At 47.5% G+C, this 114,822-nt stretch overlaps 3 protein-coding genes across 13 annotated transcripts; 2 read left to right on the plus strand and 1 right to left on the minus strand.

Annotated features, from left to right (window-relative positions):
- The first annotated feature begins 17,849 nt into the window (after positions 1–17,849).
- On the plus strand, positions 17,850–18,974 carry TMEM271 (transmembrane protein 271). Its single transcript, XM_047847154.1, has one exon. The coding sequence runs from the start codon at positions 17,850–17,852 to the stop codon at positions 18,972–18,974; it is 1,125 nt and encodes a 374-aa protein (XP_047703110.1).
- Positions 18,975–36,082: 17,108 nt separating this feature from the next.
- PIGG (phosphatidylinositol glycan anchor biosynthesis class G) lies at positions 36,083–80,146 on the minus strand. 11 transcript variants are annotated; one of them, XM_047847138.1, is made up of 13 exons: positions 79,882–80,146; positions 78,836–79,041; positions 69,839–70,048; positions 67,864–68,052; positions 66,799–66,940; positions 57,631–57,843; positions 53,981–54,198; positions 53,353–53,634; positions 51,541–51,998; positions 49,101–49,292; positions 45,814–46,123; positions 41,841–42,004; positions 36,083–37,275 (listed from the first exon to the last, which is right to left on the minus strand). In XM_047847138.1, the coding sequence occupies exons 1-13, from the start codon at positions 80,033–80,035 to the stop codon at positions 37,062–37,064; spliced, it is 2,952 nt and encodes a 983-aa protein (XP_047703094.1). In that variant the 5' UTR covers positions 80,036–80,146; the 3' UTR covers positions 36,083–37,061. The 11 variants fall into 11 exon arrangements, 10 of the variants coding, with proteins under 10 accessions (XP_047703094.1, XP_047703095.1, XP_047703098.1 ...); XM_047847139.1 differs by lacking the exon at positions 79,882–80,146 and adding an exon at positions 79,521–79,828; XM_047847142.1 differs by lacking the exon at positions 79,882–80,146 and adding an exon at positions 76,044–76,152 and having other exon boundaries at positions 78,836–78,971.
- Positions 80,147–81,335: 1,189 nt separating this feature from the next.
- Positions 81,336–82,095, plus strand: LOC125159169 (peptidyl-prolyl cis-trans isomerase A-like). The gene has a single exon (XM_047847148.1). It carries the CDS (start codon positions 81,396–81,398, stop codon positions 81,888–81,890), a length of 495 nt encoding a protein of 164 aa, XP_047703104.1. The 5' UTR covers positions 81,336–81,395; the 3' UTR covers positions 81,891–82,095.
- Positions 82,096–114,822: the final 32,727 nt, after the last annotated feature.

Consider the following 114,822-nt stretch of genomic DNA (forward strand, 5'->3'; position numbering starts at 1 on the left):
CCCTAGAGGAGAAAGCAGGGAAAAACCTCTCTGACCTCAGCCACAGCAATTTATTACTTGACACATCCCCAAAGGCAAGGGAATTAAAAGCAAAAATGAACTATTGGGACCTCATGAATATAAAAAGCTTCTGCACAGCAAAGGAAGCAATCAACAAAACTAAAATGAAACCAATGGAATGGGAAAAGATATTTGCAAATGACATATTGGACAAAGGGCTAGTATCCAAAATCTATAAAGAGCTCACCAAACTCCACACCCAAAAAACAAATAATCCAGTGAAGAAATGGGCAGAAAACATGAATAGACACTTCTCTAAAGAAGACATCCAGATGGCCAACAGGCACATGAAAAGATGCTCAATGTCGCTCCTCATCAGGGAAATACAAATCAAAACCACACTCAGATATCACCTCACGCCGTCAGAGTGGCTAAAATGAACAAAACAGGAGACTATAGATGCTGGAAAAGATGTGGAGAAATGGGAACCCTCTTGTACTGTTGGTGGGAATGCAAACTGGTGCAGCCACTCTGGAAAACAGTGTGGAGTTTCCTCAAAAAATTAAAAATAGACCTACCCTATGACCCAGCAGTAGCACTGCTAGGAATTTACCCAAGAGATACAGGGTACTTGTACCCAGGCACTTGTACCCCAATGTTTATAGCAGCACTCTCAACAATAGCTAAATTATGGAAAGAGCCTAAATGTCCATCAACTGATGAATGGATAAAGAAATTGTGGTTTATACACACAATGTAATACTACGTGGCAATGAGAAAGAATGAAATATGGCCTTTTGTAGCAACATGGACGGAACTGGAGAGTGTTATGCTAAGTGAAATAAGTCATATAGAGAAGGACAGATTCCATATGTTTTCACTCCTATGTGGATCCTGAGAAACTTAACAGAAGACCATGGGGGAGGGGAAGAAAAAAAATGGTTAGAGAGGGAGGGAGCCAAAACATAAGAGACTCCTAAAAACTGAGAACAAACTGAGGGTTTATGGGGGGTGGGAGGGAGGGGTGGGTGGTTGATGGGTATTGAGGGCACCTTTTGGGATGAGCACTGGGTGTTGTATAGAAACCAGTTTGACAATAAATTTCATAATAAAAAAAGAGTCTCTTGTAGGCAGCATAGATGGATCTTGTTTTTTTATCCGTTCTGATATCCTGTGTCTTTTGATTGGAGCATTCACCATGATCTAGTGGGATTTATTCCTGGACTGCCAGGCTGGCTCAATATTTGCAAATCAATGAATGTGATATGCGAAATTAATTAAAAAAAGGTTAATAACCATATGATCCTTTTGATAGCTGCAAAAAAAGCATTTGACAAAATGCAGCATCCTTTCTTGATAAAAACTCTCAAGAAAGTAGGGATAGAAGGAACATAACCCAAATCATAAAGGCCATATATGAAAGGCCCACAGTTAACACCATCCTCAATGGGGAAAAACTGAGAGCTTTCCCCCTAAGGTCGGGAACACGACAGGGATGGCCACTCTCATCACTGTTGCACAACACAGTGTTGGAAGTCTTAGCCTCAGCAACTAGACAACAAAAAGAAATAAAAGGCATACAAATTGGCAAAGATAAGTCAAAGATAAATCGGGAGACATCGCTGCCTGTTTTCTCCTCTAGGATTTTAATAGTTTCCTGTCTCACATTTAGGTTTCTCATGCCATTTGAGTTTATTTTTGTGTATGGTGTAAGAAAGTGGTCTAGTTTCATTCTTCTGCATATCACACACTCTTCGCAGACGACATGATACTCTACCTGGAAACCTGAAAGACTCCACCAAAAAACTGCTAGAACTGATATGTGAATTCACTAAAGTTGCAGGATATAAAATCAATGTACAGAAATCAGTTGCATTTCTATACAGCAATAATGAAACAGCAGAAAGAGAAATCAAGGAATTGATCCCACTTACAATTGCACTAGAAACCACAAGATGTCTAGGAATAAACCTAACCAAAGAGGTAAAAGATCTGTATGCTAAAAACTATAGAAAGGTTATGAAAGAAGTTGAAGAAGACACAAAGAAATGGAAAAACATTCCATGCTCATGGATTGGAAGAATAAATAGTGTTAAAATGTCAATTAAAAGCATGGGGCGTCTGGGTGGCTCAGTCAGTTGAGCGTCCGACTTAGGCTCAGGTCATGATCTCACAGTCTGTGAGTTCAAGCCCTGCACCGGGCTCTGTGCTGACAGCTCAGAGCCTGAAGGCTGCTTTGGATTCTGTGTCTCCCTCTCTCTCTGCCCCTCCCCTGCTCATGCTCTGTCTCTCTCTGTCTCAAAAATAAAATAAAAACATAAAAAAAATTAAAAGCAATCTACACATTTAGTGCAATCCCAATCAGAATTGCACCAGCATTCTTCTCAAAGCTAGAATAAACAGTCTTAAAATGTGTATGGAACCACAAAAGACCCAGAATAGCCAAAGTAATATTGAAGAAGAAAACCAAAGTGGGAGGCATCACAATCCCAGACTTTAGCCTTTACTACAAAGCTGTGATCATCAAGACAGTATGGTTCTGGCACAAAAACAGATGCATAGACCAATGGAATAGAATAGAGAACCCAGAATTGGACCCACAAGTGTATGGCCAACTAATCTTTGACAAAGCAGGAAAGAGTATCCAGTGGAAAAAAGTCTCTTTAGCTAACCCTAACCCTAACCCTAACCCTGATTCAAAGGGGTTCATGCACCCAATGTTTGTAGCAGCACTATCAACAATAGCCAAAGTATGGAAAGACCCCAAATGTGCACCAACTGATGAATGGATAAAGAAGAGGTGGTGTATATACACAATGGAACACTATTTGGGGATCAAAAACAATAAAATCTTGAAATTTGCAACAACATGGATGGAACAGAGTGGATTATGTTAAGCAAAGTAAGTCAGAGGAAGACAATATATGATTTCACTCATATGCGGAATTTAAGAAACAAAACAGATGAACATAAGGAAGGGAAGGAAAAATAAGATACAAACAGAGAAGGAGGCAAACCATAAGAGGCTCTTAAATACAGAGAACAAACTGAGGGCAGATGTGGGGGCAGAAGGTGGAACATACATCCCTCTGATGATCTGGGCGTCCCTTGCCTCATTCCAGCAGGATCTGGAGTGCTTCAGAGAGCAACTTGGAGGCTTTGTGACTGGTTGCCCCTGGTGAGCCCACCCCCAGGGGCAGCAGGTCATGGAGGGGAAGGGTAGAAGCTGTGGCAGCAGCTGAGGTCTCCTAGTCCAACCAGCCACGGGCTGCCTTCATCTTCCAGACTTATGAGAAAGGTCATCTTAGGCCGACTGCCCATTGACCAGGCTACAATGTGACCTCTGGCAAGACTGGCAGAAAAACTGCCCAACTGAGCCCAACCCAAATGAGTGACCCACAGAACCATGAACAAATGAAATTATTTAAACCACTAAGTTTTGGGGCATACAGAAAATATAACTTATACTCCTGGATTCTCTAGAAAACAGAGCCTGGGGCATGGATAAATTGTGAATGCTTAAAATTAAAAAAATTTTTTTTTAACGTTTATTCATTTATGAGAGACAGAGAGAGACAGAGCATGAGCGGCGAAGGGGCAGAGAGAGAGAGGGAGACACAGAATCCGAAGCAGGCTCCAGGATCCAAGCTGTCAGCACAGAACCCGATGCGGGGCTCGAACTCACAAACTGTGAGATCGTGACCTGAGCCGAAGTCAGACGCTCAACCGACAGCCACCCAGGCACCCCTAAAATTTTTTTTAATGTTTATTTAGTTTTGAAGGAGAGAGAGACACAGTGTGATCAGGGGAGAGGGAGAGAGAGAGAGAGAGAGAGAGAGAGAGAGAATCTGAAGCAAGCTGCAGGCTCTGAGTTGTCAGCACAGAGCCTGATGTGAGGCTCGAAGTCACAAACCATGAGATCATAAGCTGAGCCGAAGTCGGATGCTTAACTGACTGAACCCCCTAGGTGTCACAGTGTGAATACTTTGCAAGGGTGATTCAATCCCAGGTAGCAATGGGGGTGGGTACAAAGTGAGTTGGGGAGGATTGGGGCAAATCCACACTAGCACCCTGAGCCCTGGCTCTCGAGGACCCTAGGAGCTCAGCAGGCTTGCAGAGAAACCACACCTCAGAATAGCTGCAGAAGGAGGGGGATTTTTCTCTACTCTGTCCAGTCTCCTGCTTAGCACTGGTCAGTTTACCCATGGGCAAGGAGCTCTCCACACCTGCAGGGGGTACTCCCACCCCCTTGGGCAGCCATCCAGAAAATGAGAGGGTGGTGTTTTGTCCCAGCCAGAAGCAGCAGAAGCCTGCTAAGGGGGGGAAGGTGGCCTCCCTGAGCAAGAGATTGGTCAGCACCAGGTGGGCCCAGTGGGCCAGTCGGAGGTGGCTGAGGTGGACCAGAGGCGAGGGCCTGGGTGAGTCTGACACAATGTGCCCAGCATATCACCACCAAATAGGACGCAATTTTTCCTTGGAAATAGAACACGTAGAAGCCACACAGGAAAGCATAAGTCGTTGGAGAGCTAGAGATGCAGAGACAGAGTCATGCCTCCACCTGCCGCAAAGAGGTCAAGGGTCTGTGGTAGGAGATGCACACCTCACTCACCAATGCCATTTCCACCCCAAGAGCTTCACGCGTATTGATGGTGTCAGATCTCTCCAGACTGCCCCTTCTTTGCACACATGTCGATGTGAATCATTCTGTGATGAAACCACAGGACACACGACGTTTCGTAGCCTGCCCATCACGAGTTTCAGTGACTGCACAGAATTCTATTATGTAGTTTCCATAGCTTATTTAATCTCCTTTCCACGGACATTTAGGATGTTTCTGCTTGTGATCTGAAGAAGAATAAGTGATGCCCTGTTCTCTGCCCCATTCTGGAACAGGCGGGAGAGTGGATGGAGGAGCCCTGAGTTCCCCCCTTGTTGCCGATGGCACTCCATGAGAACAGAGGTCTCGTGTGCTGGCCGGGTGGCCAGAGCACTTGCTCGGGCTATTACCAGACTCGCATCCAGGGGAAGAGGGCAGAAGAGGTGGAGTTTCTCAAGCCTACAGAACTTCAGTGGTTTCACTTCACCCAACCAACAGCTGTGACTGCCAGCGGCGGCCTCCTGGGATAGGTGCTCAGAGAGGAGAGGGCAGTGGGAGAGGGCGACACCTCCATACCACAGGGATTTGCCTTGTCTTTCCTTTTCAAAACTATAGCAAAGATGGGGCGCCTGGGTGGCTCAGTCGGTTGAGCGTCCGACTTCGGCTCAGGTCATGATCTCACAGCTCGTGGGTTCGAGTCCCGCATCGGGCTCTGTGCTGACAGCTCCTGCTTCGGATTCTGTGTCTCCCTCTCTCTCTCTCTCTGTCCCTCCCCCACTGGTGCTCTCTCGCTCTCTCTCAAAAATGAATAAAATATTTAAAAAACTACAACAAAGGCAGCTATGGTGAATTAACTTGTGCCTTTTGCTTTTTAACTTGGAACTTGTGAATGTGATCTTACCTGGAAATGAGGTCTTTGCAGATGTAACCAATTGAAAACAAGGCCACACTGGATTAGAGTGGGCCCCAGATCCAACCACTGGTGTCTTTATAAGAAGAGGCATAGAGGAAAAGGCCATTTGAGGGTGGAAGCAGAGATTGGAGGGGTGGTCTAAAAGCCAAGAGACACCGGGGATTGCCTGAACCACTATAGAGGCTGGAGAGAGGCCTGGAGTGGATTCCCCTCATAGCCCCCAGAGGGAACCTACTCTTGATCTTGGACTTCTGGTCTTGATTCAGAACTGAGAGACAACAAATGTCTGTTGTTGTAAGCTTCCACTTTGTGTACTTGGTTAAGGCAGTCCTAGATGACTCCCATAAGTGGTGGGCCAGGTTGGGCCCAAGGGCCACAGTTTGCCTGGTCTGAGCCTCAGCCTTCTGGCCAGACTGGTTGGGAACCAGCTCTGAGCCATGATGAATGTTTCCCAGCAACTACTACAGGTGCAGAAGGGAGCTCCTGGCCCATGTTGTGGAATCACGGTTCTTTCCTTCTTCTGGACCTACCCCAACTGCAGCTGTTTTGGGGAAGGAAAGTCTGAGGGTGGAGCCAAGACCAGAGGAGGGAAGAGCCTAAGAACTTGGAAGGGGGGGGGGTTGGAGCTGGAACCTTCCCTCTCTTAACAATTTGTCATTCCAGCCGTTTGAGCAGCTTTTCTGTAACTGCAAAGGAAAGCATTGCGAGAGATTTATTTATGTGTGCGTCAAAGTTCCGTTACTGTACTAGTCAGGGACCCCCAGAGAAACATAACCAATAGGATATGTTAGGGAGCAAGAAGGAGATTTATCTTAAGGAATTGACTCAGGTAGTTATGGAGGCTAAGAAGTCCCACAATCTGCTGTCCACAAGTTGGAGACCCCGGGATGCAATACAGGAGTCTGATGCCCCAACTCAGCAGTCAGGCAGAGGAGTGAATTCTCCCTTCCTCCAGTGTTTGTCTTGTGCATGCCCTCAGTGGGTTGGACAAGGCTCACCCACATTGGAAAGGGCCATCTGCTTTACCGGGTCTACTGATTCAAATGCTAATCTGTCACAGACTCACCTAGAAATCACATTTAGCTAAATATCTACATACCCTGTGGCCCAGACGGTGACACATAAAATTCACCACTGCAGCTACTTAAAGATCAGCTCTTGTACCCTACAAAGCTGGGTTGATAACCAGTGGGACTTGGCCCTCTGAGACCACAGTCTCCCAGCTGTACCAGACACCCCAAGCCCATGCTTGCCCCTGAAGATGACTGCTGGGGCCGAGCCAGCCCTGATCTTAGATGTGCATTATTGTCCCTTCTGCTTCTGTCTCATGAGCTTCTGCTCAGCTTCCACATGGAGGCCTCCCAGTTCCATCCAAGCACTGAGACAAGGCTTTCCCACCCAGAGACCATTGCCAGCACCGCACATATGGGATGTGAATGCTACATAGTGCGGCCTCAGAGATGAGGCTGGAGCTGCCTTGGGGTGGGCATGGTGACCTGGGACCCAGCCATCTGGGTGCTCAATGCTGCTGTGAGGTCCTGCTCAGAGCAGCCAGGACAGTAGCAGAAACCTGCTCAAACTGCCTTAAACAGTGAGGAAATGTGCATCTCACACAACCTAAGCTCAGGAAGGTGGGTAACCAGGGGTCCCTGCAGCTCAAGTTCTGGCTTTTCTCCTCCTGCCAGCTCTGCACCCCTCAGCATTGACTGGGGGATCCCCAGCTGGTGGCGGTGGCAGTCAGGGCTACAAGTGCCCACACTGGCCAGCAAACCCCATGTGCTGACTGGCTTAGCTTGGGCCCCCAACAAGTCAGAGTCCGTCAGATCCTACCTCAGAGAGGGGAGGGACCCCTGAGGGGCATGTGCTCCAGGGAGAGGTGGCTCACAATGGGCTTCACACAATAGGCTACTTGTAGGTTAGCCCATGCAACAGAGACCATGTGGCTTGCAAAGCCTAAAATGTTTACCATCTGGTTCTTTTTATTTTAATTATATATATATATATATATATGTATATATATATATATATATTTAAGTTTTTATTTATTTTTGAAAGAGAGAGTGAGTGGGGAGGGGGTAGAGAGAGAGGGGGACAGAGGATCTGAAGTGGCTTTTGCTCTGACAGCAGAAAGCCCTATGAGGGGCTCAAACTCACAAACAGTGAGATCATGACCTGAGCCAAAGTTGGACACTTAACCTACTGAGCCACCCCAGGCACCCCTACCATCTGGCTCTTGACAGAAAATGTTTGCTATCTTCTGGCTTAGTTTGATCATAGCTCCCTGCCCCGCCCAGAGCTGATAGAGGTGTTGGAGGGGGTGATTGAGAGGACGTGACTGCTGGTTCACCCATGAGTTGGACCTGGGTAATTGGAGACTGCTCACTCCCTCGCCTGTCCTTGGAATGTTCATTCTGCTTCACTTCTCCATTCCCAGAAGCTGTTCAAAGAACAGTCTTGAGAAAGTAATGTGTTGAGATCATCTAGATGGCATATGTGACCGAATCCTGTTAAGACCTCTATGTAAACATTTAAGATTCCGGAAGGTGGATGTGAAGATCTATTTGTCTTGTGCCCACCCAAAACAACCCTCATATGTAAGTTCCCTTGCTTCTTAAACCTGCCACTTGTCAACCTGAAGTAGATTGCCTCTTTCTTTGGTCTCTCCCTGCCCTCCATATATGGAGACCTGTTTCTGATTTCACCTAGGAGGCTCCCAAGGAGGTTGCAAACTAACAGGAGGGTCATTGTCCCTGGGCTACTTGGAAGAAGATGAATGTTTGAACAAAAATCGGGTCCCATAAACATCCAATGGCACCTGCTGGGGCAGGCTTTGGTTGAAGCACTGCTGGCACCATTGAGGACTGGAGTTTACCATAGGTTTCATTGCCCTCCTCATCCCCTTTTCTCAGCCGGGCAAGGAGATTGGCATGTCTCAAGCCTGGAATCTCAGAGTAGGACTCACCGTGAGAAGTGAGACTGAAGAGATAGATGGAGTGCATTAGAAAATAAGTACTAAGGGACAAGGTCCTCAATTCAGAGAAGATGTATGATTACAGAGGACTGGGAGAGAGAAACTCAAGTGATGATCACAGACCCAAGGACCAAGAGGGAGATCTAAAAGCCCCTTGATGGAATAGTCTGGCTCGAAGGATCAGTTTGCCCAGAACAAACTATAGCTGCAAGCAAGGTGGCTTCAGGACTTGGAGCCAGGATAAGACACTATTGCCCAGCTGGGATCCTAAAGCAGTGGCCAACACTCTGGTAACAGGATTGAGATCCACCCCCTCCATCCTTGCAATTGACCTCAGGCAACTGACTTGTGGCATTGGCTAATGTGGGAGGAAGTGAGAAAGTCACTTGCAAATGCCCATGGGCTTATCATCTTGTGGGGGAATGTCTTTCCTTGTTTTAGATTCAGTGTGTGCTCCATTGTTCTGCATAAGTGTATGTGCCATGTGGTACCTGACCCAGTCCACTGCTATATCTGTCCATGCAGCGAGGGCTGGAGTTTTCCTGCTGCAGCATAAGAAGGGTGCACACAGGTCCTTGGCCATGCGTCAGCCACTGGGAGGGACTCACTGGCCGTGGAGGATTGACACTCACCACTGAAGCTGATCTTGGTCTGTGACTTCTACTATGAGTGAACCTGTTCCATTCAGTACTTGACTGTGTTGTGGGTTTTTTTTTCTTTTTTGTGACTCCAATGCCAAGATGTAGTGGGCAGAAGTATTTGTGCTTCTCCTCCTGATAATAGGCAACAGATGCTACTTGCTTGACAATGACCAAATGGGATTTATCTGAGGAATGCAAGGTTGGTTTATTTTTTTATTTAAAAAATTTTTTTTAATGTTTTATTTATTTTTGAGACAGAGAGAGACAGAGCATGAACAGGGGAGGGGAAGAGAGAGAGGGAGACACAGAATCTGAAGCAGGCTCCAGGTTCTGAGCTGTCAGCACAGAGCCCGACGTGGGGCTCAAACTCACAAACTGTGAGATCATGACCCGAGCCGAAGTCGCCGCCCAACCGACTGAGCCACCAGGCGCCCCAATGCAAGGTTGGTTTAATATTGAAACTTGAGAAATGTCATTTACCAACTTAACAGACTGAAAAAGAAAGACCATACAATAATCTCAACAGATACAACAATATATAAAGGAATATTGTGGACAACTTTATGCCAACAAATCTAAAAATGTAAATATAATGGACAAATTCTTTGAAAGACACAAACTATTAGCATTCATTTAAAAAATTAACCTGAATATCCCTAAAATTGTTTTTAAAAATTTTTTGAATTTATTTGCATTTATAGTTAAAATCATCCCAGAAAGAAAACTTTAACCCCAGATGGCTTCACGAGTGAATTCTACCAAACACTTAAGGAAGTGTTTTCTTAAGTATTTCTTAATGAAGAAATAATACCAATTTTATACTAACCTTTACAGAAAAGAGAAAATGAGGGAGACTTTCCCAACTCCTTTAATGAAGTTAACATCACTCTGACACTAAAACAAGACAAAAACATGACAAGAACGAAAACCATAAATAATACCCCTTATTAACACAGACTCAAAAACATTCAACAAAATAATATGCAAAAAGGATATGTGTATCCAACTATGTGTAAAAAGGATAATAGATTATGACAACAGAAAAAGCATTTGACAAAATTCATCACCTATTCATGATAAAAACTCTCAGCAAACAGGAGATTTCAACCAGGCAAAAGTTATCTACAAAAGCCTACAGCTTCCATCAGACTGAAGGATGAAGGACCAAATGATCTCCCTTGAGATCCGGAGGAAGGCAAGGATGTTACTCTCACCACCTCTGCTCTGCATGAGGGCCAAGCAGGTGCACCCCAGCAAGAAGAGATAAAAGGCATGTAGGTGGGAAGGGAAGCAGTAAAGCTCTTTCTACTTACTCATGATAAGATTATGCTAGAAAATCTTAAGGAACCTACAAAAATAGCTGTTAGAACTAGTAAGTGGATTTAGCAAGCTTGTAGGATAAAAAGGCAATTTTAAAAAGTCAGTTGTATTTCCACATACTAGTAACAGTCGGACAATGTAACATTATTTAAGGTAACATTCACCAAAGCATTAAACATATGAAATAATTATAGATAAATTTAGCAAAATGTGTGCAGGGCCTGTATACTGAAAACTGTAAGACAGTGAGAGAAATTAATAAAGGCATAAATAAATACAGAGGCCACTCATGTGCGTGGGTCAGAAAATTTACCATTGCTAACAAATCAGTTATGCCCCAACTTAAAATTTATCTGGAAATTCAAAGGGTCTAGAATGGTCAAAATGATTTTGAAAAAGAACAAAGTTGGAGGACTTACACCACCTGATCTCCAGATTTAGTAGGAAGCAACGATAATAAACACAGTAGGGTATCGGTGTAGGACAGACGTATAGGTCACTGGGACAGAACTGGGAACATGGAGATGGACCCACAGTGTAACAGACAAATGACTTTCAGTACAAGTGCCAAGGTAGTCCAATGGGAAAGGTGAGTATTCTCAGCACTGGTGCTGGAGCAATTGGACATCACACACAAGAATAAAAGCCTCTACTATCACCCCAGGCCACACATAAAAATTAGCTCAAAGTGGACCATTCCATGTATGGAAAACATGTATGTTTTAAAACTATAAAACAGTTGAAAGACATAAAATATTTGTGACATTGGTTTTGGCAAACATTTCCTAGATAAAACTCATAAAAGAAAAAGGTAATAAGTTAGACTCCATCAAGTGGAAAGGTTTTGCTTTTTACAAGATACTGACGAGCAGATTAAAAGTCGAGTCCACGACAGGGAGGATATTTGCACAAGTATCTGGTAAAGAACTTGTGTCTGGAATACACAAAGAGCTCTTACATCGCAACTAAATGAAAACAGACCAATTTTTAAAAACTGGCAAAAGAATCAGAAAGATATTTTAGTAAAGAAGATAAACGAAATGCCATAAGTTATTAACTTCTTAGGAGCTCATGGGAGCAGACACCTCACCAAAGAAGAAATATTAGAGGCTCAGCATCATTGGTCATCAGGATAATGCAAATTACAACTCCAGTGAGGTACCACTGCAGACCCAGCAGCATGGTCACCATTGTTAAGAAGACAGTGACAACATCAGGATCTGGTGAGGTATGGAACTCTCATACACGGCTGTGGGGAATGTCAAATGTCACAGCCGCTCCGGAAAAGTCTGTCAGTTTCTTATGAAGTTAAATACAAACTCACTATACAACCTAGCAATCCCACTCCTAGGTGTGTATGCAACAGAAATGAAAGAAAACACACGCTCACAAAAGACTTGTACGTGAATGTTAGTAACAGCTTTACTCATAACAGCTCCAAATGGAAAAAGAACTGTAATGTCCTCCATTTTGTGAATGGGTAAACAAATTCTGGCGGAATTCTGCTCAGCAATATGAATAAATGGATAAAAACAAAGCATTATACCAGAGGCAAGAATCCAGGCACAAAAGAACATGTCTTTTATGACTCCAGGTATATGAAATTTTACCCTAAAACTATAGCACAGAACGCAGATGTGCAGGTGCACGGGAGCTAGAGCGACAGGAGGTGCTTCGGGGGGAGCTGGACTGGCCCCACATCGTGACTGTGGTGGCGACTTACACACTGTGTGCAGTTGTCTAAATTCACGGAATTGTACACTTAAAATTATTGATTGCTACTGCATGTAAATTGTATCTCAGTAAAAAAGGGCACAAAAATATGAACATATATATGACTCATGATCCAACAAAATGCACACCAAAGTGCATCAGTGCACACACATAAGAAAGTTCACAGCAGCTTTATTCACACTGTCCCCAAGCTATAGACAATCAAATGTTCATCAGCAGTAAAATAGATAAATAAGTTGTGGCATCTTCTTATAATGGCGTAGTATCTAGCAACAAAAGGGAATGAACTACAGACACATAAAACAACAGGGATAAATTTCACAGACATCAAGTTGGATGAAAGAAGACAGATATATACCAATTATGTTCCATAATTCCATTATATGAAGCTCAAAAGACACACAATGCCAGACTAAAGTGTTAGGGTTGCATGCTAGGCGCTAAAAGAATAAATAAAGGCAAGGAAATGGTTTCAAATGAAGCGAGCAGGACCTTTCTGGGGAGAAGGCAGTGACTGGGGAGAGGCATGCTACGTACTGGAGTCCTGAAACAGTTCCTTGACTCGGTGGCAAGTATATGGATGCTCATTTAGAAGTCACTAAGCTGCTACATGCTATTTTATGGATTTCTCTGTGGATCTATTATACTTCACAGGATCAAAGCATTTAAATAACATTAAAGTGCATCCCTGTGTCTCCCACAACTCCTTGGCTCTGGCTTTGTGAGAGTGGGCTCTTTAGATGAACCATCACCTATGCAGAGTGGGCACATGACTGCACACAACGTACCCATAAGTGAAGACCAGTATTCATTGTTCCTGGAAAAAAGGGGGCTGAGAATTAATAATAAAAGAAAAATCTGAGTGTTTAGCCAGTTAAGAAGATACAGGGTAAAACTACTGAAAACTTAGGGGTGCCTGGGTGGCTCAGTTAAGTGTCTGACTTCGGCTCAGGTCATGATCTCGCAGTTTGTGAGTTTGAGCCCCGCATCGGGCTCTGTGCTGACAGCTCGGAGCCTGCAGCCTGCTTCAGATTCTGTGTCTCCCTCTCTCTCTGCCCCTCCCCTGCTTGTGCTCTGTCTCTCTCTGTTTCTCAGAAATAAATAAACATTAAAGTTTTTTTTAAAAAAATACTGAAAACTTAAATGATAAACAAATTAGAAAGAAGTCATTGGAATCAGCCAAATTAACTGAAGTCGATACTCTAGGAGACTGGATTTCAAATGCTAATAAATACATAAACATTAGAATGAAATTTAAAGGTGATCAAGAAAATACTCTTCATCTGATACATGATTACTGTTGTAATCAGAAAAACACACAAGGCAGTTGGAGTCATCATCTCTGGGCTCTGCTTCCCCGTCTTTAGAATCAGGCAGTGATGTGTCCCACATGGAGATGCTACACCAGTCTGTGGAAGTATGTGGCCCATGGTGGGCTCTGTGATGATTAAAGTCACTCTTCCTTCCCCAACAACCTGTCTAAAGTCATTGCTCACTGGGGTGGTGCTTCTTTCCAGAGTGGACCCCCTGCCCGACCTCTGAGCCTCCCAAATCACCCCACTGTGGACCATGGCTGCTCCCTCGAGGGGGCCCCTCTGGCTATGCTACGTGGCTGGGAGGGAAGGGGCTTTACAGGTGATTCTGGCAAGGGAACGAGGAAAGGATTCCACCGGAAAGCAACAGAATCAGCTTTCGAAATGTGCATGGGTCACTTGGTCAAGCGTCCAACTTCCGTTCAAGTCATGATCTCACAGTTCTTGAGCCCAATCCCCACATCGGGCTCTGTGCTGTCAGCACAGAGCCGGCTTTGGATCCTCTGTCCCTCCCACTCCCCACCTCTGTGCTTCCTCCACTTGCTCTCTGTCTCTCAAAAATAAATAAGCAGACAACAAAAAAAGAACATTCAAAATATGCATGGGTCATTTCAATTCATGCTCCTGGTTACAGGTGTCAGAAACCACGTCAGGTGCAGAGGCCCTCCCTGTGAGAGAGGGACTGGTACTGGGTCACCCTAAAAGGTACCTCCGTATAACAGGGACCTCAGACTGCTGTCCCTCCTCCCTGTAGACAGACGGGAAGACAGGTGACTATATGCTGAGTGCCAAACAGCAAATCGGGAAGATTGCAGTACATGTGATGGGCACCATGATGGGAGCTGGACCCTTCCACCTGCACCCCAAACACTCCCACCACCCCTGCATGCCTTCATCTCCTCAGCCCAGTCTTCGCCTGGAAGGGTTCCTTCCAAAACACACACCACAGCATCCTCCTGCCCTTCTAGGGTCTCCCCACCCTCAGGATGAGTCCCAAACTGGCACAGCTCAGTACCCTTCCTGACAGGTCACCTGCTCTCTGCCCCCAACTTCTCTGGAAGTTCCAGGAGTTCCAAGAGTTCCAAGCTCCCTCCTCAGGTCTCTGCCTTTCCTCCTGCTGCCAGCTCCCTCCTCCCTTCTGGCTCCCTCCTAGAGAGCCTTCCCCTACCTGAACACATAGGTGGGCACCTCTTCTGCCTGTTGGCCTGGCCGGGTCTCCTAGTGAGCAGAACCAAGCAGACATTTAGATTTTGTCACAAGACAGAGCAACCCAAGGTTAGCAGCTGATGACCCACCCACCCATTCACTTACTCACTTACTCTCTCATTCCCCACAACCAGGGCAGGACTGAGCCCTGATGGGGAGGAGCTGGGGACAAGTTGAACATGAGCCCTGCCTGCACTGAGTTCCTAATCTGATGGGGAAGGCAGACATTTAGACCACCAGGAGATCCTACCTGTCATGGGGGACCCTCTGCCAGGGGCTGGAGGCAGGGAGGTGGGGAGGGGTCACCAGAAGAAGGGGAGGCAGGGAGAGGAGTAATGAAGGGGGAGGACAGGGAGTCAGTGGGGGGGGCAGGGTGGTGGGGGCAGAGAGGCAGTGGGGAGGACAGAGGTGAAGGTGTAGGGAGGTGGTGCACAGAGCCTGGGCGAACCCTGGCTCCAGAAGTCACTGACGTACTCATGGAAAGCCTCTGCGAGAATGACAGGGCTGCCTGCCTCAGGGTTTGTTGCAAGGACTGAATAAGAAAACCCAAACACTCTCGTGTTTGGAGGACAGCAGACACCCAACAAAAGTTAGTGAGGTGAAGCTAAGATGTAAGAAATGAGAAGGCAGAAGCCAGGTGAGGATGTGGCAAGGGGAACATACAACAGAAAGACCGAGCATCATATGCAAAGGCCCTGTGGCAGGAAGAGGCAGGATGAGTGTAAGGAACAGGAAGGTGGTCAGGGGGATGGAAGTGTCTAGTGAAGGGCTGATGGCGGGGCCGGGGCGTGAAGGGGAACTGGAGGAGACGGAAGGCTAGATCTCAAAACAAATCCTAAGCCTCTGACCCAGTGGTAGCTGCCACACACAGCGCCTTCCAGCAAGGCCCCTTCCCGCTCCCCGCTGGGCCTAGGCTGACTGGGGCCTCCTTCTCAGGATGAGGGAGAGCTGAGGACCAGCCAACATCAGTTCACTTTTGCCCCCAGAGCCTCATCAGTCTGGCCACAGCGGCGTGCAAGGGGGGAATGCAGGGGCTGCTCCATGCTTCTCCACGGAGGTGGCTGCAAACCTCGTCTCCCTGGAAACCGGAATAATCATTGGAAGTGAGCTCATGGCAACTCCGCTCACGCGCGTGGGTGCCACGATTATTATACAAGCTGATTTACACACTGTCCTTTTCAAACCTATACGCCATGAATGTGAAAGAAGGTTCACTATCCCCACTTTTCTGGCAAGGCACCCTGCCAGAGGAGCAGGACGGAACGAGGAGGTTCAGCTGATGTTCTAAAATCTGCACTCCCTGCTAAAAATACAGCGAAACGCGCTCCTCCCCTCGCAGCTACTGCGGTTCGAGTCAGTCCCACGCAGATGTCCAGAGAGCCGCAGGAAGGGGGGTTCACATCACAGTTACTGGGCAGATGGTGTCCGTGAGGTGTGGGCGAGGGACCCCTGCGAATGTGGGTGCGGCCTTCCGCAGACGCAAGGAGCCGCTGGGGTCTTGGGCTCACCAGGCGCCTATGGACAGGCACTCTGTGCAGGAAGGGGTGCGAAGCTGGGAGCTCGGGGGGGCGGGGGGGGGTGTCTCCGCAGGCCAGAACTTGCTGAGTAGGTGGCAGGAACAGAGGTGTGTTCCAGAGCACCCCTGCCTTCCCCGCCCCCTCCCCCAGCTCTTCCCCTAGCTGCAGCCACGCCTGCTTCTGGATGCAACGCGAAGTTATTTAACGCTGCAATTAGCCGGCAGAGTGAGTCATCTGCTCCCCCGGCCTCGCTGCTGCAGCAGCGGAGACGGTGTGGAAGGAACCACGGGCGCAGGCCCAGCCGCTCGGCCCGGTGGGACCTCAGAGGGCCTTCCAGAGACGTCCCATCCCAGATCGCCTTTCAGCAAGAGGATGCAGGGCCCGGAGAGGCCTGGGGGAAGGCCATCCCCCTCGCCCCGCACACCCCACGCCTTCCTTTCACCCACCTTGAGGTCCGGTGGTCAGAAAGAGGCGGTTTACCGCCCCCTCCCCCCAACCGTGGCACTCAGGCCGTGAACCGCCTTCTGATGAAATTAACTCACACTCACCCGAGCCCTGGTGAAATTCCTGCATGATCCCGGAGCAGGGCTTTCTTAGACTAACGTCCAAGGCTTCACCTCCAGTTGGGCAGCATCCCTACCACCTCCCCGCCTCTCCCCACCCCCACCCCCACGCACAGCAGCGGGCGATTTCCAGGGTGCGCTGGAGCGTCCCAGCAGCACCTGATCTCCTTCGCCCACCCTTTCCTGGCATCCAGACTCCCAGCACCCATCCCCCCCGCCCACCCCCACCCCCAACCCCAGCACCCAGGCTCACCCCTTCCCTGGGCTCCCTTCTCCCCTCTCCTCCCCACCTGGACTCTCTCCCTTCCTCTGTCCTCCTCCCTCCCCTGTCCCGCAGACTGGCCCCCCTCCCCTTCTGCACCCAGGCTCTCCCTCCTACCCCACCAGCACCCGGGCTCCCTTCTTCCCCCTCTCCCTGCACCCCAAGCCAACTTCCTCAGGCTTCCAGGCCGCTGGTAGGCCGGTGGTGGGCGTGGAGCCTGGTCGCGGGAGAAGAGCAGCCTTAGGGGCCCGAGAGGTGGGAGGTACTGGGGAGTGGGCCCCTAGAGGAGTCCGGGGTAGAAAGACCTGGGGTGGGGGTGGGGGGTCGTGTTCCCAGAGCGGCCGGGAGAGTGGGAGGCAGGCGGAGAGGCGCGAGGGAGGAGGGGGGTCACTTCTCCTTGGGGAGGCGGCAGAGGGGAGTCCTAGGGGCTGCGGGGGTTGAGGGTGGAGAGGGGGGCGGGGGAAGGCGGCGCCTGGGCCGGGCGCACGGGGCGGCGGGTGGGGTGGGGGGAGTGGAGCGTCCAGGGAGGGGCGCCGCGGGCTGGGGAGGGGGCGCGCGCGCCCTGCGGTCCTCCGCGCCGCATCGGTTCCCGGCGCGGGGCCGCGGCGGCGGCGGCGGCGGCGGCGGCGGCGGCGGGAGGCGGAGGATGCGGACTCCGGCGCCGGCGGCGCGGGCCCGGGAGGACGCGGGAGGATGAGGAGGAGGCCGGCGGTCCGGCCGCGCGGCGCCGGGAGGAGGCGCAGGCGGCGGGGGCGGCGGCGGGCGGCGGCGGCGGCGGGCGCGCGGGGTGCGGGCCGGCTCGGGCGCGGAGGATGAAGTGGAGCGTCCGCGGGGCCTGCGCCGCGCTCTCCTCCTGCCTCCTGCTCGCCTGCGCGCTCAGCGCCGCCGCCGTCGGCCTCAAGTGCTTCTCGCTGGGCTCGGAGCTGCGCGGGGAGCCGTTCCGGCTGGGGGCGGCCGCCGGCGCCTTCTACTCGGGGCTGCTGCTGGCCGCCGGCCTTTCGCTGCTCGGCGCCGCCCTGCTCTGCTGCGGGCCCCGGGACGCGCCGCTCGCGGGGTCGGGCCCGGGCCCGGGGCTCGGGGTCCCCGCGGCCGCGGCGGGGGCTCCCGAGGCCGCGCCGGGAGAGCCGGGGGCCGCGGCCGGGCCCTCGGGGCCGGGGAGCAGCCAGAACCTGCTGCTGCTCGGCGTCCTCGTCTTCATGCTCGGGGTCCTCAGCGCCTTCGCGGGCGCCGTGATCGACGGCGACACCGTGTCCCTCGTGGAGCGCAAGTACTCCCACTACTGCCTGCCCCCGCGCGCGCCGGCCCCCGGCCCCGCCGCCGCCGCCGCCGCCGCCGCCCCCGGCCCGGCCCCCGGCGCGCCGCGCGCCCGCAGCACCCTGGACAGCGCCACGTCGGCCAAGTGCCGCCAGCTCAAGGACTACCAGCGCGGCCTGGTGCTCTCCACCGTCTTCAACTCGCTCGAGTGCCTGCTGGGCCTGCTCAGCCTCCTGCTCGTCAAGAACTACCGCGCGTCGCAGGCGCGGCGCGGCCGGCGCGGCCGGCGGAGGGCGGCCCGGGCCCTGGCGCGGCCCCGCGGCGGCCCCGGGCTCCGCGCGCAGCCGCCAGCCTCCCGGGCGCGGCGGGGCCGGCGGGGCCGGCGCGGTCGGCGGCTGCAGCCGCGGCCGAGCGACGCTTCCATCCTGTCCCCGGAGGACTCGGACGTGGCCGCCCCGGGGGACTGCGCTGGCTTCGGGGCGCACCACGCAGTCTCCTACATCAACGTGGGCGTCTTCCACGCGCTCGACGAGGCGGGTGTGGAGGTGTGCTGCGGAGGGCACCCGTCGGTGGAGCTGCCGGGGTACGCGCCCTCGGACCCCGACCTCAACGCCTCCTACCCCTACTGCTGCCGGCAGCCCTGCGAGGCCGCGCGCCCCTGGGAGCCGAGCCGGGCCTGCTGAGCCCCGGGGCCCTCCCCGGAAGGACGGACGGACGGACGGACGGCGCGCCAGCCGGCGCGGGCCTCCCCGGCCGACCACCGCCCGCCGCCCGCGAGCGAGGACCAGGCCTGCCGTGGACATGCCGCGGAGATGCACCTTCAGGGGTGGACTGGCCTCGCGTCGCTGAGGGCCCCTCGCCGAGAGACTGGGCCTCCAGTATTACCATTTCTGTGTCTGGGAGGTTTCTCTTCTTTTCTGTGTCTGTTCGTATCCGGATTCCGTTTTAAAGTTTACAATAAATGTTTCGGGGCTGCCTCGCCCCCATCGCACTTCTCTTTGGCAAAGTCCGGTCCAGGGTGAGAGCTCAGAAAGAGAGGGTGATTTCGCGGGAGGAAGAACCCTCGCGGAGAGGACAGAAGGAGCAGAATGGCAGAAGTGAAAACGCACCCAACAAGCGACACTTTGTACACGGATGTGCCTGCTTTTGTTGATACTTTCTTACTGTAAAGCTCTCCATAAACAGTGAAAATGTTTGGTAAATTTATTGCAATTTAAAATTGGTTAGTTCCTTTATTAAATTAATTGCTATGTTATTGGAGATATTCATCAAATTGGAGTTAGAGGGTGTCGACACACAACCCGCTTTGGGGCCAATGGTTGGACCTGGTCAGACAAACGCTGAGTTGGAGTTTTCTGCTGGGCGGTTGCCTCCATCCAACCTCTTCCTGCAGTTAACTTCCCTGTGTGTGTACCAGGTCCCAAGCGTTTCTTTTTTTGGAAATTGGCGGTGGGGTTTCTACTGCAAAGCTGAGCTTATTTTTGGTTAGTATATATGAACAATCCAATCCTATTTTGGAAAATCACAGTCATAGTTTTTTTCTGGCAAAGATTATTTTCCTGTTGATTAATTCAGTGATCTGGTAATTTTTGCATATTATAGCATTTCATTTAAAATACACCCCTTAAATAGCCTTAATGGATGTGAAGGTCATGCTTTTAAATCCTTAGGATGCTTACCCGCACAATATGAAATGTATTCTCGGTGACGGCAAAATACGTTTCCATCCAGTCTGGTGGCCTGGCTGGGAGCCAAGCAGGCTCAGAGTCTCGGGCAAAAGGTAGCACAACCCCACGTGCTGGGATTGTGGCGCCAGGGAGGTGTGCCGATGATTCTTAAGGTGCTTGGAGCAGAATAGTGTAGCGGAAGAGCGGCACTGCCCCACCCTGACCTGAATAGTGTGTGCCTCCCGCCAAAGGAGGTAGGGACACACCCAGTGCTCTGCCAGGGGTGAGCACCACACTTTAGGTGATAATAAACAAATAATGTGTAATGTCTTTGCAGCGTAAAGGGGTTCACTTCTGATTGTGGGAAAGTAGCCGGATTCGGGGATGGAGGTGGAGTTTCCAGGTGCCAGCTCTGGGATAAGACCTCTCCTCAGCTCCACGTTCCTTGCCCAAAGCCACAGTCTCCTGTACTTAGACAATCAAGGCCCCCACCCCAGCTTGGACCTGGCGGGGCTGCCCAGCTGCAGTGGAGGCTGCTGGAGAGAGGAGGCCCGGCTTCCATGCAGAGGAGTGGAGGGGACCTGTCGCCGGTCAGCACCTGATCCTTGCTATTGTAACATGGCGATCTCCTTGTTATGTTGATGCTGCCTGAGGAAAGAGGATGATTCACGGCCAAGTTAGTAGGTTCTGAACCACAGGCCTCTTCAGATACTGGTCCATATTCAGCCTCGGGATTCAGCCAGGCTGAGGGCATGGCTCAACTAGTCCCACCGCTGGTCCTTGCAGCCCGGCCCATCACCTGCCCTGGTACCACCGGCCCGATGGTCATCAACCTAAGCAGGAAATGTGATAAGTGGCAGCAAAAGTGGCTTTTAAGATACTTTTCCCCACCTACCTAAGTCACATCAAGAAGGAATTGCCAGGTGTTTCCTGCTTCCTGAGCAGGGCTGCTCTCCACTCCCGGAGCAGAGACCTCGTAGGCAGCTGCAGGGCTGACCCCCCAGAGCTCACCCAGTGGAGGTGGCTAGGCCACTGTGCGCTGGATAGACGGGCACACGGTGGGTTCCTGCAGACGGCCGCCAGGCAAGGACCACCCCAGCAGAGCAAACACGTGGGCAGCATGGACACAAGATGTCAGACCTCCCAGTACCTTTCTTGTTTTCTGAAGTGTTTCATCTTACATGGTTTGTACAGCTTAAAATGTCATATGCCTTATGAATCTTTCAAATTTGCAATCCAAATCAGTGACCTCTCTCAACTTTCAGACATTTCTTGAGATGGAACAGAAGGCAGAAGGGGGTGAGGTGGGTGGGGCCAGCACAGGAGCCCGACAGGAGCATCATGCCATCTGGGTGGTCATCTGGCCAGGGCAGCAGGGAGCATCTGGGGTGTACAGGCAGCTGCTTTTCCCCTGGCAAACTTCTACATGCCCAACGGACTAGATGACATTTTTAAAGATGCAAGTGTGTCTAACTCCACGGATATTGTCAACTCTACTTTATTGAGGCTGATATAATGATGTGGGATGCCAGGGCTTTATTTTTTAGAGTTTATGAGAGGAAATAAAATCGAGTCTCCCCAAACTCACATTGTTCCAAAGATCAGTACTCAGGGAAATGAGTGGAGAATTAGGAAGCTACTGAACCTCCTTCCAGTTAGGAGTGACTTCCTCGGGACCACTCCTGCCCCTGCGGGGCTCCGCCTCGCGGCCCTCACTTCTTATTCACGTCCATTCTACTTCCTGTAAGTTTTAGTTGTTTAAAATGGATTCTTTGTGCTCTAGAAAATAGTGCCAGTTCCTGGAACTTTCCTAAAATGGGTCTTACTCTGCCTCTCAGAATAATAAGTAACGAACGTCTGGCCTGGTGGAGGCCAGATCAAGAGTTTATGATTATGACAAAGTACCGGAATTAAACTAAACACATTTTAGCATTGTTACATGACTTAATGCTGAGTTTGTAAGTTATTATTTTAAACATAAAGATTGTTTACTTTTAAGGGAATAATTTAACTAAGATAACACAGGGGGTAGCCACCAAACAAGGCATGTTTTCTTAGATTGCTAAACAGGCCCTCCCAGGGTTTCAGGCATCTGGGTTTACAGGACTTTCTTTGGTCAGAGGGGGTGTTCTGCCCTTGGCAACACAAATCTGAACTATGCAACTGAAGTTTTGACTGAAAGTCAATTAATCATTTAATTTTAAAAACCAGTCAGATAGTGTTTGTGATGAAGATCAAACTGCTGGTGATAAAGATTTTACTCCTGGCTGGTGTCAGGACACAGTTCAGGCAGAAGCCTTGAACATGCACACACACACACACACACACACACACACGTGCGGGTGCGTGAATGCACACAAAAGTACAGGCACACACGAGTGAACATACGTGCACACAAGGACAAATGCACATGCATGCATGTGTAGGAATAAGTGCCCACACGTTCCACGTGTATATGTCTGCACATGCACACACACACTGTGTGGGGCATACACACACGCACGCAAGCACACACACATACAGTGCCTCATGAGAAGTGTCTGAGGGCCAGGCCAGCAGCCCTGCCTGGGGTGTCCGGGTAGAATCTGTCTGAGTTGGAGAGGCCCGACTGTAGACTGGCGCGTCCCCTTGCAGCGTGGAGGGTAGGCACGCGGTGCAGAGATTCACGCAGGCCTGCACACTCTGTCATGTGCCGGGGAAGATAGCGGGGTGACCCCTTACCTGGATGCCTGCACAGCACAGCAAGCCACATCAGAGGTGCTCTGGCATCCGTGCGAGTGCTGTGGGGCAGGCTGACCTCCTAGGTGCCTAGATGGGTCCCTGTTGTGCAGACACTGCCACGGCTTGGTTGGTGCTGACCTCTTTGGGTCACTTTGAGGTCTACTCCCCCGCTGAGCAAGGGCTGCTACATGCCACGCTGTCCCATGGGGCCCTCAAGGTTATTATTACCCTCAAATCACTGCTTTCTCATCAAGAAAGAACATTAATAAATGATAGAGACCATAAGAAAAATGAATTCTGGCATAAAGATATGTGCGAACTTTATATATCTGTGTACCTGTTTTTTATATGAGACAGAGGCCACAGCCTAATGTCAACTGGTTTACTTTCCAGATGATCCAATATCTGCTTAATTTGCCACTCTTTAACACAGTAACAAAACACCAACAAAATGGGAAAAAAATTAACCTAGGAAAATAGTATTCATATATTGTCATGTCCCCAATCTGAGTTCTCCAAGGACTTCCTGGGGTGGCAGGAGAAAGCCTGGTGGTTCCTACCACAGAGCCGTGTTTCTAATAGTTTTCTTAAAATCTCCATGTTTTGAGGGGAATCGATTTACACATGAGAATTTCACCTAGAGAAGCCCTGATCTCTGATTTGCCTTTTCATCTGCCATCTATCCTCAACAGAATGCCAATAATATGTCTTGCCGCTTTAGGGTCAATAAAATCTGTGTGAAAGCACAACACACTCCTTTAAACGTGCCAACAATCCTTTATGCCTTGTCTCTGCATGGCTCTTGTCCTGGCCCTGAAGACTGTGCCTGAGTGTGGCCAGGTCTACCAGGAATGTGCAGAACAGGTAAGTGGGTGGACAGAGGCTGCCCCGGCTGCTGGAGGGGTGCCCCACCTCACCTGCCCCTCTCCCCAACACTCAGGCCCCAGCTTTGACCTTGTGCACCTGCTGTGGTCCTTACCCTATTCCTAAACCACCAGCCTGATTTCTTTCTTCGCCTCTACTCCTGATGCAACATTTCCCTAAAACACGGGACAGACTGTGCTGTCCTACTAAGAAACTGGCCTTCAAGAACTGCCCTGTTCCTGAAGGGAAGCAAAATCTCATGGACCCAGCCCAGCCTGACCCTGCAGCCTTCTCTGTGATCCATCAGGGCCTGGGGACAGTCTGACGAGGGGCTCCTATCTGGTAGGGCCCTTTGAATGAATAGTGTGGCAAACATCAGATCCTGGGTGTGCAGTGGAACAGCAGAACCAGCTGTGGTGCTGACTGGCTGAGGAAGGAGGCTGTGTCTCTGGAGCCAAGTATGGGGCTGGTAGTGGGGGCCTGGACCACCTCAGGTACCTGGGGCTCAAATTCGTTTCCTGTGGCTTTCGTCACAAAGTACCACAAATTGGGTGGCTTCAAACAGCAAATATTTATTCTCTCATAGTCTGAGATCAAGGTGTTGCAAGGGTTGCTTCCTCCTGGATGCTCTGAGGACTAATCGATTCCAGACCTTTCTCCCGGCCTCTGGTGGATGCTGGTGTTCCTTGGTGCTCCTGGGCTTAGAGACTCATCATTCCAATCTCTGCTTCTGCCTTCGTGCAGCCCTCTCCTCTGTCTCTGGGTGCCCTTCTGTGTGTCTTACAAAGACATTCTCATTGGCTTTAGGGCCCGCTCTAATCCAGCGTGACCTGCAAATAAGGCCACGCTCTGTGTGGACCAGAATTTTGGGGGACAAACCTTGAACTCAGTGCAGAGCTCATTTCAGGTTTGTGGTTTGCTCATTCTTTTCTGCAGGAAGCCTTCAAGCCTTTCTGTGCGGGTCTAGCTGCTCAGGACCTCAGAGGACAGGCACTCCCTCCCTGGGATGTGCTGCTGGGGAATAAAGCCGTTGGAGCCCTCATCAGACCATGGGTATTTACGGAGCTGAATAGATCTTCCAGATGAATATTCTAAAAAAAGCTGAAACATTAAAATTAATTGCCCAAGGGGAAATGCTTTCTGAAAATAAGTTATATTTGGTTTATTTGCAAATATTTTGAGGTAACAGCCACAGTAACTGAATTATTTTGCAAATCCAGACTGGCACATGTCATTCTCTTCTCCGTGTAGGGTTGGGGCAGGAGTGGCTTCAGTGCCTGGGAGGTGGGGAGGGGCTGCCAGTCCTTCTGGGAAACAAAGGCCTCAGGATCCCAGGCTATTCTGAAGGTGACCTTCTCCCTCTGGCAGGAATCCCTGTAGGCCCCTCTACCCCAGGGCCTTTGCAGGACATTGGGTCAGCCTCCATCTTGTTCATCTTAGGAGCTTTCTTTCTGCCTGCTCTCTCACCTCCCAGCCTCTGTAAGAGTGCCCATCCCCTGTCCCCCAACCCTGTGTCCTCTTGTCCTGGCTCAGCTGGGACATCACCTTTGCTGAGACCTTCCTTGATTCCCCTGCAGGACAGCGTCTGCTCTGTATTCCCCCTTCTTGTCCCCGGGGGCGTGCCCCTGAGGGTCCCTGTTGCCTATTTGGTGTAACTCAGGTTATTTTTCCCTAAGTGCGTGACTTTGGTTCTCCACGGTGGAGCCACTCCCAGCATGAGCTCTGCCACCACTTGCCGCCTCCCTCACCTCTTCCGACCTGGTCCAGCCTGAGGCTGGGGGAAAGACGGCCCCGCCAGCTGCCGGGGGTCTTGTCCTCACTTGCCCAACCAACAAGCATTTATAAAGACTGCAGGCCAGCCCCCGGGATTCCAAGGGTCCGTCCATGCACACTATACAGTATTGTTTTTGGATATTTTCAAACTTCACCTGGGCACACACCATCATCTTTGTGGGTGGCCTGGGCACCACCTGATCAATGGCTAATTTGAATGGAGTGCTTGGCATGGGCCAGGCACTTTGCTTTCACTGCCTCCTTTAATCTTGAGAACGATGGCTTTACAGGTGGGAAAGCTGAGACTTGGGGAACTGGGTTCTGTGCCCAGGTTAGAGCCGGCGTGAGAACTGCCATCTGAACTCAGTCCAGCCGCAAGGCAGGACCAATTTTCTGTTTCTAAGCAGCATTTGTGGGAGTTTTGTAAACCCAGGCACAGGGTGGGTAGTGTGACAATCTCCATGTCCCTTCTGACCCCTGGGTGCTTATAACCAGCCACCTGCTCACGTCCCTCTTCTGGGTCCCTGAGGACCCTGAACTCAGCCTTTGCCACAAATTTCACAGCTTCCCCTTCTTGGCTGAGTGACTGAGTGACTCCCACCACCCACCCCCGGAACCCTGTCCTACGTGCCCTGTACACACCCACCTCCGAGCTCTTCAACTCAGCACTCTGCTAACTCACCTCATTCGGTGTTTCATTCAACAACTGTCAGCTGGGCCAGATGCTGGGGGTTCCAGAGGGTGCCCCACACTCCCTAACCTGCCACTCACCCTGATTCGAGTGCCTGTGCTTGCTCTTGGGGGAACTGGAGGGCAAAGAGATTTTACATTCTCTCTTTCTTTTTTTTTTCCACGCTAAGTGCAGAAATCTGGTTGTATTTTATACATAGAGCACATCTCAGTTTGGACCAGCTGCATTTCAAATGCCCAGTAGCTGCGTGTGGAGAGTCTTAGAGCAGCCTCTTGCATGCTTCTTTTATTTTGATTGAGGAAAATGTTAGACACAAAGCGTTGCATATAAAGAACACACACGTATCAGCATTGAGATTCAGTGTGCGCTGCTATCAAACGTCAAACTAAAACCCCAAATTTCAAGATTTTAAAGTGTTGTTTCCCATGTTCGGTCCACATTTCTCTTTGACTCTTAAATATATACAGGTAACATCTATTAACTGTAATGTATTACGGGAGCAGCCAGAGCCTCCGCCTCGTCTTTCTGGCCACACTTCACTCAAGCTGGTTGCGGACCGTTGCCCTATTTTTGTCCTACCACAAAAGTGTGTGTCCACGCACAGGATACAGTATTGTTTTTGCATGTTTTTAAACTGCACATGATGGTATCATACTGTATTTGATCTTCCCGTAATGTGCTTTCTTGCACTCAGCATTATGTGTCTGAGATTGATCTGTGGTGCTCCTTGTGCCTGTGGCATATTTCCTCTGACACATTGTGTCCCACTGATTCCACTGTGCGGACAAATGGCAGTAAGTCACTCCTGGATCATGTCCTCTCTCACTTTCATAGTCCACAGGGCAAGGAAAATGCTTTACCTGTCTTCCTGTTTCCGTAGGTCCCACACCCATGTGTGATTGCACCGTGTGGTGTGGAGATGCGGGTTCAGAGAGTTGTAGCCCCCAGCAGCACATGGCCCCAGGTCCCCATCTCAGCACCCCTTCGCTTTGTCTTCTCCTTTTTTGTTGGGTAATGGTGTCTCTGTGTCCTCACTTGCATTTCCACCCTTTACTAGAGAGGTGTCTGTACTGATTGTTCAGTGCCTTCTTCTGCGTTGTTCTTGGCCCTTTCTACATGCATATTAGATGAGACTGTCGCTTGGCATGCAGAGCCTTGCCGGGGTGCGGAACGAAACCACACTGGATTTTCATGTTAATCTGGGTGAATGCCACCCCAACAATTGTGAGCCCGTTCATCCATCCTTGAGTAAGTCTCTCTCTTCACTTGTTTGCGTCTTCCTATATGTTTGTCAATAAATCTCCATATTTTTGTCTGTAAAAACCTTGCATGACTTGTGTCAGATTTTCCCTGAGATGCATTTCAAGTTTTGTGGTTATTGTCAATGCTCTTTTTGAAAACTACGTTATCTACTTGTTTGGTTTAAAGACTACTACTGATCTTGTATACAGATTTTGTACCCAGCAACATTGCAAACATTTCTTTTCAGTTCTAATAACCAATTTCCAATATCATCTGTGATTATTGATGGTTTTGTTTCTTGGTCTCCAAACCCTCTGCCATGTTTTCTGGCCCGAGTGTCCCCTCTCCTCTCCCCTCCCTCTCCCTCACTCCTCTTCCCCCCACCTCTCTCTCTCTTTTCTTTCTTTCTTTCTTTCTTTCTTTTCTTTTCTTTTTTTAGTAAGAAGCTTTTTGTTGTTTATTTGGGGAGGGGTGGAGAGAGAGAGAGAAAGAAAGAGAGAGCGACAGAGAGAGAGACAGAGAGAATCCCAAGCAGGCTCCATGCTGTCAGCACAGAGCCTGATGTAGGGTTCAATCTCATGACTGTGAAAACATGACCTGAGCCAAAATCAAGAGTCCGATGCTTAACCACCTGAGCCTCCCAGGCGCCCCCCACCACCCAAGTGTTCTTCCTAAGATCTCCAACACAAACTTGAATAGAGGTGGGGATGACAGGACTGAAGTCATTAAGTATGGGGCTTGCCTGGGCTCTTGCTAGATATCTTTTAATATTCTAAGCATGTTTTCTTCTATTTTTAGTCTAGTTTTGTATAAATTGGTATTGAATTCCATCAGTGCTTTTCTCTCATCATCATAGTCGTTTATTTTCTCGATTAATCTGTTACTGTGGTAAATTACACTCATCTATATTTCAATGTTCAATCAAACTAATAATGCATCATTTCAGTCAGTTTTACTACTGTTTTGCCCTCCTACTCTGTATTTCCACCCCCATAAGCAGCCCTTTCTTTGGTAATATGCTTCTGTATTTATGGGAAACAATGAGTACACTGCTATTCTGATTATTCCCATTTTGGGTGTGATTACTGACTTCTTATTACTGAACTTTGGGATAGACTCCTGGCACTCCCAACTCAACGCACGACCTTTTCTCTTCACAATGCCAATAGTTCTGGATTTTTTTTTCCCAAAACCAGCATTCTACTTTATTAAGATCATAAACATCATCCACTGGTGAAGTATACAGTGTTCCATGACCTCATTATCTTTCTTGTTTTCCTTGAAATTAACAACTGACTGACGTTTTCCATGAACCTGTGGCCAACTCATCCCCAGCTTTTGACAAAAATGAAAACATGATGTTCATGTGTCCAAACATGCCAAGTAATCCAGGATTTCTTTTCATATAGGCCTCCCTTCCCGGGTCCTCACCCTCTCCTGACATGGGCTCTGTGGGTCTCTGCACAACCAATATTAGGGATCTCACCCTGCTCCTCTCAGTTCCCTGCATGTAGCTGCACACTGTGTCCCAAGATCTTCATGGCAGGAAGTGGAGCTGAATTCTCGCTAAGTGACACTGGCCAGTTACAGATATTTATAGCAGCTTTATTCATAATTGCCAAAACTTGGAAGCAACCAAGAGTGCTTTCAGTAGGTGAATGGATAAAGAAACTGGTGCCTCCAGACAATGGAGTGTTATTCAGCACTAAAAAGAAATGAGCTAAACCATGAGAAGATATGGAGAAACTTTAAATGCATATTGCTAAGTGAAAGAAGCCAGTCTGTAAAGGCTACATACTGTATTATTCCAATTGTGTGACATTCTGGAAAAGGAAAAACTATGGAGACAGTAAAAAGATCAGTGGTTTCCAGGGTTTTGGGGAGGGAGGGATGAATGTGTGGAGCACAGTGGATTTTTAGGGCAGTAAAATTATTCTATATAATGATAAATGATATAATGGTGGATTCATGTCATTACACATTTCTCAGAACTAATAAAATATTCAAGACAAAGAGTGAACCCTAATGTAAACTGTAGACTTTAGCTAATAATAATGTATCAACATTGGCTCACCAATTATAATAAGTGTACCTCACTACTGGAAGATGTTAATAGAGGAAACTATGTGTGGGGGAGTGTAATATGAGAACTCCCTGCACTTTCCAATGAATTTTTCTGTACACTCAGAACTATTCTAAAAGATAGTGCCAGTCATTTTTTAAAAAATAAAAGACAATGGTGAAGATAAAATGTACTACTAAAAACTATGAAATTAATTCAAAGGCAAGAAAGAAATAGAATAACAGTGACAAAAAGGAAAACAAATAGAGAACTTACAGCTCTAAATCCAACCTACAAATAATTGCATTCAATGTAAATGGCCTAAATATTCCAAATTAAAAGGCAGAGATTGTTAGACTGGATAGAAGAGCAGGACCTAAGTTTTGCATTTATAAGAGCCTTCAATACATTTTTAATACAGACACAGTAGATTGAAATCAAAATGGTGGAGAAGTTATATGCAAACACTAATCAAAAGAAAGTTGGCGTGGCAGTGTTAATATCAGATAAAATAGACTTTAAGACAGAGTATTACCAGAAATAAAGAGGTATATTTCATAACGATATAAAGTAAATATATCAGGAAGATATAACAAATATCAATGTATACATGTCTAATAACAGGTTTAAAAGTCATTTAAAATTTTTAGGGGCACCTGTGTGGCTCAGTTGGTTAAGCCTCCGACTTCGACTCAGGTCATGATCTCACAGTTGGTGGGTTTGAGCCCCGTGTCAGGCTCTGTGCTGACAGCTCAGAACCTGGACCCTGCTTCATATTCTTTGTCTCCCTCTCTCTCTGTCCCTCCCCTGCTTGTTCTCTGTCAAAAGTAAATAAACATTTAAAAAATTTATTAAAAAATAAAAGTTATTTAAAAATTTTTCTTATTGAAGTATAGCTGACATACGTTACGTTAGTTTTACATGTACAAGATAGTGATTCAACAATTAATAATTATGTAATGTTCACAACAGTAAGTATCACCATCTGTCACTGGATGTTATTATATTGACTATATTCCCTATGCTGTACTTTTCATCCCCTTGACCTATTTATTTTATAACTGGGAGTTTGTACTCTTAATCTCCTTCACTTGTTTGACACACCCCTACACCAACCCCTCCCCCACCCTGACAACCTTCAGTTTGTTCTCTGTATTTATGAGTCTGTTTGTTTTTGTTGTTGTTTTGTTTTTTAGATTCTGCATATGAAGTCATATGGTATTTGTCTTCGTCTAGCTTATTTCACTTAGTAACCCGTAGGCCATAAATAACAGAATTTCATTCTTTTTATGTCTGAGTAATATTTCATTGTGTATATATACCACATCTTTTTTTTATTAATATGAAATTTATTGTCAAATTGGTTTCCATACAACACCCAGTGCTCATCCCAACAGGTGCCCTCCTCAATGCCAATCACCCACTTTCCCCTCTCCCCTACCCCCCCGTCAACCCTCAGTTTGTTCTCAGTTTTTAAGAGTCTCTTATGGTTTGGCTCCCTCCCTCTCTAACCTTTTTTTTCCCTTCCCCTCCCCCATGGTCTTCTGTTAAGTTTCTCAGGATCCACATAAGAGTGAAAACATATGGTATCTGTCTTTCTCTGTATGACTTACTTCACTTAGCATAACACTCTCCAGTTCCATCCACGTTGCTACAAAAGGCCGTATTTCATTCTTTCTCATTGCCAAGTAGTATTCCATTGTGTATATAAACCACGATTTCTTTATTCATTCGTCAGTTGATGGACATTTAGGCTCTTTCCATAATTTAGCTATTGTTGAGAGTGCTGCTATAAACATTGGGGTACAAGTGCCCCTAGGCATCAGCACTCCTGTATCCCTTGAGTAAATTCCTAGCAGAGCTATTGCCGGGTCACAGGGTAGATCTATTTTTAATTTTTTGAGGAACTTCCACACTGTTTTCCAGAGTGGCTGCACTAGTTTGCATTCCCACCAATAGTGCAAGAGGGTTCCCGTTTCTCCACATCCTCTCCAGCATCTATAGTCTCCTGTTTTGTTCATTTTAGCCACTCTGATTAGCATGAGGTGTATACCACATCTTCTTTATCCATTCATCTATCAACGGACATTTAGGTTGCTTCCATATCTGGGCTATTGCAAATAAACTGCAATAAACATAGGGGTGCATATATCTTTTTGAATTAGTTTTTTGTCTTTGTTGTGTAATACCCTGTAGTGGAATTACTGGATCGTACAGTATTTGCTTTTAATTTTTTGAGGAAACCCCATATTTTCCACAGTGGTTGCATCAATTATCAATCCCACCACTAGTGCATGAGAACTCCCTTTTCTCCACATCCTCGCCAACACTTGTTATTTCTTGTATTTTTGATTTTAGCCATTGTGACTGGTGTGAGGCAATATCTCACTGTGGTTTTGATTTGCATTTCTCTGATGATTAGCGATGTTGAACATCTTCTCACGTGTCTGTTGGCCATCTGTATTTGTGTTTTGCAAAAACATCTGTTCAAGCCCACTGCTCATTTTAAAACCTTTTTTTTTCTTTTTTTTGGATTGAGTTGTATGATTCTTTATATCTTTTGGATGTTGAGCCCTTATCAGATATATCATTTGTAAATATCTTTTCCCATTCAGTAGCTTGCCTTTTTGTTTGTTGATGGTTTACTTTGCTATGCAAAATGTTTTAGTTGGTGTAGTCCCTATAATTTATTTTTGCTTTTGTTTCTTTTGCCTGAGAAGACATAACCAGAGAAAACGTTGCTACAGTTGATAAATTACTGTCAATGTTTTCATCTGGGAATTTTATGGTTTTAGGTCTCACAATCATGTTTTAAATCCATTTTAGGTTTATTTTTGTGTATGGTGTATGGAAGTGGTCCCGTGTCATTCTTTTGCATGTAGCTGTCCGGTTTTCCCAATTCCATCTATTAAGAGACTGTCTTTTCCCCATTGTATAATCTTGCCTCATTGTGATAGATTGACCATATAAGCTTGAGTTTATTTCTGGGTTCTCTAGCCTGTTCCATTGATCTATGTGTCTGTTTCTGTGCCAGTACCATACTCTTTTATTACAAATTTGTAATGTATCTGGCAATCTGGGATTGTGATATGTCAACTTTGGTCTTTCTTAAAATGCTTTGGCTGTTTGAGGTCCTTTGTGGTTCTTTTTTTTTTTTTTAATTTTTTAAACGTTTTTATTTATTTTTGAGAGAGAGAGAGACAGAGCATGAACGGGGGAGGGTCACAGACAGAGGGAGACACAGAATCTGAAACAGGCTCCAGGCTCTGAGCTGTCAGCACAGAGCCCGACGCGGGGCTCGAACTCACGGACTGCGAGATCATGACCTGAGCCGAAGTCGGATGCTTAGCCGACCAAGCCACCCAGGCACCCCATGGTCCTTTGTGGTTCTATACACATGTGAGGATTATTTGTTCTAGTATTGTGAAAAATGCAATTGGTATTTTGATAGGAATTGCATTAAATATGTAGATTTTTGGGGACAGGTAATATGAACATTTTGACAGTATTATTTTGATCCATGAGCGTGGTATATCTTTTCATTTGTGTTTTTACTTTCTTTTATCAATGTCTTACAATTCTTAGAGTACAGGTCTTTCACCTCCCTTGCTGAATTTACTTGTAGGTGTTTAACTTAAAAAAAAAATTTTTTTTAACGTTTATTTTTGAGACAGAGAGAGACAGAGCATGAACAGGGGAGGAGCAGAGAGAGAGGGAGACACGGAATCTGAAACAGGCTCCAGGCTCTGAGCTGTCAGCACAGAGCCCGACACGGGGCTCGAACTCACGGACCATGAGATCATGACCTGAGCCGAAGTCGGACGCTTAACCGGCCAAGCCACCCAGGCGCCCCGGTGTGTAACTTTTTTGTGTGCAGTTGGAAATGGAACTGTTTTCTTAATGTATCTTTTTTGCTACCTCATTATTATTGCATAGAAATGCAAAATACATGAAGCAAAAACTAACAGATCTAAGAGAGAAACACATAGATCCACAATCATAGTTAGAAATTGTAGCTATCCTCTCAGTAATTGAAAGAATAAGTAGACAAACAAATCAGTAAGGATATAGAAGGTCTGGCTGACAACTACTTCGACCTAATCAACAGGTATAAGATATCACACTAAATGATTGCTGAAACTACAGTTTTTCTTCTTTTCCTATTGCACATGGAATGTTCATCAAGATGGACCAACTACTAGGCCAAAAAGTGAAGCAGGAAATATTTCAAACTGGATGATAATAAAAATGCAGCATATGAAATTTTGTAAATACAGTGAAAATAAACCTTACAGAGAAATTTATAGCTTTAAGTGTTTATTTTGGAGAGGTACAAAGGCTTAAAATGATTTTAAGTTTCTATTTTTAAAATCTAGGAGAAAAGACACAGAGCAACTGTTGTTCGTAACCATATTAACTATTTGATGGCCAGGAACCAATTTTAAGCATCTTGTATCTTAACATGATAGCAAATGTAGACACTTAGCTATATGTAGCTACATTTTAGGAAACTGATTGGGGGCTTGAGCATGATATGAATTGCATCCTCATGGTTTTCTATTTAAAATAATGGAAAATAGATCCCCAGTTACTGTTTTAGCATGAAACAATGGATTTTCAGAATGGATTATTAAGTGGGAAATGACCTGTAACTAGAAAAAAAAATTTTAGAAAGTGATAAAAAAAATCTTAAAATATTTGTAAATTAAATATTAAGTATCTGTACATTAAGAAACACTCTCCCATCAAAAAGACAAGAAATAGGGGCACCTGGGTGGCTCAGTCAGTTAAGCAACTGACTTCGGTTCAGGTCATGATTCTTCCGTTCGTGGGTTTGAGCCCCACGTTGGGCTCTGTGCTGACAGCTCTGAGCCTGGAGCCTGCTTCGGATTCTGTGTCTCCCTCACTCTCTGCCCCTCTCCTGCTCATGCTGTCTCTCTTCCTCTCTCTCAAAAAAATAAACATTAAAAAATTATTTAAAAGGACAAGAAATAACAAAGGCGTTCATGAGGATGTGGAGAAAAGCAGCCCTTGTGCATTGTTGGTGAGAATGTAAATTGGTGTGGCCACTATGGAAACAATATGGAGGTTCCTCAAAAAACTAAAAATAGAACAACCATATAATCCATCAATTGCACTTCTGAGTATTTATCTGAGGGAAATAAAAACACTAACTCAAAAAGATACCTGTACCTCCAGATTCATAGCAGCATTATTTACAATAGCCAAGATATGAAGACAAACTAAGTGCCCATTGATGGATGAATGGATAAAGAAAACATGGCATATATTTGTACACACACACACACACACGACAATATTGCCATATGTGACAACATAGATGGATCTTGAGGGCATTATGCTAAGTGAAATAAGTCAGAGAAAGAAAAATCCTGTGCGATCTCTCTTATATATGGGATCCCAAACAAAAAAACACCCCAAAGCTCATAGATACAGAAAACGAATTGGGGGTTGCTAGAGGCGGGGAATGGGGGTGGATGAAGGGGGTCAAGAGGTATAAACTTTCAGTTATAAAATAAATCCTGGGGATATAACGTGCAGCGTGATGACTATAGTTTAAGATATATTTAACTTTTTAAAATGTTTATTTATTTTTGAGAGAGAGATAGAGCGTGAGCAGGGGAGGGGCAGAGAGAGAGGGAGACACAGAATCCAAAGCAGGCTCCGGGTTCTGAGCTGTCAGCACAGAGCCTGATGTGGGGCTCGAACCCACGAACTGCGAGATCGTGACCTGAGCTGAAGTCGGACACTTGACTGAGCCACCCAGGCGCCCCTAGATATTATATATTTTAAAGTTGCTATGAGAGTAGATCTTAAGAGCTCTTATCACAAGAAAAAACTCGTAACTCTGTGTGGTGATAGATGTTAACTAGATTGATTGAGTTGACCATTTTGGAATATATACAAATATCAAATCATTATGTAAGTTAAAATGCATGAGTTGGAAAACTTGTATCTGCCATTGTGAGCTTTCACTGTGTAAAGAGGTCTCTCTCTCTCTCTTTTTTTTAACATTTATTTATATTAGAGAGAGAGAGAGACAGAGTGTGAGTGGGGGAGGGGCACAGAAAGAGGGAGACAGAATCTGAAGCAGGTTCCAGGCTCCGAACTGTCAGCACAGAGCCTGATGCGGGGCTCGAACCCACAAACAGTGAGATCATGACCTGAGCCAAAGTCGGTCGCTCAACCGACTGAGCCACCCAGGTGCCCCAAGATGTTTCTTTAAAAACATTTTTTCTTTAATGTTCACTTATTTTTGAGAGCGTGCGAGAGAGACAGAGACAGAGCATGAGTGGGGAAGGGCAGAGAGAGAAAGGGAGACACAGAATCTGAAGCAGGTTCCGGGCTCTGAGCTGTCAGCACAGAGCCCAACGTGGGGGGACTCAAACTCACAAACCATGAGATCATGACCTGAGCCAAAGTCAGATGCTTAAACAACTGAGCCACCCAGGTGCCCCTGATCAGTGAATTTTAATAAACTGGAGCAGAGAATTTCACTGACACAGTTTCAGATTCCACATTGCAACTAATCTTTAATTTTTGTAAGTTTATTTATTTTGAGAGACAGAGACAGTGCAAGTGGGGGAGGGGCGGAGAGAGAGGGAGACAGAGAGTCCCAAGAGGGTTCTGCACTGTAAGCATGGAGCCTGATGCGGGGCTTGAATTCACAAAACCATGAGATCACGAATGACCTGAGCCGAAACTGAGAATTGGACGCTTAACTGACTGAGCCACCCAGGCACTGCAATCTTTTCTTTATAAAATAACTTTTATTTTAAAATAGTCTAAATCTCACAAGAAGTTGCAAAAATAGTACAGAAAGCTCCGCATACAGTTCACCCAGCTCCCCCAACTATCTCGTACACAGACCCAGAACTTCTCAACCAGGTAACTGCTAACTCAGGTGCAGACCTTAATAGGGCTTCACCTGCTTTACATGCACTTGCTTTTTCTCCAGTTAACCTTTAAGAAACCATTGTTTGTCGAGTTTTAATGGAGTCTGAAAAAGAACATCCACAAAGATTAGAAAAAGAACACTCCTCCCCCCTTTCCCAACCGTGTATTTGTGTGACTACTTCAACCAAACACACATGTCACAACAGAATGATTGCAGAATCTAGCCACCAGACGCTACAGAGATTTGCAAAAACGTGAAACAATGCCACTCTCCTCAGTACGTATTTTTCTTTTGGAAAAAAATAGTCACTTTTCTTAAAAATACGCTATGTTAACATGGACTGAATTTACATCTTTATTTTCAATGACTAGGTTTTGAAATGTCTTCATGTTGATAGATGAAACCCACCCATGATAACCGAAGCTCCCCGAGACCTCCAGTGTCTTCTAGGGTAGTGAAGGGTCTGAGCTCTGTGAGGTAAATGCCGGCAGTGGGTAAGCCTCCTCCCACAGACTTCCCGGGCTCTCTTAAGTCCACACGACGCCGCAATAACGCATACATTTGAGTCAGAGGAAATTAGAAGTTCAGAAGTTTATGGAGTTACTGTCAACAAGGGAACATGATTCATATTCAAACTATTTTAAAGTGACCTTTCAAATCACTTACTATTTGATCTAAATTCAAGTATAGCAGTGAAAGAAACTGAAGCTATTCATCAACTCTGTAGAATTCACAATATTTTTAAGAATGTTCTCGCATTTAAACAGATTTTTTTCACTACTCAAATGCATGAAGTGAATGGACTTTAAAAATATATTGTTCTCCCAGTGCCTATGACTTTGTGTTGGTTTGATCCATGGCTGTGAAGAACACACAGATGGCAGCTGTGATGAGGATGTGCATTCCCTCATAAAGAAGTTTTGGAGAAAACACGCTCCATATAAATAAATGGTAACGCAGGGATGTCACCAAAATGATATACGCAGAAACTGGAAAAGAACAGATCAGCGCGTAGCAGAAGCAAGCATGACTCAGTGCGGAACCACTGTTAATAAAAAGGGAAATATGGATTAGTACCTGCCACTTCTGCCTCATATAAGGCATGAACATAAAAGCAAACAGTATTTTTACTTTGAAAATGACCGTGGTAATTCTTGTTCCTGGCCCTCCACCCCCACCCTGGCCTCCCAGTCTGGATCTGGTCAGTCTGATGGGTAGGAGCTTGCCTGAGGGGACATCAGCTGCAGGTGGCTAACCTGTCCCTCTCCAGTGTCACAATCTGCAAGAATAGTTTTGAAAAGTGCCCTCCAGCTTGCAGTTATGTTTAAAAATTATGTGCATGTACTACTATACAGCACAAATATTATGAAACACAATGAAAAGAAAATCCCACTGGATGAGATACAAGTTTTGAGCTCTGCTTTGTGCTGCCCAGTGAAGCATCTGGTTGGTGTGGTCTGGGGACACCGGCCTGCGAGTGTTTGCTAAGCAAATGAACCGCGAAGAACATGCCCAAACATGAAACAGCCCTCAAAGCACATGCTCAGGTCGTGATCTCACGGTCTGTAAGCTCGAGCCCCACGATGGGCTCTGCGCTGACAGCGTGGAGCCTTCCTTGGGATTCTCTGTCTCTCCCTCTCTCTCCCCCTCCCCCACTGTCTTAAAAATAAATAAGCAAACATTAAAAAAAAGAAGACAAGTCTTAGTTCTGACGCCTCCCCTCAAACACCGCAATGAGCGTCTGTGGTCAGTCTATGCCACACATCACCGCTGCCCACTCTTCCTGAAGTGTGGCCTTCATCACACACACAGCTATCTTCACTGGGCGGGACTCACATCAGCAGTGCTTCGTATGGGGATATGGACACGGGCCTGGGATTACTGGACTTCCAGGTGGGGAGCGAGCACACCCACCAGAGTAGATGCTCTGTGTGCTTAGGGGAGTCTTGGGGTGCCATGCTCATACTGGGAAGGGTCTGGACATGAAAGGTGAGCAATGAGTTCTGTGTAGAGCAAAGGCTGGGAGGCAGAGGAGTGAGTGTGTGCACATGCGTGCTCCACAAAGGGGCTCCCTGGGCCTGTCGACCAGGCACAACACTCTGGTGCCATCTAAGATTCCCCCTGGTGTGCTCACTGTCCAGTGAGAGGAGCCAAACAGTCACCCAAGGGCCACAGGATGCCTGGCCCCTCATGCTCGCAGTTCTTGTCCCCTTCTGTGCCCTCACCTTGCCCTAACTGGTTCTCCGTCTTGGGCCTTGGTGCCCATCCTTCCTTCCTGCCGCATTCTCCAGCTGCCTCATCATCCCCGGCAGGCAACATACTCTCTCTGCTTCTACTTGCACGCCATCCTGTGGCCTCGTCCCTTTGCGCGTGCTCCTCTCCAGCTCCCTTGACTGATCGTGACCACTTCCACCCACGTGCCCTTCTCTGGGCAGCTGTCCTGACCAACACCAGCAGACTCAGGGGCTCAGCCACTCTGGGCTCATCTCTGTGATGTGCTCAGCAAGTAACGGACCCGTCTCTCTGCTACTGTCACCAGCCCATGAGCTCCTGCACCTCGGGTCCCACTGAAGATCCAGTCCATTAGGCCGAGGACCTCCAGGGAGCTGGGCCCTGAGGCATTATCTCATTACGTCCCTCAAGGGCCACTGCACCAATACCGGTGAAACTCTTGGGAACAGCTTCCTGGGTGAATACTTGTGGCCCATGGCTCTGCTACCCCTCTCCTGGGGAGTGCCATGGAGTCCGTGCTTAGCTAAGAGCCTGCGGACCTTGCTCCCTTCTTGAGCAGACAGCACGGAAGCTGGAGCTTGCCACAATTTCACACATAGTAAACATGACCTAGTTAGAAAACTCTGGCTTCTTCCTTCCATAGCAACATCCAGGGGGTCACCATTCCCACAACCTCAGCTAAGATGACCTGCACTGTAGGGAGTGAATGAAGGCCTCACAGCCTAGCTCAGCATGGCTGCCCGTGCCACCAGGCTCTAGACCTGAAGCCAGCCCCTGTAGCCAAGGGTCATGAACACCCAGGGCCCAGTTTCTGAGCCACTAGCAATATTTTCTTTTTCTACTATTTTAATATAGCTCTAGTTTTCTTACTTGACTGAAACAAAACAACTCCAAAAACCAATGAGTAGAACTTGAGGTAAAAGTAAAAGCTTTTAAAAAAGAAAAAGCAGGGCGCCTGGGTGGCGCAGTCGGTTAAGCGTCCGACTTCAGCCAGGTCACGATCTCGCGGTCCGTGAGTTCGAGCCCCGCGTCAGGCTCTGGGCTGATGGCTCAGAGCCTGGAGCCTGTTTCCGATTCTGTGTCTCCCCGTCTCTCTGCCCCTCCCCCGTTCATGCTCTGTCTCTCTCTGTCCCAAAAATAAATAAATAAACGTTGAAAAAAAAATTTTTTTTAAAAAGAAAAAGCAAAACCTTTTCTAAAATAAAAGAGAAACATTTCTTAATTAGGGAAAACGTCATGTAATACTCTCCAGTTGATTAAAATGCTTTCAGCTTACTTAAAAAAAATGCTTTGTTTTTTTTTTCTCCCCAATACAGATAGATGAAAAGTGTCAGGAAAATCAAACTGCGATCCCAGCACCAGAGAAGCTGCCCTTCACAGAAGCCTAGGCTCTCACTGTCTGGCCCTCATCCTTCCTGGCCCACCTGTTCAGCTGGTCTGCAGACCAGACACGGTGTGCTTAGCAGAGCCATGTGCACTAAGGCAGTCAAGCTCTCCAAGGCAGAGGCGAGCACGCCTTGCCAACTCAAGGCCCCCTGGGTCCCCAACACATGACGGCACTGACGAGGACCGAGGCCTCCCAACCCAACCTAACCCTGGTCACAGAGACATCTAGGAGCCCGCTAGGGAGAGAACCAACAGGTCAGTAGTGGTCTCGTGGCCCACGTAGGTTCACAGGCAGCACGAGAGCCTGAAGGTTATCGCGGGCAGTGCAGCGGCCCCCACATGCCTCTGCTCCAGCCAGCAGTGCCTTGGCTTGGAGGCGCTGACCATCAGACGAGCAGTGACTATCCACAGACGGTCCCCAAGTGTGCATCCGAGGAAAACACACTGACTTGTAGGCATCTCTCCTCAGGAAACCTAGAGCGAGCTGGAGAAATGAGACTCCCACATTTGGGAAGCCAAACATCAACCGTGGCAATTCAGAGGGGCGGCCAGAAGGTCCCGGAGTAGGAAGCCTGCTCTCCACAGGTGAAGCCTTTACTTGCTTTCTTGCTCTAAACTTTGACTAGAGGGTATCACCTCACTCACTCCTACACTCCCCTCCACCCCTTACGTGACTGTGGAATGGGAGAAGATGGTGGCCCGTGGACATGAACTTGGGGGCAGAAGTCGAGGGTCCCTGAGGCCTGAGTCTCAGGAGCTGGTCTGGGGTGAGGACGAGAGGCTTCCCATGAAGTATGTGCTGTCCTGAGAGGTGGGACCTGAGCATGTCCCGGGAAGTTCAGACATGGGTCAGCAGTCACCATAGCAGGGGCTGCACTCTAATGGGGGGGCAGAGGAGTGGGGGTCTAGAGGGGTAACAGGGACAGGAGGCCTCAACCTCCCCCAAGCGACATCCCCCTGTAGGACTGGGGACACAGCGGGACATTTGGCAGGAATATTGTCCTTCTGGGGCCTGCCCCGCATGTTCCACAGCCCACTCAGCATGTGGGGGCTGGTCTAGCACCTCAGCCAGACGTTGGCTTTCAGAGGGGAGACCACGCCTGTGGGGTGTTACTGAGTAGCTTAAGAAAGGCAACGGTGCTTTTGGGACTGGGGCACTGAGAGAGCCCCGACACACGTTGCACGGCTGCTCACACCACCTCCAGCACCCGTGGGACTCCTCACATAGGCCCCACCCCCCAGGAGGTGATACCATCACACCGTTTTACAGAAGGGAGAGTCTGGGCCTATTTGGAAAGTGCGGAATCAGGCAGGCCACATGCCCCTCAGGCTGCACTCTGCCAGGCCGGACCCAGGCGCTGTTACCGTGGTACACACACTGGGAAGCCCCTGCCTTATGAAGCCTTCTTTCTGGGAGGGCCAATGCATAAACACATGAGGAAGCAGGGAGGAGCATGGTGGGCAGGAGGATGGGGTAGGCTGCCCCATGGGCTGGCCAGAGGGGCGGGCCACCGGGTGGAGCCCGATGGGGCCTCTCGGTGGCAGGGCAGGGCACGGCCCCAGAGTATGCACCCACTGACGGCATCCCCTCAGGCCTGTGCAGGCTCCTCTGTAGCAGGGGTCCTGGAGGTGAGAGCCAGCATGTCCTGTCTTTGTGCCCGAAGGGTGGCCAATAAGGCCACCAGCAAGCAAAGAAACCGAGAAGGGTCCCTGGAAACCATACCCTGGTATAGGCTGGAAGAGAGCAGCAGAAGCTGGCCGCCCCTGTGGCCTCCCCATCATCCCGACACAAGGCCCGGGTGGCCACAGACCTGACCTGCACCCGCCTCTGGCTCACATGCTGTGGACTGTTCATTCTTATTTGCGGAAAGGAGAATGCATGAAGACTTTTAGCCCCTTGGGGTCTGGAACCCTGTATCTGGAATAAGGTACTCTCTTTAAACGGCCGACCTGCCATCAGAGTTTGTGCTAAGAGACAAAGAACAGCTTCACCTGCTGGTTTCTGAGCTCAGGAAGCTCACTAAGTGGCTGGCCCACAGCACGGGTCCTGCGAACGTTGCAAATGCGGTCAGGAACACAGCTGGGACCTCCACGTAGGTGTCCAGGCCCACGAAGCCCGCTGAGATGTCCACCGTGGCTATGTTGTTGGAGTTTCCCTGGAACACAGGTAGAAGCAGCACTGACACAGCCACCAGCAACCGAAGAAAGCTGCATGTGGTCACAGTGACACGGACACCCAGGAGCCCCAGATGCCCGCCCACTCCTTTCCCACCTCGCCGCCAGGTGGGGAGGAACAAATATACGTCTGCCGATGAACTACGGAAAATTCCAAACCTTCCTCAGATCTATCTACTTAAGACAGACACGCCGACCTCCCTACAACAGAGACCCTGTCTGAGGGCTGCACCTGGTCTTGGGAGGCAAGGTGGCCAAGGAGAGGCTGAAGGTGGTGTTGCCACATGGCTCTTTCAATGGGTGAATGCTGCTGCTAGGAAGAAGAGGGCACGCTGGCCACTGGGGGGGGGGGGGGGCTTGGCCTCCAGCTTACGTGTCGGATCCGAGACCCTGGTGGGTAACGAATGCATGGCTCATCTTGCACAAAAGGGTAGGGTCTACATCCAAGGGAAGGGTCTCCTAAGATTCAGTCCCTCTCTCTACTGGTAGTCTTCATCACTGCTGGTGACCTTTTCCTTAGCTACTCAGGACATTTATAAGTTTGATCGCACAAACGTCTGTCCCAGCCCAGCAAAGATCCCTCCTGGAACCACTTATCGATGGCTGAGGACACAACTCCAGCCAGGTGTTCATGGCTTCACAGACTTGCCAGTGGAACCCCAGTGCCTCCTCCTTTGCTGCGTCATTCCAGATGGTCACCGGGTCATGTTGGCAGACCTCCCAGATACCTCAGAGACACCCTCTTACAGCGGGCCCCTCCCCGGACAGCAACCTCTCCTGTGCAGCTTCCCCTCTGCCCACTTTGCCAGTGGCCGCCTGAGCCTTTGCGATTACGTAATTCCCATTCAGAAGCCCCTTGCGACAGACCGGGGAGACCCTGGAGCTGCTGAGCAGAGGGAGGAAGAGTCCCAAGTGCTGTGGCAAGGGAGGCACGATGAAGGACAAGTGGATCTGACGCTGGGAAGCGGCCGGAGATCCCACCGAGGCCGGCTCACTCGTATCGAGAGAGGGTTGACTGCAATACTGTTATCGCAGCCAAGGCACAGACGGCCTGCTCTGGGGCTTTACTTCCATCGACTCATTCAGTCCTCAACAGTCCTGATGTGGTGCCATTGTGACCCTCAGGGAACAGGTGGGAACCCAGGAGGCCAGCTGGGTACCAGGAATCACGGAGCTGGGGGCAAGAAGGAGGGGCAGCAAGCCTGTAGGTCTTGTCCCGGGAAAGCTGACTATGAGGGAAGGGCTGTGGGCAGGGGAGAGGCGAGGGAGACCCACACTGCCGCTGCTCAGGATCCGACGTGCCGCAGGACTTGCTGCACAGGGTCTGTGCTGAGTTTGCGTGTGGACAGGCCCCCCGGCACACACCACAGTCTGCTGCGGGTTCCACTGCCCAAGGCAGCACCGGACGAGAACCAGTACCACGTGCGATCACCAGGGCTCCTTCCTCACCACCCGGGGAAAGTGGCCGCATGCCACGGAGGAGCACACTGAACGCGAGGCCGTCTCCTTGCTCGGGGCGTGACCGTGGCTCCTCAGTCTTCCTGACACCGAGGCCTCAGTGCAGGACACTGTGCCAAGCCAGCAGCCACTTTCTCCATCTCGGCTCAGAGGGAGCCCGAGTGAGTCTCCCCACCCGTGCCGGCAGTGTCTACCGTGTGGCTAGTTCACGAGCACCATGACGTATCTGTGGATATGCCGAAATCGCTCCCGTGTGGACTCCTGGCGGTCCACGTGCCCCTGGGGTAGGAGCGTCTGGTGCCCATCAGACACGCTCACTGTGTAGCATGGCACCCGGGAGCCTGGAGAAGGGAGAGGGGCGGGCGATTTTCCATGGCGATGGTATTCCCATTCCCCACCAGGGCACTCACGGTCAGAGACGCGGAGACTGTCAACAGTGGAACTCCCGGACGGAGGTCACCACCAGGAACAGGCCTGTGCATGGCTTTCAGACAGAGAGAGGACCATGAGACTGACGGGCCACCTAGACATTTCTGGAATGCCCAGAAAAATGTAAAGTCCTTCTACAGCAACACAGCAGTCACACTGAATGGCCAAGAGTGAAAGAGCCCTAACACAGGCGTGTCGCTGCCAACAAAGCAGAGTAAGTGCCATCCAGAGGCCGACGCCGACCCGCGCCTCTCTCTTCTGCGGCTCATGGTGCCTCAGCTGCTTGCTTCGTCCTTTCCCCCTTTCCGGCTGGTGTTCTGGAATTCCTGGGCTAACTGTATTCCCTCACTTCCACAGGGCTGTTTCTACATTTCTACCGGTAGCTAAGAAAGGCTGTGGTCTTTGAAATGTGGCTGCTTGACACCACGGAGACACACACACGACGGAAAGACCGGGAGGCCCAGCCTGTGAGGGGTGGAGCTGACTGACGGGCAGCGTGGACCTCAGCCACCAGCACCTCGTGGGATGGGCAGCGACTCCAGGGAAGTGCGGTCACTCTCCAGGTCCTACGGACTCCAGTCGTGCTTCTCTGTGGGTCCTGGAGTAGTATATAGTAGCAGTGAGAGCTACTATATAGGGTGCCTCCCGTTCTTCACTACTTTAACCCTTGCAGCAGCCAAGGATGAGATGAGGTGTTAGTTACTCCATTTTACAGATGAGACCAGGGCACAGCAGGTGCCTGCCAGACGCCAAGTGGCTTAAAAGTACTGGACACCAGTGTCAGGGCTGCAGCTACCCACATTTCTGCTGGGGACAGCCACTCTGGAAGCCACCCAAGGGCAGGACTGGAGACAGAAGTATGGAGTCCCCCAGGGGAGACGGATGGCAAGGGGGGGGGGTGGTTCTGAGGGTCAGGTCACATCCTCTAGGACTTATGGATTTCTAGAACTTCTCCCACCCCCTTCTGGCCTTCAGGGAACAGATGGAAAGCCATGATGGGGGGCTGCTCTTTGGGGGATGCCATGAGCACCAGGAAACCAGGAGAGAAATAGCAAGGTCAGGGAAGAAGCCCAGGCCCACCTATCGGAACACACAGACCACACAAGTCCCCAGGGTCTGGAAGAGGAGGGAGGAGCTGGTGCTCACAGAGGAAGTACGGATCCCCACTGTAAAGATGGGAAAACACAGCTGAGACACTCAGGGATTTGCGCACAGTTCTTCCACCAGAGGGCACAGGGCCGACAGGGGAGGCTGGGAAGCTGTGCCCACCCTCCAGGGTCCTAGAGGCAGCAACTAGGTTGAGGGTGGGGCCCTTCGAACTGGGCAGAGAGATGTGGGAAGGCTGGGATGGAAATAAGTCCCTTTATGGCCAGGAGCTGGGCCCTCTGTCCACCTGCCCAGGCGCCGCTCCAAGCACACAGGCAGATACTGAGGTCCATCCTGGAGGCAGCTTGGACTTGCTTCTGATGGGCCCTTTAACACTGGAGAGAAGACGTGACGACCACGGGGCCCCGGGGGATTCATAACCACGTGAAGACACCCAACAGCATGGCCAGGGGAAAGGGAATAGAAACTTCAGTTATCACTTCATCAGATAAAGCAATGGAACAGTGAAGTGCCTCCCTAACCAGTCACGGTAAATAGACCTAGTGCACAACCACACACTGTCTTAAGCACTCACGGATCCACACTGAGGGGGTCGGTCTTAAGTAAGTCACTGAATTTTATCCTATCAAATACACATGAAATTTAAGCATCATTCCCCCACACCATACTGAAAGTCCCTTCACTGAACAGCCTTTTTAACTTCCCAACTTATGGTAACCTTTCTCAGAGAAAAACTAAAAGAGAAATGACATAAAAAGTTAATAGGCTTCTATTCACAATAGCAATGAAAACCTACCTGGAAATAGAAGAATGCTTGACCAAACCAATAATGCATTACAGTGATCTCAGCTGCATCATGCCTCAGGGGCTTCCAGATGAATTTAGTCATTATAGTCTGAATCAAGAGGCTAAATACTAAAACTGGAAGATTATGTGGTCTAAAAAGCAAAGCAGCCAGAAGAACTAATCCACTATATATCTCCCATAAACCCACAGTCTTGATTGTGAAGTCTGCAGCAATGACTTGAGATTTAAGCAAGTCTTTGGTGCCCGTGAACAGAATGCCCAGGACAAAGACATGAACAAAACGAGCTTCAATAAGACCCCTAAAAAAAAAAAAAAAAAGCAAAAGAGTTTGATTCATTAGCACCAGCTCGAAAGACTCAAAACATATTTTTCCATGAAAACCAAGAGTCCACTTAGCTGACTAAAGAAGCCATAGTGCCCGTCTACTTGGGTGACACCATGGAAGTGGGGGTGTCTGCTTCTGCATCTCAGCCTGCAGGACTCCCCTTGCTCAGAGGCTGGCAGGCCTGTCCTCTCTCTGTGCACATCTCTGATGGAACTGACTCATGGGAATTCTGGGGAGTCCTGTTCATCTGGCCCAAGGATGGCCTGGCACAAGGCCAGAGCCATCACTTGTAGGGTGCCAGAAAAACTGCCCACCTGCTTCACACGGTTAATTTGAAAGACCCCTGCAACGGGATAAGGTCAAGCTCTAGCAGAAACTTCCGTTAAGTTCATAATGCTAAGATACAACTGGACGTGCTCACAACCATAAGTACTTGCGTATGTACACGCATGCACACGTACACAATGGTGCAGAGAACACTGTGGGGCCTGCAGAAGGGCAGGTTCATCTGGGCTCTGCCACTTACTAGCTCTGTTGCTGGGGGAAGTTACTTAAGGCTTCTGACGCTCACTTCATTATCCCTAAAATGAAGAGAAACAGTACCTACACCTCACAAGCTCTCCTGGGAGTTAACCAAAGAACAGAGGTAAAGTGTTTGGCACGTAATAAATGTTAAGGATTATTAAGAATTATTTTAGCACTTCACTTACAATTATTTGTAAAGGATATGATTTATGACACCATACCAAAAAATTTCATCTAATGAAACACATATATCCCTAAAACATATTTTAAATAAATTCTATACATCGAGTATTTTATAAATACTAGAAAAGCTGATCACTTAAAGTAATGCTAAATAAACAAAATTTTAAGCGAAATCATTATCATAATAATGTTATGTGTTTTGAAAAACTGAATGTTCCTATCTCAGATTTTCCTCGGAAGGTTTGTGCACCTAAAAAAAATTCCTTTTTAAAACCACAGTTAGTTTAATTTGAACAGTCCGAGCACTGTCTGCTGTGGGCCTCTAGTGTGTAGACACCAGCCACAGGGCCATGCGGCAGCCAAAGAGAGAGGGTTAGGTGCAACCCCCTGGCCAAGGTGTGCTAAGCAGAGAGCTGATGACAGACCCAGTAGGGTTAAAGAAGGAGAAATCAGCCAAGGTCCGAGTCATCAGAGGGGGTAGAATGCATTCTGGGTGGTGAATACGAAAGAGAACACCAGTGGGTGCCTTCAAGGGGTTCACCTCCTTGCCCCAAACCATTCAACGCTATCTAGGACAATGTCCACCTGACCTTCCACTCCAGCAAGCCTGGGCATCACAGTGGAGAAGAGGCAGGAGCTAAATGTAACGGAGTATCTTAGAATATCTATGGACAGCAGCAGACTGAATGGAGAGAAGCAGCTGTTAGGGAAATCTAGAACCTGCAAGGCTCAAGACCTGGAGTAGATCTCTTAGTGAGAGGGATCTAGAGCCAGGATAGATGGGGGTGGGGAATGGAAGCATTTTACAGGCAGAACACCAGGCAGTGAAGGTTAGTGAAAGGGTGCATTGAACTATGCTTTGAACACCAAGAAGGTACATGCTGTAGTGTCCATGAAAGGTAAGTGATCCAAGTCTTGAGATGAGTGAGGAGGAAATTAGGTGCACCGATCAGAGAGGAAGCGAGGAATGTATTCACGTATCACGCTTTGAGATTTAGACAGCCCTGTGGACATCCTCAAGTGTGACATCTAGCCTTGACATCTGCCCAGAGTCTCAGACTCCAAAGTGAGCAGCCTTTGAGATGTCTCTACACCATCCTCCCCCTACCTGACCTCCCTGCTTCGGGTGAAGGCCTACCACCCTGCCGTCACCTCAGCCAGGCTCTGGGTATCACTTCAACTGCCCGTACTGTTGGCAGGTCCTATTTTCAGGTGGGCCTCATGCCTCCTGGCCACTCACACAGCCTGGCCACAGCCCTCAGCTTACACCCTGACCTTTTCTGAGAAGATAACATTTGCTTTCCTTTCTCTGATTAGAAAAGGAATAAAAAAATGAAAATGCATGGCAAGGAAGATCACGAGCCACCTGTGAGTCTGTGTCCTAAATCTAATCACAACCAATTACATATTTGAGTCTTTCATACCAACATGAAAAAATACGCATCTACTTCATAAACTGGGGTCATATGATAGTTTTATAGCCTCCTGGTCCACATCTTCTCATCGTCTATGAAAACACAATACCCAGCACAGAGCTTTAACATCACTCAGAGGTTCATCCCACTACTGTCGGCCAATTATCTTGATTTGTACTCTGTGTACCTGTAAATAATTTTTCAGAGAGCGTGCCTGTGTCCTGGTTCCAGGCCTCATCTCTGGTTCTGTTCTTGAGCTAAATTTCATAAGAGGGTGCCCAGGTCACAGGGTTGGATACACTCAAAGTTCTTGCCATGTTTTACAGCCTCCAGAACAGCCTCTGCTCACCCCACCCCACATTGCCTTTAAAAAAAGAAAAGCTGCCAGTTTTTGACACATAAAATGTGGCATTTATGCCTCAGTCAGCACGGGGGGGGGGGGGGGGAGGCCCTCCCCACCCCAGGAATTCACTGTCAAATTACGGGAAAGTTGACTTTTCTGGTGTGCTTTGTTTCCCAACTGATAGGAAGCGACCCCTCTTTGTGATTCCTGTTACTACTTCTTGACCGAGAAAACCGAATCCTTTCCGTTTCTTATTTTTAGAGAACCCTTTACTGTAAAAAATAAACCTCAGTGACCTTACTCCGTTATCTGTCTTTCTCCTGTCAAAGGAAAGAGACTAAAAGAATCAGTTTATTGAGGCATTCCTTGTCCAGGCTCTAGTAACTGCTGAGATCACGACTCACAGAAACCGATTCCAAAGTTCTAAAGACCGCGTGGCACGTTTCAGTGTATAAAACATTAAATAGATTTGCCAGTACGCTTACTTGGAAATGTCTTTGCTGTCTCGTTGCCATGGGAACAGGACATTTCCAATGGCTGCCCGGTAGCAGTAGACGCCCAGGAGTCCAAGTGCCATGGCTACTTTTGACGTCAGGGAGCACCTCCTCTGCACCAGCGCAAAAATCATGATGAGTGAGAGGGCGGCCAGAACGGAGAGCTCAGCTTTATGATCAGAACTGAAATGAAACGGAAAATCCCCAAATCGCTAGTAAGTATAGCGATCGATGTTACGGATCTACACCGAGTGGCTTTCTAGGAACTGTATTAAAAATAGCTGGTTTTTCTGAAAAGTAAAAAAGAAAAGAAAATCGTTGGTGCTTTAAATTCAAAGGTTCTTAAAATGCGACAAATGAGTTAACCTGAGCTCTCATTTCTCATTCACAAATGGTCCCTGCCACCAGGTCTGCACTGGCCAGCACAGTGACCTGTATAGAACGCTCTCCACTGGCTCCCCTGGCAACTCCATGTTCCCCCAACCACCGGTGAAGAGATTCTGGGCAAACTGTGTACTTGCCAGCATACGTCCTGCTCATGGGAGACCAGCACGTCCTGGCGCAATCCTCTCTCATTCCCTCATTAACACAGATTGACTCACTTGAGAGTGTCTGCTTGTTCCCAGGCGAGGAGACTTTGCAGTCAGGCTCGGGGCACAAAGCCGTCATGGCAAAGCTGCGCCCCTGTCTCCGTCCGGCCCCCGCCCACCATCCTGCCACCCCAGTGAGTGCTGCGCTGGAAGGCAGGACTCTTTTGTTTCATTCATCACAGCATACACTCACGAAGGCCAGACACTCAATAGCTGTTAAGTGGATGAGTGACTAACCCTGCCAAGGTAAACACACAGCAGTGGAAAAACTACTTGGAAAAGACTCAGAGGAAAGATACGGCCAGCGTCAGGACATGGGCCCAGGGATGGCGGGAGGTGATGGGTGTCGTGCTGGGGCCTGGCCCTGCCCTGGTGCTTGGTCTGGGAGGTGGTCACCTGGGTGTCCATTCGCTGTCGCTCTTTCAACTAGATGTTTTATGCACTCTCCTGGATTATTCATTGTAACAACTGAAAAATAGCAATAAAGAAGGTGAGTTCAGATGCCTCTCAAGAAGCCCTCCTCTGAAGGAGAAATGGGGCCACGTTGCAGCTTCTTCACGAGCTGACAGGACTAATTCAGCAGCACGGGGAAAGCTGTGATGCAGGAAGGGGCACCCTCTGAGGGGAAGAGGTCGGGCCTGATGTGTCGGAGGAGGGTCCAGACTGAGGAGTGGGCACAGTGGCCCCTGGAGAGGGGGGCGGGGCATCAGGGGTGGGATCAGCACATTCTCCTGCAGTGCCTCAACTCTCCAGAAAGGTAAGTGAGGCTCCTGGGCTGTCCCAGAGCTGCCCCAACCTCACATGCTCAGGCAGAGGTCTCGAGTTGCTTCTGCTTCCTCACCTGAGGTGGGACAGGCCAGCGATCTCTCTCCAGGCCTGCTACAAAAATGAAACGAGCAGGCACGTGGCAGGACCCGGAAGAAGCTGCCTGTGGTTCCTGTGGTTGCCAGAGGTTTGCCAACAGAGTTAGCACTTGGGAGAAATTTCCCACAAGAATTATTTGACCAGAGGGATGACTTTTATAGCCTGTGATGGATCTTTCCAGGTATCTTGGAGCCACGGCAGTGTGCGGTCAGGGGTCCTCTGCTGCTCGCCGGGACTGCGTTCTATCACTTCCTTTTGTGTGTCTGCTGTGAGTAAAATCACACCTCGTTGTTTGACCCTACGCTCCCTGATCACTAGGACGGTGGGCATGTCCCTCGTCTTTCTGTTGGCATTCCCTCCTTTAGGAATGTGTCTGTCACTGTCCTGAGCCCCCTTCCTGCTGGCGACTTTCATACAAGTCCTTCACAGCGACAGGAAATAAATTTTTATTCTGTTCTCTTCCTTCTCCTTTAGTTTTCTAACTCTTCACTGACAGACAATTAGAATATATAATACAGCCAGTATTTTCTGTCCCAGTTTCCTCTCTCTCCTGTGATCCTCCCCATCCACTACACTTTCGACTAGGTTGTCCAGCCATCAGCCTCAGGGTGGGGAGAGAGGGGAGGAAGGACGGAGGGAGCATGGCCCTGTCCCAGACCTGCCTTGTCGGCGAGGAGCCAGCAAGTAACAAAACTATATCCTCGCTGCAGTTGTCATTTTAAAACTCAAAGGTTTTCAAATATAAAGTTATGGTGACTCAGCAATAAAAAAACCCCAAACATGTTAGGGTAGCCTCAAATAAATCCATCTTTCAATATTAATTCCTGGCTTACAGTCTATTTTTCCATTTCTTCAGTTCTCAAATACCACTTCCGTCCTGAGTATAAAAAACAGGCCTGAATTTGGAAAAAGAACACTCTGTGGCCAGTCAGCCGTGCAAGGTCCGGCCTAAGGCTACAGCTCAGACTCTCTCTCACCTGGTGAGCCAGTGCCCCAGGTCAGGTCGGTGGGCCCACTGCACACCCGTCTGGTTTAGTGACCGCAGCAGCCGGCAGCAGGTAAGTATCACCCAGGGGCTTGCCATCGCCATCCACTTCTCCCAGCCTCTGAGCGTGTTAAGGGAAGTGGGGCTCTTAGACGCTCTGTGGGGCTCTAGCTCGTCATGGCCGATGCTCCCGTCCTGTAACGCTGGTGCAGTGTTGACAAACCCCCGCTCCCCATGCGAGCATCGCCGGGGCTCACAGTCGTCGCCCAGAAAGCAGTTTCTGTAGATTTCGTGACACAGAGCCAGACACAGGGTGTTAACGAGGAAGTACCAGGTCTGGTGCTCTTCCTCGATGAAGCTGCTTGCGCCCAGACTCAGCACGTGGCCCATGGTCCCCAACAAGATAACAACATCCAACTCTGACCATCGTGAGTTTGGATGGGCTGGATTCTGTAAAAGGAAAATGCATTCCGTGAGGGAAACACACGAAAATTACACAAATCCCACCCCAGGCACTTAAAGTTCTTGCTCCCAGAGCATAACCTGCTGTGACAGGCACTTGCGGCTCCTCACGCCCCCACCCACCCCCTGCTCTGCTCTGGAGGGACTGTCACCCTGGACTGCGAGTCCTAAGCTGAGTGACAAAGAGAACAAAGATACTTGGCCGCACACCGTCTGGGCAGTGCTGCAGCTCCGAGAGCTCCCCTACTGGCTCCTGCACCCAGCCTTCCTTTCCCTCAGGGCCTAGGCCTCCAGGGGTCACAGGCAGTTCCTGCTGCTTGAAACCAAAGAACCCCCAGGATATATGCAACCAAACCAGACATTTAATTTCTCCATGAATTTTCCAGAAATCCAGAAAGCTTTCATTAAAATGGTCAATTCCCTCGAAACAACAAAGTTGGCGTCACGGCACCAACCCTTCCGTATGCCGAACGCGTTGAAGATTAAAGATCAGGACTCCGTGACTGTCACTTGACAACTTCTTAATGTTTCCTCTATTGGTCGTGCACAGCTTGTATAAGACAGAAAGAGAGATACCACGAACCCTAATTTAGGGCCTAGAGAACGAACGAAACGGCTTGAGGGAACGCTATGTTCTAATGGGGGAACAGAAGCGTGCTACGAACGACAACACGTCAGCTCCTCAGACACAGGCACACGGGGCAGGGCCTCTGATCGTTCTGGGGGCCTGGAGTGACTTCCCTGGGCCCCTTAGGCTCCGGGCACCATGGACCAACCGTGGCTGCCCACCTCTGCTTCACCACACTGCTACCGTGATCACGAATATAGGTGTCAGAGGCCAAAGACCCCAAGAAATCTGCAGGAAAACATCAGTCTTGAAAAGAAAACTGCACTTTACGAGGCAGGATGGACTCCTGAGGAGGGCAGGGTGAGGACAGGGTCCCAGCCTCCTGCTGACCTTTCTGGAAGGTCTAATGAGTTGACTCCTTCCTCTCTGAAATGTTCTTCCCTTGGCTGAGCTCGAACACTTTCTGAGAGATGTCTGATTCACACTGCACCACCAGTCAACTGCCCATTTGTCTGTGACCAGCAGCCCATGTTTAGAGTCACAGGAACCCTGTGTTTACAACGAAGAAATGAGGCCTGTGACCTGGCAACACAGGTCTGAGGGTCTGAAGTCAGGATGCTCAGACGTTGGCCCTCCTGAAGTGTGGGCTCCTCAACTCTGCCTGGTTACACACCGAGGGGTTTAACCAGTGTCTGATGAATGAAAGATCAGCTGAGATAAGAGAAAAAGGCCGATCCAGGAAGACAGCGTCCCATGCGCGGGAGCCAGCCTTACCTTGCTCAGGAGCTTTCCGCTGGCAAACATCTTGGCAAGAGCAGACACAACCGCACAGAGCAGTGCGGAGATCAACACCATCACTCCACCTGCCATCAGCCATGAGAGGCCACAGAAATAGCAGGAACTCTCGGCTGAGGTGCACACAATGACGTGAAGAGCAGAAAGAACCAGAAACATCAAATAAAACAGCAGAGAAAACACAGGCGACCACAGAGGAACTTCCAATTCAGCCTTGCTGCTCAGTGCTTGCGGGATGCTGAGCAGAAGCAGGGTTAGAACCTGGCAGAGAAAAACAGCAGCAGTGTCCATGACTGATGGGCTGGGAGAGAACCGCTCAGAAAAAGCCTGCCTCCCGACCTTGTGCCAGCTGCTCAAACGTTGGACACAGAAGAAGGAAGCCCAATAAGCACGGTTTGTAAAGAGCTGCCAAGAACGCACGCATACTCGACGCCTGGCAGTACTCTGGGCACGAGGGCACACCACGAGGGAGTTCAACGAGTAAAGAAACTGGTATTTTTCCACATTTAGGAAAAAAAGTGTCTTATGCACTTGAAACTACAAAATTCTGGCTGAGTTATCAAATCAGTTTAACAGCCGAGCCGTGACTCCACACAAGCGGCCGTACCTCCAGAACCATGACGGTCCCCACCAGCATCGAGTAGATGTCGTACTGAGCCACCTGTCTGCTCAGGGATAGGCTCAGAGTCCTCAGGGCATCCAAGTACTGCCTGCGAACCTTGGTTCCCAGGTTGAACAGGACTTCCGAGGTGTTTTCCTCCAAGTACAGTCTGATCCAGTTCCCATGCAACCTCTCTGCCATTTTAAACTGCTCAAACCCAGGCTCTACCAAGAAGAGGACAAGGTTACATTACAAATCACAGACAAGAGCATGCATGTGTCATTTCAAAGTATTCCATTATTCACACGCATGTAGCGCGAGCACAAATTCTGAGACCTACCGGAGGTGAATTGTTCCTTGGGGGTGGCCAGCAGCGCCTTCAGTAAAACTAACAGCTGATGATGCTCACGAATCCTCTGACACCCTGCCAGCCCGCCACAGCCCTAGGCACAAAGCAGCACCCAACAGGGACAGAAGCATGTGCCCCCCATCTCTACCTTTTACACCTGGTTTTGCCTCCTCCTCTTCCTCCCCCTTCTCTCCCGATCTCTCTCCACGCTTTTCTTCTTCTTTAATGTGCAATATAAAAACAACCCAGAAATGCGTTACGTTATTAGGTCCTCGGTGTTAAAAATCTTTCCAGTGCTCACACACTGTGACGACCCATCTCTGACCTGTTTCCCTCTTTGCAAGTCCTCTCTGGAAAGGGACAGCAGTCCTGACCCCTCCTGCCACGATGCCGGGCTAGATGATCCTCCCCAACGCCAAGCTAGGCCGGCAGAACAGCTGCTGGGTGAAGCCCAGCCCTCACTGCTGCTGGCTCCCCCTCTGGGATGGCAGCAGCAGGCAGCTCAGCGTCAGGAAGTTGCCTTGCTCCCTTCTGGAGTTGGACCAGACCTACCGGTGACTCAACTCATCTGCAAAAGCAAGAACTTCCTTTGTGAGACTCCGTGGTATTTAACGTGCTCCTCCAACTTCCAGCAGAGCCATTCTAAGGTGGTCTAAACCATGCCTTTCAGGATTAGGGTTAAGGCTGCTGCTATATGACCCTGAGCACAGCCCCGCCGCTGCTGCAGGCACCAGGTGACCAAGTGCTGATGGCAGGCATGACCCTAACCCTCAGATAGGGATGACTGCCATGCCCACTGCGGAGGGGAGGCACTCGGACACCAGCCCACAGGCTGGCAGGTGTGACGGCTGGGATCTAAACTCAATTAGTCTGGGTCCAGGATGGAAACCTTAATTGTTATACCCCCCCTCCCCCGCACCCTGAAGTCACAGAGATGTGGGGGCACCGGTGTCTATACCCAGAATCACAGAGGCATGGGGCATGGGGCTATGCCTGCCTGGGGCTATGACCCAGCTGGGTTCTCACACGTGCATGGAAGTGCACATTGTGAAAAATGCTACGGAGGAAAGCGGGGGAACACGGGAGACTTTTGGTAACACTGAGGAAACTGAATGAAGTCTGGGGTTGAGGGTGGGGAACAGTAAGGCCTGATATTGAAGCTGAAGTGGAAGGTGGCCCAGGAATCCACCAGGTGATCAGTGGGGAAAAGCATCCATTCTATGAGAGTAGCACATGCACAGCTCTTGAGACGAGAAAAGCCCGGCCCGCTGGAGTGAAAGGGGGGCGACGGGCAAGCTGTATCAGATCGGGCTGGATGTTAGGGGAGGCCTTGAAATCAGTTCTGGCGTCAGACACATACCCAGTTTTGTCTCAGGAAACACTGCTGACGTAGACAAAGGGCATCCCAGGGGCGTAAGGCCCCAAGAATGCTCTCCCATTCCAGGGACTGGCCTAAGTCCATCTCACGGGCCTGCTTCCCGCCACGCCCACTGCAGTGCCTAATTCTCCCTACTTGCTACTCCTGAAATAAGCAAACAACCAGCGCTGTGGTTTTGTTTGGGGCTTTGCTGGTTGTTAGTGTAGGAAAAAGGACACACGTTATCACAAATTTGCAAAAGCTACCAAACAAGTTATTTTTGAAAACAAAGTAACCACTGTCTCTAGCCGGGAATGAAATGTGCACCAGAGCTGGCCTCACTTTCACCCAGATTTTCACACAGTTGCTCACTGGGGGCCTCTTCACTGACAGGGGCTGGCTCTCCAGCCATTCAGGACACCTGGCTCCCCACTAGTCCCTGCAGGGCTTGTCGTCCACCAGCAGCTCAAGGCCAGTCTACGTCTCAGCGCAAACTCATCAGCATCACCACACTTCCTAGTACTCCACTATCTCAAGTAGGAAAAGCTGCCAACATCACATTGAATGTCACCTCAAACCAGGAGTTGACTTCCTCTAAGTTCCCAAACCAGCCCCAGTCCCAGCACCAAACACGCTGTCCTTAATATGCCTTGATGGTCAGATAAATCGTACGAAAAGATGGTCGTGGGGTGATCTGGATCATTCCCACCAGAGTATCAATACCCCTTAGTTTTTCCCAGCTTAAAACTAGAAACAATATACCCTGTGTCGGCCGCCACCCACCTCAGACAACAGCCATTTCCACGCCCCAGGTCCTTCCCTGTCCCCACTCCAGCCTGGTTTTCTCCCAGTTCTCCATACGCACTGCTCCTGACAAAGCCACCGACAACCTCACCTGCCAGATGAATGGTCCAGTCTCGGTTCCTCACTTTAGCTTGCCTTAAGTAGCACTCAACATAGCTGCTCACTCCTCCCTTCCTGAGTTTCTTAATTTACGTGACTTCCTCAACACCAACCCCCTCACCTGGCAAGCACCCTGCTTCGCAAACTTGCTCCTCCCGCACCCTTCCCCGTTTCAGTAACGGTCACTCCATTCTTCCACTGTTCTAATGAAAACCCCAAGCTGTTCCTTATGCCTCTGGTTCATCTGCACCTTATATCCGGCGCGTCACCAAATCCTGCTTGCCCTACCTTCAAAATATATCCAGGATACAGCCATTTGTCCTGGATTGCACTGCCACTGCCTGGGCCCTCACACCACCTCTCACTGAGGCACTGAAGCAGCCTTCGGACTCTCCTACCACACAAGGCAGAGCCTTCCGCCTGGGCACCTGAGAGAGCCTTTGAAAATGCAGCTTGAAGATTTCAGACTCTGCACGAACGGCTGCATGGGCTCCACATCTAGCTCATGACCAAAGCAAGAGCTTCTCCAGGGCCTAGAAGGCCTTCCTATCCCTCTGACCTCATCTCCTTCTGCCTTGCCCCAGTTCACCCTGCTCCAGCCACTCCGTCCCCCTGGTCCTCCCTTGAAGGTGCAGGCAGGTCCCCACTGCAGAACCCTGCATCTGCCACACGTTCCCTCCCGGTGTCAAAGGCCAGGCCTGCCCCGACAGCCCTCATCCCCCTGCATTCTCCATCCCTTCCCCCACACAGCCTTTTCCTAAGGCACTCCTCACCATCCTACTGCTACTTCTCCTCTGGAAGGTAAGCTCCATGAGGGCAGAGCCCTTGTGACTCCAGTGCTTGTAATAGTCCCCAGCCAAACAGGAACTTAGTGAAAAAATTCCCTATTTGTTGAATGCAAGAACTTGATATAGATAACTGTATCTGTGGGTGTTGCTAATGGTGTTCATCAGGGTTCTAAGAAAACAGAAGCACAAAGACTGATGACCTACACACAAGGGAGGAAACACCAGGTGTAGTGGAAACATTGTCTATTAACTGAGTTACCTTTTTTGTATGATGGCACGTTCTCTTGCAACAATTTGCTGAGCTGCACTGCATTTAAATGTAAAAACCTCAACTGTTCTCTCACTGGTCTCCCTTCTATGGAGGGGAACAGGAGACTACCAACGCTGTTCTCTGGAATCGGCAGACCAAGGCCTATTGCTAAGGTTGCAGCCAAGTCAGTCTGTTGAACATGCTTTGGATGTCTGATGTCACCTAGAGAAAAGAAAACGGTTTGAGTGATGGGCTCTCAGATGTGTGAGATAGTAGTCATTCCCTAGACCTTTTTTTTTTTTTTTTTTAAATTTATTTTATTAAGAGTGAGCACAGGCAGTCTTGTGTGCATCGGAGAGGGGCAGAGGGAGAGAGAGGGAGAGGGAGAGACAGAGAGAGACAGAGAGAGAGAGAGAGAGAGAGAGAGAGAGAGAGAGAGAGAGAATCTTAAGCAGGCTCCACACCCAGTGCGGAGCCTGACATGGGGCTCGATCTCAGAACTGAGAGATCATGACCTGAGCTGAAATCAAGAGTTGGGACACTTACCTGACTGAGCCACCCAGGCACCCCCATTCCCTTGACCTTCTACAACCGCTTATCCATCTCTTTGAGCCATTCTATGCAGATTCATACAGAAAGCACTTTCCTGGTTCTTATGTCAATAAATCACTAAATACTCATCCCGTGTGGGCATGGTGCCTTCCCCAAAGTAGCGTATGATATGTAGGAGGGATACCAACACAAGAAACAGTACCGCCTGAGTTTTAGAGCCCGGGATACGCACGGAGACAGCAGGTAGCTCTGCACATGCGGAGGGACGGTCACTTTGGTGAGGTCAACAGTCAACCTCCTGAACAAGGGTGACAGCAGGATGTATGGCAGCCCTACCCTGTGGATTCAGAGAGGCCCACACAGCACTGAGATATGGACAGACTTTTCAGCAGCTCCTGAGCAGTAGAAGGCACCCGTGCTGGGGAGCGCGGAGCGAGGGTGGACTGAGCTAGGCCTAGTTCTCTAACCAGCTCCAACAAGCAAGACGTCTGCCTACTGGTGGCCTGAGCAATTGAAGAGCCTCAAGCCCCGGTAACAGCCCGCTTTGCTACTAACTTTGCAGAGGAAATGGGTGTGACATCGGGACACTGGGCTCAGGCTCCTGCTTTGCCACTATCCAGCCGACGCCTTGGGTGAGAAGTCAACACAGTCAGACTGTTCTCATCTGTAAAGAGAATACCCAGCCCCCACCCCCCAGAAACCACAATGAAGGTCTGAGGCGGACCGAGGGGGCGACCAGGGAAGTCCACCCAGGAGAGGTAGGTGGTGCTTGGTGGGAGTACCTCAGACACTGTAGTGTGGGTTTGCAGAGGTTTTACTCTCATTGTGGTACTTTTGGTTGTATAGAATTTTTCTTTTTGATTTGGTCAAATATATTAATCTTTTCTTGACCAACCCTCCACTGATGGCTTCTGGGTTATACTTAGAAAGAACTAACGACGCCAATTTTTTCATTTGTTTTTCTTCTAGTATTTTCTTATATTAAGTGCTTTGATCTGAAGCAAAACAAAACCCAAAAGAAAAATCCCACCTTAAATTGATTTTGGTGCTGATATTGGTGGTGGTGCCAGTGCTATTCTGAGATTACTCTGGGTCATTATGTCATACTCATCTCCAGGGTCGTTGACAACCAGGATTCTAAGCTTAGGAGGAAGACAGAAAAGACGTAGGGTCTAATACTTTCATTTTAGGGTAATGAATGTGAATTGCAAGTATCAATACAAACTCAAGATCATTTTTATCTTAAAAAGATTTCCTTGCTTTGTCCAGAAATGACAAATAAGCCAGTATCCAGACAGTGGTCCTCAAAGATCCCTGTCCACTGAACAGAACTAGGGAATCCTGGAAAAGCGGCCGATTCCAGGTCCAGGGAAGGAACTGTGCAATGGGAGGCTGGAACCCTTTTCAGACTGGAGAGCAACAGAACTCTCAGAGAGACTAAGGTGTTTGAGACCTCAAGGCTGGAAGGACTCAGGAGCTAATCTGAATCAGAGGCTCCTACTGGCCAAAGATGGCACAATTTGAGTATTAAAAAGAATATTACTTATAGGGAATTGAAACAAAATATGCTTAGATCCATGGGTTCACAGTGCTACTAAACAACAACAACAACAACACAAAACCCTAACTGGTCACAGATGAAGTGTGCTAGTGAATCACAGTGAACTAAATTGTTGGTCTGAAACTGGTAAATAAGTGGGAAGAATAACTCATCATTAACCCTATCTCTGTTATATAAATGGTACCGGTAGGTAAGCAAAAGTAGATTGGGGAAGATTCTCCTTACAGAATGATTCAGGCTCGTTAATGAAGAATTCTACAATTGAGGTATCACTGTTTGCCACCTCCAGTGAATTATTGGCCCTAGTTGGTCATCAGTGGCTACTGGCTTCACAGTACAGCCAACAGTCAGACACTGTGTGCTTCCTGCTGGAAACAGCCTTATGAAAACCAGCCAACGGGATCTGAAGCTGCCTCCTGGTCAGACAGGGTTCACAGAGGATATGCTAGCAGACAGCGTAGAGAGAGACTTCCCAGGACAAACAGCCACACTTCTTCAACAAATAAACTGTGGGAAAATAAAAGAGGATGGAGCGGGGACCTATAGACGGAAGAGAGTGTAAAGGGTTACATCAACCAATCTCAGTGCGTGGATCTTACTGGTATCTCAGCTCAACAACCAAAGAGGGAGACCGACGTTGGAGATTCGAACACTGACCATTTGATGAATTAAGGACTTAATGCTATATTTTAAACGTGCTACATTAAGAAAGTAAGAGCACACATCTTCTAGAGATCTACTTCCAAGCAAGAAAGGAGAGGAAAGTGAGTGAGAAGGACGGAAGATGTAAGATTGGCTGTAACACTGAAACTGGGTGGCGGGCTTTGCCTACTTTTGCAGGTCTGAAAACTCACATAATAAAGAGTGTTTCAAAAAAGGATTGAAATGTTTTGATCTGGGATTTACACAGGTTTAAAGAATGAGGTAGATTCCTAGCATAATTTTTTTTTTTCTAGAAGGTCATGACATCACTTCTGGAATGCCTTGTCTTTTCTCCACTGCTGTGAAATGCCACCTTTTGTCACCAAATGCAATGCTACTGGGGTCTACTTTTCACCTCTTGATTTTGCTCCATTGATTAGTGTGACTAGCTCTTGCCAGCAATATTTTGATAACTGCAATTCTGTAATACTAATACAAGGCAGATCACATTACAGAGTGGGTTTTATCTCATGGAAGAAGGAAACACATTTCAGAAAATCATTCTCCCCCTCCAGCAGCCAGGCCTTCTCCCGCCTGCCTCATGTCCACTGGCCCTAGCAACATGCTCTGTACAGCTAAGCCACCTTTCACACATTCAATCAGCAAATACTGACAGCCACGATGTGCCAGTATTCCAGGCTGGAGGGACAGAATATGAAAGAACAGGCAAAGTCCCTCCCTCTCTTCATGGAGTTTACATCCTGGTAGCAGGAGGGAGACAAAATATACCTGCTCTGCCCTATGTGGAAGTGAAGCACAAGCATGATCTCCTTCTGGGACCCCCTGACCCTGGATGGACCCAGATCTGTGCTTCTCTTTATTGGGAGGTTGGAACTCTGGGGGTGGACAGTAGCAGGCTGGGGGTGTATGAAATCACATGGCACACAATCCCAAAGTGCTTATCTTTCAGATCAATAAACGCCTTAAGATTTTTTTTTTTTTACTTTTTTTTAATGTTTATTTATTTTTAAGAGACAGAGAGAGACAGTGTGAGCAGGGGAGGGGCAGAGAAAGAGGGAGTGACAGAATCCGAAGCAGGCTCCAGGCTCCGAGCTGTCAGCACAGAGCCTGACGCGGGGCTCGAACTCCCGAACCATGAGAAAGATTTTTTTTTTTAATTATTAAAACAAGCAACAAAAATGTACATGAATTTGTAGGCTAAAAATAAGCCTGCAAAGACCTATTAGGAATGGTGGCATGGGGAGTTCTGTGGGTCAGCTTGCCAGGAGAACAAGCATAACTGGTAAAGAGCATAAAAACCACCAGTAGCACAATGACTTATAGCCTCCGGAAACCATCTGGGGGCATACGGCAAATACAGAAACCTTTGTTCAAGAAAATCTAAAGCTTGGTAAGAACGGGAGAGTGTGAGGCCCTTGAGGAACCATGACCCACTCTCTCCCCCCGCCATCTGCAGCTCCGTGGGACACAGACTACTCTGAGAGGGTGCACTGAAGAACACAGGGCTCCCTCTCCCCCCGGGACCCTGTGGAGCGCTCTGTGCTCTCCCTGCGAGGAACAGGCTGCCGGCATTGCTCATCCTCCTCAGCCGTGTAGTGCACACCCTCAACAGCAGTTGAGCGGCTGGGAGCTACCTTTCCTGCCCAGCCTCACCCAGAATTTCTATGCAAGACATAAAAGGCCAACAGTACTGGGGCCCACTCACCCTTACACCAGTCTTGCCGGGTGGAGGCTGCCCCCAGAAGAGGCTAGCAGAAAGACCAGAGGTTACTACACAGAGCCCCCAAGAGAAGGGGACTGTTGTTACCACCCGTAACTAGCAACCGTGGCTCAGAGAAACTGCCCAGGGCAGGCCACAAAACTGAGCAAAACTCCCCACAAAAGAACTGACTTTGTTTGCAACAGAAGGTGGTGAATTCACACCTAGGAATGCTCTTTAAAACAATGGAGACTTTGGAGGTGGGCAGCTGAGAGGAGACTGGTAGCTTCGTGACAGCCACAGGCCAGCTGAGTGCTCAGAGAGAGGAGGGCCTGGGGAGAAGACAGGCTCAGAAGAAGGCTCAGAACCACCTCAGAGAACGGCCTCAGAAACAACCCTTCAAAGGGGCTCAAATGGGAGATCAGATTGTGAAGCACATTTCTCACAAACCGTTGAAAATACGGCAGTCAGCTGGCAGTGAGTGGAGCCTGACAGCTGGGTGTGACAGCAACAGAGCGCCACTGAGTCTGCGGTCACCCCAGCGCTGCTGTCCCCGCACAGGAGCAACAGCAGACTTCACGCTGTGGGAGATGACCTCACTGAAATGGTCAAGCCACGGCACTCAGTAAATAAACAAGGAAACGACAATGAAGACAGGCCTGGGCTGGGGGGTGGGCAGACCTGCAGCATCCAGAGTTGCTACAATATATTATTTGAGATGTTCAGTTTTCATTGAAAACTGTAATTATGCAAAGAAACAGAAAAGTAAAACCCAGAAGGAAAAGCAACAGAACCTCCCAGGGAAGGGCCCAGATGCTAGAGGTAACCCACTGTCTTTTAAGTAGCCACAATAAATATGCACAAAGAGCTCCAGGAAACTATGCATAAACAAGTAAAGGAAGGTCTGATGACGATGTTGTCATCAAATAGTGATTATCAACAAAGAAACAGAAATTATAAAGAAAAGAACCAAATGGAAAGTGTGAAAATGAAAAATATAGTAACTGAAACGAAAAATTCACCATAGCTGAATAGCAGATTTTGAACTGGCAGAAGAATCACCAAATTTAAAGTCAAATTGATAAAAAAATATACAATCTGAAAAACAGAAAAATTCCCAAATTTGATGAGAACTATTCATCTACACATCCAAGAGCCTCAATGAACTCCAAGTTGCATAAACACAAAACATGCACAGCGTAATAAAAGTGCGGGAGGCGCTGGGTGGCTCAGTCGGTTAAGCGTTCGACTTAAGCTCAGGTCACAATCTCATGGTCTGTGAGTTCGAACCCCACATTGGGCTCTCTGCTGTCAGCATGGAGCCTGCTTTGGATCCTCTGTCTCCCTCTCTCTCTGCCCCTCCCCTGCTCGCTCTCTCTCTCTCTCCCTCTCTCCCTCCCTCAAAAATAGCTAAGCATTAAAAAAAATTAAAAAAAAAAATTCTGAAAGACGAGAAGGGAAGCCCAGGTAGACTGGGATGATGTGTCATCCAAAACTGTGGAGGCCAGAAGGCAGTGGGATAGCATGTCCAAAGTACTGGAAGAGAAAAGAATGGTCAGCTAAGAGTCTTACATCCAGCAAAACTATCTTTCAAAAATGAAGGCAACATAAAGACACCCAGGGTAAAAACAACAACAACAACAACAACAACAACAACAACAACAACAACAGAAAAACAAAATAAAAAAGAAACTATTAATTGCTAGCAAACCTGGATTATAAGAAATACTAAAGGAAGTTCTTTAGGCTGAAAGCAAGTGACTCCATGGCTAATTTTGATCCATAAAAGAAGCAAAGAGCATCAGTAAAAGTAATTATACAATTACAGAACACATAAAAACGTATTTACCTTCTTACTAATTAAAAAACTATTATATAAAACACATAAACAGTTATGTCTTCAGTTTGTAACATGTAAAAATATAACATATTTGACAATAACAGCACAGAGGAGGGACATAGGGGCAAAGCTGTATTGGCAAAAGAAAACACCACCATATGAAAACATCTGTGCACACAAACTCTTTCCAAATGTTTACAGTAACATTATTTCTAACAGCTGAGAAGTGGAAACAACCCATGTATCTATCAGCTAATGCACGGATACACAATGTGGTCTATCCGCACAACAATGTAGCCAAACAGAGGAGTGAAGTCCTGACACCAGATACAACTGTGGAAGAACCTTGAAAACATCATGCTCAGTAATCAACAGCCACTCACACAGGGCCCGGTACTACAGGGTCCATGTACATGAATGTCCAGAAGAGGCAAATCTATGCAGGTGGAAAAAAGATCAGCGGTTGTGTAAGGGCAGTGCTGGGGGCAGGGGGACTGGACATGCACTGTCCTAAAATTAATACTGACTCTGAGCGAACTAGATACAGCGCAGTCCTGGCTCATAAAATCAGCATAATGAGACTACATCCTGGAAACAAATGTACAGATAACAAAAAGCTTGGAACCCACCCACCGCTGGCACTGCGGTCAGTTATCAGGCATCCTGCGCATGCAGCTGCCCTGGCTGCTCCTGGCTCTGAAGACGCAGCCAGGCCTCCCAAGGAGATTCTTAAATGCCCACCTTGAAGACAAAACTTCAACGCTGTAGTTCAATAACAACCTAACAATGCACAATAAAAACCACCCACTTGGTTGTCTCTCTTCCTCCCCACACTACGAGGCCCCTGAGGGTGAAGGCTGTCCACAGTGTCCGGCGCAGTGCCTGGCCCACCACAGGTACTCAGCGTACCTCCAATGGATGGATGAGTGGAAAGACTGTTTCTGGCATGGGCTCTCACTCAGGTATAGGGGAGCCACACAGGACCCTGCTTTGGGTACAGTGTGGGAAAGTCAGGCGTAGGAAGTTGGTGCTCTGGTGAGTAGAGCCTTCACTGGAAGGCAGGCAAGACACCTAGAATGGAAAGGCCCAGGTCACAAGAGCCAAGGACTTATATTTTAGGGGGTCAGATGTCCGAGGGGAGAAAGCACTATTAAAAGACAGAAGGAAGTCAGTGGAGATTCTGCCCCAACCAATCCTCAAGCAAGTGGAAGATTCATTCATTCAACAATTCTTTTTGGCACTGATCATATACCAGGCAATGTTTAGGCCCAAGGCAGGCATGTACCAATGAACAAAATAGACTAGGTCATGCCCGACTATAGCTGAAGTGCAGAGAGGAGGCAGGTATTACACGTGTCACATCTAAGTCTTTAATTACAATCTAAGCAAAGAATGGTGGAAGGATGCACAGAATGCTGTGAAAAATGAACAGAGGGAAGGCAATTTAGTCTCGTGGATGAGCAACTGACGTCAGATGAAACCAAGGATGACTGGATCTGATGTGGCGACAGAGTCGGGGGCATGTGGGGAAGAGCTTGTCACTTGGAGGACCCATGGGAAGGGCAGAGGCCAGGACATAGTGAATAGTGATGAATATGGCTCAGGATGAAGCCGTGAGGTAGGAAAGAAACCTCATGCAGGACTTACTTGACCCAAAGTTTAGCTACTGGAAGGTTTTATGTACGGGAGATCGGGGATGGTCTGGAATGTGGGGAGCAAGGGAGAAGGAGGGTGAAGAGAGACACCTAGGTTTCCGATTGGACGAATCACACAAAGGTGCCATGTGCTGGCAGAGCAACATGAGAGGGCAGATTAGGATGTGACGCTATGTATTTGCTCTACCTGTGGGAGACCCAAGTGGAGGTGTCAGACAGGCAGCTGAGTAGACAGTCTGGAGGCTGGAGATCAGAGAAGAAAGACAGCTGACTAGACACCAAAGTGAGAGTGAGGAGGAAAACCAGACAAATGGGAGGTCCCAGAACTAAGGGTCAGAAGTGCCAAATGGTATGGAAGGGTTCTGTGAAAGGAAGCCAGAGTGTTCAACTCAGAAATACCTGGTGGGCGAAGGTGAGCGTGTGGTAAAGCGAGGAGGCAGAGGCCAGCCTCAAGTGCAGGGTGCGGGAGGGCAGATGGCTGTGAAGCAGGCCGGCCCGCACGGGTCAGAGCTGCCCGTGTGTGTTTGGGGTGGAGAGTTGGGTGTCTTAATGCTGAAAGATGGGCCCTCAGGTAGTCCTGCTCTGGCCCTTAATAGTTTCCAAAGATGGATAGTTTATAAAAATTTTAATTACTAACGCCTCTTTCTTTTAGTTCATACATGTGTTCAGATGTCTTCAAGCTGCTGGTAATTTTTGTTAACACCTCCAGATATTCAGGCAGTGACATTCATACAAAAAAATTTCCACAAGAAATGTCTGCATTATAAGAATTGGGGTAAGAAATGTAAACTCCAAACCCTGGCTGCACCCTGTCCCACTACTTCTCATCTTCACATTGCTCAGGGTATTTCAAACACACCCAGCTTCCAAAAATTGATTTTTAAATTTAAAATCAGACTATAGAAAGAAGTTACGTAAAATACGGTTTTAAAACACTAAACATTCCGGGGCGCCTGGGTGGCTCAGTCGGTTAAGTGTCCAACTTCAGCTCAGGTCATGATCTCATGGTTCATGAGTTCAAGCCCCGCATCAGGCTCTCTGCTGTCAGCATGGAGCCTGCTTGGATCTTCTGTCCTCCCCTCTCTCTACCCACCCTCCCCCGCCCCGCCTCCTCCCTCCTCCCTCCTGCCGTGCACACGTGTTCACGCTCTTAAAAATAGACATTTTAAAAAAAAAAGGAAAATAGTAAACATTCCTAAATCCTCACCAGGCTTTCTTTCAAATGCAGAACTGATTAAGATCAGGGGGGTGTTAACTTCCTCCATGGAAGAGGCCCCGTGACTTCCTGTTTCCGACATTCCATGATCACCACAAAGAACCAGCAAATTGGGTGAAAGATTCTCTCTTTCCTACAATGCAAAGGAAAAATATTTCAGTTGCATTCAGACTGAGGAGAACGCATGCTCTTGTTAAGGAAAAACTTTAGATTTTAGCTGTACTTTATAAATAGTAGCTCTTTCTAAACACGTTACACTTTTTTTTAACCTATGAGCTTACAAGATCAAAGGGTTAAAGTCAAAGAGTACCATAAATAAAACAAACAGAATCACTTGGAGGTCACAGAGCCCAGGAGGGTTACATTTAGGGCCTCCGAAGGCAGAGGATTTGAGCTTGGTTTCTGTCTTTGCCATGGCCGAGCTGCGAGAGCCAAGGTGCCCTCCTTGTCAGGCCTGTCTCCTGTGTGTCAAACGGGGTTGCCCCTCAGCCCCAGCGTTCCAGCAAAGGACCTTTGCTGTTCTTGGATTTGCCCAGCAGGCTCTGCCTTACCGCTGCTGCCTCTTCACCTGGAACGCACCTTCACAGATGGCGTATCCGCCCCTCTCTCCCTTCAAGGCTCCGCTCACATCTCACACGTCCTGAAGGACAGCTGCTTTCGTCTCACCGTCTAAAATCACAACTTCTCTCTCAGATGCCGTTCCCACCTCTTGCCCTATGCTCTCCTCTGGCACTAATCACTTTCCAGTATACTTATGTATTCATTTATTATGCCCCTTGTTTGTCCTTCCTGGCAAGAGTATAAGCTCCACAGATGCCCAGACAGGAACAATGATATAAAAGGCATTCTGGAACTAGTAGCTGCTTAAATGGGTGAGGGGCAGACAAAACCAGAGCTGCTGGAGGCTGAGCCTGTGCTCTGTGCTTACAGGTGAACTGAATGATGGTGGGCGTGGCATTCACGTAGGTCCCAAGTCCACTTCAGGAACTTGGTTTCTCCTAGGAGACGCTGGCACAGTGACTCTAGCACTCCACGGCGCTCCACAGTGAGCCTCACCTCGGACAGCAGCGAGGTGTGAATCTTCATCAGGATGCTGTCCATCTCGCTGAGTTTGTGCCCGATCAGGGGGCTGCTGGGCCCGGAAATGTGGCCGATGTGGTCCAGCCCAAGGTAGTGGAGGATTAACACATCCCAATCCCCTCTTTTTAATACTTTATCTAAATGCCTTGTAACATTATCATCCACCTGTAAAGGGGGAAAAGCACGTACGAATAACTCCTCGTTTCCCTTGATCTTCACTCTCCAAGAGAAAGTGATACAGTCCTTTTAAAACCTAAGCATTTATTTTAGGTAACAGGACTAAGAGTCTGAAAAGAGCAAAAAACCCTAATAAACAAACAGAAAAAGCTGTCATAAAAAAAATAAACAAGGGGTGCCTGGGTGGCTCAGTCGGTTGAGCGTCCGACTTCGGCTCAGGTCGTGATCTCACAGTTCATGAGTTCGAGCCCCGCGTCAGGCTCTGTGCTGACAGCTCGGGGCCTGGAGCCTGCTTCGGATTCTGTGTCTCCCTCCCTCTCTGCCCCTGACCCACTCACATTCTGTCTCTGTCTCTCTCAAAAATAAATAAACATTAAAAAAATTAAAAAAATAAACAAATATTAGCATTAGATTAAGCTGTTACTAATACTGTTTCACATTTCTAAGTTATAGATAGAACACATTATACAGATAATTTCAATGAGAAGTATTATTCTAAAAAAAACATTCTGCAGGATCCATACTGGGAGTTAACTAACACTAAGCAGATAACCAGGTCACACAGGTGCCAGAGTTCAGGTGACCTCTGGGGTGAAGCTGAATGTCCTATGAGAAGGCTGTTCTGGGAGGAAAGATACAGCTTTCGGCAACTAGTAGAGCAGCCACTGACAGAGCCGTGAGCCTGGTCAGCCCTGACCACTCAGCTGGCCCACCTCCCTCCCGCTGAAAAGTCACTACAAAGGGAAGGGTCTCTAATTGATGAGACAGAGGACAAGAAAACTCAGTAACTGCTTCATCTACAGACGTCAACTTCAGGAAAGGATATCAACCTAAGCAAGACCGCAGATGCTCTACAAGGCCCAGCAAATTGAGCTGCTGTGGGTGTGCCTCTACTCTATGGGGACTCCCTCTGGAGTTGACCAGGGTCAACTGTCTTTAAATTTATTTATTTATTTATTTATTTGTTTGTTTGTTTGTTTATTTATTTATTTATTTTAGAGAGAGAGAGAGAGAGAGAGAGAGAGAGCGCGCACACGAGTGGGCAGAAAGGGGCAGAGGGAGAAAGGGAGGGTGGGAGAATCTCAAGTAGATTCCACACTCAGCACAGAGCCTGATACGGGCTCAATCCCACCATCCTGGGACCATGACCTGAGCCGAAATAAAGAGTGAGATGCTCAACTGATTGGGACATCCAGGGTCTCAGCCAGGGTCAGCTTTCTAACTACGGGACCAATCATGCCCTCTTTCTTGTTGGAGACTGCACTCCCAGCACAGGGAAATGCCCCTCAGGACCAGGCTCCCCCCAGTTCACCATCTGTCCTCCCACCTCCCCACTGGGGATGCCACCACACTAACAGGAGAACATCCTCAAAGATCCCAGAGAGGCGACGGAGTCCTCAGGCTCTGCCTTGTACAGATGCTGCGCCCGCCATTCTGTCCACTTGGGAAGTCCCCACTCACTTCTCAAAACTCAGCTTAAACGGCTCCTTGCTGGCCCTGATCCTCTGTACCCCCATCAACAGGCGCTTGGCTGTTCCAAGAGAATTTTGATCACAACTGCATCAGGGTTCATGTCCCTGGGCCGTAACTGGTTATGTGAATGAATGGACAATTTTTACAACCTCTCCATACTACTCCCAATATACTAATAAAAGCCACATACAAAACAATGTTGCCTCTAAGAGGGTAAAAGTCACATACAAAATGATGTTGCCTCTAAGAGTATATCAGACTCCATCTATCATGACAAAATTTTCTTATTTGAAAACCTGACCTCTGTATAATCTGACACAAAAAATGAGGTTGTTCCATCATATTCCACAAAATGCTGTGGGAATAATTTCACCCATGTTTCATCTCCATAAAAGATCATTCTTTTCCCAGCTGCTTTTGCCTGTGTGATCACATTGTCTTCCAGCAGTGCAGGGGAATTGAGGTTCCTGACAACATCGATGAAGCCAGGGAGGCTCCCTGTCATCAGTGCCTGCAGGAGGAAACATTCGAGAACTTAGACCATGGAATCCAAAGCACAGCAAGGGAAGGGGTGCCAAAAATCATTTTATGGATGAAAGAGGAAAGCATAAAACTAGGGCATCCTCAACACCGGAGGGTGGGTCAGTGTTAAGACAAAGGGGAAAGCTGCACATACGTTCTGGCAAAGCTAGCAAACTTGATCACAAAGACTTTGTTGTATTTCAGCCAATGGGAGGATGGAGGAGGCTGCGGGCAGCTGGATGACAGTGGTGGACAGGAAAGCCGTGAGTTACAGCAACTGAAGCAGATGGCAAAGTGTGTTATGCATCGAAAACACAAATCTGTTTACTCAACCACCTGTCAGGTCCTCACCTAAGCTTCAAATCTGCTCTGTGTGATGAGCAAACTCCATGTACTGATCTTACAACACAGCAATTCTAATGTCCACCTTGAGTGGATGAACAGCTTCTCACACACACCTGGGAGGAAAGCAGTCTCTAAGCAAAAACTCTCAGGAATTCCCATCGTTAACTGGCCCAGGTTGCTGGTGGGACACCCCTGCTCCACACACACACACACACACACACACACACACACACACACACACCCTACTGAAATTTCTGGGAAGAAAGGGTAGGCGTGACATATTGCCAATACCTTTCTGATGTAGAGTTATGTCAACAACCTCCCTCATTTTAGCATAGAGTCTAAGAGGCCATTGTAACAGGTCATGTGTCTCCTACGATCTGGAGTTATGCAACAACCCATGATACTGGCACCCAGGGACCTATGTACTGAAATAAACAGAAATCTGGACAGTGCCAACAGGCATACTAAGTTTTCCAGGACTTCTTTAACAGCCAAAAATACAAATATGGATTAACCTGACTTCTGGAATGCTAGAGGAGCTTGGCATATCTCCTCCCATAAGAGCAATGATAAATGGGACCAAACTGCCAAAAGCAACCATTTCCAGACTTTGAAAGCTCATCAAGGATATAAAACAAATTGAAAAGTTCTTATCTAAGACAAACTACTGAATCTCAGGAAGAGCTGTGAGTCCCTGTGCTGTTTAACATAGCCTGCTCCCCTTCTCCTACCCCTGCGATATAGCAGTCATGGGGATCCGTCTGACCTGGAGCTGCTCAGAGAAGTCCCATGCCAGGGATATGTTGGAAGCAAGGACGGCCAACCTTACAGCTGCCTGAGGGGTCAGGGCTGTTTCTGGTAAGAGAAAGGCCTAACATTTAAAAGTGACATCTGGGTCACAATGCTATGAAACTTGAAGTCAACCACAGGAAAAAGTTTGGAAAACCTCCAAATGCATAGAGGTTAAAGAACATCCTACTAAAGAACGAATGGGTCGCCCAGGCAATTAGAGAAGAAATTAAAAAATATACGGAAACAAATGAAAACGAACACATGACAATCCAAACCCTTTGGGATGCAGCAAAGGCAGTCCTACGAGGAAAATACATGGTAATCCAGGCCTATCTCAAGAAACAAGAAAAAATCCCCCAAACAAAATCTAACAGCACACCTACAGGAACTAGAAGCAGAACAGCAAAGAAATCCCAAACCCAGCAGAAGAGAAATAATGAAGACCAGAGCAGAAATAAACAATATAGAATCTAAAAACAAAAACAAAAAAACAGTAGAGCAGATCAATGAAACTAAGAGTTATTTTTTTTTGAAAAAGTAAACAAAATTGATAAACCTCTAGCCAGGCTTCTCAAAAAGAAAAAAGGACCCAAATAGATAAAATCACAAATGAAAACGGATTTATTACAACCAATCCCTCTGTAATATAAGCAATTATCAGGGCCTACTATGAAAAATTATATGCCAACAAACTGGACAACCTGGGAGAAATGGACAAATTCCTAGACACCCACACTCTTCCAAAACTCAAACGGGAAGAAATAGAAAATTTGAACAGATCCACAAGTAGTGAAGAAATTGAATCAGTTATCAAAAATCTCCCAACAAATAAGAGTCCAGGACCAGGTGGCTTCCCTGGGGAATTCAACCAGACATTTAAAGCAGAGATAATACCTATCCTTCTCAAGCTGTTCTAAAAAATAGAAAGGGAAAGAAAACTTCCGGACTCATTCTATGAAGCCAGCATTACTTTGATTCACAAACCAGACAGAGACCCAGCAAAAAAAGAGAACTACAGGCCAATATCCCTGATGAATATGGATGCAAAAATTCCCAACAAGATACTAGCAAGTTGAATTCAACAGCATATAAAAAGAATTATTCACCATGATCAAGTGGGATTCATTCCTGGGCTGCAGGGCTGGTTCAACATTCACAAATCAATCAATGTGATACATCACATTGATAAAAGAAAAGATAAGAACCATATGATCCTGTCAATAGATGGAGAGAAAGCATTTGACAAAATACAGCATCTCTTCTTAGTAAAAACCCTAGAGAAAGTTGGGATAGAAGGAACATACTTGAACATCATAAAAGCCATTTATGAAAAGCCCATAGCTAATATCATCCTCAATGGGGAAAAACTGAGAGCTTTCTCCCTGAGATCAGGAACATGACAGGGATGTCCACTCTCATCACTGTTGTTTAACATAGTGTTGGAAGTTCTAGCATCAGCAACCAGACAACAAAATGAAATAAAAGGCATCAAAATTGACAAAGAAGTCCAACTTTCACTTTTCGCAGATGACATGGATACTCTACATGGAAAACCCGACAGACTCCACCAAAAGTCTGCTAGAACTGATACATGAATTCAGCAAAGTCGCAGGATACAAAATTAAGTACAGAAATCAGTTGCATTTTTGTACACCAATAATGAAGCAACAGAAAGACAAATAAAGAAACTGATCCCATTCACAATTGCACCAAGAATCATAAAATACTTAGGAATAAACCTAACCAAAGATGTAAAATCTGTATGCTGAAAACTATAGAAAGCTTATGAAGGAAACTGAAGAAGACACAAAGAAATGGAAAAACATTCCATGCTCATGGATTGGAAGAATAAGTACTGTTAAAATGTCAATACTACCCAAAGCAATCTACACATTCAATGCAATCCCAATCAAAATTGCACTGGCATTCTGCTCAAAGCTAGAACAAACAACCCTAAAATTTGTATGGAACCACAAAAGACCCCGAATAGCCAAAGTGATATTGAAGAAGAAAACCAAAGTGGGAGGCATCACAATCCCAGATTTTAGCGTCTACTACAAAGCTGTAATCATCAAGACAGTATGGTCCTGGCACAAAAACAGACACATAGACCAATGGAATAGAATAGAGAACCCAGAATTGGACCCACAAATGTATGGCCAACTAACCTTTGACAAAGCAGCAGGAAAGAGTATCCAATGGAAAAAAGACAGTCTCTTCAGCAAATGGTGCTGGAAGAACTACACAGCAACATGCAGAAGAATGAAACTAGACCACTTTTTTACACCATACACAAAAATAAACCCCAAACGGATGAAAGACCTGAATGTGAGACAGGAAACCATCAAAACCCTAGAGGAGAAAACAGGCAACAACCTCTTTGACCTCAGCTGCAGTGATTTCTTACTCGACACATCTCCAAAAGCAAGGGGATTAAAAGCAAAAATGAACTATTGGGACCTCGAGATAAAAAGCTTCGGCACTGCAAAGGAAACAATCAACAAAAGGCAACTGAGGGAATGGGAAAAAATATTTGCAAGTAACATATCAGGCTAGTATCCAAAATGTATAAAGGACTCACCCAACTCCCGAAAAATAATCCAGTGAAGAAATGGGCAGAAAACAAGAATAGACACTTTTCCAAAGAAGACATCCAGGTGGCCAACAGACACATGAAACAATGCTCAACATCACTCATCAGGGAAATACAAATCAAAGCCACACTGAGATACCACCTCACACTGGTCAGAGTGGCTAAGATGAACAAATCAGGAGACTATAGATGCTGGCGAGGATGTGGAGAAATGGGACCCCTCTTGTACTCTTAGTGGGAATGCAAGCCAGTATAGCCGCTCTGGAAAACAGTGTGGAGGTTCTTCAAAAAATTAAAAATAGATCTACCCTATCACCCAGCAATAGCACCACTAGGAAGGGATACAGGAGTGCTGAGGCATAGGGGCACATGTACCCCAATGTTTATAGCAGTGCTTTCAACAATAGCCAAATTATGGAAAGAGCCTAAATGTCCATCAAGCGATGAATGGATAAAGACGATGTGGTTTATATACACAACGGAATACTACTTGGCAATGAGAAAGCATGAAATCCTGCCATTTGCAGCAACGTGGATGGAACTGGAGGGTACTGTGCTAAGTGAAATAAGTCAGGCAGAGAAAGACAGATACCATGTTTTCACTCATATGTGGATCCCGAGAAACTTAACAGAAGACCAAGGGGCAGGGGAAGGGGGGTGGGGAGTTACAGAGAGGGAAGGAAGCAAACCATAAGAGACTCTTAAATACTGAGGACAAACTGAGGGTTGATGGGGGGCTGGGGAGAGGGGAAAGTGGGTGATGGGCATTGAGGAGGGCACCTGTTGGGATGAGCACTGGGTGTTGTATGGAAACCAATTTGACAATAAATTATATATAATATATATAATTATAATACATATAAGGGACAGCTAATAGCATATTTCTGTAAGCTCCCACATATTCCTGAAATCTGGATGCACACACGGGGCTGAGTGTGCACTCAGGAGAGATCAGACAGTGCCTAGTTACCGATTCCTTCCAGCTGAGCAAAAGGCACTGCTCACACAGAAAGTGAGAAGGCAGGCTTACTAGGTGCCTGAACAGTGAGGACAAACCATACACAGAGCCCTGGAAAGGGTGGAAGGCCCACTGCATAATGTATTTAAGCACAACCTCTGACCAATCATTGGCTAACCACTAACTATGCTCACCAAGGGGTAACCTTTCAGAAGACCAGCTTAAAAATAAAAAACAAGAATTTAAAACAAAAATGAGCATACCCGTTACTGTGCACTCCAGAGGAGACAGACTCTACAGAAAGAGTTTAGGCAAGTGATTACACTAACAAACCAACAAAATGACAGCAACAACCACCACTCCTGGGGTAGCGGATCAAAGTCCAGAGTGTGGTGGTGGTTGCATGGCTATACCACATTTGTTGAATCTCACCAAACTGCGCACATAAAAATGTATGCGCTGCATCGTATGAAAATTCTATCTCAATGAAATTATTTTTTAAAATGTGAGCCACTCCCCCTCCCTGAAATCCTACTGCTTGTAGGTAACCAGTTACTCTTGGGGAGTATCATACCATACCTTTCCCTGTATGTGTACAATCACAAAGGTACATATTTTCCTTTACCAAAATGGTAACAAACTATGTAAATAACTCCACAACTTGCTTTTGTTTTTCAAACGCTAACATATCATGAACTTCTTTCCCCAGAAAACACACAGCTGCTGCTGCTGCTTCTTTTTTAGCACCTACAAAGTAATCCAGTATTGGGACCAAGACCATTTTAATGGACATTTATTTTAAAAAGCTTCCAATGGAAGTGCCATCTGAGCTGAGATCTGAAGGCTGACATGTTGTCTAGGGGAGGGGAAGGGAGGTGAGGTGGGGCTTTCCAAGGGGGAGCACCGCAATCTGTGAAGGCCCCAAGGTTGAAGGAGGGCAGCACACTTGGGGTACGGAGAGCTATGGGGATCCTTGTGGATGAATGACACAGGAAGAGGGAAGGCAGCTCAGATGAGGGTGGACAGGTAAACAGGGACAGGACCATGTAGCCTCAAGGCCTGGGTTAGCACCCAGAGTTTAAGCCAGCGCACCACGAGCTGCTTTGTTCGGACAGGCAGTGCAGGGGTTGGCTCAGTGTTGAGAGTACCTGTCCACCTCATTTCGTGTGAGGAAGAGGTCATCACCAATCTTTAAGTTTTTACAACGTGATAGACAAAAACTGGGTTTACAGATTGGTTTAGTTTGCTTTGCCCTGATTACTAGTAAAGACATCTTTTCCTGTGTTTACTCGCCATTTCAATGTCTTCCTTTGTGGGGTTCTTTATATCCTTTGCCACTGGATTGTCTTCTGTCAGATTCTCTTTACACGTCACGGGCTTAACATCTCGTTTGTGATCTCAGCTGTAAACGATTTTTCCAAGTTTATCATTTGTCAGTTTAGTTTATAGCGTCTTCCACCACATAAAGGTTTTCTGTTTCCACGTGGTCTAATCTGTCCATCTTTTTCCCAGGGGCTTTTATAAGGCACTTGCCTCCTTCTCATACTAGGCTGGGTTTCCACTGACATTTTCAAGGAGGGCAGGGACTATTTAGTACCCTTCACCCTCCTGCATGCCTGCAGGCGGCATGCAGGCAGCTGAGAGCCCTGGGAAGTCTAAGTGAGAGCCCAAGCCTGACATCACCTTGGAGGTCTTCCTGTGGTTGCTGTGGCCTTGGGAATAGTAGTTTCTTGCCTTCTGAGACTGAAGGAGGGCTCTGCAGAGACTACTGGAAGAGGATGTGGCCTGGTCCCTCTATTGGGCAGCACTGTTGTGTAAACTCACTGTGACCAACAGAGGCTCTGGAGCCACACACACCTAGGCTTAGGCTTGGTTTCTGATGTCACCTGTGTGGTTTTACCACTTCAAGCCTGTTTCCTCATCTGGAAAATGGAGAAGATGGCAGCACCCGCCTCCCGAAGCCTAACATGGGGCTGTTGTGACAGCACATGAGAAAATGCCTGTGCTCTGTGCTCACTGCAGTCAGTTGTTCAGTACCTGTTCCTTATTGTGACTATAAATTCCCTGAAGAAAGGAAAAGCAGTCACATATTAGTTAACACGACCAAACGCTACGAGGGGCATTAGTCTGGAGTCATTTAGGTCAGCATTTTGTGACAACTGCATCAACACTTTGAGATTACTGAAGTCCCTTCCCTAACTGAAGGCTGGGTAGGGGACACACTCCTTAGCCAACACGACCCAATCCTACCAAATTCTAGAGCTGTGTAACCCTAACTCCAGTATGGACTTCCTGTTCTAGCTCCTCCTTGATGAGGAACGAGGACCGAGAACCTGTAAAGGACTGAAGACAAAACAGACAAAATGAAACAAAACACCGGTTTCATGAAATGACACAAATGGGCTGGAGACGGGAGGCCCTAAGAACCACAGTGGCCCACATACAGGTCTGCACACCCATTTACACATTTTGTTACACACCTGCTCAGATTCCTGGTAATACCTTTCTTACCAGAACGAAGGAGGAACGGGTTCCTTCCATACTTCTGATAGAACAGATAAAGACAGTGCTCCTGATGGTAAGGAGCCTGAGTGCTTTTCTTCCAGCTTTCACAAGACTGGGCTCAACAGAAGGAGTACTCTTAAGAGACCATTCCTGAGCTTCTTGACTAAAGGTGCTCCCCACCTCCCACTCCTCATCACTCCATCATGTTCTCCTCCCTGATTTCTTCCATAGCACTTATCACTTTCTGAAACTTCGATTATTTATTTGTATACTTACATATTTTCTGTCCCCTCAATCAGAAATTAAGCTCCATGAGGATAGGGCACTTGCTGTCCTGTTCCTCACTGAATCCCTCTTATCTAAAACTGTGTGGTACACAGAAGATGCTCAATAAATATTGCTTAATGACGGACACACTACATCCAAAAGTGGCAGACAGTGGGAAACTCAAGAAAAAGAGCCAATGAAAGATGTGGTTTTAATCCTTACAATCCCAGGCTGTTTTATCCATCCAGTAAACAGTTACTGAGTACCTACTAAATGCTGCCCCAAGCTCTGAATCAAGAAGTGGCTCCGTCTCATCAAATATTGACGTGTCACATGATCAGCCATAGATGTAAGGCTTAGCCAGGACTTTTATACCATGCTAGCAACATAGTCACAAACTTTTAAGCTCCTCTGTCCCTTTCTGCTGCCTCCTCTTTACTCATCCTCAGCTTCACTTGAATGTAATTTCTTCAGATAGGCTTTTCTGACCCTCAATCTAAATTGGGGCTCCTCCTAACCCACCCAGCAATGAGCATCACATCCTATTCTTTCTCATCATGCATTAATCACACTTGAAAAGTGAACATTAATTTGTCTACTCATTTGTGTAATGGCTAGGTCTCTCCTAAGTGACTAAAAGCTCCATGAAGGTAGATACTATTTTCCCCCAAATGCATACCCATTACAATACTGACACATAGTAGTTGCTTAATAAACAGTTCTTGAGCCAATCAATAAAGCTGTACTGTTTTTTTTTTTTCAACTCATAGTTCTTGGGTAAAGCACCATGTGCTTTAAAGCCACACTCACTAGGCTGAATACCTGAAACCGGTATTCACTAGAAACACTAGAAACGGCCAGATCATGCAGGTTTGATCACTGTGCATACCACAATTGTTGACGAGTCATCGAACTTATCTGAGTTTGCTTTCTCATCTATAAAGTCAAAAGAATGAACTGGATTAACCCTAAAGGCTCCTTTCTGGAATGTAGGCGACCCACTGACAATTAGAGACCAGGTTAGCAAGGAGGACACTAGCTCTTGGATCAGGCTGACCTGAATGATCTGGATCTAAATACTTTACGCTTTCCATGAAGTGTGAACTTTGGCTACTTGACAGGGGACATAAATCACAGGTCTCAGTTCTAGCCTACCTTGTGAGGCTTCTTCAGCATTTTATTGTCCCAGCCAGGTTGACAACACCAAACTAACTTCTACTTAGTAAAAATTGGGACTCCAAGTAAAAGAGTACAGCCCCTTCAAACCTCCCAAAGATCAACCCATATATAACAAAGGAAGTCAAACCATTTACCTTGATTCGAGGCATAGTAACTGTAGGTGGCTTTGCTTCAGCCACAAAACTGTGAGATGCTCCTTTTTCCACGAGATAAGTCGTGTAGGGCATAAACTTCACACCCTTTGACCCAAACACAAAATCATCTCTCAAGGCATCTATCAGCATAATAACAACTTTACTGAAGAGGGGTGGTGGGAGCTTGGTCCAGTTGGAACTGGCTCCTAAAAAGGTTTGAAAGAAAAAAGGAAATTGAACGTTAAACCGTACTTAGCATCCAAGCAGCTCGTAATCTACTTTTGCACCATATATATTGTCATATCTACCTACCTCAATCCAAAGAAAAGGACCTGTTACTGGTAGACAATGCGGGGGTGACAAATACACTGAGAGCCCCAGTATGAAGCAGTAAATTGCCCTCTGCATGGTGAATACTGGAAAAGGGGAGTCCCTGCGTGAAGGTCCTGAAAATTGGACCTTTAGGGAGACTGATTCAAAACAGTGCTGCGGGTAGGAGATAGGGAAGCATTTACAAATTGTGTTTACATGGTCAGTGGCTGGTATTGTGTGGCCCTGGTCCAAGCGGGAGAGCCTTTTGTACTGCTTGGTAGGTGAGGGCTACTGGGGAGAATAAAACAAACAAAAACCAACCTCTTAGAAGAATGTCATAGAAGAAAACGCGAGGGGTCAGCAAGTATCTTACCTGTTATGTCTTATTAACCAAAAAAGGCGCCTAGAAAAGGGAGTGACCCAAAGGCCTGTCCAGGGAAGGGGGCGGGGGGCGTTAGCGGCATGAGCAGACCCGGGGGGAGGCAAGAACCAGGGTGTGGATGGCTTTCTTTGCGGCGACCAGGAGGAGATTCGAGGCGGGCTAGTAGCGGTGGTTGCCACAAAACGATACAGAAAGAGGCTGGGCGGTAAAAAGGGGGCTCCGGGGTGTGGAGACCATAATGAAAGAGACGAGCTCCGGTAGCCCGAGAAGTCCAAGAGGCGAGGCTCATAAGGAGGGTTCTCCGGAGAAAGTGGGGCCAGGGGAGCGGAGACGGCCGGGGAGGGGTCCGTACCAGTGGAGGGTTCGGGCGCTGGGGGCTCTGCTTGGTGCTCCGTCCTAGAAGAGGAACGAACCGGAGCCGGGAAGAATCCCCGAAGGAAGAGCGCGACCCCGATCACCTCGATCGCTACGCAGCAGGCGGCAAAGGTCCCGGAGCCCAGCCGCATCGTGCCCACCCGCAGGGCCAGGACCCGTGCTCCCCCACCCCTCACAATTGCCAGCTCCCTCCCGAGTCTCCCTCGGCACCGGCCGCTTCCGGGAGCAGCCCCTGAACCAGCTTGAACTGGCACGCGTAACAGGCGGCGACTCGTGGCGTCATCACGTCCGCCGGCGCGCCAGAAATATGCAAAACAGACGGACGCTTCCGGGTGCCGGTAATCCCAGAGTCCTCTTGCGAATACTTCCGGCGCGCGCGCTTGCGCCTTCCCTCCCGCCCGCGAGGCCCCGCCCCCGCTTTCCAGACGGAGGTGTGGGGTGTGTTTCCCGCGGGTAGGAAAACCTAACGTGTGCCACTCCTCCTGCCGGGAGCTTTCGCATGTGTCACCTCAGCCTCCTGAGTCTAGTGCCTTCGCTGTCAGAACCCTCACCTTTCTTGGGCAGGTCTGAGCAGCGGGCGCCTTCTCTGAGCTGGGCTTCAAGTTGGGCCGCCGTTACATCGCTAAGTGACCTAGAGAAGGTCAAGCTGACTTCCTGGACTAGGGTGTCCCTGTGCCAAGTACACTCCAAGACATTGTTGAGGCGCCGTTCCAGACCCCTTACTGGACGGCGCCTCTGTCCTCGGCTTTTGTGTGTGCTGGGGACCGGTAGCTCATAGCCGCCCCCTCCTCTGGGGAATCGCCCTAGGCTGCTGGGAGCCGCTGAGCTCCCCGTAGGGTACCGCTCCGCACACACCTGGAGCCCGTGCCTGACAGGTTGCAGTGCCAAGGTCCAGCCACTTTGCCTCAGAGGAGGTTAACTCTGGTGCAGTCTGTGCTTGCAGCTCCTGGGGTTGCATCCCTGTTGCCTTCCTCCGCTCTCCTCACACCCTAACACTTCCGAGAACTTTGCCGGATAAGTTGCATGTACCCAAACCCCATTCCCATGCCCCAGGCAGACTTCAGGTTGTGTCTCCAGGCATTACATGCGATGTCTCTAAAACAAGTCTGTCACCTCAAGCTCGGATGACTGTAGGTTTCTACCACCTTCTCACCAGTGCTCATTCACCATGAGTGTTAATAATAACTGCTAAACAACAGCTGGGGTTTATCTGGTTTATCACCTGCCATGAACTAGGTCGAGCCGCTGAAGTTATTTCATTTGATCATCCCAAGAACCCTTTAAAGTACTTGGTCATTGTTCCTTATTGCAGACAAAGAAATGTTGAAGTAGCATGCCTAAAGTGACAAAGCTAAACAGCCAGAGTCAAGAATTAGAGCTATCAATCTGACTCAGCCTGTGCTTTGAATCTCTACACATTGTTGACTTTTAAGAAAAACCAAAGACGCCTTGCAGACGCCACCGCCCCGGAATTGCCCGCACCTCTTAGCCATGGTCAACCCCACCGTGTTCTTTGACATCGCCGTGGACGGCGAGCCCTTGGGCCGCGTCTCCTTCGAGCTGTTTGCAGACAAAGTTCCCAAGACAGCAGAGAATTTTCGTGCTCTCAGCACTGGGGAGAAAGGATTTGGTTACAAAGGTTCCTGCTTTCACAGGATTATCCCGGGATTTATGTGCCAGGGTGGTGACTTCACACGCCATAATGGCACTGGAGGCAAGTCCATCTACGGGGAGAAGTTTGACGACGAGAATTTCATCCTGAAGCACACAGGTCCTGGCATCCTGTCCATGGTGAACGCCGGACCCAACACGAACGGTTCCCAGTTTTTCATCTGCACCGCCAAGACCGAGTGGTTGGATGGCAAACACGTGGCGTTTGGCATGGTGAAGGAAGGCATGAACATCGTGGAAGCCATGGAGCGCTTTGGGTCCCGGAACGGCAAGACCAGCAAGAAAATCACCATTGCTGACTGTGGACAAATCTAATAAATTTGACTCGTGTTTTATCTTAACTACCAGACCATTCCTTCTGTAGCTGGGGAGAGCGCCCTTCTGCCCCCATCTGCTCGAAATCTAGAGTCCCTGTGTTCCTGCCTCAGTTCCACGGGTCCTGTGTCCTCCTTACTCCCCTCCAAGTTTAGCTGGATTGCAGAGTGAAGTTTATGATCATGAAATAAAAGCTAAACAACAACAACAAAAAAACAAAAAAAAAAAAAAAAGAAAAAGAAAAACCAAAGAAAACAACAACCAAAAACACCTCCTCCCTTACAAGGGTCCTTGTTATGGGTTGAATTGTGTCCTTCCAAAAAATTTATATGTTGACGTCCTAACCCTTAGTACTTCAGAATGTGATTGTATTTGAAGATAAGGCTTTTAAAGACATCAATCAAAATAAACTGTTAACTTTAAAAAATAAAACTGCCAGTTATTTTACCAGCCAAAATAGGTTTATTCAGAAATAGCAGAGAATTGCAATGGAAGACCAGCAAGGTAGACCAAAACACTAGAAGAGGCTCTTTTGTAGAGGAAAGGCAGGCGTTGTGAGGGGCTGTTGTAAACAGAAAGTCCATTGGAGTAAACTGGGAGCGGGAAGTGTAGTCGTTTCTCACTGGCTGAGGTGTTGCCAGGTCAGGTTGAAACATTCCTACTGCTCCTTGGGAAAGTAATAGCTAAAGTAGTATTGTAAGGCATGAGAGCTCCTCCTGCTGGCCTCCAACTCCATTCTAAATAAGGTTTCCTTTTTTTTTTTTTTTTTAGTATCAATTTTTTATTTACATTCTAGTTAGTTAACATAGTGTAACATTGGTTTAAGGAGTAGAATTTAGTGATTAGTCACTTACATATAACACCCAGTGTTGATCCCAACAAGTGACCTTCTTAATAACCATCACCCTTAGGGGCGCCCGGGTGGCTCAGTCGGTTGAGCGTCCGGCTTCGGCTCAGGTCATGATCTCGCGGTCCGTGAGTTTGAGCCCCGCGTCGGGCTCTGTGCTGACAGCTCGGAGCCTGCAGCCTGCTTCAGATTCTGTGTCTCCTTCTCTCTCTGACCCTCCCCCATTCATGCTCTGTCTCTCTCTGTCCCAAAAATAAATAAACTTAAAAAAAAAAAAATAACCATCACCCATTTAGCCCATCCTTTGCCCACCTCCTCTCCCCTCTCCTCCCCTTCATCAACCCTCAGTTTGTTGTCTATAGTTAAATGAGGTTTATTTTTTATTGATTTTCACACTTCCCCCTTTTGATCAAGATCTTTCTTTGAAAGCATTGCTGATCGAGAGTCAGGGTTTTCCATATTTAGTGGTTGTGTCCCTCAGTTCCAGGAAGGACTTTTTCTGGTTGTCATATTGTACACATCAGAGGGAAAGTGCATAGTAGTTGGAAAACACTTAAGGCCATATTTGAGTAATAAGGAAGGTCAGGAGGGAGAATGCCCAGGCACTTCCCATCTATAGTGCATATTTATCAAGATCATAAGCACTGGAAATCATCTTGAAGTGTAGAGCCAGCCATCACCTTATTTGGTACATTGTTTTTGAGAAGTTTGACAGGGTACAAAATAGAAAACTAAAAATCATTATACAAACAGAACAAGTAACATAATTCCAAATTGTATGGCAGTTCTAGACTAGGACTCTACTCTGAAAGTAGCAAACTGAAATATTTATCGGCACTTATTCTGACTTAGGGGAGAAAGGTTCTCCCTACAAAGGCAAACCCAGAGTCATGCATGCCTCCTGGACATCTCTGCTTAAAGAAGCCATGAAAGCAGAATAGTGAAGCCCGCAAGAACACACTGAAAGAATTATCCAAGTGCATTTGGGAAGATACAGTCATGAAGTAGCTGATGAACTTTTTGTAAAAGAGCAAAACTTAAAAGTCTCATTAACAGTATTGCTATCTCAAAAGAACTGGTTAGGGCTTGGGGTTAGGGTTAGGATTAGGGTTAGGGTCATGGGTTGGGGTCAATGTCAGGCTTGAGGTCAGGTTCAGGATCTAGGTTGGGGTCAGGGTCTGGGTCTGGGTCAGGTTCATGTTCTGCGTCAGGGCCAGGGTCAGGGTCAGGGTTTGGTTTTGTATAAGTGACCCTCTTCCTCATTCTATCTCTCCTCTATCTTTGTGAACCTCTAGGATGGACAGAACTCACCTGTGGTGACATTTGCCTTAGAGTTTGAGCTAGAGCAATTCTTTTCTGCCCGTCAGTGTTAGGCTCTAAAAGAAGAGTGAAATATCTATCTGGCCACTGTATCAAATCCAACTCAACCCCAGTCAAGAGTTGTGGATGGCTTCAGAGCTTGTGTAGGTCCCTTCCACCCACCCTCCTGGGAAGGGTGCTGCTGGCCCCACTCTGCCTGGGCAGCCCCAGGTTCCAGCACAGCTCTGACTGGCAAGGGCCCTCGGTGGACATGTATGGATACACATGTCTGGTTGCAGTGGCCTATCAGCCCCCATGTGCAGCCTTCTTGGGGGTTGGTGGGGATCTCCTGGCACCAGCTGGATCCTTCATCCTATCCCACCGATCAGCAGTAGACAATCAGGTCACAGATAGACAGCCCTTGGCCTCCAATCATCCAGGCAGGCATTCTGTGGTTCTCCGGCTCAGGCCAGTCTGGGTCTCCACAACCTGCATGGCCAATTACTGAGCCGACTGTGCTCCTGGCAATTTTACAGGTCCATGGACAGTGTAGTCAGCCCTTTGAGATATTTCCATTCCCAACATCTGTGTGGTTGAGACAAGTGCCTCCTAGCCTGCCAAGAGAGGTAATGATCCTCCAAACATAGAATGTGGCCCTGGCCACAAGGACCAGCAGACTGGTCCTGCAGTCCTTTGGCCTCCTGGTTGTAATGTAAACCTTTGACATGCATACTCACTAAGAATCAAGGATATAGGAGCGACTGTGTCTCCCAGAAGGCAGTTTCTCACTGAGACTGCATGGTCTCAGAGAGCTGCATGCAAGGCCCAGGGTCTGTGGCCTTGAAAAGCCTGCCAAGTGTGGGTTCTGTGCTGTGGAATAACCCTTGAGCTTCTCACTGCCTCACTGAGCAATAATTTACTTACCGTCCTTGCATTTGGTCTCTGCTCTTTGTTTTGTTTTTAATAATTTATTTATTTTTAAATTTACATCCAAGTTAGTTAGCATATAGTGCAATGATGATTTCAGGAGTAGATTTCCTAGTACCCCTTCCCCATTTAGCCCATCCCCCTCCCACAACCCCTCCAGCAACCCTTTTTGTTCTCCATATTTAAGATTCTCTTATGTTTTGTCCCCCTCCATGTTTTTGTTATTTTTGCCTCCTTTCCCTTATGTTTATCTGTTTTTATCCTAAAGTCCTCATATGAGTGAAGTCATATGATACTTATCTTTCTCTGACTAATTTCGTTTAGCATAGTACCCTCCAGTTCCATCCAGGTAGTTGCAAATAGCAGGATTTCATTCTTTTTGATTGCTGAGTAATAATCCGTTTTGTGTGTGTGTGTGTGTGTGTGTGTGTGTGTGTACCACATCTTCTTTATCCATTCATCCATCGATGGACATTTGGGCTCTTTCCATACTTTGGCTATTGTCCATAGTGCTGCTATAAACATTGGGGTGCATGTGCCCCTTTAAAACAGCATACCTGTATCCATTGGATAAATACCTAGTAGTGCAATTCCTGGGTCATAGGATAGTTCTATTTTAAAATTTTTGAGGAACCTCCATACTGTTTTTCAGAGTGGCTGCACCAGTTTGCATTCCCACCAGCAGTGCAAAAGAGATCCTCTCTCTCCACATCCTTGCCAACATCTGTTGTTGCCTGAGTTGTTGATGTTAGCCATTCTGACAGGTGTGAGGTAATATCTCATTGTGGCTTTGATTTGTATTTCCCTGATGATGAGTGATGTTGAGCATTTTTTTCATGTGTCAGTTGGCCATCTGGATGTCTTCTTTGGAGAAGTGTCTATTCATGTCTTTTGCCCATTTCTTCACTGGACTATTTTTGCTTTTGGGTGTTGAGTTTCATAAGTTCTTTATAGATTTTGGATACTAACCCTTTATCTGGGATGTTGTTTGCAAATATCTTCTCCATTCCATTGGTTGCCTTTTAGTTTTGTTGACTGTTTTCCTCACTGTACAGAAGGTTTTTATTTTGATGAGGTCCCAATAGTTCATTTTTGCTTTTGTTTCCCTTGCCTCCAGAGACGTGTTGAGTAAGAAGTAAGAAGTTGATGCAGCCAAGGTCAAGGAGGTTGTTGCCTGCTTTCTCCTCGAGGATTTTGAAGGCTTCCTGTTTTAGGTTTAGTTCTTTTGTCCATTTTGAGTTTAGTTTTATTTATGATGTAAGAAAGTGGTCCAGGTTCATTCTTCTGCATGTCGCTGTCCAGTTTTCCCAGCACCACTTGCCGAAGAGACTGTCTTGATTCCATTGGATATTCTTTCCTGCTTTGTCAAAGATTAGTTGGCCATCCATTTGTGGGCCCATTTCTGGGTTCTCTATTCTATTCCATTGATCTGAGTGTCTGTTCCTGTGCCAGTACCATACTGTCTTGATGACTACAGCTTTGTAGTACAGGCTACAAGTCCAGGATTGTGATGCCTCCAGCTTTGGTTTTCTTTTTCAACATTACTTTGGCTATTTGGGGTCTTTTGTGATTCCATACACATTTTAGGATTGTTTTTACAGCTCTGTGAAGAATGCTGGTGCTATTTTGATTGGGATCGCATTGAATGTGTAGATAGATTGCTTTGGGAAGTATTGACATTTTAACAGTATTTGTTCTTCCTATCCAGGAGCATGGAATATTTTTCCATTTTTTTTGTGTCTTCTTCAATTTATTTCAGAAGCTTTGTATAGTTTTCAGTGTATAGATTTTTCACTGCTTTGGTTAGATTTATTACTAGGTATTTAATGGTTTTTGGCCCAATTGTAAACGGGATCGATTCCTTGATTTCTCTTTCTGTTGCTTCATTATGGGTGTATAGGAATGCCACTGATATCTGTGCATTGATTTTATATCCTGCGACTTTGCTGAATTCATGGATAAGTTCTAGCAGTTTTTTGGCGGAATCTTTTGGGTTTTCCATATAGAGTATCATGTCATCTGAGAAGAGTGAAAGTTTGACCTCATCCTGGCTGATTTGGATGCCTTTTATTTCTTTGTGTTGTCTGATTGCTGAGGCTAAGACTTCCAATACCATGTTGAATAACAGTGGTGAGAGTGGACATCTCTGTCTTGTTCCTGACCTTAGGGGGAAAGCTGTCAGTTTTTCCCCATCGAGGATGATATTAGTGTTGGGTCGTTCATATATGGCTTTTGTGATCTCGAGGTATGCTCCTTCTATCCCTACTTTCTTGAGGGTTTTTATCAAAAAAGGATGCTGTATTTTGTCAAATGCTTTCTCTGCATCTATTGAGAGGATCATGTGGTTCTTGTCCTTTCTTTTATTGATGTGATGTATCACATTGATTGTTTTGTGGATATTGAACCAGCCCTGCATTCCAGGTATAAATCCCACTTGATTGTGGTGAATAATTTTTTTTTAATGTATTGTTGGATCCGGTTGGATCCGGTTAGTATCTTGTTGAGGATTTTTGCATCCATGTTCATCAGGGAAATTGGTCTATAGTTCTCCTTTTTAGCGGGATCTTTGTCTGGTTTTGGAATCAAGGTAATGCTGGCTTCATAGAAAGAGTTTGGAATCTTTCCTTGCATTTCTATTTTTTGGAACATCTTCAGGATAATAGGTGTTAACTATTTTTAAGTGCTTGGTAGAATTCCCCTGGAAAGCCATCTGGCCCTGGACTCTTGTTTTTTGGGAGATTTTTGATTACTAATTTGATTTCTTTACTGGTATGGGTCTGTTCGAATTTTGTCTTTCTTCCTGTTTTAGTTTTGGTAGTTTATATGTTTCTAGGAATTGTCCATTTCTTCCAGGTTGCCCATTTTAGTAGCATATAATTGCTTGTTTGTATTTGTTTGCATTTCTGCTGTATTGGTTGTGATCTCTCCTCTTTCATTCTTGATTTTATTAAATTGGATCCTTTTATTTTTGTTTTTGATTAAACCGGCTAGGGGTTTGTCAATTTTGTTAGTTCCTTCAAAGAACCAGCTTCTGGTTTCATTGATCTGTTCTACTGGTTTTTTTTTTTTTGTTTTTTGTTTTTGTTTCAATAGCATTGATTTCTGCTCTGATATTTATTATTTCCTGTCTTCTGCTGGTTTTGGGTTTTATTTGCTGTTCTTTTTCCAGCTCTTTAAGGTGTAAGGTTATGTTGTGTATCTGAGATCTTTCTTCCTTCTTTAGGAAGGCCTGAATTGCTATATACTCCCCTCTTATGACCACCTTTGCTGTGTTCCAGTGTTTTTCGGCTGTGATGTTATAATTTTCATTGGCTTCCATGTACTTTTTAGTTTCCTCTTTAACTACTTGGTTAGCCCATTTATTCTTTAATAGGATGGTCTTTAGTCTCCAAGTATTTGTTATCTCTCCACATTTTTTCTTGTGGTTGATTTCAAGTGTCATAGCATTGTGGCCTGAAAATATGCAAGGTATGATCTTGATCTTTTTGTACTTGTTGAGGGCTGATTTGTGTCCCAGTATGTGATTTATTCTGGAGAACGTTCCATGTGCACTGGAGAAGAATGTATATTCAGTTGCTTTAGGATGAAATGTTCTGAATATATCTGCTAAGTCCATCTGTTCCCAAATCTTGGTTGATTTTCTCTTTAGATGATCTGTCCATTGTTGTAAGTGGAGTGTTGAAGTCTCCTACTATTATGGTATTATTATCAATGAATTTGTTTATGTTCATGATTAATTGATTTATATATTTTGGTGCTTTCACATTTGGAGCATAAATGTTTACAATTGTTAGGTCTTCTTGGTGTATAGACCCCTTAATTATGATATAATGCCCTTCTTCCTCTTTTGTTACAGTCTTTATTTTAAAGTCGAGATTGACTAAGTATGGCTACTCTAGCTTTCTTTTGTCGACCATTAGCATGATAGATGGTTCTCCATCTCCTTACTTTCAATCTGAATGTGTCTTTAAGTCTAAAGTGGGTCTCTTGTAAACAGCATATAGATGGATCTTTTTTTTTAAAAAATCCATTCTGTTACCCTATGTCTTTTGATTGAAACATTTAGTCCATTGATGTTTAGAGTGAGTACTTAAAGGTATGAATTTATTGACATTATGTTGCCTGAAGAGCTGGAGCTTCTGGTGGTGTTCTCTGGTCCTTTATAGTCTTTGTTGCTTTTGGTATTTTTTTTCCTTTTCTCCACTCAGAGAGTCCCTCTTAAAATTTATTGCAGGGCTGGTTTAGTGGTCATGAACTCTTTTAATTTTTGTTTGTCTGGGAAACTTTTTATATCTCCTTCTATTTTGAGTGACAGCCTTGCTGGATAAAGAATCTTGGCTGCATTATTTTCCAATTCAGCACATTGAATATATCCTGCCACTTCTTTCTGGCCTGCCAAATTTCTGTGGATAAGTCTGCTGCAAACCTGATCTGTCTTCCCTTGTAGGTTAAGGACTTTACCTTGCTGCTTTCATGAATCTTTCCTTGCCTAGGTATTTTGTGATTTTGACTGTGATACACCTTATTGATGATCAGTTTTTGTTGAATCTAATGGGAGTCCTCTGTGCTTACTGGATTTTGATGTCGGTGTCTTTCCCCAGGTTAGAAAAGTTGTCTGCTATGATTTGCTCACATAACCATTCCATCCCTTTTTCTCTCTCTTCACCTTTTGGGACCCCTATGATTCTGATGTTGTTCCTTCTTAATGAGTTGCTGATTTCTCTAATTCTTAAATCATGCTCTTTTGCCTTAGTCTCCTTCTTTTTTTCTGCTTCATTGTTCTCCATAAGTTTGTCCTCTATCTAATTCGCTGCTCTGTTTCATCCATCCTTGCTGCGGTGGCATCCATTCAAGATTGCAGCTCAGTTATAGCATTTTTAAAAATTTCATCCTGACTAGCTTTGACTTCTTTTATCTCCTCAGAAAGGGGTTCTAATCTATTTCCAACCCCAGCTAGTATTCTTATTATCATGATTCTAAATTCTGGTTCAGACATCTCGCTTGTATCTGTGTCGATTAAGTCTCTGGCTGTCATTTCTTCCTGTTCTTTCTTTTGGGGTGAGTTCCTTTGTTTCATCATTTTGAAGGAGGTAAAGGAATTAATAATGTAAAAAAATTAAATTAAAAAATTAAAAACAACACACACACACAAAATCAAATAAATGATGCTAGATCCTAGGTGTGTTTTGGTCTGGTTGTTGAAAGGAGCTTGTTAGATTAGAGAAAAAAGGAAAAGATAAGAAAAGAAAAAAAAGGAAAGCATTTGAAAATTTGAAAAAATGAATACAATGAAATAGAATAAAGGGAAATGATGAAAGTACAATTGAATTTGAAAAATTTTTACAAAAGTAAAAATATAGTAGAAAAAATTAAGGAAAAGTATTTTTAATAAAAATTGAGAATAAAAATATTTTTTTCTCTTTCTGTATTCAAGAATAGGAAAAGAAAAAGAAAAAAAATTGAATAAATGGACGAGTGAAAAGACTGAAATACGATTGAAATTACATTGTTTTCCCCTAGCAGTCAAACTACGAAGCACTTTCTAGTCTGTAAACTAAGCAGGCAGAGAGACTTATGGTGTTTCTGAAGGGAGAGACTTATGGTGTTCCTGAAGGGCGAGGTTGGCCCATTTGGGTGGGACTTAGTGTAAGGGCTCTGTTCTCCACTACATGGCACTGCTTAGCTTACTGGGGTGGATTGTTGTGGCGCTTGTAGGTGTGTATGTGCATGCGCAGGAGGGGTGAAAATGGCATCACTCAGCTACCCAGTCTCTAGTATTGGAACTCTGTTCTCCCTGACCAGCAATCATGCACCCCTTTTGTCTCCAGCTTGTGTCCGCTCCCACTTTTACATTGTCCCATGACCAAGCCATCAGGTTGCCAGGAAGCACCTCCCTCCTGAATTTTATCTCAGATGCGGCTGTGATTCCCAACCTCTCACTTCTGAGGGACTGTGGCTTTGACCCATTCTTACCTTCTGGGGGAGGGTCTCCCAGCAATGGCCAGGTGCCCGCCTGCCCCCAGGAACATTCTTGGAACCATGCTGCTGCCAATGCCCAGAGACTGTGGCTGGGTGCCAGTCCACCCCAGAAAAAGTTGACGTGATCATGTAGCAGCAGTGTTTCAGGGATTATGGAAAATCACAACACACATCTGGCACCAGGCTTCCCACTTAATGTCCTTGTTCCAGCATCCGTGAATGTGGTTGTTCTCCTGGGTCTGCTGGGACCTTTGTCTGTGGGGTGGCCACACGGCCTCTACCAAATGTCCTCCCAGCAGGGGAACCACCTCTCCCTGAGCGGCCCGAGGACCCCTTGGACCTCGCTCTCTGCTCCTGGGGATTCACCCTTCCCACCAGAGCATTTCCAGGTATTGAGCTGTGGAGTTTCAGACTCTGCACTCCCCCTATTTATAGAGTCTTAATGGAATTTAAACCCTCTCCTTTCTCCTTTCTCCCTTTTATTGTTCAGTCCCTTGTGTACTCTTTCTTTTCTCTCCAGTTGCTTTCAGGCAGGGAGGGATGCTTTCCGATATTCTCCTCCCATCTCTGTCCTCTCTCTGCAAGGAAAAACAACTCCCTGCCCTCCACGGCTTCTCTCTCCCCTGGTTCATCTCTCCATGCCATGTACCTGCTAAGTTCTGTGGTTCAGGTTATGCAGATTGTTGTGTTAATCCTCAAATCAGTTGTCTAGGTGTGCAGGATGGTTTAGTATTGATCTGGCTGTATTTCAGGGAAGAGACGCAAAAAAACTTACATGCTGTTCCACCATCTTGGCCCCTCCCTCTGGTCTCTGCTCTTTGTAAAGGAGAGAGAAGAGAGTGGAAAATGAGCCAGTTTGTTCTTTGGAGATGAATGTGGGGGCCAGGTGGGTCTCCTGGGCTCTCTTCTCCCAGGGTCACGAGTGAGGTCTGTGTGGCTTCTAATCTCTGAGATGTGAGGACCCAATGCCCAAAGCAGGAGCCTTGAGTTTCCCACTGACAACAAAGTTGCTGTGTCAGCAGTTGGAAGAGCTTTTGCCATCATGGGACAATGGCAAGAATACTGGATGGGTGGTTGTAGCCCTTGACTCTAAGCAAACCCCTTCCTTCCTTGGACTTCAGATTCCACAGCTGTGCAGTCAGCCATCAGTAGTGCAGAATCTGCTGCTTTACCAACCCAACATCTGTTCTCATGCCCAAGTCCAGCACCTCAGCTTTCCTTTGGGAACTGCATATCACCTGCCTCCCATACAAACAGTTCCAGAAGGCAGTTCCCACGTTCTACCTACCTTGAAGATGAGCATTTGATCCAAATCTGGCTAACCCCATGCCCCATCCTCTGGATGCTCTGATGGCTTCAAGGATGAGAATGTGACATGTGGGGGATAAGATTAGGAATTCCCTGGGCCTACACCAATGGGTTAACAGGGCATAAAGAAACACAAAGTCGAAAAATGCTTACACCTGAGTTCAGGAAAAACAGATTGGCATTCCAATAATAGGGAGGCACAAAGGTGCCAAGAATGGGGGGTGCAAAGCCACCCCAAGATAGGGAGGGGGTATGGAACCCCCCAAAATAGAGAGGGAAAGGCAAAGGCCTGAAATAGAATTGGTGCAAAAGTGCCCAACACATAGGATTAATGAGATTAGATATTCAGGGTGAAAGCACCCCAAGTTTAGTACTATAGCAGAAAGCTGCTTTCATAGGAGAATAGGGCCAGGTTAGGTAAATTGGTGAATTGGACTTTGGACCACGTGCTGCAAGCAAAGCAGCCCGGAGTGAGATGGTTAACAAAAGAAAAGGTATCTTGTTAACCCTGAGATTCTTCCCCTTATGTTAACAACCATCTACCCCATCTTCCCGGCACCTGGAGTTTGTTTTATATTGACCCAAACCTAAGCACTGTATATCTTCAAGACTCCCTTTTTCCCCCTCACATCCTCAAGTTCATGTTCACAGTTTCTTTGTCTCTTTGTGCATGCCCATCACATCTGTAAACCTTCTCATCTGAATAAATACAAAGCAAGGATCCTTATTTGGGGCTTTTGTCTTTTTCCTGGACATTAGCCATCTCTCGTTTTAGTCCCGCCTTCACTGTTTTGCTAGACAAAAGAGAACTGTAGACTTAGAGTCTATGGCAGTGACCCAATTCAGGCTACAGCCATGGCTAAAGCCATGACTCTTCATGGAATCCAAGGGAAAGAGAAACCCTTCCCATTAGAATGGACAGTGAGTGAGTGTCAGCCTGGAGTTGCTGGAGGCCCCAGATGCAGTGAGAGAGACTGTGTCTGTGAATTAGGCCACCCCAAAGGCACTTAACAGGATGGAGGGTTGGAGAGGGTCCAGGTCACATTGTGAGAGTGTGAGCCTCTGGGCCTGTCAGGTTCAAACCCACTCTTAACTTGCTGCTTGCAAGTATTAGTTTATTTCCCACCATTTAAAAATATTAATTTATTTTACTTTAGTAAGTGTGTCCAGTCCCTTGCAATCCAAAAGTACTGGCCAACACATCAGAATCAACAATGCCCGAGACTCCCTATTCATGGTGTCCTCACTGGGCTGGGCATGGCTGAGAAGACCAAGACAGTGGGTGGGGCCAGGGCTCAGAGGAGCTCCAGAACAGCTCTGTCCCTGTTCCTTCTCTGTCCTGGGAGTGGAAAACCCCAGAAGAGTGAGAGGAGAACCAGCAGGAGGAGGAGGCCCCTGGATGCCTAATTAGTCTGCTTGGTTTTTTTTTCTTAATTAGTGTCAATTTTGTTACTGTGTATTTTTACTAAGAAATAATTCATTTTATCTAGGTTTCTAGTCTGATTCAATAGGTTTCTTTTATTTGACCTTTAATTTCTACTCTCTTTCTAGTTTTCTACAGAATTGTTGCAATTAATGAACAAATATTGATATGTTATTGTTTGCTAAAGTCCATAATTTATCCAGGTTCCTCTATTCTACCTTTTCCTGCTCCAGTGTCCCATGCAAGGCACCACATGACATGTGGTCATCATGTCTCTTTAGGCTCTTCTTGGCTGTGACAGTCCCTCAGACTTGTCTTGTTTCCCTGACTTTGGCAGTGTTGAGGAGATCTGGTCAGGCATTTTATAGAAAGTTCTGCATTGGGATTTACTTGTTTTATTCCTGATTAGACTGTGGTTATGGGTTTTGAGGAAGCAGATCACAGAGGTGAAGTGCTCTGTCATCACTTTATAACAAAGGAACACTTGTCACTGTTGGTGTTAATGTTGGTCACCTGGCTGAGGCAGTGTTGGTCAGGCTTCCCCACCATGAAGTTACTCTTTTCCGATGTGTGTATGGTGTGTCTTCATGAGTAGGAAGACACTATGTGGAGCCCACACTTTAGGAGAGGGGAGTTAGCCCCATCGCCTTGATGGATGGCCAAGCGTCTACATCTACATCCATTATTTGGAATTCTTATAGGAGAGGTCTATTCAATCTCATTTGTTAATAAAAAAAACCTGTGAAATCTGTTAATAAAAATGCAACTTAATAATTAAAAGATTATATTGTCTTCATTGAACAATTCATTAATTGGGCAGCATTCCATTTAACAAATGGAAAAGAGCTTCTTTGAACTGCAGGGAGGGGAAAGTTTTTAACTTCTTTTTTTTTTAACGTTTATTTATTATTAAGAGACAGAGAGAGACAGAGCATGAGCATGGGAGGGACAGAGAGAGGAAGAGACACAGAATCCAAAGCAGGCTCCAGGCTCTGAGCTGTCAGCACAGAGCCCAATGACGCGGGGCTCGAGCTCACAAACTGCGAGATCATGACCTGAGCCGAAGTCTGAGCCACCCAGGCGCCCCGGGAGGGGAAAGTTTTTAAAGGTAGAGAGGGGACTGAAAAAAGGATGCATTATTTTAGGCAAAGTTTCCCTCCTAACGGGAACAGAAGGGGCCACTCAGCACATTTTACAGCTTGACTGTTGAAAGTTTACTTGGAGGTGGGGGGTATGTGAAATTGCAGTTAGGTTAGGTATTAAGTCTGGGATTGCTAACATGGGTCTCTTAACATAAGTGGCTTTATTTGGGGGCCTGTGGTTTCATTTTAAAAATCATTTATTTTTACCTGTTAAATTAACTCCTCATTCCCCTTTCCCCTCTGCCTGGCAATCATATTTTACTTTTTGTAGGTGAATTTGATTATTTTGGATATCTCAAACAAGTAGAATCTTATAATATATTTTTTTCTTTGATTGATATTACCCCTGCATAGTGAATTGAAGGTTCATCTGTATTGTGGTATGAATCAGTACTTTAGTCCTTTGCATGGCGGGGCAATATTCCGTTGTGTATACTTCACCCATTGACCTTTCAATGGACACTTTGGTTGGCTTTAGCCTTCTGACTATTGTGCATGATGGTGCTATGAATTTGGGGGAATTCCTAGAGTGAATCCCTGCTTTCAAATATTTGGGGTATATACCCTGAGGTATATTAATTAATTCTATTTTTAAGATTTTGAGGAACTCCCATTCAGCTTTCCTCAGCAGCCCCACAAATTTATTTCATTTCTTTACATGTTGGAAGAACATTTAAGTTTATGGATCTACCCCATGTTATGTATTCCTTTACCGTTTGTGGTATGTTTGCATATTTAGTACCATTTTTGAATTGTAAATAGTATTGCTATGAGTATTTATGTTGGCTTTGGTTGTGATTGTGGTTCTGGTTCATGATGTGTGGATCATGGTTATGGTTTGTTCCTATGACTTACGGTATCTAGTTAGAGTTCATGGTGTATGGTTTACAGATTATGGCTTTATAGATTAGGATTCTATTATTTAGTGGTGTATGGTTTTGGGTTTATGGTACATGGCTTTTTGGTCACAATCCCTAATGATTTGGGTGTTCTTGTGTGAGGACGTGGGAAGAAGATGGAATGAGTGTTGTTGGGTTTGAGATGAAAGGTTTTTGGGGGTGAGTGGATGAGGGGGTGAGCTGGTGTGTGTGAGGGGATGGGGTAGGAGGTTCAGTGGGTGGTCTATGGGGAACTGGTGGGTTCAGTATTTGGAGGGTGATGGTTTAAGGGTGAGTAAGGGGGTTTGAGAGGGTGATTGTTTAGGTGGTGAGGGGGTAACAGTATTGGGTATGTGTTTATAAGGTTTTGGGGATGATTGCTTATTTCTTGAGAGATTAGTGGGATCAGGTGGTAATGGTTTAGGGAATGAGGGTTTAGGAGATGAAGATAGGAGTTACAGTGAGACTTGAGCCATTGGAGATAATGGTTAATGTATTCAGGCTGGGGCAGTGGAAGATGCAAGGAGAACCCAGTTGTCCAGAGGACTTATTAGGGAGAGCACTAGACTGAATAAATGGAGTTTGTGGGTTCCAACGGAGAGGCAGAAGACTTTGAGAGAGCTAGGGTTTAGGATCAAGGTACAGTCTGAATAAAGATGCTTTATCAGATAAGTGGTTTGCAAATATTTCCTACCAGTTTGTGGCTTGTCTTTTGGTTCTTTGAATAAATTTTATCAGAGTAGAAGTTTTAATTTTATAAAGTCCATGTTATCAATTTTTCTCTTTTTTGGATTGATCTTTGTGTTTGTGTTTTATTTTTTTAATGTTTATTTATTTTGAGAGATCGGCGCTGTCTGCACAAGGCCCAATGTGGGGCCGATCTCACCAATTGTGAGTTCATGGCCTGAGTGTAAATCAAGAGTCAGACGCTTAACCACTTAACCGATTGAGCCACCCAGGTGCCCCTTGTGTCTGCATTTTATTTTAATTAATTAATTGGTGCAAAAAGCTGATTTTATTAAAGCACAGAACAGGACCCATAGACAGGAAGAGCTTCCTAGTGTTATGCCCAGAATTTGTGATCCCCAAATACCGCCAGGGAGCCGAGTCCAATGTAAAAGCAAAAGAGCCTTTATTCGAGCTAGTTCGAGCTCAATCCCCTACCTGCACCGAGGCAGCGGTGAGATACCGGGGAGAGAGAGCGAGTTTCAAAAGGACAAAGGTTTTATTGGGACCTAGGGGCAGTTGGTGAGGTAACAGCTGTGGCCTCAGCCGATTGGCTGGGGAAGGGTCCGAGTCTTGTTAGGCAGGTGAGCGGGAGGTTACTCAAGGGGAGGAGGCGTGGTCAAGGTGAAGGACACACAACCAGATGGAGTTGGCTGGCGTAGGCCCGCCCTTTCACCAGGACCATGAGGAAAGACTGGTTGTATACTATGGAGGTAAAGTGCAGCGGAAGGTAAAGTCCAGAAGTTTCCAGTGAGATTTTCATATGCTAAAGAAGGCTCCCAGGAGATTGGAGGCCTAGCTATTTTCAAGCTAATGTTGTTTTTCCCCCTAGCAAAACATTAGCATTAAGACAGTAAGGAGTTCCAGGAGAAACCTGCCTCAAGTATTTGCCAATAGGCTGCAGGTTATAAGGAAATTTAATTTTATCTGCCATTTCCTTCTGCCTTTGTTTCCCACATCATTCCACCCTGGACAATTTAGACTCTCAAAATCTTTGAGGTTGCTGTGGGTGGAAGGTCTCATCTTCTGTAACTTCTTCCTGCTGAGTAGGGGCATAGAGATGTCCCTACCTATGGGTCAACATTGGTCAACCGGGGAAAGTATTTATCTATAGGAGTTACCACAGGCAGAGGCAGCCAATTCAAGGTAGACAACATATATGAACCTCCTTGAGTAGAAAGGATCACCTATCTTCTAGAAGTTATGGCTGTGAAGGTGTGTTGGCACCAGGCAGGGAGACACTGGAAAACACAACAAAATAAGGTTCATATTATGGGAAAGAGAAGCTTAAATATAAAAAAATCTTTGGTAATTTTCCTTCAGTCCATTACTGTCATTTGAAGAGAGATTCGAGGCCTTCCACTGGTTCACAGGAATGAGAAGGTATGTCATGGGAATTCAAGCTGGTGCAGCCACTCTGGAAAACAGTATGGAGGTACCTCAAAAATCTAAAAATAGAACTACCCTATGACCCAGCAATTGCACTACTAGGCATTTATCCAAGGGATACAGGTGTGTTGTTTCAAAGGGACACATGCACCCCCACGTTTATAGCAGCACTATCAACAATAGCCAAAGTATGGAAAGGGCCCAAATGTCCATCGATGGATGAATGGATAAAGAAGATGTGGTATGTATATATATATATATATATATATATATATACACACACACACACACACACACACACACACACATATATATACATGCATACATACAGTGGAGTATAACTTGGCAATCAAAAAGAATGAAATCTTGCCGTTTGCAACTACATGGATGGAACTGGAGGGTATTATGCTAAGTGAAATTAGGTAGAGAAAGACAAAAATCATACGACTTCACTCATATGAGGACTTTAAGAGACAAAACAGATGAACATAAGGGAAGGGAAACAAAAATAATATAAAAACAGGGAGAGGGACAAAACAGAAAAGACTCATAAATATGGAGAACAAACTGAGGGTTACTGGAGGGGTTGTGGGAGTGGGGATGGGATAAATGGGTAAGGGACACTAAGGAATCTACTCCTGATATCATTGATGCACTATCTGCTAACTAATTTGGATGTAAAATAAAAAATAAAAAAAGAAGGCGTGTCAGCCTCCATACTCGATTCCTGTGAGCAAGGTCCAGGTTTAATTCGTGATATGTGAGTCCATGAAGAATAGCCTTCTAATTTTATAGTGGGAGTACATAACACAACCCAGTAAGGGGACCTTTCATTTGGGAGTTAAAACCCCTGCTGCATTAGACTTCCAATTCTTTAAATACATCATGTCTAATCAGTTTATAAGGGGTGGGTTTCTGGTAACTGTCAGATCAGGTTCAGGAGGGCTATGATTTGCATATTCAAGTAGAGATATATTAACCCGGCCTCAGGTGAATAATTAAATAAAACACTATAGTCTATCTACTGATAGGTCTACAGTGAGGAAAGACTCTCTTAGGGTTAGGGTTAGGGTTAGGGTTAGGGTTAGGGTTAGGGGTTAGGGTTAGGGGTTAGGGTTAGGGTTAGGGTTAGGGTTAGGGTCAGGGTCAGGGTCAGGGTTAGGGTTAGGGTTAGGGTTAGGGTTAGGGGTTAGGGTTAGGGTTAGGGTTAGGGTTAGGGGTTAGGGTTAGGGTTAGGGTTAGGGTTAGGGTTAGGGTTAGGGTTAGGGTTAGGGTTAGGGTTAGGGTTAGGGTTAGGGTTAGGGTTAGGGTTAGGGTTAGGGTTAGGGTTAGGGTTAGGGTTAGGGTTAGGGTTAGGGTTAGGGTTAGGGTTAGGGTTAGGGTTAGGGTTAGGGTTAGGGTTAGGGTTAGGGTTAGGGTTAGGGTTAGGGTTAGGGTTAGGGTTAGGGTTAGGGTTAGGGTTAGGGTTAGGGTTAGGGTTAGGGTTAGGGTTAGGGTTAGGGTTAGGGTTAGGGTTAGGGTTAGGGTTAGGGTTAGGGTTAGGGTTAGGGTTAGGGTTAGGGTTAGGGTTAGGGTTAGGGTTAGGGTTAGGGTTAGGGTTAGGGTTAGGGTTAGGGTTAGGGTTAGGGTTAGGGTTAGGGTTAGGGTTAGGGTTAGGGTTAGGGTTAGGGTTAGGGTTAGGGTTAGGGTTAGGGTTAGGGTTAGGGTTAGGGTTAGGGTTAGGGTTAGGGTTAGGGTTAGGGTTAGGGTTAGGGTTAGGGTTAGGGTTAGGGTTAGGGTTAGGGTTAGGGTTCAGGGTTAGGGTTAGGGTTAGGGTTAGGGTTAGGGTTAGGGTTAGGGTTAGGGTTAGGGTTAGGGTTAGGGTTAGGGTTAGGGTTAGGGTTAGGGTTAGGGTTAGGGTTAGGGTTAGGGTTAGGGTTAGGGTTAGGGTTAGGGTTAGGGTTAGGGTTAGGGTTAGGGTTAGGGTTAGGGTTAGGGTTAGGGTTAGGGTTAGGGTTAGGGTTAGGGTTAGGGTTAGGGTTAGGGTTAGGGTTAGGGTTAGGGTTAGGGTTAGGGTTAGGGTTAGGGTTAGGGTTAGGGTTAGGGTTAGGGTTAGGGTTAGGGTTAGGGTTAGGGTTAGGGTTAGGGTTAGGGTTAGGGTTAGGGTTAGGGTTAGGGTTAGGGTTAGGGTTAGGGTTAGGGTTAGGGTTAGGGTTAGGGTTAGGGTTAGGGTTAGGGTTAGGGTTAGGGTTAGGGTTAGGGTTAGGGTTAGGGTTAGGGTTAGGGTTAGGGTTAGGGTTAGGGTTAGGGTTAGGGTTAGGGTTAGGGTTAGGGTTAGGGTTAGGGTTAGGGTTAGGGTTAGGGTTAGGGTTAGGGTTAGGGTTAGGGTTAGGGTTAGGGTTAGGGTTAGGGTTAGGGTTAGGGTTAGGGTTAGGGTTAGGGTTAGGGTTAGGGTTAGGGTTAGGGTTAGGGTTAGGGTTAGGGTTAGGGTTAGGGTTAGGGTTAGGGTTAGGGTTAGGGTTAGGGTTAGGGTTAGGGTTAGGGTTAGGGTTAGGGTTAGGGTTAGGGTTAGGGTTAGGGTTAGGGTTAGGGTTAGGGTTAGGGTTAGGGTTAGGGTTAGGGTTAGGGTTAGGGTTAGGGTTAGGGTTAGGGTTAGGGTTAGGGTTAGGGTTAGGGTTAGGGTTAGGGTTAGGGTTAGGGTTAGGGTTAGGGTTAGGGTTAGGGTTAGGGTTAGGGTTAGGGTTAGGGTTAGGGTTAGGGTTAGGGTTAGGGTTAGGGTTAGGGTTAGGGTTAGGGTTAGGGTTAGGGTTAGGGTTAGGGTTAGGGTTAGGGTTAGGGTTAGGGTTAGGGTTAGGGTTAGGGTTAGGGTTAGGGTTAGGGTTAGGGTTAGGGTTAGGGTTAGGGTTAGGGTTAGGGTTAGGGTTAGGGTTAGGGTTAGGGTTAGGGTTAGGGTTAGGGTTAGGGTTAGGGTTAGGGTTAGGGTTAGGGTTAGGGTTAGGGTTAGGGTTAGGGTTAGGGTTAGGGTTAGGGTTAGGGTTAGGGTTAGGGTTAGGGTTAGGGTTAGGGTTAGGGTTAGGGTTAGGGTTAGGGTTAGGGTTAGGGTTAGGGTTAGGGTTAGGGTTAGGGTTAGGGTTAGGGTTAGGGTTAGGGTTAGGGTTAGGGTTAGGGTTAGGGTTAGGGTTAGGGTTAGGGTTAGGGTTAGGGTTAGGGTTAGGGTTAGGGTTAGGGTTAGGGTTAGGGTTAGGGTTAGGGTTAGGGTTAGGGTTAGGGTTAGGGTTAGGGTTAGGGTTAGGGTTAGGGTTAGGGTTAGGGTTAGGGTTAGGGTTAGGGTTAGGGTTAGGGTTAGGGTTAGGGTTAGGGTTAGGGTTAGGGTTAGGGTTAGGGTTAGGGTTAGGGTTAGGGTTAGGGTTAGGGTTAGGGTTAGGGTTAGGGTTAGGGTTAGGGTTAGGGTTAGGGTTAGGGTTAGGGTTAGGGTTAGGGTTAGGGTTAGGGTTAGGGTTAGGGTTAGGGTTAGGGTTAGGGTTAGGGTTAGGGTTAGGGTTAGGGTTAGGGTTAGGGTTAGGGTTAGGGTTAGGGTTAGGGTTAGGGTTAGGGTTAGGGTTAGGGTTAGGGTTAGGGTTAGGGTTAGGGTTAGGGTTAGGGTTAGGGTTAGGGTTAGGGTTAGGGTTAGGGTTAGGGTTAGGGTTAGGGTTAGGGTTAGGGTTAGGGTTAGGGTTAGGGTTAGGGTTAGGGTTAGGGTTAGGGTTAGGGTTAGGGTTAGGGTTAGGGTTAGGGTTAGGGTTAGGGTTAGGGTTAGGGTTAGGGTTAGGGTTAGGGTTAGGGTTAGGGTTAGGGTTAGGGTTAGGGTTAGGGTTAGGGTTAGGGTTAGGGTTAGGGTTAGGGTTAGGGTTAGGGTTAGGGTTAGGGTTAGGGTTAGGGTTAGGGTTAGGGTTAGGGTTAGGGTTAGGGTTAGGGTTAGGGTTAGGGTTAGGGTTAGGGTTAGGGTTAGGGTTAGGGTTAGGGTTAGGGTTAGGGTTAGGGTTAGGGTTAGGGTTAGGGTTAGGGTTAGGGTTAGGGTTAGGGTTAGGGTTAGGGTTAGGGTTAGGGTTAGGGTTAGGGTTAGGGTTAGGGTTAGGGTTAGGGTTAGGGTTAGGGTTAGGGTTAGGGTTAGGGTTAGGGTTAGGGTTAGGGTTAGGGTTAGGGTTAGGGTTAGGGTTAGGGTTAGGGTTAGGGTTAGGGTTAGGGTTAGGGTTAGGGTTAGGGTTAGGGTTAGGGTTAGGGTTAGGGTTAGGGTTAGGGTTAGGGTTAGGGTTAGGGTTAGGGTTAGGGTTAGGGTTAGGGTTAGGGTTAGGGTTAGGGTTAGGGTTAGGGTTAGGGTTAGGGTTAGGGTTAGGGTTAGGGTTAGGGTTAGGGTTAGGGTTAGGGTTAGGGTTAGGGTTAGGGTTAGGGTTAGGGTTAGGGTTAGGGTTAGGGTTAGGGTTAGGGTTAGGGTTAGGGTTAGGGTTAGGGTTAGGGTTAGGGTTAGGGTTAGGGTTAGGGTTAGGGTTAGGGTTAGGGTTAGGGTTAGGGTTAGGGTTAGGGTTAGGGTTAGGGTTAGGGTTAGGGTTAGGGTTAGGGTTAGGGTTAGGGTTAGGGTTAGGGTTAGGGTTAGGGTTAGGGTTAGGGTTAGGGTTAGGGTTAGGGTTAGGGTTAGGGTTAGGGTTAGGGTTAGGGTTAGGGTTAGGGTTAGGGTTAGGGTTAGGGTTAGGGTTAGGGTTAGGGTTAGGGTTAGGGTTAGGGTTAGGGTTAGGGTTAGGGTTAGGGTTAGGGTTAGGGTTAGGGTTAGGGTTAGGGTTAGGGTTAGGGTTAGGGTTAGGGTTAGGGTTAGGGTTAGGGTTAGGGTTAGGGTTAGGGTTAGGGTTAGGGTTAGGGTTAGGGTTAGGGTTAGGGTTAGGGTTAGGGTTAGGGTTAGGGTTAGGGTTAGGGTTAGGGTTAGGGTTAGGGTTAGGGTTAGGGTTAGGGTTAGGGTTAGGGTTAGGGTTAGGGTTAGGGTTAGGGTTAGGGTTAGGGTTAGGGTTAGGGTTAGGGTTAGGGTTAGGGTTAGGGTTAGGGTTAGGGTTAGGGTTAGGGTTAGGGTTAGGGTTAGGGTTAGGGTTAGGGTTAGGGTTAGGGTTAGGGTTAGGGTTAGGGTTAGGGTTAGGGTTAGGGTTAGGGTTAGGGTTAGGGTTAGGGTTAGGGTTAGGGTTAGGGTTAGGGTTAGGGTTAGGGTTAGGGTTAGGGTTAGGGTTAGGGTTAGGGTTAGGGTTAGGGTTAGGGTTAGGGTTAGGGTTAGGGTTAGGGTTAGGGTTAGGGTTAGGGTTAGGGTTAGGGTTAGGGTTAGGGTTAGGGTTAGGGTTAGGGTTAGGGTTAGGGTTAGGGTTAGGGTTAGGGTTAGGGTTAGGGTTAGGGTTAGGGTTAGGGTTAGGGTTAGGGTTAGGGTTAGGGTTAGGGTTAGGGTTAGGGTTAGGGTTAGGGTTAGGGTTAGGGTTAGGGTTAGGGTTAGGGTTAGGGTTAGGGTTAGGGTTAGGGTTAGGGTTAGGGTTAGGGTTAGGGTTAGGGTTAGGGTTAGGGTTAGGGTTAGGGTTAGGGTTAGGGTTAGGGTTAGGGTTAGGGTTAGGGTTAGGGTTAGGGTTAGGGTTAGGGTTAGGGTTAGGGTTAGGGTTAGGGTTAGGGTTAGGGTTAGGGTTAGGGTTAGGGTTAGGGTTAGGGTTAGGGTTAGGGTTAGGGTTAGGGTTAGGGTTAGGGTTAGGGTTAGGGTTAGGGTTAGGGTTAGGGTTAGGGTTAGGGTTAGGGTTAGGGTTAGGGTTAGGGTTAGGGTTAGGGTTAGGGTTAGGGTTAGGGTTAGGGTTAGGGTTAGGGTTAGGGTTAGGGTTAGGGTTAGGGTTAGGGTTAGGGTTAGGGTTAGGGTTAGGGTTAGGGTTAGGGTTAGGGTTAGGGTTAGGGTTAGGGTTAGGGTTAGGGTTAGGGTTAGGGTTAGGGTTAGGGTTAGGGTTAGGGTTAGGGTTAGGGTTAGGGTTAGGGTTAGGGTTAGGGTTAGGGTTAGGGTTAGGGTTAGGGTTAGGGTTAGGGTTAGGGTTAGGGTTAGGGTTAGGGTTAGGGTTAGGGTTAGGGTTAGGGTTAGGGTTAGGGTTAGGGTTAGGGTTAGGGTTAGGGTTAGGGTTAGGGTTAGGGTTAGGGTTAGGGTTAGGGTTAGGGTTAGGGTTAGGGTTAGGGTTAGGGTTAGGGTTAGGGTTAGGGTTAGGGTTAGGGTTAGGGTTAGGGTTAGGGTTAGGGTTAGGGTTAGGGTTAGGGTTAGGGTTAGGGTTAGGGTTAGGGTTAGGGTTAGGGTTAGGGTTAGGGTTAGGGTTAGGGTTAGGGTTAGGGTTAGGGTTAGGGTTAGGGTTAGGGTTAGGGTTAGGGTTAGGGTTAGGGTTAGGGTTAGGGTTAGGGTTAGGGTTAGGGTTAGGGTTAGGGTTAGGGTTAGGGTTAGGGTTAGGGTTAGGGTTAGGGTTAGGGTTAGGGTTAGGGTTAGGGTTAGGGTTAGGGTTAGGGTTAGGGTTAGGGTTAGGGTTAGGGTTAGGGTTAGGGTTAGGGTTAGGGTTAGGGTTAGGGTTAGGGTTAGGGTTAGGGTTAGGGTTAGGGTTAGGGTTAGGGTTAGGGTTAGGGTTAGGGTTAGGGTTAGGGTTAGGGTTAGGGTTAGGGTTAGGGTTAGGGTTAGGGTTAGGGTTAGGGTTAGGGTTAGGGTTAGGGTTAGGGTTAGGGTTAGGGTTAGGGTTAGGGTTAGGGTTAGGGTTAGGGTTAGGGTTAGGGTTAGGGTTAGGGTTAGGGTTAGGGTTAGGGTTAGGGTTAGGGTTAGGGTTAGGGTTAGGGTTAGGGTTAGGGTTAGGGTTAGGGTTAGGGTTAGGGTTAGGGTTAGGGTTAGGGTTAGGGTTAGGGTTAGGGTTAGGGTTAGGGTTAGGGTTAGGGTTAGGGTTAGGGTTAGGGTTAGGGTTAGGGTTAGGGTTAGGGTTAGGGTTAGGGTTAGGGTTAGGGTTAGGGTTAGGGTTAGGGTTAGGGTTAGGGTTAGGGTTAGGGTTAGGGTTAGGGTTAGGGTTAGGGTTAGGGTTAGGGTTAGGGTTAGGGTTAGGGTTAGGGTTAGGGTTAGGGTTAGGGTTAGGGTTAGGGTTAGGGTTAGGGTTAGGGTTAGGGTTAGGGTTAGGGTTAGGGTTAGGGTTAGGGTTAGGGTTAGGGTTAGGGTTAGGGTTAGGGTTAGGGTTAGGGTTAGGGTTAGGGTTAGGGTTAGGGTTAGGGTTAGGGTTAGGGTTAGGGTTAGGGTTAGGGTTAGGGTTAGGGTTAGGGTTAGGGTTAGGGTTAGGGTTAGGGTTAGGGTTAGGGTTAGGGTTAGGGTTAGGGTTAGGGTTAGGGTTAGGGTTAGGGTTAGGGTTAGGGTTAGGGTTAGGGTTAGGGTTAGGGTTAGGGTTAGGGTTAGGGTTAGGGTTAGGGTTAGGGTTAGGGTTAGGGTTAGGGTTAGGGTTAGGGTTAGGGTTAGGGTTAGGGTTAGGGTTAGGGTTAGGGTTAGGGTTAGGGTTAGGGTTAGGGTTAGGGTTAGGGTTAGGGTTAGGGTTAGGGTTAGGGTTAGGGTTAGGGTTAGGGTTAGGGTTAGGGTTAGGGTTAGGGTTAGGGTTAGGGTTAGGGTTAGGGTTAGGGTTAGGGTTAGGGTTAGGGTTAGGGTTAGGGTTAGGGTTAGGGTTAGGGTTAGGGTTAGGGTTAGGGTTAGGGTTAGGGTTAGGGTTAGGGTTAGGGTTAGGGTTAGGGTTAGGGTTAGGGTTAGGGTTAGGGTTAGGGTTAGGGTTAGGGTTAGGGTTAGGGTTAGGGTTAGGGTTAGGGTTAGGGTTAGGGTTAGGGTTAGGGTTAGGGTTAGGGTTAGGGTTAGGGTTAGGGTTAGGGTTAGGGTTAGGGTTAGGGTTAGGGTTAGGGTTAGGGTTAGGGTTAGGGTTAGGGTTAGGGTTAGGGTTAGGGTTAGGGTTAGGGTTAGGGTTAGGGTTAGGGTTAGGGTTAGGGTTAGGGTTAGGGTTAGGGTTAGGGTTAGGGTTAGGGTTAGGGTTAGGGTTAGGGTTAGGGTTAGGGTTAGGGTTAGGGTTAGGGTTAGGGTTAGGGTTAGGGTTAGGGTTAGGGTTAGGGTTAGGGTTAGGGTTAGGGTTAGGGTTAGGGTTAGGGTTAGGGTTAGGGTTAGGGTTAGGGTTAGGGTTAGGGTTAGGGTTAGGGTTAGGGTTAGGGTTAGGGTTAGGGTTAGGGTTAGGGTTAGGGTTAGGGTTAGGGTTAGGGTTAGGGTTAGGGTTAGGGTTAGGGTTAGGGTTAGGGTTAGGGTTAGGGTTAGGGTTAGGGTTAGGGTTAGGGTTAGGGTTAGGGTTAGGGTTAGGGTTAGGGTTAGGGTTAGGGTTAGGGTTAGGGTTAGGGTTAGGGTTAGGGTTAGGGTTAGGGTTAGGGTTAGGGTTAGGGTTAGGGTTAGGGTTAGGGTTAGGGTTAGGGTTAGGGTTAGGGTTAGGGTTAGGGTTAGGGTTAGGGTTAGGGTTAGGGTTAGGGTTAGGGTTAGGGTTAGGGTTAGGGTTAGGGTTAGGGTTAGGGTTAGGGTTAGGGTTAGGGTTAGGGTTAGGGTTAGGGTTAGGGTTAGGGTTAGGGTTGAGGGTTAGGGTTAGGGTTAGGGTTAGGGTTAGGGTTAGGGTTAGGGTTAGGGTTAGGGTTAGGGTTAGGGTTAGGGTTAGGGTTAGGGTTAGGGTTAGGGTTAGGGTTAGGGTTAGGGTTAGGGTTAGGGTTAGGGTTAGGGTTAGGGTTAGGGTTAGGGTTAGGGTTAGGGTTAGGGTTAGGGTTAGGGTTAGGGTTAGGGTTAGGGTTAGGGTTAGGGTTAGGGTTAGGGTTAGGGTTAGGGTTAGGGTTAGGGTTAGGGTTAGGGTTAGGGTTAGGGTTAGGGTTAGGGTTAGGGTTAGGGTTAGGGTTAGGGTTAGGGTTAGGGTTAGGGTTAGGGTTAGGGTTAGGGTTAGGGTTAGGGTTAGGGTTAGGGTTAGGGTTAGGGTTAGGGTTAGGGTTAGGGTTAGGGTTAGGGTTAGGGTTAGGGTTAGGGTTAGGGTTAGGGTTAGGGTTAGGGTTAGGGTTAGGGTTAGGGTTAGGGTTAGGGTTAGGGTTAGGGTTAGGGTTAGGGTTAGGGTTAGGGTTAGGGTTAGGGTTAGGGTTAGGGTTAGGGTTAGGGTTAGGGTTAGGGTTAGGGTTAGGGTTAGGGTTAGGGTTAGGGTTAGGGTTAGGGTTAGGGTTAGGGTTAGGGTTAGGGTTAGGGTTAGGGTTAGGGTTAGGGTTAGGGTTAGGGTTAGGGTTAGGGTTAGGGTTAGGGTTAGGGTTAGGGTTAGGGTTAGGGTTAGGGTTAGGGTTAGGGTTAGGGTTAGGGTTAGGGTTAGGGTTAGGGTTAGGGTTAGGGTTAGGGTTAGGGTTAGGGTTAGGGTTAGGGTTAGGGTTAGGGTTAGGGTTAGGGTTAGGGTTAGGGTTAGGGTTAGGGTTAGGGTTAGGGTTAGGGTTAGGGTTAGGGTTAGGGTTAGGGTTAGGGTTAGGGTTAGGGTTAGGGTTAGGGTTAGGGTTAGGGTTAGGGTTAGGGTTAGGGTTAGGGTTAGGGTTAGGGTTAGGGTTAGGGTTAGGGTTAGGGTTAGGGTTAGGGTTAGGGTTAGGGTTAGGGTTAGGGTTAGGGTTAGGGTTAGGGTTAGGGTTAGGGTTAGGGTTAGGGTTAGGGTTAGGGTTAGGGTTAGGGTTAGGGTTAGGGTTAGGGTTAGGGTTAGGGTTAGGGTTAGGGTTAGGGTTAGGGTTAGGGTTAGGGTTAGGGTTAGGGTTAGGGTTAGGGTTAGGGTTAGGGTTAGGGTTAGGGTTAGGGTTAGGGTTAGGGTTAGGGTTAGGGTTAGGGTTAGGGTTAGGGTTAGGGTTAGGGTTAGGGTTAGGGTTAGGGTTAGGGTTAGGGTTAGGGTTAGGGTTAGGGTTAGGGTTAGGGTTAGGGTTAGGGTTAGGGTTAGGGTTAGGGTTAGGGTTAGGGTTAGGGTTAGGGTTAGGGTTAGGGTTAGGGTTAGGGTTAGGGTTAGGGTTAGGGTTAGGGTTAGGGTTAGGGTTAGGGTTAGGGTTAGGGTTAGGGTTAGGGTTAGGGTTAGGGTTAGGGTTAGGGTTAGGGTTAGGGTTAGGGTTAGGGTTAGGGTTAGGGTTAGGGTTAGGGTTAGGGTTAGGGTTAGGGTTAGGGTTAGGGTTAGGGTTAGGGTTAGGGTTAGGGTTAGGGTTAGGGTTAGGGTTAGGGTTAGGGTTAGGGTTAGGGTTAGGGTTAGGGTTAGGGTTAGGGTTAGGGTTAGGGTTAGGGTTAGGGTTAGGGTTAGGGTTAGGGTTAGGGTTAGGGTTAGGGTTAGGGTTAGGGTTAGGGTTAGGGTTAGGGTTAGGGTTAGGGTTAGGGTTAGGGTTAGGGTTAGGGTTAGGGTTAGGGTTAGGGTTAGGGTTAGGGTTAGGGTTAGGGTTAGGGTTAGGGTTAGGGTTAGGGTTAGGGTTAGGGTTAGGGTTAGGGTTAGGGTTAGGGTTAGGGTTAGGGTTAGGGTTAGGGTTAGGGTTAGGGTTAGGGTTAGGGTTAGGGTTAGGGTTAGGGTTAGGGTTAGGGTTAGGGTTAGGGTTAGGGTTAGGGTTAGGGTTAGGGTTAGGGTTAGGGTTAGGGTTAGGGTTAGGGTTAGGGTTAGGGTTAGGGTTAGGGTTAGGGTTAGGGTTAGGGTTAGGGTTAGGGTTAGGGTTAGGGTTAGGGTTAGGGTTAGGGTTAGGGTTAGGGTTAGGGTTAGGGTTAGGGTTAGGGTTAGGGTTAGGGTTAGGGTTAGGGTTAGGGTTAGGGTTAGGGTTAGGGTTAGGGTTAGGGTTAGGGTTAGGGTTAGGGTTAGGGTTAGGGTTAGGGTTAGGGTTAGGGTTAGGGTTAGGGTTAGGGTTAGGGTTAGGGTTAGGGTTAGGGTTAGGGTTAGGGTTAGGGTTAGGGTTAGGGTTAGGGTTAGGGTTAGGGTTAGGGTTAGGGTTAGGGTTAGGGTTAGGGTTAGGGTTAGGGTTAGGGTTAGGGTTAGGGTTAGGGTTAGGGTTAGGGTTAGGGTTAGGGTTAGGGTTAGGGTTAGGGTTAGGGTTAGGGTTAGGGTTAGGGTTAGGGTTAGGGTTAGGGTTAGGGTTAGGGTTAGGGTTAGGGTTAGGGTTAGGGTTAGGGTTAGGGTTAGGGTTAGGGTTAGGGTTAGGGTTAGGGTTAGGGTTAGGGTTAGGGTTAGGGTTAGGGTTAGGGTTAGGGTTAGGGTTAGGGTTAGGGTTAGGGTTAGGGTTAGGGTTAGGGTTAGGGTTAGGGTTAGGGTTAGGGTTAGGGTTAGGGTTAGGGTTAGGGTTAGGGTTAGGGTTAGGGTTAGGGTTAGGGTTAGGGTTAGGGTTAGGGTTAGGGTTAGGGTTAGGGTTAGGGTTAGGGTTAGGGTTAGGGTTAGGGTTAGGGTTAGGGTTAGGGTTAGGGTTAGGGTTAGGGTTAGGGTTAGGGTTAGGGTTAGGGTTAGGGTTAGGGTTAGGGTTAGGGTTAGGGTTAGGGTTAGGGTTAGGGTTAGGGTTAGGGTTAGGGTTAGGGTTAGGGTTAGGGTTAGGGTTAGGGTTAGGGTTAGGGTTAGGGTTAGGGTTAGGGTTAGGGTTAGGGTTAGGGTTAGGGTTAGGGTTAGGGTTAGGGTTAGGGTTAGGGTTAGGGTTAGGGTTAGGGTTAGGGTTAGGGTTAGGGTTAGGGTTAGGGTTAGGGTTAGGGTTAGGGTTAGGGTTAGGGTTAGGGTTAGGGTTAGGGTTAGGGTTAGGGTTAGGGTTAGGGTTAGGGTTAGGGTTAGGGTTAGGGTTAGGGTTAGGGTTAGGGTTAGGGTTAGGGTTAGGGTTAGGGTTAGGGTTAGGGTTAGGGTTAGGGTTAGGGTTAGGGTTAGGGTTAGGGTTAGGGTTAGGGTTAGGGTTAGGGTTAGGGTTAGGGTTAGGGTTAGGGTTAGGGTTAGGGTTAGGGTTAGGGTTAGGGTTAGGGTTAGGGTTAGGGTTAGGGTTAGGGTTAGGGTTAGGGTTAGGGTTAGGGTTAGGGTTAGGGTTAGGGTTAGGGTTAGGGTTAGGGTTAGGGTTAGGGTTAGGGTTAGGGTTAGGGTTAGGGTTAGGGTTAGGGTTAGGGTTAGGGTTAGGGTTAGGGTTAGGGTTAGGGTTAGGGTTAGGGTTAGGGTTAGGGTTAGGGTTAGGGTTAGGGTTAGGGTTAGGGTTAGGGTTAGGGTTAGGGTTAGGGTTAGGGTTAGGGTTAGGGTTAGGGTTAGGGTTAGGGTTAGGGTTAGGGTTAGGGTTAGGGTTAGGGTTAGGGTTAGGGTTAGGGTTAGGGTTAGGGTTAGGGTTAGGGTTAGGGTTAGGGTTAGGGTTAGGGTTAGGGTTAGGGTTAGGGTTAGGGTTAGGGTTAGGGTTAGGGTTAGGGTTAGGGTTAGGGTTAGGGTTAGGGTTAGGGTTAGGGTTAGGGTTAGGGTTAGGGTTAGGGTTAGGGTTAGGGTTAGGGTTAGGGTTAGGGTTAGGGTTAGGGTTAGGGTTAGGGTTAGGGTTAGGGTTAGGGTTAGGGTTAGGGTTAGGGTTAGGGTTAGGGTTAGGGTTAGGGTTAGGGTTAGGGTTAGGGTTAGGGTTAGGGTTAGGGTTAGGGTTAGGGTTAGGGTTAGGGTTAGGGTTAGGGTTAGGGTTAGGGTTAGGGTTAGGGTTAGGGTTAGGGTTAGGGTTAGGGTTAGGGTTAGGGTTAGGGTTAGGGTTAGGGTTAGGGTTAGGGTTAGGGTTAGGGTTAGGGTTAGGGTTAGGGTTAGGGTTAGGGTTAGGGTTAGGGTTAGGGTTAGGGTTAGGGTTAGGGTTAGGGTTAGGGTTAGGGTTAGGGTTAGGGTTAGGGTTAGGGTTAGGGTTAGGGTTAGGGTTAGGGTTAGGGTTAGGGTTAGGGTTAGGGTTAGGGTTAGGGTTAGGGTTAGGGTTAGGGTTAGGGTTAGGGTTAGGGTTAGGGTTAGGGTTAGGGTTAGGGTTAGGGTTAGGGTTAGGGTTAGGGTTAGGGTTAGGGTTAGGGTTAGGGTTAGGGTTAGGGTTAGGGTTAGGGTTAGGGTTAGGGTTAGGGTTAGGGTTAGGGTTAGGGTTAGGGTTAGGGTTAGGGTTAGGGTTAGGGTTAGGGTTAGGGTTAGGGTTAGGGTTAGGGTTAGGGTTAGGGTTAGGGTTAGGGTTAGGGTTAGGGTTAGGGTTAGGGTTAGGGTTAGGGTTAGGGTTAGGGTTAGGGTTAGGGTTAGGGTTAGGGTTAGGGTTAGGGTTAGGGTTAGGGTTAGGGTTAGGGTTAGGGTTAGGGTTAGGGTTAGGGTTAGGGTTAGGGTTAGGGTTAGGGTTAGGGTTAGGGTTAGGGTTAGGGTTAGGGTTAGGGTTAGGGTTAGGGTTAGGGTTAGGGTTAGGGTTAGGGTTAGGGTTAGGGTTAGGGTTAGGGTTAGGGTTAGGGTTAGGGTTAGGGTTAGGGTTAGGGTTAGGGTTAGGGTTAGGGTTAGGGTTAGGGTTAGGGTTAGGGTTAGGGTTAGGGTTAGGGTTAGGGTTAGGGTTAGGGTTAGGGTTAGGGTTAGGGTTAGGGTTAGGGTTAGGGTTAGGGTTAGGGTTAGGGTTAGGGTTAGGGTTAGGGTTAGGGTTAGGGTTAGGGTTAGGGTTAGGGTTAGGGTTAGGGTTAGGGTTAGGGTTAGGGTTAGGGTTAGGGTTAGGGTTAGGGTTAGGGTTAGGGTTAGGGTTAGGGTTAGGGTTAGGGTTAGGGTTAGGGTTAGGGTTAGGGTTAGGGTTAGGGTTAGGGTTAGGGTTAGGGTTAGGGTTAGGGTTAGGGTTAGGGTTAGGGTTAGGGTTAGGGTTAGGGTTAGGGTTAGGGTTAGGGTTAGGGTTAGGGTTAGGGTTAGGGTTAGGGTTAGGGTTAGGGTTAGGGTTAGGGTTAGGGTTAGGGTTAGGGTTAGGGTTAGGGTTAGGGTTAGGGTTAGGGTTAGGGTTAGGGTTAGGGTTAGGGTTAGGGTTAGGGTTAGGGTTAGGGTTAGGGTTAGGGTTAGGGTTAGGGTTAGGGTTAGGGTTAGGGTTAGGGTTAGGGTTAGGGTTAGGGTTAGGGTTAGGGTTAGGGTTAGGGTTAGGGTTAGGGTTAGGGTTAGGGTTAGGGTTAGGGTTAGGGTTAGGGTTAGGGTTAGGGTTAGGGTTAGGGTTAGGGTTAGGGTTAGGGTTAGGGTTAGGGTTAGGGTTAGGGTTAGGGTTAGGGTTAGGGTTAGGGTTAGGGTTAGGGTTAGGGTTAGGGTTAGGGTTAGGGTTAGGGTTAGGGTTAGGGTTAGGGTTAGGGTTAGGGTTAGGGTTAGGGTTAGGGTTAGGGTTAGGGTTAGGGTTAGGGTTAGGGTTAGGGTTAGGGTTAGGGTTAGGGTTAGGGTTAGGGTTAGGGTTAGGGTTAGGGTTAGGGTTAGGGTTAGGGTTAGGGTTAGGGTTAGGGTTAGGGTTAGGGTTAGGGTTAGGGTTAGGGTTAGGGTTAGGGTTAGGGTTAGGGTTAGGGTTAGGGTTAGGGTTAGGGTTAGGGTTAGGGTTAGGGTTAGGGTTAGGGTTAGGGTTAGGGTTAGGGTTAGGGTTAGGGTTAGGGTTAGGGTTAGGGTTAGGGTTAGGGTTAGGGTTAGGGTTAGGGTTAGGGTTAGGGTTAGGGTTAGGGTTAGGGTTAGGGTTAGGGTTAGGGTTAGGGTTAGGGTTAGGGTTAGGGTTAGGGTTAGGGTTAGGGTTAGGGTTAGGGTTAGGGTTAGGGTTAGGGTTAGGGTTAGGGTTAGGGTTAGGGTTAGGGTTAGGGTTAGGGTTAGGGTTAGGGTTAGGGTTAGGGTTAGGGTTAGGGTTAGGGTTAGGGTTAGGGTTAGGGTTAGGGTTAGGGTTAGGGTTAGGGTTAGGGTTAGGGTTAGGGTTAGGGTTAGGGTTAGGGTTAGGGTTAGGGTTAGGGTTAGGGTTAGGGTTAGGGTTAGGGTTAGGGTTAGGGTTAGGGTTAGGGTTAGGGTTAGGGTTAGGGTTAGGGTTAGGGTTAGGGTTAGGGTTAGGGTTAGGGTTAGGGTTAGGGTTAGGGTTAGGGTTAGGGTTAGGGTTAGGGTTAGGGTTAGGGTTAGGGTTAGGGTTAGGGTTAGGGTTAGGGTTAGGGTTAGGGTTAGGGTTAGGGTTAGGGTTAGGGTTAGGGTTAGGGTTAGGGTTAGGGTTAGGGTTAGGGTTAGGGTTAGGGTTAGGGTTAGGGTTAGGGTTAGGGTTAGGGTTAGGGTTAGGGTTAGGGTTAGGGTTAGGGTTAGGGTTAGGGTTAGGGTTAGGGTTAGGGTTAGGGTTAGGGTTAGGGTTAGGGTTAGGGTTAGGGTTAGGGTTAGGGTTAGGGTTAGGGTTAGGGTTAGGGTTAGGGTTAGGGTTAGGGTTAGGGTTAGGGTTAGGGTTAGGGTTAGGGTTAGGGTTAGGGTTAGGGTTAGGGTTAGGGTTAGGGTTAGGGTTAGGGTTAGGGTTAGGGTTAGGGTTAGGGTTAGGGTTAGGGTTAGGGTTAGGGTTAGGGTTAGGGTTAGGGTTAGGGTTAGGGTTAGGGTTAGGGTTAGGGTTAGGGTTAGGGTTAGGGTTAGGGTTAGGGTTAGGGTTAGGGTTAGGGTTAGGGTTAGGGTTAGGGTTAGGGTTAGGGTTAGGGTTAGGGTTAGGGTTAGGGTTAGGGTTAGGGTTAGGGTTAGGGTTAGGGTTAGGGTTAGGGTTAGGGTTAGGGTTAGGGTTAGGGTTAGGGTTAGGGTTAGGGTTAGGGTTAGGGTTAGGGTTAGGGTTAGGGTTAGGGTTAGGGTTAGGGTTAGGGTTAGGGTTAGGGTTAGGGTTAGGGTTAGGGTTAGGGTTAGGGTTAGGGTTAGGGTTAGGGTTAGGGTTAGGGTTAGGGTTAGGGTTAGGGTTAGGGTTAGGGTTAGGGTTAGGGTTAGGGTTAGGGTTAGGGTTAGGGTTAGGGTTAGGGTTAGGGTTAGGGTTAGGGTTAGGGTTAGGGTTAGGGTTAGGGTTAGGGTTAGGGTTAGGGTTAGGGTTAGGGTTAGGGTTAGGGTTAGGGTTAGGGTTAGGGTTAGGGTTAGGGTTAGGGTTAGGGTTAGGGTTAGGGTTAGGGTTAGGGTTAGGGTTAGGGTTAGGGTTAGGGTTAGGGTTAGGGTTAGGGTTAGGGTTAGGGTTAGGGTTAGGGTTAGGGTTAGGGTTAGGGTTAGGGTTAGGGTTAGGGTTAGGGTTAGGGTTAGGGTTAGGGTTAGGGTTAGGGTTAGGGTTAGGGTTAGGGTTAGGGTTAGGGTTAGGGTTAGGGTTAGGGTTAGGGTTAGGGTTAGGGTTAGGGTTAGGGTTAGGGTTAGGGTTAGGGTTAGGGTTAGGGTTAGGGTTAGGGTTAGGGTTAGGGTTAGGGTTAGGGTTAGGGTTAGGGTTAGGGTTAGGGTTAGGGTTAGGGTTAGGGTTAGGGTTAGGGTTAGGGTTAGGGTTAGGGTTAGGGTTAGGGTTAGGGTTAGGGTTAGGGTTAGGGTTAGGGTTAGGGTTAGGGTTAGGGTTAGGGTTAGGGTTAGGGTTAGGGTTAGGGTTAGGGTTAGGGTTAGGGTTAGGGTTAGGGTTAGGGTTAGGGTTAGGGTTAGGGTTAGGGTTAGGGTTAGGGTTAGGGTTAGGGTTAGGGTTAGGGTTAGGGTTAGGGTTAGGGTTAGGGTTAGGGTTAGGGTTAGGGTTAGGGTTAGGGTTAGGGTTAGGGTTAGGGTTAGGGTTAGGGTTAGGGTTAGGGTTAGGGTTAGGGTTAGGGTTAGGGTTAGGGTTAGGGTTAGGGTTAGGGTTAGGGTTAGGGTTAGGGTTAGGGTTAGGGTTAGGGTTAGGGTTAGGGTTAGGGTTAGGGTTAGGGTTAGGGTTAGGGTTAGGGTTAGGGTTAGGGTTAGGGTTAGGGTTAGGGTTAGGGTTAGGGTTAGGGTTAGGGTTAGGGTTAGGGTTAGGGTTAGGGTTAGGGTTAGGGTTAGGGTTAGGGTTAGGGTTAGGGTTAGGGTTAGGGTTAGGGTTAGGG

This window comes from Prionailurus viverrinus, unplaced genomic scaffold (genome assembly GCF_022837055.1).
Source record: "Prionailurus viverrinus isolate Anna unplaced genomic scaffold, UM_Priviv_1.0 scaffold_45, whole genome shotgun sequence".
Classification (NCBI taxonomy): domain Eukaryota; kingdom Metazoa; phylum Chordata; class Mammalia; order Carnivora; family Felidae; genus Prionailurus; species Prionailurus viverrinus.

Bases quoted from the DNA above. Each gene is read 5' to 3' on its own strand.
- TMEM271 (XM_047847154.1), top strand. From the start codon at position 17,850: ATGAAGTGGAGCGTCCGCGGGGCCTGCGCCGCGCTCTCCTCCTGCCTC.
- LOC125159169 (XM_047847148.1), top strand. From the start codon at position 81,396: ATGGTCAACCCCACCGTGTTCTTTGACATCGCCGTGGACGGCGAGCCC.
- PIGG (XM_047847138.1), bottom strand. From the start codon at position 80,035: ATGCGGCTGGGCTCCGGGACCTTTGCCGCCTGCTGCGTAGCGATCGAG. The intron at 54,199-57,630 runs GTAACTCAGTTA...TCTTCTTGGTAG, and splicing joins CGTGCCATCATACAAAAAAG to AGCCTGGGTTTGAGCAGTTT. The intron at 49,293-51,540 runs GTGAGAGAGAGT...GTTTCATTTCAG, and splicing joins CTGGGGCACTGGCTCACCAG to TTCTGATCATAAAGCTGAGC.